This window comes from Perognathus longimembris, chromosome 16, assembly GCF_023159225.1.
Source record: "Perognathus longimembris pacificus isolate PPM17 chromosome 16, ASM2315922v1, whole genome shotgun sequence".
NCBI classification, from domain to species: Eukaryota; Metazoa; Chordata; class Mammalia; order Rodentia; family Heteromyidae; genus Perognathus; species Perognathus longimembris.
Genome location: NC_063176.1, coordinates 28,206,663 through 28,350,841, shown reverse-complemented (window position 1 = coordinate 28,350,841; position 144,179 = coordinate 28,206,663). Strand labels below are relative to the sequence as shown.

General features: G+C 40.4%; 1 protein-coding gene across 3 annotated transcripts; it reads left to right on the top strand.

Annotated features, from left to right (window-relative positions):
* Nucleotides 1-63,581: 63,581 nt before the first annotated feature.
* On the top strand, nt 63,582-107,679 carry Kdr (kinase insert domain receptor). Of its 3 annotated transcripts, none has more exons than XM_048363948.1 (30): nt 63,582-63,940; nt 67,910-68,003; nt 70,656-70,852; nt 73,781-73,911; nt 74,120-74,288; nt 74,877-75,016; nt 75,650-75,827; nt 77,122-77,236; nt 77,323-77,486; nt 79,611-79,767; nt 80,643-80,766; nt 81,278-81,386; nt 81,789-82,130; nt 83,797-83,943; nt 84,331-84,462; nt 87,378-87,484; nt 87,911-88,046; nt 88,406-88,510; nt 89,139-89,252; nt 89,977-90,065; nt 90,620-90,773; nt 92,592-92,689; nt 95,458-95,580; nt 95,724-95,835; nt 96,084-96,183; nt 96,644-96,749; nt 97,851-98,002; nt 103,236-103,335; nt 103,822-103,907; nt 105,984-107,679. In XM_048363948.1, the coding sequence occupies exons 1-30, from the start codon at nt 63,856-63,858 to the stop codon at nt 106,204-106,206; spliced, it is 4,089 nt and encodes a 1,362-aa protein (XP_048219905.1). In that variant the 5' UTR covers nt 63,582-63,855; the 3' UTR covers nt 106,207-107,679. The 3 variants fall into 3 exon arrangements, with proteins under 3 accessions (XP_048219905.1, XP_048219904.1, XP_048219906.1); XM_048363947.1 differs by having other exon boundaries at nt 75,644-75,827; XM_048363949.1 differs by lacking the exon at nt 105,984-107,679 and having other exon boundaries at nt 103,236-103,339.
* Nucleotides 107,680-144,179: the final 36,500 nt, after the last annotated feature.

Here is a 144,179-nt window from a genome sequence, read left to right as displayed (position 1 = left end):
TCTCCTGTAATCGAGATCTCACCTGGCATTGTCCTTTTAGAAATCTCTCATAGCATGCCAATTTCAGGAAGGCTAACATGAAGGCTTTCAACACATCACAGTATGTTGACACAAGAAGGAAGACAAAGCCCCCTTGTGGATCCCCAGGATTCTCACCATTAAGGTGTGATGCCTGTTTCTAACACACTTCTTTCCTCTCATGGCTTTGAATACATTTGGCTCTACAAGGAATGGCTTTGATTAAGCTGGAATCCATGCTCTTCACCTAGTTAGGAATCATCAAGGGTCACCAGAAGTGTGCTTAGGAGCCAAGCACAGAGTCAGCCTCCATGAGGAAGATTATGGAACCCATCAGTCCTTACAGAGACTGTTTTTTGGTCTCAAATCCCCATTGTCCATCCATCCTGGCCTCTTCAGTGGAAGCTACCACCTTCCCTGCCCCTTCAGAGCTTCTCAGACCTGGCTCTGGGGATGGTGCCCTTTTGTGGAAAACTCTGAGCATCATGGTCTCAGAGTCATTGTGGACTGGGCTTTGGGCCCAGGCAAGGCCTGGAGCACTTGTTTTAAAAACACCTCCCATGTGCTGGCCTCTGAAGAAACTGGGTTAAGAGTAACCACAGTGCGAAGTGGTGGCAAAAAGAAGGGAAAGCAGGTTCCTTTCATGAATTATGTAAGGAGTTCCTTGGTGACCCCACCATGGGAGGCCTTTTCCTTATGGAGGACAAAATGTACATCACTACTGAAGCTATCTGCTCTGTTGGCTGCTGTCTGGGTCCTGATGGACCTGAGGTAAGTTCTCCAGTTCAGAGCCTTCTGAGTACGACTCTGCGTTAAGAGGCTGAGGATGGTTCACCGAGTCCTTCATCTCAGGAAGACTCGGACCTCCCTGGAAACAAGCAAGCACTATAGAAGTACACAGAAAGTGCTTCCTAGCAGTATGAGAAGGAAGGGTATTTCTGTTTGGGAATCCCTGAGGTGGTGTTTTAGGTGAGATTTGATTTGTGTCATTGAGGGTGAGTTGTATTGCAGGTGATGCATGGGGACGGGGGCCATGGAGACTGGAAGAGGAAGCTCAGGATTTAAGATGTGGCTACCAGCCTGGAAGGAGAGTGTATGGATAGATGCTGTGAGGGATTGAGATGGGAAACACTGTTAGAATCCTACACCAGAGATGCTGAAACGGAGCTCTTCAATCAAGAGAGACCCAAGGAAGTTTCTGAGGAGTTGTTTCCATGGAACTAACTTGTGTTTTACCAACACTGGTGTTTGTAAGATTGAGCAAAGTGATTGTGTGTGTGTGTATGTGTGTGTGTGTGGTGGTGGTGTGTGTGTGTGTGTGGTGTGTAAAATCTAAGTTAGAAGCTTATCCCGACAAGACATAAGAAGAGGCTCACTAGGACAAGAGGCACTCAAGTGTATTTTATCAAACATTGAGCATCTGTAATTTTTTCCCCCCAGTGAATTTTGGCAGTCTAATTTCAGTGTAATCTCTTTCCAGCTCTTGCACATGTATGACTAGGAAGATTTACTGTGTGGGGGTAGGAGGCAGGGCAGTGGATGTGCCTGCCACAGAAGGAAAAATAAAACCACCACAGCATAGACCTCATCTAGCCAATTCTTTCTTTTAAGTTAATAAAAGATCAATTTCCAGAAATGCCTGAAGATAAGGATGGTGATTCAGTTTCCTTCCCCTTTCCTTTCCTTTCCTTTCCTTTCCTTTCCTTTCCTTTCCTTTCCTTTCCTTTCCTTTCCTTTCCTTTCCTTTCCTTTCCTTTCCTTTCCTTTCCTTTCCTTTCCTTTCCTTTCCTTTCCTTTCCTTTCCTTTCCTTTCCTTTCCTTTCCTTTCCTTTCCTTTCCTCTCCTCTCCTCTCCTCTCCTCTCCTCTCCTCTCCTCTCCTCTCCTCTCCTCTCCTCTCCTCTCCTCTCCTCTCCTCTCCTTTCCTTTCCTCTCCTCTCCTCTCCTCTCCTCTCCTCTCCTCCCCTCTCCTCTCCTCCCCTCTCCTCTCCTCCCCTCCCCTCCCCTCCCCTCCCCTCCCCTCCCCTCTCCTCCCCTCTCCTTTCCTTTCCTTCCCTCTCCTTCCCTTCACTCCCCTTCTCTTCCCTTTCCTCCCCTTCCCTTCCCTCTTCTTTCCTTCCCTCTCCTTCCCTTCCCTTCTCTTCCTTTCCTTTCCCTTCCTTCCCTCTTCTTCCCTTCCCTTCTCTTCCCTTCCCTTCCCTATCCTTCCCTTTCCTATCCTTCCCTTCCCCTCCCTCCCCTGCCCTCCCTTCCCCCCTTTCCCTTCTCTTCTATTTCCGTTCCTTTCTTTCCTTTCCCTTCCATCCCTACCTTTTCCTCCCTTCCCTTTCCCTTTCCTTCTTTGATAGGGTCTTTCTATATATGTAAACTTGATCCTCTTCTTTCTGCCTCCTGCACGCTGGGATTATAGATGTGTATCACCACACTTTAATTATTTTTAAAAAAGACATAAAGAAGACAGAATTCCCGGACTCAAATTCTGCGTATAACTATGAGGTACTTATAGAACGTGGAGAGTTTGGGAGAGCTGCCGGCAGATTCATGGAAGAAAAAAGACCTAACAAATCACAGTTAGGTTTGAGGAAGCAGGCATAGTCTCATAATAAAACAACTAATACACCAAGCACTACACATGAGAAGAGACTGAGATATTAAAATGCTCTGGAGAGGTTTTAGTTGTTGTTGTTTTGTTTTCATTCATTGTGATGATTCTGCTAGCTTTAATTTGATGATGGCTTTAATAAATGGAGGATGCCAGAGGCAGGAAAACAATTTGGATATTTTCAAAGGTCCTGGATAGGATGTGGTTATGAACTTTCTTCAGTGAGGGATATGTAACCTACACAGTTAAATTCAAGTATTGGGAGTGTATGCATTGTGCAGGACTGTTATAAAATACAAAGATGAAGGAGAAATGATCTTTTCTCCTCCTGCAAATGGAGGAGCCAAGGCTCTGACTCCACATCTGCATCTCATTATCATACTGCTTATGAGATCAGGATCATGAGGGTCAAATGAAATAATGGTGGAGAATTATTTTATTTGTCTTCCTCTCCCCTATGTTGTCAGAGCCTTGGCTGATTGCTGTGTCAAGTTTATTTCCCTTACGTGGAATACAGTGGTGGTAATTACAGATGTGGAAAGCACACAGCCCATAGTCCTTGGTACTCAAGAAACTATTAATTTTAATTTAAAATTAAAATAGTTAAATTAATTATTTCTTAATTTTAATTTCCCCCATTCTGTTTCAGCATCAGAACTTCACTTTTTTCTCCTAAGACCCATGAGACTGTTTCTTTTCCTTTCTCCTCCTTGGGTCTCTCTTTCTCCTTTCTGCTAAGGCCTTCTCCTTCCCTTTGCCTTCCTCAGCTGGACGTGGTGGCTCATGCTTATAATTCTAGTTGCTTGGAAGGCAGAAACAGGAGGATCATGATTTGAGGCCAGCCTAGGGAAATAAGTTTAGAGAGAGACTCTCTCTCTCTCAAGAACCACGCTGGCATGGGGGCACATATTTGTAATCCCAGGTGGAGATAGAAGGTTTATGGTTCAGGCCAGCCTAGGCAAACGTTCAAGATCTTATCTCAAAAACAGCAAGAGGACCTGAGGGTGTGGCTTCAGTGGTAGCCTGCTTGCCCACTAAGCAGAAGGCACTGAGTTCAAAACCCTAATACTACCCCAAACCTTCATTTTATAAATGAAGACCCTGGCATAATGGCTTAAACTTGAACATTTGAGGAGTTTAATTATGAGAAGGAGTGAAAGGTAGGATTAGTGCAGGCCAGGGTCAGGTAAGGAAGGCCATGAACACTTAGAGAATAGTCTTTACCTGGGTACTATGAACTCTGGACAGATTAGTTTTAATTTTTAGCTTTATCCCCATAAAGCAACTTATATTCCTCAGGCTTCTAAGATGTAAGAGGTTTTATTTTTAAATAAAAATAACAGAATAAGTGAAAATGATTCAGGTTTTCACAGAAGAGAGACTTTTAAACACATTGCTGTCTGACTAATAATAAAACAGGAAAAGTATTATTTCGGCAAAATTGATAAATGAAGTAAGTGAGGGGCCGGATTCATGAAAATTGAATTCACAGCAAAAACAAGATGCTAGGAAGAAAGCAAAGGAAATATTGACCAAATAGAAAAGAAAAACAAATCTACTCTGAGGAAAGGCTCCACGTAGGGAGGGTCACTATGAACAAGGATGCTTACAAGATTATAGTTGGAATATGACAGGCCTTACACATTTTTGGGACTTAATCTAACCTTTTTTACATTCTCATCACTTTTGATACCACAGGTACCAAGTTCATGGAAGTTTACTCTTAACTAATCCTGAAAAAAGATGGTCAAATGCTTTAATTTCCAAAATACAATACCATAAATACATTTACAGTCTTTGGGGGGGGGGGCAGGCAAGGTAGCACACACTGTAATTTTAGCTGTTTTGGGGGCAGAGGTCAGGAGGATCACATTTGGAGGTCAACCTTGGCAAAAAGGTAGTGAGATTTCACCTCTACAAGCAAGCCAGGCCCAATGATTCACATTTGGAATACCAACCATGCAGGAGGCATAAGTAAGAGGGTCCCAGTCTGAAACTGACTAGGACAAAAAGGAGATCTTACTCAAAGAATAAAGTTATAACTAAAAGCTGGAGACATTCATGGATCAAGTGGTAACGTGCTTGGCAAACACAAGGCTCTGGGTTCAAACCTCAGTACCACTATCACCACCGAGAAAGGGCTTAGGAATGCAATTCATAATTAAATATCTCCATGAATTTCAGAACATTATTTGTTCACTTTCCATACTATCTACATGTGATTTTTATCTACTAAAACAGTTTTCTGAGGACATCTACTAAGTCTTCTTTACTTAGTTAGGTTTTAGTTGAGGTTTTAGTGAAAACGTACATGTATAAAATCTTTCAAAACATGTTTTTTTTTAAGTTTTTATTATAAAACTGATGTACAGAGAGGTTACAGTTTCATATGTTAGGCATTGGATACATTTCTTGTACTGTTTGTTACCTTGTCCCTCAAAACAAGTTTAGTTAGTGACAAGTCAGTGGATTTTTTTCTCTCTATATATTTAAATACACATAGGTATTTGAAAATACCATGTATTTTATACACAATGGAATTCTATGCCTCTTACAGAAAGAATGGCATTACCCCATTCATAAGGAAATGGAAGGACGTGGAAAAAAAATTATACTAAGTGAAGTAAGCCAGACCCAAAGACACATGGACTCTGTGGTTTCCCTCATAGGGAATAATTGGTAAAGGTTTAGGCTACTCATATAGCAGAAGATCACAATAGCCGAGTATCTATGCCCTTATGAACACATAAGATGATGCTAAGTGAAATGAACTCCATGTTATGGAAACAAGTATTATATCATTGTTGTAATTATTCTCAACATGCCATGTGAAACTGTAGCTTTTTTGTTTCTTTCTCTAGTATTCCCTTCCTGTGGTTGAACCTCTGCTAACACTGTATACTGTATATACGTGTATTAGAACTAGGGAAGGGAAAGGGAGTATCAAAATAGAGAGACAAAGGATAAAAAGACAAATGATTCCAAAAGCAATACTTACAAAACCATTTGATGTAAACCAACTGTACAACTCATGGGGGGAGAACAAAGGGAGGAGGGGAAAGGAGGGGGAAAAATGAGGGAGGAGGTAACAAGTTGAACAAGAAATGTACTCATTGCCTTACATTTGAAACTGTAACCCCTCTGTACTTCACTTTGACAATAAAGGAAAAAATACCATGTATTTAAAAGTACATATTACATATACATGTATACACATATATGTATATGTGTATGTATTTGTAGCATATGATACCAAATAAGCTGCGTAGGTTCAAAATAGCAAGGAACACTGTAGGGCAAGTACATTACTTGAATACACTGGCAGAACCATTGCTTGGTTTCATTCAGACTTGTGACCACTGTAGTTTTTTTCCATTAGTTTCTGCTGATCAGAGCTAGAGCACTCCTCTTACTAATGGTGTTCAGGATGTTTTGAGAGTTAAGGATCACAATCTCATTAAAGTCACTGAGCATGGTTACATATTCCATCTGAAAACAGTTATATGAAATTTGACGTAAGAATTAGGGGATAATTCGACCCACACAGCAAACATCATTAAGGCATCGTATAGTGTATACAGCTGGCTCTGATATTCTCATTTTCCTCTGTAAACTTTATATATGCAGAGTGGAAAGGGACTCTGCAGTAATTATCTTAAATACATTTTAAAAACTCCATTATATACTACTTATAATTATTTTTGCATTTTTGGCTAGAAGCAGTTGTTATTATTTGTCTATAATTTCCAGATATTTATGTAAATGCTCAATTCATGCTTCTGGGTACTTTTCATCTTTTCATTTGGAAGTTCTTTCAGACTAGCCCTGGTACTTTCAAGAGAAAAGCCATGTTTTCATGCTTTTTATGTCTCCAAGAGTCTGGCACAGCATCTTGAACACACAGAAATCCTCACAAAGGTTTGCAAAAGGTGGGGATGTTAGAGTTGATGGTAACAATACCAGTGTTAGTGATAGACATGACGCTACGCTGGGCCCCAAACCAAAACATAATGAACATCAAAGACAGTGCAATTCCACTGCAACCTGAGGCCAGCCAGTGATTATTTCTGAATATAGCTTATATTTGGAAATCTTAATGTATTTTTCAAAAAGTGTGAGAAAATGGAGACTCTGGACCATGGTTGCTGGAGTTAAAAATCCTTGCCACGGGCCGGGAATGTGGCTTAGTGGTAGAGTGCTTGCCTGGCATGCACAAAGCCCTGGGTTCGATTCCTCAGCACCACATAAACAGAAAAAACCAGAAGTGGTGCTGTGGCTCAAGTGGCAGAGTGCTAGCCTTGAGCAAAAAGAAGCCAGGGACAGTGCTCAGGCCCTGAGTTCAAGTCCCAGGACTGGCAAAAAACCAAAAAAAACAAACCCAAACTAAAACAACAACAAAACCACCCCTAATTCCTGGCAATCCACCTCTTAGCTCTGTACTTTTGTGTATCTTAACTGCTCTTGCCTTGGTTTTCTCATATGTAAAATGGGAATATTAATAGTATCACCTTTATTTGTAGGGATAGGATTATACTAAATTTAGGCTGCCTCTCCTTCTTCGTCTTCTTCCTCCTCCTCCTCCTCCGTCTCCTCTCCTCCTCCTTTTCCGTTTTTCTTTTCTCCTCCTCTGCTTCCTACTTCTTCCCCTTCTCTTCCTCTTCCTCTTCCCTCTTCTGTCCTCTTGTTCCTCCTCCTCTTCCTTTGTCTCCTCTCCTCTCCTCATGCTTCTTCTTTCTATACTTCTGTTCCTCCTTTTTCTGTCTCTCCTCCTTTTGCTCCTACTCTTCCTCCAGTCGTAGATCACAGGACTTAAAAAGTGCACCAAGGCTGGTGTTGGAGCTGTTTTTTTCCCCCTCATTTAATTATTGAACTTAAGTTGTGTAACTTAGTGTGTGTTCTTGAACTGTTAAGCCAGCCAATGGACACCGGTGATGACAAAATTAAATAAAAGCTTTGGATGATTATTATAAAAATAAAATGTTAAGAATGGAAACACAGGAAAATGCTAAGGATAATGCTACATGAAGAAAGTCAACTGTAAAACTAATGTGCCTATGCTATGTGTTCAATTATGTAAAATTAAACGTGCTAAATAACAATTAGTACTAGCAGGATAGAACTGCGTGTAATTTGTTATTATTGTGATGAGAATTATTGTCAGTGTTGTCATGGTTTAATCTTCTTTTGTCAAATTTTTAAAGAATCCCAGAGCAGTGGCTGGTTGAACTTCAGGTGTTCCATGGCTGACAGAGCTTTGGGGTGGCAGTGGCCTTTTTTTTTTTTTTGAGGAGCACCTTAGTTGGAGGTTAGCTGTCATTATCTGTCATCGTTTTGGGGGAGTTCTGAGGGTGAGTGGTATAGCGACTCAGTGGTGGGAAAGATTGGGGAAGGCATTTTTGTAAATTAAATTTTATTGTCAAGGTGATGTACAGAGGGGGTACAGTTATATAATAAGGTAGTGAGCACGTTTATTATCATATTTGTTACACCCTCCTTCATTTTTCTTTCCCTTCCCTAGTTCAGATAAGAATATATACAATATCCAGGGTACCAAAATCATATACAGTAACCACATGGGGTATGCCACAGGAAATTCACCTAGTAAGTAAAACCTAATGACAATGATAAAATCCTTCTGTTTCCATCTCTTGGAGTTCATTTTACTTAACCTCATCTTATATAGTCATATGCACATAGCTGTTGAGCTCTTGTGAACCTCTGATAGGTCTATCCTAGACCTTTTTATGCTTATTCAGTAATTATTTGGTTTTAGAGACATAATGTAAAGTCTCTGACCAAAACATGTGGAAATATCATTTGAAAAGACGTTTGTTGTTTTACAGACATGATCTCTACTGTTCTCCCCCCAACCCCTAACAACCAAATATCAGGGAGACCATGCGCCTTTGTTCTCTGTGCTCTAGGCTTGTCTCGCTCAACATGATTTGTTCAAGATCTGACCATTTCCCTGCGAATGCCATTTTTTTATTATTATTATTTTTTTTGCCAGTCCTGGGCCTTGGACTCAGGGCCTGAGCATTGTCCCTGGCTTCTTCCCGCTCAAGGCTAGCACTCTGCCACTTGAGCCACAGCGCCGCTTCTGGCCGTTTTCTGTATATGTGGTGCTGGGGAATCGAACCTAGGGCCTCGTGTATCCGAGGCAGGCACTCTTGCCACTAGGCTATATCCCCAGCCCGGAATGCCATTATTTTATCATTTCTAATCACTATGTAGTATTCCATTGTGTACATGTGCCACATTTTTTGGATCCATTCATTTATAGTGGGGCATCTGGGTTGTTTCTATATTTTGGCTATTGTGAATTGTCCAGCGATAAACATGGATGTGCAGATGTCTTTATGGTATCCTGGATCCTGTTGTTCAGGATAGATGCCTAGGAGTGGTATGGCTGGGTCATAGGGTATGTCTATCCTTAGTTTTTTGAGGAACCTCCATACTGATCTCCAGAGTAGATATACTAGTTTACACTCTCACCAACAGTGGAGAAGGGTTCTTCTTTCTCCGCATCCCCTCCAGCATTTGTTGTTGCCTGAGTTCAGAGTATAGACCATTCTAACTGGAGTGAGGTGTATCTCAAGGTTGTTTTTATTTGCATTTCCTTTACTGCCAGGGATGTTGAACATTTCCTCATAAGTTTCTTTGCCATTTTTATTTCTTCTCCTGTGAAGTCTCTCTTTAGCTCCTTTGCCCATTTAATAATTGGTTTACTGGGTTTGGAGGGGGTTAGTTTCTTGAGTTCTTTGTAGATGACAGATATTAGGCCTTTGTTGCTGTGCTAGTGAAGATCTTTTCCCATATGGTTGGATGCTTTTATATTTTAGTGGCTATGTCTTTAGCTGTGCAGGAACATTTTGTTTTGTAGTAGTCCTATTTTTTTTTTTTGTTGAGTCTCTTGGGGAAGGCATTTGTAAGCCTGCAAACACATCACAAATAACATTAAATTGCTAGATGTTTTCCCCAAAGAAAAAGATTCTTATAGTGTGTCTCCATCTCACCCCACCAGGGGAACCTGATCTGTTGCCTTGTGTGATTTCTGTGATCTCACAGTCATTTCATTGTGATTTTGAAAGAAGGGAGGTGGGTGGTTCAGGTGGACAAAAAGCCTCTAGATTTCCAGAAATAGTTATCCATTGGATTTTTATTTAAATATGCCTTTTGTTTTGTGTTGCCTTTTTTGAGGCAGAGTCTCACTGTGTAGCCCACACTAGTCTGGAACTCATACTCCTCTGGCTTCAGCTTCTCTAGTGCTGGGGTACAGCAGTACCTCAACATGCCTAGAACATGGCTGTCTGATGATAGGTCAGGCCTCCAATTGATGAGCACACTTGAGAGTGGCTAACTTAGACACATGGAACTTCCCTTAATGAAAAGAGAACCATTATCTAACATCTAAAGGACATGGTAATTAACTTTCACCTCTTGGTGTAAAGGAAATAGTAGCAGTATGTATTTTTCATTTGTACGTTTATGAAGCTTTGTCTCCAGGAGTTTTATTTTTACCATAGCTCAGGGAAGGCTATGGTTTCAGGGCAGCACTGGGCTTCTCTGGAACATGATTGTTGAAGTCCATGTTTTACTAAAAGGGACATCACAAAGCACAAAATAGTTTTTGGAAGAAGAGGGAGGAGGAAGAAGAAGAAGGAAGAAGGAAAAAGAAGAAGAAGAAGAAGAAGAAGAAGAAGAAGAAGAAGAAGAAGAAGAAGAAGAAGAAGAAGAAGAAGAAGCTTGCTTTTGCAGAAATAAAGAAGAGTAAAAAATTGAATACTCCGAGACAAAAAACAAAACAGGAAGGAGGAAAAAATTCACCCTCGAGGAGAGCGAGAGGACTGGGGAGGACTTCCTCAGTAATCCAATCTTCCCTCCTGTGTTTGCGGAACTAATCCCCTCCATCTGGGAAAACACATCGAGGGCCTCCCATCTTTGGCACATTCTGTGGAAGGTGATGCTTTATCTGTGAATCGAGGGGGATGATTTTGGCAGTGATTGATTCCACCTTAGAAGGGCAGGCAGGACAGAGAATTAGTGGCAGAGACTACTTAGCTTGTTTCAGAGGGAACCTGCTCAGAGTTACAGAACACAACAAAACAAAGCTGTGGAGGTTTGCTGGCCTGGAATATTGTCTAGTGCTTTGATGACTGACCCCAATGCATGTCAGCAAGTTTAAAATCAGACTAGGCAGCAAGGTGGGATGAGGTGTTGGGGCAGTTGTTTGGGAACTAGGGAAGTTGATGACTGAGCCAAGTATTCCACTTCACTTTGGATGCTGGTGTGTTGGCGGGGCTAGGATAGGCAAGTGTCCTGTCTGGATTGGGTCCAAAAGAAAAGTAATGGATTTTCTTTTGATTAGGCAGCATTCCTAAGCTTCTTCCCTTACCAGGCTTCATGAGTGGATTTGCTCTTTTGCTCACATGCAACATGAACCTTCTGTGATAATTGTACTCTATTTATTGAAGGTGTGAGGTAGGACCATGTAGGGAACTATGTTCAAGGATTGTGGTTGGGAAATGGACACTGAAAAATCTCACAGGATGATAGCATAGGTATTAGAATTACTCATTGATTTAGAAAATGGTGTAACCACTGCAAAAAACTGTTTAACAGTACACATTAATGTAAAACATCAGCCTAATGCATAGTCTAGCAAGACATAACCAGCAGAAATGAAGGCATACATCCATAACAAGACACAAGATTAGACTCAGCTCTATTCATGACAGTTCTCAAGTGGAAAGAACCCAAATGTCTATCCACAGGAGACTAGACAAATGAATTAAAATATATTCATAAAGTGCCATAGACAAGGGTAGCTACCATAAGACTGTGCATTAAAAGGAAGGAAAATGAATCCATGGGAATATGAGTTTAGTTGAGGTTACCACTGGGTAAAAAACAATTGAGCAGGTAGTGTCCAAATCAGATCACTGAGATGTTACAAATGTTTGGTATCTTCAATCATTTAGGGTGGTTATAAGTGCACATATATGTAATAGTCAACAGTTGTTTACTTGTTGACACTTGTGCCTTTTCATAAAATGTTAAGTTCTTGATGAAATAAGTACATACAATGATCATATTAAAAATAAAATATGCTGGACACTGGTGACTCACAACTATAACACTAGTTTCTCAGGAGATGGAGATGTGGAGGATCATAGCTTAAGACAAGCTTGATCACAAAGGCCTGAAAGACTCTGTCTCAACCAGTAGCTGGGTGTCCTCAACCAGTACTACTACTACTACTCAACCAGTAGCTACCAAGGTGGCTGAGACTGGATCACAGGTTCACCTTAGGCAAAGAAGGTACAGTGGCAAACATTTGTCATCCCGGCAACATAGGAAGTATAAATAAGGATCATGGTCCTGGGCAAAAAATGAAGAGCCAATCTCAAAAAATAAGCAGAGCAAAAAGGGGCCATGGCTGAAGTAGTGGAGCACCTACGTAGCGGTACAAAGCCCTGGGTTCAAATACTAGTGCTGTCAAAATAAATACGGTGATATGGTTTATTTTCTACACTGATGAAGGAATGATTAATTTCTTTTGGGAACCTGAGATAGCACACAAAAAGGATATTGTATTTACTGTGCTGAAGGTGTTTGGGCTTCTCTTGCTCTCTCAGAAGGACCAGTGACACATCAGTCTGTGGTTGAAAGCCTGGAACCCCCAGAAGAGCTGTTTCCATGTCAGCCTTCAAAGGCTGAACACTCTGGAATGGGATGTTTTGAGAGAATTGTTGCAGTAAAATTGCACCTGTTTAGGAGGATTCAAGGTTGTGTATTTACAAATGTCTTTCTTTGCTTCTTGTTTCACTCGGTTCCTAGTCTATTGGATATTGCCTTCCACATTCAGGACAGGTCTTCCCTCTCTGTTTGCTGACCCACATGCCAATCGTCTCTGCCAACATCCTCATGGACACACTTAGAAGTGTGTTTTACCAACCTCCTACATATGTATCAATCCATCTTCTTGACAACCAAGATGAACCAGCAAAGTAAGTAAGTGGAGAAAGTTGAGGATAAAGACAAAAATGAACTGTTAAGTGTCCTGTGAGGAAGTGGGTTGCTGGTGTTGCTGAGAGAGAAGGAGGGAGAACACATTTTCAATAGTCTCAAATCACTTGACTTGGTGGTAGATAGAGCCAGCACCTCACCTGTGACTTCAGTGCTGGCTCATTTTGTTTTACTAACATAACCTCACAACAGAGATCCCTTATAGTAATACCATCCAACCTGTTGAATTCCCTGAGAGACTTTAAAATGTTTAATTGCAGTGGTATTTTTACACTGATACACATTCAAAAATTGACATTCAACAATTGAGAGTAGGTCCACTAATATTTGTGGGGTGCTGTAATTCATCTGATATCATGTGCATTTTGTATTCTTGCAGTGGAGTGCTACAGTGATTTAGTGCTATGTTTCCTGAGAACATTTGGAGATAGAAGGTAGCTTGCCTTCTGCTTGTTTACTGCTGCCTGACAAAATGGTTATCTCTCTTTTGTTTAGAACCTAATTAATGTGTCTAGGGTATACATTCCTCCCCATTTCCTCAGTGTTCAGTATTATAATGAAGTGGATGTTATCTGGCTGCCAGGAGAGTTACCCTGGGCAGCAGGGACTGTCTGCACCCTCCTCCTCTGCCCTGGTCTACTGACTGGATAAGCCATCTTATTTCCTGGGCTGGGTCCTAGTAACCTACACGACTCCTCTCTTGCTTTTCCTGCCCTGAGGGCAGGGTAAGAATGGCTGACAGAGAACTTCCTGTTTCCTGTTTGCCTCTAGAAGAGCACAATTCTAGGCTCCATTTCTCTGCCTTTGCAAAGGCAATTGTCCTCTGCCCTACACCAATCCTCCTGGGAGGTCATCTGCAAATCTTTTTGTTTTGGAGTGCCTAGCCTTCTAAGAGATGCCACGGTTAAGAATTCCTAACTGTGCTGTTTGTTATGAGGGAGAAAATGGACGGGCAAAGTTGCTGGTGAATACAGCTAGTATTGGAGCTATTTTGAGGAAGATGTTCAGAAATTGCAATATTACTAAACTCATCTTTTGACTGTGTCTCTATTTTCAGACAATGTGAGTATGCTAACCTGGAAATCTTTATAGTAAAAGTTTGATACACCAGTTTAAAAGTCAGAGAAATTGTTTTTCTAGGACAATGTGTTCAATTTGTGAATTTGAGCAGATTAATTTCATGCTTTATGAAATCAATGAGGATTCCCAGTGAAGGGAATTTTGGGGATGTTTAAGAATGTCACCAAATCCACATGGGGAGCTGGATGTTGAACTGCAATAGGCTCTTTACCTTGACATCATCATAATCTCAATGTTCTGGTGCCGTGGCAATCACAGTCTCTGTGAAATCCATTGACCTATAGTCCTCTGGGCCTTTTCTGCCTTTTCTAAACTGTAGGCCAGTGGTTCTCAAGCTTCAGCATGCATCAGAATCACAGCATGGATTTCTGGGTCCCCAGAGTCTCTGATTCAGTAGGTCTAGAATGAGACCAAGGAATGTGCATTTCTAAGAAATTGCCATGTGATGGCGCTGCCTCTGGTCCAAGGAACATACTTTGAAGACCACTGCACCTGAGCTTGAAATATCTATGGTAGGCAGAACAGTGACTTTCCAGATACTCTACATTCCAACCCTCAGAACCTATGAATATATTAATTAACACAACAAAGGTGATTTAACAGATGATCATGTTACGCTTCCTGAGATGGAGTGATTATCTTAGATTATTGGAGTGGGTCTAGGCTAATCCTGAGGGCTCCTAAGCAAACAGATCAAAGGTAATGACAAATAGCAGAGGTTGGAGTGATGCATTTGACCATTAAGGAGAGCATCACAAACCAAGGAGTTGAATTAGCCTCTAGAAGATGAAGAGGCAGAGCACTTCGGTGGAGTCTATAGAAAACCCTAGTGATACATTGGTTTTAGTCTTGTTAGATGAATTCCAGATTTATGAGTAATATATTTGTGCTGTTTCAAGCCAGTGTTTGTGGGCTACAGAAAACTAATATGCTGCTGAATCCCGTATTTGATCTTACATCCTGCCTCCTTGAACTCAAATTGCAATAGAAATCTTCCTCATCATGTGTCTTTGAGATGGTTTTACCAGTCAATGTCAGTTCAAAATTTTGCCTTCCTGTGAATTCCCAGAGAGGTTATTATCTTGATCAGTTAAAAGATCCCAAGGCTGTCATTTATTTCATAGTTATATTGTTGACCACTAGCTGAGGCTAACAACTCAAAAGTATAAGTACTGTTCCTAAGGAACTCCTAACCTATCAGAAGAGGTAAGTGATCATCGACCAAAATTTTTATATGCAACTACATCTGATTTATGTGTTACATATCATATATCTAACACATACTGTACCACCTAAGAGTATGAGGATATATTTGTATGCTTTCTACATAGAAATGATAAACTTCTGGTAGGAAAGGACAATTTCTAATACAACCAATTTTCCAAAGTAGTAATGAATCTTCTTTTGACCTATGTTGTTGTCCAAATCCTGGTTAGAGAAATCTTTAACTTTCTGGGGAGCAGGAGATGTTTGTTTTATTCTATTTCTTTTTTAACCCTCTAATACTAAAACAAACCCTTGCTGGAACCTAAAAACAAACAACTTGCAAGATGTTGCTATGGTGACTCAAGTCTGTAATCCTAGCCATGTGGGTGTAGAGACTGAAGGATCACGGTTTGAAGGCAGCCCAGGCATAAAAGTTTACAAGATTCCATCCTAACGTGTGGCTAAGTGCAGGGTGTGTAGCTATCGTTCCCAGTGACACAGGGAAACAAAACAGAAAGATCACAGTGCAGGCTGTGAGACCTCAAAAATCAGGCACAAGTGGGCTGCAGGAGTGGCTCATGTGGGGGTGTGGCTCATGCTGCCCTGGCAAGCAGGAGGCCTTGAGCTTGATCTCCCTCCACCCCCCAAAAAGTACAAAATTGCTTATTCAAAAGTGAATTTAGCCGACTTAATACACTATAAAAACTAGCATACTTGAGGGCTGGGAATATGACCTAGTGGTAGAGTGCTTGCCTAGCATGCATGAAGTCCTAGGTTCGATTCCTCAGTACCAGATGCACAGAAAAAGCCAGAAGTGGTGCTGTGGCTCAAGTGGTAGAGCACTAGCCTTGAGCAAAAGAAGCTCAGGGACAGTGCTCAGGCTCTGAGTCCAAGCCCCAGTACTGGAAAAACAAAACACCCCCCAGACTAGAGCACTTGTAGTGTCTTTTGTTCTCTCTTAAGTAAAAAAAGGATCTCTGTATTCAAAGCATCTTGCAGCCGCAGGGACAGACAGTTTAAGTAGCACATCTGCCCAGTCAGTGGATCAATTTAAGATGGAAGACACAAGAGAATACAGTTCACTCTGGGAAAAAGAAATTAGCCATCCCCTTTGGTATTGCTAATTCATGCATTAGTCCTTGAATTGATGATAATTAGAAATGATGTATACAATTAAAAATACACTAAAATATGCCTTTGAAGGCATTTCAAAGTTACCAAGGCAGAGAGAGGATATGATAAGAAAAACACAAATATTTGTCTGTTGAGGCATTGGGTGACATATATATATATAATTGGTTGGTGAAACATGAAGAAGCCGAACAGAAAAAGGAAAGCCAGGAACCTGACATTTTAAGCCAAGTTATCTTTGAACATGGTGTGGCTATAGGAACATACTGAAAGTTAGAGCTTGACAAGAAGGAAGAGCTCCCAGGATTTCATCTGGAATCTGCCACAAGATCACATTCTAGGAATGAGAATAAGTATATAGACAACCCTTATGAAAAGCAAACTTCTTTTCATGACAGCTCAGTGCTTTTGAAACCAACATTAGGGCTTATCTATTTACTTTGAGTACCCGCCAGAAGCAAAAGTAAACAATTGCTACAGGACTATAATATCATCCAGATAATTGACTAGTTCTATAGTCTTTGTCATCAATGTCACGGTATAAAAATTTACCAGACACACCAGTAGATCAAAAAAGAAGGAAAATAAAACCAGAATAGATACTCAACAAAAGACTTGGTATTTAAAGTAGCAGACACAGGATTTAAGCAGTTTCAGTAGAAACCTAGAAACAGTAAAAGAAGGCTCATCCATATTTTACAACAATAACTGAAAAAACTCAACAGATGTTTGAAGTACTTATTAGATATAGTCTAAGAAAAGATTATGAAACTGGGGGATAATGTAGAAGAAAATATCCAGACTTAAGCATTGAGAATATTTAAATTATTAAGATTATTTAATTAAGAATTATTTAAAATTTCTTTTATTTTGCCATTGGTGTTGTATCTTTTGCATCACACAACTTTTGTACATGTTTGTTCTTAAATTTATACCTAAGCCATTTGTTTTACTTGTGATTGTAACTTGCATTATATTGTTAATTCAGGGTTCATTGCTAGCATAAATTTACATATAGTATATATATGGAGTATATAATATAACTGAGCTTAGTTTGCTGAGCTTGTATTCTGGAACTTTTCTAAACTTTTTTATTAGGAAAAACATATTTTTGTAGACTTCTTGGGAATTTTCTATCTTAACAATGGTGCAATTTGAAATTAAGATCAGACTTTGTCTTCCTTTATTCCTTCAATACGACTTGTATTTCATTTTCCTGCTTTGTTGCATTGGATAGAACTCTGAACAATGCTGAATATGAATAGGGGGAGTGAGTATCTTGTCTTGTCTCTGGTCTTATTGGAAAAGCATTAATTTCTCCTTGAAGTATGATGTCAGGTTATGATTACCAAGCTGCAGAAATTCCTTTCTATTCTGGATTATCTGAAAGTGCTTAACACGTGTGTATTGAATTTGTTAAATGCTTTTTTCTGTATTGACTTTTACGATCTCTGATACTTCTTTCTTAACCTATTAATATACTACATTATATTGGTGAATTTTCGAGCATTGAATGGGATTTCATTACCGCAATGAATCCTATTTGGTCATAATGCACAGTCTTTTTAAAAAACTGGTGAATTTTAGTTGTGTGTATTTGATGGGGAAATTTTGCTTTTATTTCTGAAGAATATTTTTCTGCAGTATTCTTCTAATGTACTATACTCATTTTGATATCAGAATAATGCTAGCTTTATAAAATGAGTTGGGAAGCATTTCCATCTTTTCTTTTGCTGTAAGAGATCATGGAAACTTCTGTAAATGTTCATCAGAATTCTTCAATGAAACCATCTGGGCCTAGAAATTTCTTTGTTAAGTGTCTTAAAATCATGAACTCAATTCTTTAAATAGATAATAATAGCTATTCAAATGCTCTCTCTCTTGTATTGTATGACTTATGGTAGTTTGTTTTTATTGAGGAAGTGGCCCATTTTATTGACGTTAAAATTTCATGTGTGGAGCTTTTTTGTATCCTTTTATTATTCTTTTGATGTCTGAAAGGTCATAGTGATATCTTTCTTTATAATTTCTTGTACTTACATTGGTAATTTGTATTTTCTCTTCTTTTCCTTTGCCAGTCTTGCTAGAGGGTTGTCAAGTCAAAGATCTCACTCTTTGTTTTGTTGATTTTCTCTTATTTTATTTTTTTTCAATTTCATTGATTTATGCACATTCCTTTCTTATTTCCTTTCTCTCTCTCTTTCTTTTTTTTTTTTTTTACTGTCTTTTAGGTTGAAGCTTAGATGTTTTTCTGAAATACAACCTGAAGTTTGCTGTAAGTTTGCCTCCCAACACTGCTTTAGCTTTATCTCATAGGTTTTGATGTGTTGTGTTTTCATTTCCTTTTGATGCAATTTATTTTCTCTGAAAGTACTTCTTTGACTCATGAATTATTTAGTAGCATATTGCTTACTTCTCATGTATTTTGAGAATTTCCTGTTAATTTTATGTTATTGATTTTTAGTTCAAGTCTATTGTTGTAAGATAACATATACTTTTATGATTGCATTTCTTTTAGTTATTTTTTAATGGTTCAACTTATGGTCTGCCTTAGTGTTTTGTGGGCATTAGTAAATAATGTATGCCCTACTATATTATTAGATAGAATTATCTATAGTATTGCTTACTAAGTGTTGGTTGGTTTCTTTTACATCCTTTTGAATTTACCCTGTAGTATAAAATGTTCACGGGAGGATACAGAATTCTCCAACTGCAATTGTAGTTTTGTCAGATTCTTTACATTCTGTCAGGTTTTCCTTCATGTCATGTGTTTGCTTTGTCTGCTATTAATACATGCTTCTTACTTTCTTTTAGTACCTTCACATGCTACTTTTCTATCCATCTACTTTTCAGGTTGTCTGTATGTATCATTATATTTGAAGTGTTTGCTGGACAGCACATAGTTGGATTATGTTTTTAATTCATTTTACAAATCTCTCTTAGTTGGTGTTTACACACCATTTGCATTGAAAATAATTTGATCTTATATGATTCAGACTTCTATTTTTGGTTTGGTTTTCTGTATTTTTGTGTCCCCTTTCTTTATCTTGTGTGTGTATGTGTGTGTATGTGTATTTATATGATTGTACAGTTACATTATATGTACCTGATTTACCAAAGTCTCCTAGTCTTATCATTTTATCATTTCGGGTGTCAAATCCTCACCTGTGTTTTTTTTTTTTGTGGTTGTTGTTGTTGTTTTGGGTGCTGGTCCTGATGAATGAACTCAAATCCTGAGCACTGTCTCTGAGCTTCTTTGCTCAAGACTAGCACTCTACCACTTGAGTGACAGCTCTATTTCTGTGGTTTTTGTTTTGTTTTTTGGAGATAAGACTCTCATGGATTTCCTACCTGGGCTGTCTTCAAACTGCAATCCTCAGATCTCAGCCTCCTGGGTAACTAGGATTACAGGCTTGAGCCACAAACACCCAGCTTTTTAATGTTCCTTTTAATCACTGTTTTATAATGTAATAATCTTAATCGTTGCTTATATACATTTAGAACCACATCAGGTAGTTTACAGTTTTTATAATTATAATTCTAGAATTTTTGCCTCAACAAATATAACTTAGGAAACGCAAGAGGAAAATAAAAGCGTATCATATTTATTTATTCATGTTTCCCTTAAAAGGCAATCTTTATTTCTCTCAGATGTTCAAAGTTTTCTCTTTTATAATTTTGGTTTAAAAGGGATTCCATTAGCCAACTTTTGAGGATATGACTGATGGATAGGGCTAATTCTCTTAGTTTTTTTTTTTTTTTTTTGTCATCTGAGAATATCTTTCTTTCTCCTTCATTCCTTAGCATAGGTTTCCCGATTATACAGTACTGGATTGACAGCTGTTTCAACACACTAGAAGTGTTGTACCAGTTCCTCCTGGTTGCCATAGCTTCTGATGAGCTTCATTCTAGTTGTTTGTTCATTATGCATATTTTTTTGGCAGCCTTCAAGTTTTTTCTTTGTCCTTACTTTTCAGAAGCTGAATTATAGTGTGAATTACTATAGAATTCTTAGATATGTTTGCCCTATGTTAGGAGACTCTGGATCTTCTTTAAGCCTTATTCTTTAGTGAGCTTTTTCTACTGTAGCCTAGCAGAAGGAGAAGTGCTGTGATAGTACTGCCAGGTAGAAAGGAAAGCATATTGATATGAAATAAGGGCTCATTATGACTGCTAGGTCATGGTGGTAAAGCTTTTTTTCCTCCAATTTGATCTCCACAAATGGTGCAGTGGAATTTGGCTTGTTGCTGTTTCGTTATGTTGAAGTTCTCTTAGAGGCCTTCTATGATATCATTTGACAGGGAGGGAGAAAACTTTATCCTCACTGTTGGGTTGCAGTAGAAGCCCAAGAGTCCATGTGGTCCTCCTCCTCTGGAAGTGGGAGCTTGTTAACAGTTTTCAGAGATGAAAGTCCAGGCTTCTCTTTGCTTCTCTGTGTTACTACCCTAGTGGGATAGATGTTGGGCTATTATCTTAGCTCAATTACAGTGAGATTGCAAAATACCATAACTGGGTAATTTATGGACAGTAGAAATTTATTACTCACAGTTCTGCAGGCTGGAAGTTCAAGATCAAGGAACTGTCATGATTAGTGTCTGTTTACGAATGTCTGGAGTGTTGAGTTGTAGTTAGTGAGAGGAAGTGTATATCCTATCTTCCCAGCCCACACCTTATGCTCTTATGCATGGCTAATGATCTTGGAGTTACTTATAGAGTATAGGTTCAATTATATGCAATCTTTGCAAGCATCGGGTATTTTCTGAGACACAGCTTTTTGTAATGGGGTGGGGGGTTCATTTTTGCCTTGATGGGTGTTCAGCAAACAATTATTGGGAGTGAGTAAGTTCTAGGACTTACAGAACTACTCAATTTAGTGGTTATCCAAGAGGCCTAAAGCTTCTCTTGTCACTGTAGGAGCCTTCAACTGCCCTCAGATTTCTCCCAAGTTAAAGCCATTTTTGTAGAGTGGAGGAATAGTAAGATCACTGTCATCTCCGCTTCTTCACTCTTTCATCCTTTTCCTCTCCCCATGCTTTACAACAATATCATATTTTGAAAAAGGAAAAGCAAAATCTTTCATGATAGAACCAGTAAAAGAACCCCGTTCTTGGCCTTATAATATTTATGTCTGTCCTTCAATAAACAATTTGTTGTGTTCATTTCAGCTCTCGCATGAACTATGGGTCAGTTCCACACTGCAGCACTCACTTTTTATTGTTCTGATGTGTAAATCACATAGAAGGGACATTGTTTGTGAATGTAATGAGTATAGCTTGCATCCTGGGGGCCTTGAAATGCAGTTTACTAAACTAAATACAAAAGACAACAGTCTAAACATAGATTCCACCATACTCAGGCTCTTCCTGTTAAGGCTTAAAAAAAAAGAACAACAACAACCAAGGGAATTGTGACATTTCCCATTGTTATTCACAGACTTGTTTGGGATTCTACAGTGACAGCTGCCAGAGGCCTGCCATTTCAGCGGAGAGGAGAAGCAGGGCAAAAAGTTGGAAGTTTTTCCATCTGCTTAGTGCTCTCAAAGACACTGTAGTCCTTGGGATCTCTTGAAAATGAAGGAGTGGTTGTGGATGACTGATCTAGTAAAAAGAAGTTCAATCAGACAGTAGCATGCACGATCGCTACAGAATTCAGAAATAAATAGCACTAAATCCTAAATACCATTTGAAACATTACATCCTAATGGGCTTGCTATTCAAGTTAACAAATATTGATATTAAAAAATGACCATGTGTCTAGCACTTCAGTGGGTCCATTGGAGATTCAAAGATGAACAAAGTTCAGTTCTGTCTATAGTAGCTAACCATCTATGGGGGAAAAATGTGTACCACGAATGCCATATAATGTGCTTGAAAGAGGTTTTCCTGGAGGAGTTGCTATTTGAAGGATTGTTTCATATCACAAGTTGCAGAGATTCCAACCTGACGGTAGTGGAGTGGAAGAAGGGAAAAACACGTAAAATCTTTATCTCTAAGGAAACAAGTCTTAAGGACTAATATATTACAGAGTATGATCTCTATAGGTAAAGCAACTCCAACACTGTTGGGTTGGGTCATTTCTCTTAAGCTGCAAAATTCTGGGTGGTCTGACATAGGTCACATGCTTACTTCTTAGCTATGTGATACCCGGTGTATCGTTCTTTAAAGGAAGATCATAAACCCCGAGTAAAGGCCAATGACTCTTATGTTCCATAGCACAAACCACAGATAGGTAGAGGGGAACAGCTGAGTAGACTAATAGATGAATGTTTGGGCATAGTAAAGAATCTTCCTTGGTTACCCTAAGTGAAAGAGGAAGGCCAGATGGGAGAAAGGAGGAACTGAGAGTCAGTCTAGAAGTGAGTGAAGGAAGACCTTACCCTCTGGAAAGGCTGAGTATCAATGACTGAGCTGGGAGGAACAGATCTGATAAGATTTAGGAAGCTTGTGGCTCCCACCTGTAATCCTAGCTACTCAGGAGGCTGCTACCTGAGGATCACTGTTTGAAGCCAATCTGGGCAGAAAAGGCTGTTAAACAATAATCTCCAATTAACTAGCGAAAACTGGAATTGGAGACATGGTTCAAGTGGTAGAGCCAACAGCCTTGAGTGAAAAAAAAAATTAAAGGTATGACAGCCCTGAGTTCAAGCCTGGGTACTGGCAACAAACCAAACCAAACCAACAACAAAAAAGAAGCAAAGAACAAACAAACAAAAAAATCCAGTTCTTTGGAGCCAGACTTGGGTTGTGAAAGAAAGACTGGAGTAGAAAGATCAAAGAGGAGGTCCTCAGTTTAAAAGTTAAAAAAACAAAACAAAACAAAACAGATGGGGGAAGAGTCTTAATAATGACATTATACTTCACCAAGCATTAGGTGACACACATTTCATTTTTAGCTCACAAGAAGATAAGGCACACTTTATTCTTTATTTTAAAAGACATAGTACTGGTGGCTCAAGATGCTACAACCTGGTCTCCATCCTGTGATGGATTAGCCAGGGCTGACCCTCGGTTTCTCCCTGGAGTCTCTTTCGGAAAGACATCACAGCTCACTATGGCTGCTTTGCTCCACCATGGATTGTAGCTTCAGAACATCTGAGTCTCAGTTTGTGCCTAACATACTTATATAGCCTGAAGGAAGTTTTTCTTTCTCCCTTTCAAGGGATGATTTTCTATTTTTTTTTTTCAAATTTTTATTATCAAACTGATGTACAGAGAGGTTACAGTTTCATACGTTAGGCATTGGATACATTTCTTGTACTGTTTGTTACCTTGTTCCTCACAAGGGATGATTTTCTAAAAGGAGCTTCAAAAATAATCTAGCTGCTGAGCCTAGGGTCAGGCTCAGGAGCTAAGTATGAGGTTACCGATTGCCTAGGAAGTAGAATGCAGAGTGCTGGGTTGTAGAGTCAGGTCACTTGGGCTAAGGTCTCTGCTTCTTCCTAGCTGTGCAGGTATCTGTATAATTCTTGGCTTTAAATCTGTTTATCATAAAATGAAGCTGAAAATGCACCTACCCTCAGAGAATCCGTGTGAGGATTCAGTAAGATGGTGCTCATAGAGATTCTGCAAGAGTAGCTAGCATGTACTTAGCAATGCTGCTTTTGTAGTTCATGTTGGTATTATTATCTAAGACATGGCAGGGGGTGGGGTAGACCTTGTTCCAAGTAGATCTAGGACATTTAAGCTTCGGTGCCATCTAGTGGCTAGGAGATTTCAGAGGCGCCATAAGCCTTGGTTGCTGTACACACCATTCATAAAGGACCTATCAGTCTCTGAATATGTTGCTGCTGATTGATTTCAAAGGCAACTCTTGGAAATATAGGCACGATCAGAGCCACTGTGTGACCTCATTTCCCAGCCAAGTTGCATTAAGAGTGATGCTGCCTCTGCAGAGACAAGAAAATCTGACTGTGGGCAGTTGGTGCTTTCTCTCTTGTGGACTGGCTTCAGAAAGGAGCTCTGTGTTTCCAGGGGGTGTAGCCAGCCCCCGGCAGGACAGACTAAAGATGGACCTTCTGGGCTTGTAGGAATGGGATCATGTCACCACTTGTTGAATGGCTTATGTCACTTGTTGAATGAGTTATTGTGGAAGGACTCCAACAAGTTCCTGCTCTCCGGAGAGCAAACATGCTTCAAGGTTTACAAGGAAATGCCTCTGTTAGCATATGGGTTTAGCAAGTCCTCATGCTTAGCATGGGATCTGGTGCATAGGTGCCTACTTCTTGCTTCTGTGGTAGATCTTGGTTAAGGAGAGGTCATCTATTTCTATATCTGTTCATTTATTCATTCAATTGACCCCTACTAAGAGCATACTGCATGCCAGGAGCAGAGCTACATGGCATTGTACAGATAAGTTCCACCTTCTCATGGATGTGGTGATTAATGGGCTCGCAACAAGAGATTCCCAGGTGAGGTGTGTCATTGGGCCTTGTGCAGGCTGAACCAAGGACCTCATGTAGAGTACCATTCATATCTTAGACATCATAGATTTGTACAGGTTTCCATGGACATTTAAAAGAGGCAGGAGATAACTTTCTTGCTCTTAAAGAGTACCAGCAAATTATACTGATATGCAGAAGATGAAAGTGCCCTGAAGAATGGGAATCTTTAAAAATTTGCCTCCAAGCGTAGTGTATGCTGTTTTCAGACTTGGAGCTTGCCTCAATGTGTCCTCTCCCCACTCCCCCCAGTTCTGGGGCTTGAACTCAAGACCTGGGCACTGTACCTGAGCTTCTTTTGCTCAAGGCTAGTGTTCTACCACTTGAGCCACAGTGCTACTTCTGTATTTTTCTGCTTATGTGGTGCTGAGGAATTGAACCCAGGACTTCATGCATGCTAGGCAAGCACTCTATCACTAAGCCACATTCCCAGTCCTCAACAAATCTTTGGAGTCATTCATTGTTATAGCTCTAGTGCTTCAAGACTCCACTTTTACTTGTTGAGATGTTGAAGATAATAATTGCTTATTTGATTCTCTTCACAGAATACTTATTTTATACATCTAGTTAATCTAATTCTGTTCTTTCCTTCTCCTTTTCTCCCCATTAGCCTTATTTTCTCTCTCCCCCCTCACATTTTTAATTAACATCAATTAGTTGTACAAGGCACTCTAACATGTTCATATATGTAAACCATGAACCTTGATCAGACTCGCCCTTCCATCACTGTCCTTAGCTTTACCTCTGGAGCATTTCCTCATAAGAATGCAGTAAGCTCCCAAATTTCTCCTTTCCTCAGCCAATCACCATTCATGGTGATAATTCTCCTGGCCTCAGTCCTAAAGGAGTGATTTTTTTTGAAGAGTTTGGAGAGGTGTTACAAAGAAGAAAAAGAGGCTGTGTATGTGAGAAATATATAAAAACTAAGTAATATTACAATATATTAAATAATAAAGTATAGAAGGAAACAACATGGTACTTTAGACATGAGACATTTTTTGTCACCCTAAAATAATGTCAAAGATGTGTTATTCTCATAATATCAATAACAGTAAAGGAAAACTCAACAAATTCTTCCTTGCTGGTAGACCTACACAGAAATTGACCTTCTTTGGGATTCTTGGGCATGCTTACAGAGGAACATAATAAAGTCTAGTTGAGAACAGGGTAAGATTTTGCCAAAGATCAAAATGGGCTGTGAATTAAAAAAAAAAGAAATCCAGAAGTCATCTAAAGCGAGGTAATGTCCATTTAAGTGGTCCCAAGTCTCTCCTGAATGAGCGTTCTTGGGAATTTCCAGATAAAGGCATAATGGTGGTATGATGGCATTTATGTCCACTCTCTGCCCCCCAGAGCCTCATTTACTTTCTTCTCTGGGAGGAGGTGGCTAAAAACACCTCAGCTATGAGGCCACAGAGGTGGCTGCTTTACAATGCTCAGTGACTCTTCGGGGTCAGTTGACTCTTTCCTTTCCGGTCCCTATCTTCCTGCTTCAAGGCTGCTTTTTTTGGGGCGGGGTGGGGGGGTGGGGGGGAAGCTTCCTGAGTAGCAAACACCTTCCTTGATCTCACTTGACAGCCTGGTTTGTAAGTTAGTTTTTCTACATTTAGATGTGTTCTTCAGACCCTAGAGGATAATCCAAAGGTTAATTTTGTAATAGTTAATATTAGTCAGAATCATCAGGGTCAAGGGCTCTTGCCAAACTTGCTATTTGACATCTCCTGTGTAGATTCTTTTGTTGTGGCTAGTTCTACAAAAGAGATTTTTGTTTTTCCACACTGCTGGGAGAACAGTTCTTTCTTTCTCTCTTCCTTCCTTCCTTCCTTCCTTCCTTCCTTCCTTCCTTCCTTCCTTCCTTCCTTTCTTTCTTTCTCTTTCTTTCTTTTTTCTTCCCTTCTCCTTCCTTCCTTCCTTCCTTCCTTCCTTCCTTCCTTTCTTTCTTTCTTTCTTTCTTTCTTTCTTTCTTTCTTTCTTTCTTTCTTTCTTTCTTTCTTTCTTTCTTTTTCCTCCCTTCCTCCCTCCCTTCCCCCTCCCTCCCTCCCTCCCTCCCTCCCTCCCTTCCTTCCCTGCCTCCCCTCTCTTTTTTGCAAGGATTGCCATTGAACCCTAATCCTCCCGGTCACATTTTCCTGTGTACCTAGGATTATAGGTGTGAACCACTGGTGCCTGGTTTGTAATTGTGTTTTGACTTCAAAAAATATGCCTTCAAAATATTTTGCCTTTTCAAAGTGGGACTTTTTTCATTTTACTTTTTCAGTAGATTCAGTGGTTATTGTCCAAGTTTTGCTGAAAAGATAGTGACTGGAAATATTTCTCAGACCAATGTGACATAACTTCTTGAATTTCTTTTTAGGCAGTTAAGGAAGACATATCTACACAATTAGAATATTAACTTTTAAGTTTACCTCATAGCTTATATCTTCCAAAGCATAACAATTCTCTAAAATTTCACTCCATTCATGCTCTAAATAGACCCCTTATCAATGCCATGATTTATTTATCTTGAATCTATAACTTACTTCTAGATTCTGTAATGCTCTTTATTCCATCAAGTTTGGGGGGTTTAAAGAACTATGCTTTAATCTAGTTGTGTGTGTGTGTGTGTGTGTGTGTGTGTGTGTTTCTACTTCTGATGGCTAACACAGGAAGTGTGAGGCGTAATCAGACTGTAAAACTCTAACCAGAGAGGAGATTGCCATTTCAGCTACAGACTAAGCAGATAACAGACAGCTATTTACTACTCAGAAAGATAAGAGAATGAGTTTGATTCCTCATTAAAAGTTCCATGGTTTCAGTCTTAAAAAAATAAAAAGGAAAGCTTTGGGTCTTTGCTTATTAAGTTACACAAACAGACTGAACAGCCATGGGGGAGAATGGAAACTCTTGGTGTGACCTATAATTAGAAAATTTCCACACAGAGAATAAAAACAGAGGCTGTATGCCACTTCCTGACCCCACTCACCCATGGAGGCCCAGCTATTGGGGCAGAGGGAGACAGATAAGAAAACACCAAGGAAAGGAAACCTGAGCCAGGCTGCTTGTTTGCTTTGAGAGTGACATCATGGATGGACCACGTCTTTACAGTTTAAATGGTGGCTGAGGCACCTTGAAAAGAAATAGCATTGCTTATAGGAAACTGAAATTAACCCAGTAGGATAATATTCTTCATTACCTTTATAAAAAAGACTACCATCAATAGGATAATATTCTTCATTACCCTTATAAAAAGACTTCCATTAATGAAATAGAGACAGCTGGATGCTCTAGGAGAAAAAGAACTCTGGGTGGCTCTATCTCTACCTTGGCTTCCATCTTGGGTAGGTTTGCTTGTCCCTAGCATCACTGGCCAGTTGGAAAGGTGAGTGAGGATACCCATGCACCTGCTGGGCTTGCAAAAGCTCCGTGCATGAGGCAGTGAAAGCACTGAGAAAGCTGTCAGAAGCTGCAAATCAGTGCTGGTGGCTGCTGTGTTATATGTGTTAGTGTGTGCTTGCGGGACCGTTTGCTACTTATAATTGTATTAGGAATCTGAAGAATGCAGAGAGAGTTTTTTTTTTTTTAAAGATAAGTCTCTGTTCTTTTCTCAGTAGAAGAAAGTCCATGTGTAGCTCGCATAGTTACTGGTAGTTAGGGTTTGGGGACACTGCTGCCTTCTTTGTGTGTGTTAGCTCACAGAAGCTACACTCACAGGAATGGCAGGTTTCCCAGTGCCAAAGTCCATGCTGTGCCAGAGCAGGCAGAGGCAGGATTCCTGGGTAAGGCAAGGAGTCAGAATCCTATCCAGCATCTTCTTTGTACATGATTTTGGAGAAATAAGTGAATTTCCCATGTCCATTTTAGGATGTTCAGGAGTGTACAGTAGGAAGGTATTTTTACAGCCTTATACACTCTAAAATGGGATGTGAACTGACCCTGGTGGAGGATTGGTAGTTTCCAGGAGGCAACAGATTGTGATCTGTTTGAGGATGAAATTGTCCATCAAGCAACTTGACACAGATTGAGAAGTAGTAGATGTTCAATTTATATTGATTTAATAAATATTCTAAGTAACTAATAATGTTTTAAAAAATGGAGCATGGTGGCTGGCATATACTAGGTGCAAAATTGAATTTTGGTCCCATTTTTTCAATACATTTTTTCTTTCTTAAACAGATAGATATGCCATTATTTAACAAAATGACCTTAAACAAATTCCCTTTCCTTTTTTGAGTCTTTCATGCTCCTTCTATATGTTAAAATTGACTGTTTAAAAAATTAGCTTATTTTCATTGTGCAGATGACTTTCATTATATTTCCATACATGCATATATTGTACTTTGATCATATTCACCCAAGAGTGAATGTATTGAAAATTCAAATCGATCTTCTGTAGAAAGCATCTTGCCACTGTTGAAAATGCTCTAGCTTTAGCATGTAGTTGAGAAAGGAAAAGCTTTACAATTTTAAGCGATTTGCGTGAAAGGAGACCTGGTTTTTCCAGCTCCCATCCATCTGGTAGAAGAGAAATGGTCTGGTCCCCAAACTCTGCATGGCAATGGGAGTGAGGCACAGCTTCTGCATACTGCAGGACCTGAGCAGCTGCCCAGCTGCCCTGGAGAACACTGCAAGCTTCAATGTTATTGGAGAAATCTAGAGTCATGACCTATGGGGAATGTCAGGAATGGGAATTGTCAGGACAATACAATAATGAGGAATTGTCAAGACAATACAATATTAAATGAGAAAAAGAAAAGTTGTCTTTAAGAAATACGTAAAGAAGCATATATAGTCATTCGCTTCTGTTTATATAAAATGCATATGTGTGTAACTTAGATAGAAACTGTCTGAGAACATAGAATGAATAAAAAAACCACTGTGAATATAGATTACTTCCAGGGGGCAGAATTTGGTGGGGTGTAATTGGGGAACTTTGGCTTTTTTAATTTTACAAACTTTCGTACTATTTTATGGACTTCTGTGATTGATTAATCATATAAAAATTTAAAGAATACATGAGAAATAGACATAATTAAAAAGTAATTTGTACAGTTAAGAAGAGAATTAGAACCATCAGAACTCAAAAAAAGTCTCTTTTGGAAGTGGTGAGCTCCTTCTCTCCTTTCCAGAAAGACTGAAGTGGAGGCTGGAGAGAATCTTGTCACTTCTCTAAGCACGAGCAGGTGTTAGAAGGAGTTTTGGGGTAGCAAACTGTGAAGTTTCCATCATCCTTGTGATCCTATTGGATTCTGAGATTAAAAATTACCGAATGATGATACCTATGATCTTTTTTCTTATTACAAAAGTTCCTGAGTCTAAATGCAAAAATGAAGCTATTACTGTACTGCTACTGTTAGTAAGTTCAGCACATGAGTATTATTCTGGATGCTTCCAGAATAATGTTACAGACATGGTGCCTTACAGACACCATTTCATTCATAACATGTGGTAGGCATTTGAGAAATTTCCACCTTAGCAATGTGGTGACTGAAGCAAAGAGCTGGAAAGCACTTGCCCTTCAAAGTCATGTACTACTCATGTGGTGGAAATTTTGGATGATAACTCCTTAGCATCCATTTGATCCCTCCCTAATGACATTACAAAATGTGACCTTGAGGATTATTTCTTTTCTAAAGATGGTTTTTATTAGTCTAGGCCAACTATTGTAATGGAAGTTTAAAAAAAATAAGCATTTTTCTTCTTTAATGTAAGTGCTGTGGTGGATTGAAACTTGTTCAGTTGCTTTGTTCTGGTCGGTCTTTGCAGGAAATGACCTTGGCCTCTGGTGGGAGCAGAACATCCTTTGCCAGTGTGGGTGGGATGGGAAAACAGAAGGAGAGGGTTCAGAGATTAGAAATTTTACATATAGAATATGAAGACAGAGGCACAAGTAATAATCTCACCCTACCTTGAAAATAAAATTGCCCTCTGCCAGAAGACAATGGGTGTCCCAAGCCAGCTATTGTTTTAGGAGGGATTTCCTAAATTCCTTAATTTCCCCCTAAAATACACAAAGGAAAGGGCCTTCAGCTAGGGGTGAGAAAGCCCGGTTACCAGGTTTGATGCTGTGCCATGGAACACTAGGAGGTAAATGAACACTGCAGTCACTATCAGCCTGCAGGAGGTCTGAGAAGAAAAGTCCACAGGTGAGGAAAACAGACTAGAGTGAGGTAAGAAGCAGGTATCTGGATCTTTTTCTCTGAGGGACAACAGTTGTCTGAACCAGCTAGACAACAGTCAAGTCTGAGGGGAGGGCTTCCTCAAACTTGGGCCCAGCTACTTGGGTAGCCTGTTGAGAGAGGTCCTCAGTGCATCAGACCCTATAAAAGCTTGGTCTGCAGATTTCAAGACTGGAGTTGGTTGCAAGAGGCATCTGGTGGTATAGATTTCTGGTGTCTTGAGGGCTGAGCCTGGAGTGATAGAGAGCCCAGAGAATCCCCAGGAACCTAGACAACAATGTGGGTCACTGAAGTGGTCACACGAGCAGATTGGCTTTCTTCTACCTCCAAACCTTTGGTGTGCACTAGAGGACAGCATCAGAGGAACAGATAAAAGACTGGGCGTCTCTAAGACATCCCCAAAGTCAGCAAGTTGAGAGAGGAATATTTACATGAGTAGCCAAAGGCCACTAAAAGTCCAAGGCAGCCTAGACTCACTAAAGACAAGCAGAAATGACAGGATTCTTGCCAACAAGTGCACAAGGAAGTGCACACATCAACACATCATCCAGACCTTACCCAGAGCCAGCCAGCTTGGAGGTGCAAGATGGCTAGAGGCCCAATAGGAAACATTATCTAGAGTTTTGCTGTCCAATGGAACATTTACAATGATTACTTGCATTCTATAAATCCAATATGGTAGCCATCAACCACATGTGGCATCCAGACACTCAAAATATAGCTAGTGACAAGAAGGAATTAAGATTTCTGCACTATTAACCTTTGTTGATTTATTTTAATTTCATTTTTGACATTATAATTATACCCATTTATGGGATTTAGTGTGATATTTCAATATCTGCATGTAAGAGTAATGCTCAAATCTGAGCAAATAGTGTTTATATATATTTTTTGTTTCAAATCTGACTTTCACCTATTTTGATATATATAATTAGTTACTGCTAAATATAGGCACCCGGTCACATCTTACTCTAGTTTTGTGTCTTTTAAACTCATTTCAAACCATTATTATTATTACTATTATTGATATATTATTATTACCCATAGCTGGTACTCTAACACCTGAGCCATGCCTCCACTTCTGGGATTTTGCTGGTTAATTGGAGATAAGAGCCTCTCAGATGTGTCTTCCCTGGCTGACTTTGAACTGTGATCATCAGATCTCAGCCTGTTGAGTAGCTAGAATTATAGACATAAGCCACTGGCACCTAGGTTGAAACTATTATTATTTGTGTGTGTGTGTGTGTGTGTGTGTGTGTGTAATTTGAACTATAAAACAATGTCACTTACAATCTTTACACTCTAACACAATTATCTGCATATTGTCTGTGTATCTTCTTATATGTCTATTTTTGCATCTTTAAAACCATAGAACAACTTTTAATCATTTCATCTCTAAGGAAATCTTGTCACAGAGTAAAAGATTTCTGAGTAGATCTTTTGAGAATTGCTTTACAGAGTTAAAGGGAAATCAGATTTGCTAGATGTGTGGGGAGCTAAATTGTGTTAATTAGCACTTCAATTTAAATAGGCACTGTAGCTGCATACCAGTGGTACATAGTTAAAAGAACTACTAGATACACTGTATTGAGCTGTGTCTTAGAATAGATAGGATGAAATGCTGATGTTTTCCTCTCAGTATTGGAAAATTTTGAAGACTGAATAAAAGACCAAATGAGGGAGCTACTTCTCAGTGTATCCCTCCAATAGGTGTGAGAAAGATTTTGACTCCCTTCTCTTTCCATATTATTGCACATTCTTGGAAAATTCAGGTGAGCAAAGGGGAACAATAACTATAAATAATCTCTAGATTTACCACTTTACTTTAAAAATTATAATTTTTAAGTAGTTGTACAAAGGAGTTTCCATGTAACAATGCTGTTTATGAAAACTATATATACCTTGATCAGTGAAACCCCTTTCAACGATCTCATATCCCCTGTCCTGTGTGTGCATGTGTTTGTGTGTGTGTGTGCATGCATAGGTGTATATGACTATTTCTAAGAGTGGAATTACAGCATTCTATTGTTTTATAGTTTTCTTTTTCCCCTGAACTGTACCACAATAAAGTCTCCAATGAAAACACTGGGTTTGTCTTCCGTGTTTCTGGGTCATGAACAATGCTTTGATAAACCTCCTGATTGCCGATCGCTGTTCACAGCATACTTTTTGTCCTTACTACTGTTCTCCTCCATCATATATCCTCCACCTTTTCTGGAATCTTCTTTTAATGTCCTTTCCCCTTAGTCTACCATGCTCTTACCTCCCCCAGGCCCTCCCCTCCCCCCTCCCCCCGGGAAGAATTAGAGGCAGATCCTTTTTCTCACTTGAAGACCAGTCTTCTCTCCTGGTCTGGAATGGAGTCTTCCACTTAAGAGGTAAAGAGAACATGGGGTTGTTTCCTGTTTATGGAAACCTCCTTTTTCCTTACCTGTTCTTCCTGTTCCCTTCTTCCTGTTCTTGCCTGTTAGCTTCCCCTCCTCCCTCAACTTCCTGTTCTGTGTCCCACCATGGAGACTTCTGTGAATTTACAGTGGGAAGGCTTGGGCAGATCCCCTCACTCAGCATCATTTTATATTCCATGTACTCAGCTATAAATCAGCTCTAAAACTCTACTTCTCATTTCATGATTTTTGGCAGTTTTAGAAGATTTCCCCAGCCTGTTTTCATCCGCTTGGTGGCAAATTATCACTCTCAAGTCACATCTCCCTGAGATATACTCCTTAAATGACCAAATAATGACAAATAAAAGGAATAGGAAGGAATTGCTTCTTGCTGATAATTGTTTTTACACAGTATGAGTCACTTGTACCTGTGTGTAAACCAGTGTAAGAAATGACTGTAAAGATTGCTGTGGAAATTATTTTATTCATCTTACTCAAATAGAAGAAGAGGTCTGGAGTGAAAAGTAATTCTCTCACTGCTTAACTTTAGGGAGGTTTCTCTGCCTAGTGAGAAGTGTGGTGAGCAGTGTTTCATGGAGCGGACTAAGCCTCCAGTGTTCATACCTGTGCCTGCATAGGTAACACACTCTTGAAATATGCCCGGACTGAACTGAGAGGCAGGAATGTAAGACATCATATTGCAAGGACTTGTGAAATAAAGAATCCCAAATGTCTCAGAAATATTTTCGTATTGATTTCATCTTTTCTCATTTAGCAATGGGTCTTGGAAATCATTCTACACCACCACATGAAGAGATTTAAAAAATAATTATTTATCATATTCTGCTGTTTAAAAGCTTCTTTTATACAAACAGCTCTTTGTAATAAGTCTTTAAGTTATTTCAGCCCCTTCCCTCTTTTTACAGATGGAGCCTCATGTATATTTCTTCACTCTTCAGATGTTGGAAACACTGGTTCAAAGAATATTTATTTATATGTTTAATGTCAAGTATCTCCTTAGAGGCTATGAAACAAATACATGCATAATCACTCTATGAGCATGCTCCTTTCCCTTATACCTCTCAGGGCAATGTATTATCAAATATCTTTCAAGTTTGCTGATCTGATCATTGGAAATTTATGTTAATTTAAGCCTTGTCATATATCTTTGTTTAAAACACATCTGAGAAAAATGATTAGTTTTGTATATCAAATTATTGTTCCAAAGCAGTTTTCATCTTTCCTAGAAAAATTGTTCAAATAATGTAGTAATAATAAGCATTTTTACCTAGAAGCAAACCAAAGTTGAGATAAGGAGCAGAAATTATTTTGCATGTATGGTAAATATATACATATATCCACTTAATTCTCAACATAATAGAGAAGCAAAGTCTATCAGTTTTAGTTTTCTCATTCTAAGGTATAAAATCATTAAAGTTCAATTAATTAAGTGGAAATCACAGACCTAGCAAATTGAGGGACAGAGAAGGATGAGTTAACTGTGGCTCAGGTACTTTGTGAGTTGTGTGAACACATTCCTTAATATCGTGTGTGTGTGTGTGTGTGTGTGTGTGTGTGTGTGTGTGTGTGTTATGGGTAATAGTGCTGGGATAAAGCTTGGTAGCACAATGCTCACCAAGCATACAAAATCATATGAAGAATAAAAATGACTACTTCATCAAATGAATCAAAATGAATCGAGATAGTGTTTATAAAACTGAATGCAGTAGTGTGTGCCTTTAATCCCAGGCTATTCAGGAGGCAGAAAAGCATGAGTTCAAGACCAGTGTGAATAATGCTAGCAAGATGCTAGTCTCAACAACAAAAACCAAATCTGCATGACAAAACAACCCCTCACCCCCCCAAAAGTGTATATAAACACTTAAAGAGAATACCAGGCACAGAGCAAGTCTTTTAATGTTTGTTTGCATGTGGTTGTGTGTATGCATATGTGTATGTATATATAGATACATGTGTGGACATGTGTATACATTAGTGTATTTATATGTCTGTGTGCCAAGACTCAAACCCAGGCTCTTGGTTCCTTGAGTTCCCAGTCATTTTGGCCCTTAGTGACTCAGTTCCTTCTGGGCAGCAAGACTCCCGTTTGTCTGCCCCAGTTCTTATTTTAGTGTGATTTGGGAAGGATGGGGACAGTGAGGAGAAGTTTCCAGGTATTCATGTGCCAGTATCCTCTCCCTAGCTTGGGAAGGTCTCAGCTCCTGGACGCGAGCCTCTTCCTCTTGTCGTGCAGTAGGTCTCTGGCTAGCACCTACATCGTGGATCCTCACATAGCACAGGCTTCTTTGAGATCTGAGAACAAAAGGAGTTGAAACGGCTTGGCCTTGCACACGAAAGCAGAGCAACAGTCATGCTAGGGGCTCAGGTAGAAACTGCCTGTGGCTTAGAGACACTATCTGTAGGGTCAGGCAGGTTATCATATGTTTACAAGGCCCCCAAATTAAGTCCATAATTATAATAAACTACAATTGTGAAATGAAGCAGAGCCTTGTGCAACTTAAAACTGCGTTTCTTCTTTCCCTTTGGGGGAAAAATGACAGGAAGTAAGTGATCCGGAAGTATAGGAACAATGGGCTTTTCCTGGAAGAGCAGCACTGAAACGATGACTAAAGGTCCTGACACCCTGGGCTGAAGGCAGGCAGAGTCCACTGGCCCCGACCCCAGGGCCCAGGGCCAGGGGAGAAGGGCAGGGTGGTCTAGCACAGATGCACAAAGCTGAAGGTCTCTCAGGGCGCGTTATTTACTGCTCCCTGCCTGGCGTGAGTGAATGAAAGGGAGATTACAGCAAGGTCACCCTGGACCTGGAGACCGTCAAGCTGCTAATTGACAAACATGGGTACCTGACCGGAAGTTCTCCATATCAGGCAGCCACAGGCAAGGGGGCTGCCTTTCATTTGCTTCGATAAAGGTAACAGCTTAGAGATTTTGCAGGTTTGAAAAATGGTAGAACCATCACCAATCAAATGCTTTTTGGGTCGGCTGGATCTGTCTGAATCTGTGTTAGTATTTGGAAAGATGTTGAATGTCAAAGAGCAATTAGGAAGCCAAGCATTGCTTTTCTCTCCTTAGAAATAATAAGAAATTGTAACTACATCTAATTTTTAAAATTATACCCTTCTGAGTGTCTCAGGAGCCTGAGCAATTGGTGGTATATCGAGTGGAGGTAGGAGTACGGAGCACCTCCATGCTGCCTTGGTTGCAGCAAACCTTGTATTCCTTCTAGCTTTCTGGAGATGCTGAAAAGCCCTGTGCTGTGATCTGTTTTCAAGGCCTTTCAGGAGAGGGGCAGCCTCAGCAGCTGTGTTGCTGAGTCCCCAGGGAAGGAAGGATTCAAGTAAAGTTAATGGTTTTATTTATTTGAAAAATATTTGAAGATGAAAATGAAAAAAAAATTGTTTATAATCCTGCCACTTAGACAAACACGAGAAGTGTCTCCTTTGTTTTCTCATGCTATGCTGCTGAGGCAACGGCTGTTGAAAAAATAAAGGACTTAACCCTCTTAGTTCTTTTCTTAACTCTACAATTAAACAAAATAGATGTCATCTGCAAAATTTCTTAAGTCAAATTTTTCATATCAGCTCCTAGAGTTCACTACTGGTGACTCATATCTATAATCCTAGATACTTAAGAGGCTGAGACCCAGAAGATTGTACTTTGAAGCCAGGCAAGAAAAGTCCAGGAGACTCAAGTTTTCAAAGTAACCAGCACAAAGCTGCTGTAGAGGCATGGCTCAAGTGGTAGAATGTAGCAAGTGCAAAATTCAAACCCCATTACTGAAAAAAACCCCTAAAGATTGGCTACAATATGATATACACAACTGTAAAATGGTGCTATGAGTATAGAGAACATTGACAGTACTTTATACAGTTAAATAGCCACTTTATGGTGACCCACTGATTCTACTTTTACCCATTTATTCCTGAGATACTCATTATGTCACTGAAGGATTTTTATGGAAAGATCATAACAGTACTAATGTTTGAAGTTGGGTCTCACTATTGAGTCATTTAAGCCATGACCCCATCCTTCATAGCAGTTATACTCATAGTAGCTTTAAATAAAGTGGAAACAAACTGAATGTCTGTGATTTGGTGGATGGAGAAGTAAATTGTGGTATATCTCTGCTGTGGCATACGACTCAGCAATAAAAAGCAACACAATAAAAATGTGCACAGTGACAGTGATGAAAGATCTCAAAAAACAAGTCTATACACAGTGATTCTAGGGAAAGCATAACTGCAAGCAGTTCAGGGCTTCCCTGAGCGTGGAGGCAGAACTATCCTGAGGACTGAGATGCAATCTCTTGAACTTGTTGGTCAGGCTAGCCTCAAACTACAATCCCCTAATTTCTGTCTCCCAAGTAGCTGAATACGCCTCTGAATAAGTTGATTGTCTCCGGTATTTTGTTACAGTAATGGAAAGCTGGTTAGCATCCCTGTGCGGCTAGGTGAAAGTCATCCTTAGAGCCCACAGTGCTTAGGTGACTTGTCCTGAATCCCCCATGAGTTAAGACTAAGGTCTTCGGACACCATTTTCAGTGTGACTTCTACCATATGTTAGCTATTTGTTCTATAGTCAGAATGGGAGGGAATTTCTTGTGTGTGTGATTTATTTTGGGGAGCCAGAATTTAAGGCCTCCACCACTAAGTTAGTTACTGTGATAGGATCTCTTTTCCTTTCTCAGTCAACAAAGACATCTGTGCTCCTAGGGGAAAGAAAACTCCCCCAAATCTTTGGAGTTCAGTATGACTACAGTGTCTTGGATCCTGCAAAGCGATTTCTATGGTTTTAATTATTCCTAGGGTTCTAATATGCTTCATGTGAGAGAATGTAATCTCTACATTTTCATCAAGTGTATATACTAAAAAGAGAGTCATAGTTTTACTTATGATATAAACAGCCTAGTCAGGACATGAGAGACTAGACAAAGGTTTCTTCTTTTGCACCATTTGTGGGGTCATTTTTTGTTACTTACTAAATTTGAGGTAAGAAACTTCCCCATTTTAAGCCAATTTTCCTTTTCTGGCGGAATGAGCTTCACAACATAATGCTATTCTGTAGAAATATAGTAAGGATTGGAATAAATAATTGAATGTTTGTCTTCCTGCCTGGCACATTGGAAGTCTATGTTAGTCGTAGGGACAGTAGCACAAATCACTGTTCAGACTGGACAGCTAGTTAGCAATAAAGCTAGATACAACATGAGGCCTATTGTAAGATTTCTGAAGGAGGATACTGAGTTAGAGAATATAACGAGGGGAAATGGAGATGTGGTTTAAGTGGTAGAATGTCAACCTTGAGCAGAAAAAGCAAAGTGAGAACACAAGGCCTTGAGTTCATGCTTTAGTACCAGCACAAAGCAATCCCCATCAGACAATAACAAAAACAAAAGCAATAACAAATATAATGAGGTTAGTTAGCAGCTAGAGGGGGAGAGGCTAGGATGAATAGAAAATGACCACCAAGCAGGAAGTCACTAACTAGTTCCTTGACATTGGCCTCTATTCCCTAGGCTTTTCTGTTTTTGCTTTTTGTTTTGCCAGTCCTGGGGCTTGAACTCAGGGCCTGAGCAGTCCCTGGCTTCTTTTTGCTCAAGGCTAGCACTCTGCCACTTGAGTCACAGCGCCACTTCTGGCCTTTTCTATATATGTGGTGCTGAGGATCGAACCCAGGGCTTCATGTATACAAGACAAGCACTCTTGCCACTAGGCCATATTCCTACCCCTCCCTAGGCTTTTCTGGACCACTTCTTTCTTTGTTTTTTTCTTGACTGGGTCCTCTACCTCCTCTTGACTTCCAAGACCTAGCTTTTACTGTACAGTATCTCTGTCTGTCTATGCTTAGGTCAATACAGAAACCAAAATGCTTAAGGATAGATAGTTGGGGTCTTGGCTAACTTAGACAGTGGAATGGGGCGGGAAGAAATTTGGTTTAAAATGGCAACTTTTGATTTGATTTTCACCACTGGGTTTTTCTCTTCCTCCCTCCCTCCCTCCCTCCTTCCCTCCCTCCTTCCCTCCCTCCCTTTCCTTCCTTCCTTCCTTCCTTCCTTCCTTCCTTCCTTCCTTCCTTCCTTCCTTCCTTCCTTCCTTCCTTCCTTCCTTTCTTTCTTCCTTTCTTTCTCTTTCTTTCTTTCTTTCTTTCTTTCTTTCTTTCTTTCTTTCTTTCTTTCTTTCTTTCTTTTTTTGAGTTCTCAGTTAATTGGACCTTTTTTGCCCAAATGATAAAATGCCCCTTTTCTTTTCCTGCATGTGGATAAGTTGGTATTGAGTTAATCAGACTGAAGTATATTTTGAGAAGTGTATGACCACAGCCCTATCTAGATATGTGTGGGAGCAATTTTACCAGATGTTGAAGTCAAATGAGGCAGTATTGCTGCTCCCTGCAGCTGGGGCAAAGTCTTATCTGGGAAAGAGTCTGAATGTTTTGGCTCCAAGCACACTTCAGGTTTGATCCATGATTCCTCATCTACTATGTCCTGTAATAATTACCAACTGGCTTTATATGAGACTCATTTAGGAGCCTCAGGATGAATATGTGGGAGTTGTAATGAATCAATCACATTTGACGTTTAATATTGCCTAGAGATTACGACTGGGTCTCCAAGACTAGCCTAGGAATCTTACTTTAAAAGTTCTTTGTGTTGTTACTTTGGCTCCTGTTTTATTGTATTCAGTGATCCAATGAAAAGAATAATTTTTACTTTTCTGGTTTACTTTTCTAGACCCAGAAACTAAGGAACTCAATGCTGGCAAAAAAGGGAGAAAACTGAATTAATGTAGCCTTACCCCAAGCTCTGAGAGCAGCAAGTTCATGACCTGTGGTTTGGCCTGCCTTCTGCTCTTCTATGTGCACAACCCATCTCTTTCTTTGGGACCGTGCCTCTCTGAGGTTAATTCTGGTTTGGATGGAAAGAGTGCTACCCATGGACCATGCTGGTGACTTGGGTCCAGCCAAAGGGAACACCACATCCCCATGGCCACGGTAACTAATTCTGGGTGGGCCCTTGATCAATGCCAGACCAAACAGTGATAATCCTTACATTCTTGCTTCTTGGGAGACCGAGGATTTCTTTTTGCCTGGCTTGCTAAGCTGGCAGAATTCATATCTAGTTGCTGGAGGCTAGGTTACCACCATGGAGGGAGAACCTGCCAGAGAACAAAGCCAACACAAAGGAGGAAAGAGCCAAGAGGTAACAGATACTAATTCTTGATGACACCATATGAGCATCTGGATCCAGCCAGACCTAAAGCCAGAAGCTTGTGAATGTTCAATAAAGAACTTGTTTTTAATCCCTTAAGTTAGTATAAGCTTAAAAATGACAACTCTAATAACTTAAAATCTAAGTAGCCTATACCCAGGAAGGAAGAATCCATTTCTATACAAATGTATAGCCTAGAGAAATAAAATGTTGCAATATTCTGTTCATTTTTCTAGTGTTGAGGAAAGGAAAAACTATATCACTGTGAGGATACTGTCTTTCTATTGGCTAATCTCCAAAATATGTCAGGAGCCAAATCGTATTTTTCTTTCTCCTCCTTTCCAGACGTGTTTCTGACAACCACACGGCATTCAGATAGCCAGTGTAGATGTACAAATCCCCTGTCTGTCCAGCCTTATCGTGAGAAGTCATATCATTGTTTTGTGAAGACTAGGTGTCCTTTCTTCCTCTTTGGTTTTGACTCTGACATCGCATTTCTTATCTGGAGTTCTGTGGATGTCACATTTCTCTTTTCAGAAGAGCATCTCCCCACATCCCCACGCTAGCACACGAATGAATCTCCCTCACATAGCAGATGGCTCCCACCCCTCAAGGATCCTTGAGATCCTGAGAGCAAGGACTTGGAAAGGTGTGATGGCGATCTACAGAGACAGCAAGGAGACAGCAAGGAGACTTCAGAGACCAGAACTGACAAAGAGAACTCTACTTGAGCCTATGTTGAAAGGAACATTTGCCCCAGCGGCCAAAGCCAGCCCCATTTGCCTGACACCAGGGACCAAATCTTAGACATATGAGAGAAGATTGCAAAACAAAATTGGTCCAATGCCAAGAAGACCTTGAAATGGGAATTCCCATATGAGAGGTGTTTAGCTCCACACTGCAGGAAAATCTTTCTCAATGTGGGGCTGGGGATATGGCCTAGTGGCGAGAGAGCTTACCTTGTATACATGAGGCCCTGGGTTCGATTCCCCAGCACCACATATACAGAAAACGGCCAGAAGTTGCACTGTGGCTCAAGTGGCAGAGTGCTAGCCTTGAGCAAAAAGGAAGCCAGGGCAGTACTCAGGCCCTGAGTCCAAGGCCCAGGACTGGCAAAAAAAAAAAAAAAAAAGAAAATCTTTCTCAATGGACAAAAACTTATTTCCTATTCAATGCCAAGTCTGTCATGGTCACATGAGGCCATTCCTAGAGTAGGAATTAGAACTTCAAATGCCTCTGGAGGTCAGGCAATGGGCATAGTTGGGTGTGAGTAGCCTGGGTGAGGCAAGTGCCTGCATGCTTGAAGGCCACTGCCACTGTCCTCTGAGACATATGTGCAGAGCCCCTGGCCCCTGGGCTTCACAGCGAGGACTACGTCAATAACATCAGTGATTGTGCCAGGTGGCTAGAGATTCACTTGTATTCAGATCTGGCTTACTTTCCTTTCAGAAAAAGCCAAAGTGTTGTGGTTTAGAGCATAAGCATTGGTGTCAGGTTAACATGGGTTTGTGGCCTGGCTTTTCCCCTTACTAATGCCATGAACTTTATCCAAGGAACTCAGTGCCGTTTCCACATCTGTAAAACGGGGCTGCAGTTTCCATGTGTGCCTTACGGGTAGGCTAGAGAGGGCTTCTTAAAGTTCTCATCCAATGGCTCTGTTCAAGGGTAGAGCTTTAATAAATGCAGGCAATTCTATAATAGCACTGATAAGAATTCATCTATAGTTCAAGGTTAGCCTGGGCAAAAACATTAGTGAAACTCTTGTCTGAAAAATAACTAAAAGGGTTATGGTCCAAGTAGTATAGTATCTGCCTAGTAAACACAAGGCCTTGAGTTCAAGTACTGGTACCTAAACAAAACAATTTATCTGAGATACTGTTGTTGTGTTCTCTAGGAACATAGAGAGACAGGATTGTGCAGTAGTCAAGGACACAAATCTTGGAATTAGTTCCTGCTCCCTTCTTAGATAATTTTCTCATCTCTAAAATGAAGATTTAAGGGTGTTCATCCCAAAGGATTCTGATTAAATGAGATAAGGAATAGAACTGCAATGAACACTCCTATCCTATTTACACCTGGCCTGGCCTGCAATGAGAACTAAGAACTAGAGAGGTTGCAGCAGCATTCTTGCAATAAGGTATTAACAGCTCTCGTGTCTTGTACTTGAGTAATACTGCATACATACTCCAGGACTTAAAGTTTATATGACCCCAAGTTTAATAACACCTGGCAGATTTTTTTTTTACCGTAGAAACTTGCAAACGTTTACTTATTACAAGGGCCACTTCAAATCCACAATGAAATGTATTAAAAAAAATCCAGGGATAGAGGGAAGTAGAGAGAGAGAGAGAGACAGACAGGCAGAGAGAGAGACAGACAGAGAGACACACAGAGAGAGAGAATATGCAATTCTATCAGATTCTTTCACAAAAGACTCTTTCAAAACTGTCCTAAAGGAAAGTCTAGTACCCATAAAAAAGAATTTGTTGAAAGCAAATTTTGTGGAACTCACATTTCTAGAACTAGAAACAAAGCTAAAACCAAAATGGAAAAGACAGCACCTCTGTATTTCATGCCAACCCCGGAGCCTCTGATAGACATGGGCCACTGCCTGGGATCCTTTCCTACTTTGAGGGGTTACAAGGTGTCAAGGACACTGTTGACATCAATAGTAATAAAGACACAGATTGAGACCCCAGAGCCACAGGTGGTACTGGGTGACAAGAATGCAGCAGGATGTTGGGACTTGGGTGGGTGGGCAGGGGAGCCAGGAAGGGGGCTTAGGAACAGATGAGGGAACCTAGCACTGTCTGGGTTCTTCCTGGACAAAGGGAATGGATCTCTATTAAACTTCATCTTGATTTCATAGGGGTCTGAAAGGAGCCCCTGAGCCCCTTCAGGCAAAGGGTACAGGGAGAAATGGAGTGAAGGAGGCTGGCTCCTCAGGCTAGAAGTGGACTCTGTGAGATCCCAATTCTTCTTAACTACCTCTAGGGTTCTGTTTAGGGGCAAAAGAACCAATTCCTTCCTATGATTTTTAATGAACCAAGTAGGGTATAAATGCTAACGATTATTAAAGTAATTGCAAATTCCCAATTTATTGTATTGGGCTAAATCATTACTTCACTCTCTGTTTTGATCATTTATATAGCCTAAACCATGAGACAATCAGACATCAGATGGAGAAATTGAAGTTCACTTACCCATGATTAAACAGTTTAATAGGGTGTTTCATAGTTCCAGTGAAACCTAACTTAATTCAGCAGGGAAAATATGATTTTATTATTTAGTTTATTTGAGGTCAGGTTATTTTCAAATGGTAGAATATAATTAAATATATGAAATATGTACATGAACTTGAAAATTCAAAAGAGAGAAAAATCCCTTCCAAATCGATGACATCATCATAGCTTGCAGGAGGAGAAAGCTCAGAGCTGTGTTTCAAGGGGAAAAAATACTGTAAGTGAAACGCTTAATAGACTTAAAGGTTTGAATTCTGCATCTTTAGACTCTCATTCTAAGAAGCTCCAGAGAGTTATTTTTCTCTATACTGGGCATCTAATTGCATGCATTGTCTCTGTAGGGTTGTAGATGTGTAGATAGTTCATATACATTTCTGTGTGACCTGAACTTATCACCTTGTATTATTCCAACTAAAAGACAGTCCCGTGGGCTGGGATTATGTGTCCTGGCATATATTCTTTCACCCATGACAGAACTTATACCAAAATAGTTCTGACTTCTGACTGTATTAATTCTCCTAACACTTCTGTTGTACTGTCACTTGTATTTGAGCTAGACACTCTTACCCCTGGATCAGCTGAATCCTCCACTACAAAGCTGAATTTTCTGTAAATTTAAACATATAAATTACGATGGGCTGCTAGGCTGCTGTAACAAATTTCCCAGGAGAGAGGGTGCATCACTTGCTTTCTTTAATCTGAGATTCAAAGAATCAAGTCTTCTGGAATTCCTCCAGTATGGCGATGTGAGGGACTTTGAAGAACGAAGGCTGGTGGCGGGGATAGCTTTCAAGGTTCTGCAGCATAGGGAGACAACTGTAATTGACAACAGTTAACTGTGTTTCAAAGTTTCTACCCAGGCAGGGGGCTTGTGGCTCACGCATGTAATTCTAACTATTTAGGATTGCAGTTCGAAGCCAGCTCCCGAGAGGAAGATCCATGAGATGCTACTCTTCACTTTACCAGCAAAAGGCCAGAAGTGAACCTGTGGCTAAAATGCTGTAGTAAAGTGCCAGTCTTGAGGAGAGAAAAAGAGGTCAAAGCAGAGCTCCAGGCCCTGAGTTGAAACACACACACACACACACACACACACACACACACACACACACACACACACACACACACACACACACACCCCAAACAGCCAACAACAACCAGATAAAAATCCACAAGAAACAAAATAACTTTAGAGAGAGCTTTGAAAGTTCTCATTCCATAAGGAGATATATGTGCTAGTTTAACCTGATCTGATCACTGTATCCTGTGTATTATGTATTGTACAATCACACTGTACTCTGTAATTATGTATAATTACTTTTGCCAATTAAAATGTCTGCTACCAAAACAACCCATACCCCTGGTTATTTGTTGTGGGTCTTAGTTTGAGGTCTGCAGGCAGCCACAGCTTTGAAGTTAGCCATTGTTGATGATGTGTAGCCTCTAATTTCAATCTATGGAAGGGGAGAAAGTAAGAAGGCTGCTTCTTTTTTATCACTGATCACTTTGGTAACATCAAAGGGTTAAGGAGAGTGTGTTCTCCCGGCCTCTCACCTCCTTCTTTTGTGCTCCGGCTTCACTCTCCATAAAGCTTATCTTGGGAGCCAGGCACCATTTGCCATGTCAAGAAAGGTGTGTGTAATGCGGATTCTGATAGGTTTGTGTTTATAACACAAGTCCACCGAGATGTCATTGAGGCCGAATTGCTCTCTATCAGGAGGGGCATCCTGCCGGGGATTACCAAGGCTGACCTGCATTCACATCATCTTCTTAGCATCACTTGTTTCTCCCCCTAATACCTGTATCTTTGTGAGTTCTCCACTTTTATTTTTATTTTTTGTTACTGTCATGTATTTCCTAACATCAATCTATCTGTGCAACATAATGTTTTCTTTTCTCAGAAGGGTAGAAGTAAAAACAAAATGAAACGGAAAGCTCTCTTCAGATAACCTAGGAGGATTTTAAAACCTCTTTGTTATAAAAATCCTTTTATGTTTGAAATATTTATTGGGCCTCTTCCTGGTCACGATCGGAAGGGAAACCTGAATTGGTGCCCTCTAGGCTGCTGGAGCGGACAGAAGAGCTCGTGTTTACAAGTCAAGATGGTGCTTGATCTTGGAACGACAGGAAATGATTTTGCAAATCCAGATAAACGATTTTATCCTAGAAAGCATATGTGCCAAACACAGTTCAAAGTAAACACATGAGAATCCCTCTGTTGTGCCCCCTGGTAGGGTGTCAGGAGAAGCTAACAGGTTCAGACTGAGGACAGTTGGTAAAACAGTGGCCTCTGAGTGCCTTGTTTTGCCTATGTGTCCTTACAGGTGTACACGTTTAGGTTTCTATAATGAAACAGTGATCACAAAACAATGGAATTCGTTCAGTGTGATGCGTGGGTGAATGATTGAGTGACTGACTGAATGGATGAATTTGATAACACCCCTTGGCCCCACAGCTTCTTGAGTTTGCATCCTCATGCTAAAATTGTGAGTGGCTTGAGTGGATCACACTAATCTCTAGCTTTTTTCTTTTTTTGTGTGTGCTGGTAATGTGTCTTGAATTCACCACTTGGGCCACAGCTCCACTTACAGCTTTTTGGTGGCTAATTGGAGATGAGAGTGACTCATGGACTTTTCTGCTGGCTTTAAACCATAACCTCTGCTCTCAGCCTCCAGAATAGATAGGATTATAGATATGAGCCACTGGCGCCTGGACTGATCTCTACTTTTGATACTAATTTGATCGTTGCTTTCTTCGGATAGCATTGAGCTGGTGGCTTATTTCTTCATCTGAATTTATTACTAAAATGATTTAAAGTTTATATAAATGAATGTTGTGGGATACATTTATTTTTTTAAAGTTTACCTAGATGAATAATAGGAGAACTGAACTAGCTAAAACTTTTTTCTTTTGAAGAGATTTAGGAACAGGGTGCTGCCCCTACAGACTTTAAAATTTGTTATAAAACTTACAATAAAATAGCATGATATTCAGACATAGATCAATGGAACAGATCCAAGTGGACATGCTAACTTTATACTGCTAAACCTGACAGTTTTTGAAAATTGAAAACAGTGCTTAATAAACTGTTAGTACTTTTCCACTCAGGAAAAAAAAGCAGCAGCTTGAGATCAGTACTATTGTAATTTCCATTTGCAGATGACAACACTGGAACACAGGTTTAGTAACTGATCCAAAGTGAAACAAGTGATGAGTGCAATAAAACTGATCAGAATCTGATTTATACTACCCACAAAATTCATTTCCAGATGGACTAAAAAAATCTACATGGAAAAAAATAACATCTTTTAAACATCATTACACTATTAGGAGACAATCCAGAGAGACACTGACCTAATCTTGAAATTGATGAAACTTTCTGGAGGGAGTAGAGTAAGGAACAGTGAAAGAAGGGGTGAGATTGTGGGGATGAAGTGTATGGAAATGTGTGGAAATGTTACAATGAAAGCTCCCTTGTACCACTGATGTAGGCTAATAAGAATCAGAGTCATAGTAAAAGAAACATTTTTGCTTTTTAAAGCAAGACAGACATGAAAGAGAAGCACCTATCTGATAATGTGAAGATTCAAACCATGGCTGAGAGGTTATAACAAGTTAACACTCCAATAATTAACCAAGGGAAAGTTCATACATGATCCATTTAGTAGAAGGGTTTAACTTGGCATGGACAAAGAATTTTCTGAGAAAGAAGTCCTGAGGTTTGAACTCAGTCTTGTGCTTGCTTGGTATGCTTTCTACCAGCCTACCTAGATTTGGGGAGGGGAAAAACAATTACTAAAGCTCACTATTGTCCACTGAGGCCTGAGTTCTCTTTGAATTCTGTATCTGTCTTGGGTGAGAATAGACGGGATGGGTGGGATAACAGGACAATAGCGAGGAGAAGGAGGAAGAGGAGGAGGAGGAGGAGGAGGAGGGGGAGGGGGAGGGGGAGGGGGAGGGGGAGGGGGAGGGGAGGGGGAGGGGAGGGGAGGGGGAGGGGGAGGAGGAGGTGGAAGAGGAGGAGGAGGAGGAGGAGGAGGAGGAGGAGGAGGAAGAGGAGGAGGAGGAGGAAGAGGAGGAGGTTAGTGTAAAGAAACAAAAGTAATGAATATATAAATTTAATTATAAATGTGTTCATTGTAGAATTATTTTCCAAAAGGCTAGTGGTAACTCACATATCTATCTAGGACTATTTAAATAAATCATAGCATGTCTACAAATAAAATATCACATAGCTATTTTGTGTCATATGGAAATTTTGTGTTGTGCAGTGACCTTACACTAACATTTTGAGGAAGTTCCAAACTTCCATAATGGCTGTAATGCTAGAATTTTAGAATCAGATGGTATAGGATCTGTGGAACATGGCATTATTAGAGATGTTTAATTCAAGAATGTAAGTGACTTTTTGTCATTGTTGTTGCTGACCATGGGGCTTGAACTCAGGGCTTGCATACTATCCCTGAGCTCTTTTGCTCAGTGCTAGTGCCCTGCCCCTCTGTGTCACAGCACTACTTCTGGTCCTTTGGTGGTTAATTGGAGATAAGAGTCTCACAGACTTTCCTGCCCGGGCTGGCTTTGAACTGCAATTCCCAGATCTCAGCCTCCTGAGTAACTAGGATTACAGGTGTGAGCCACCAGCACCCAGCACCCGGCACAGGTCAGTGACTTTACAAAAGCTATTTAATGGGAGATAAGAATCTGGATTTTGATCTTTTAATTTAATATTGTTACCTTGATATTTTACTTATAGTTTTAACTTTGGTCTTAAACATTTTTCATTCTTTGCACATACATGCATGTATTAGTGTATATTAAAGTGATTATAAACATGTTATTTTTAGCATATGAATATTTAGGGATTTTTTTCTTTTTCCTCATTTTTGGTTTTATTTTTTTCCCTGTTTCTTGTATTACCTTCAATCTTTTCACAGGTGACTAAAAACAATGAGCATTTACTTACATTTTCTCTATGACAATATAATACACATACATGAAATTCTCTTGAAATCAATCAGTATGCCTTAATTTCATCATTTTATATGCCTTCATGATACTCAATGATGTAGCTTATTTACATTTAATTAAGCCTCTTGATGGGTATTCATTGTTTATGGTTTTTAATTTATTAGCAGATATTAGTTTATTAGCAGTACCTTTGGTACTCCGGTGTGGTCCAGGAGCTGGAAGTATTAATATTAGCTAGGAGCCTTTTCGATGTGCAACATCTCAAGCTCCATTGCTAGTGAATTAGAATCTGCCTATGAACAAGATCCCTGGGAGATTCCCACTGCCATCGAAAAGTGAGTCCTGACCTCATCCACAGGGCATTCATTTCAGCATCACTGTTTACATAGTAAGAATCCCAGGAGTGAAGTCCCATACTTTTCTTCTGATAGATCCATTAGCTGATCACTTCCCCTACAGACGGAAGCGTTCTGGATTTCCATCACGGATGTAGAATACCTTTCTCTTCCCATTCATATTTCCATTGGCATGAATGTAGATATTGAAATACTAAGGAAAGTTGCCATAGATTGAGCAATAGGTTTTATTTCATTTTTTCTTCATGTAGCTAGGCAAATTGTTCATAAGTTAGTGTCACTTCAAGAATCACAATGTCAAGTTTTTTATTTTATTTTATAGGCAAATGATTGAAAGACCACAAAAGAAGAAATAGAGAATGAGAATGTCAGTACTGTAGTAGAAAGTCTTCTCTTCTCCCGCCTTCCCTGGCACCGACAGGAGGATGTGAATACCCAGGACAGCGATTACCTTATCAGCTGGGCCTTGTGTGCCTACTTCACACTCATTCAGTGTCAACAGTTTCAGATAAGTGTTTGCAGCATAAATACAGTAGAGCTTTGCAAAAAGCTACTCAGTCTCAAAATGAACCAGGGAATTGTAAATTAAAATAATACCATATTTTGCTGCTATAGTCAGAAGGTTTTAAAATCTTAACACTATTCAATGTAGGTAAAAAGTGCAGACAACTGTTTGATTGCCAATGGGACTGCTAATGTATTGACAATGTTCTTCTAAGGAGTAATATGACAGCATGACACATGTTAGTATACATACTTTAGGACTTATCAAGATAGAAATCTGCCTTACAGAAACAGTTACACATGACAGAAAAGAAATTTTAAAGATCTTAAAAACTTGAATCTATTTACATGTCTATCAATAGAAGTAGGAATTTGTTTTAGAATAGACAATGTGTCTACATGTTATACAAAGCTCTACATGGCATATTTTTAAGTTAAAAAACACATCTCCAAAAATATATTCTGTACAACCTACTTTTGCAAACAGTGACCATAAAAGGTATATACGAGGTGTGTGTATCTATTCATGGACATCTGTATAGCAGAATATACACTAAACTATTAGCAAACTACCTTTGGGTATTTGGGTGAAAATTGGGGGAAGGGGGCTGCTGATTGTAGTGGTGATGAAGGGGTAACAAAGAAGCCATTTCTTAAACAGTAATGTAATAATTGTTCACGTTTGTGGAGCATTTACTGTGTGACTAGCACCATGCTAGAACCTTCACATGCATCATCTTACTTCATCTTGACAATCATGTTAGGAGGTAAACAAGAATGAATTTTACCATTAAGTTAATGTAGTCACAAATGAGTGAAGTAAGTCATTTGAGAGGATAACAGTCAGAAATTTAGAGTACTGTAACTTGAATTAAAGTAGCCTGACTCTAGAGGTCACGTTCAAAAGTTCAATTTTGTCTGTCATGTATCTGTCCATCCATTTACCTGTTAACCCACTGACCCACCTATCATTCATGTATTTGTATATCTATCTATCTATCTATCTATCTATCTATCTATCTATCTATCTGTGTACGTTCTATCAAATTAACCATCCATTGATCTACTGATGTTCTTCCACATTAACATACTTGGGCTGCCATGGAGACAATTAGTTTTACATGTATGTCACTGAGGTACAGTATACTTTTGGAAAATACACTGTTTTTTGGAAAGAAGTACAAAAGATAGGCAACCTAATCAGCACTGGTTCTTTGCCAATACAAAGGGGTTGCCCCTTCTAGGATGCTTGTGGAGGTGATATCTAGGTTGTAGATCTCCAGATGGAATAGAAAATGCAACCAAGTAGAGCCACATGGTGGGCTTGTCCCCATTGATGTACAGTATTTCACAAGGAGAGGACCTTAGTAGACTTTTCTATTATTTTGTTAATGTAGAAATAGGATCTAGAGTGAGTTAGTGGCAGAATTGGCATTAAAGTTAGGTTTCTCTGAGTCTTTGTTCCGCACTCTTTCCAATATGTCATGATTGTGGACTGTGTCACTTTATGACACATATTTGCTCCTTATTGGATATAATCAGACATGGACATACAATATTGACCTATGCCTGACTCTGGACACCCCTAAATTTATGTAAAATGGTTATATCATTGAGTTTCAGGAAGGCATATAAAATAATGAAATTAAGGCATACTGACTGATTTCAAGAGAATTTCATGTATGCCTATCATTATATTACCATAGAGAAAATGTAAGTAAATTCTCATTGCTCTTAGTCACCTTAAAGGTCCTCCCCTTACCCTCTCCTTAATAAATATCAGAAAGAAAAATTGTGGGAGTCCAATTTACTTTCTGAGAGTTGGGTTGACCATGGAAAGAAGTTAGCTGGGTTTTACAGAGGTTCCCTCTCATTCTCTAGTTCAAAGTCTCCTTTGCAGTTAAATAAGAAAAACAGTTTGGTGTCATCTCATGAAGACTGAACAAGTGAATCATTTGGAGACATGGACAGCTGGTTTGGCTGCAGTGATGGGTTTAGACTGGAACCACGGGCAGAATGCTTTATGTCAGCTGAGCTAATGGACAGGTGACTGCCTTTGCACAGAAGAAAGGTCAGGGGTCAGGAAACATGTGGACCCTGAGAAAGGGCACAGAAAGTACTGAGTTGAGGCTACTTTTCCTGATTTTATTCAAGCCAAGCGGAAGACAAAGGGCTGCATCAACAAACTTGCCTTGAACTGGTGAATCAGCAAAATGGCCAGGACCTCACCAACTCCAGATCTTAAACAGAAAGTTTCTGGCCACTAGCCTCCCTGCTCTGAGCTCTTTAGGGCAAGAAGAAGAAAGGCCACCTGGAGATCTAGAATTCTTCCATCTTGGTCAAGGCTGGCATCTGTCACAGAATATCATCAGCAAATACAGCGTGGTAGCATCGTCCTTCCCACTTCTCAGACCTTAAGCTTCTCACAATTTCTGTTCAATTCCAAGATCCTGTTTCAATTTTCAAATGTAACATGCTGAGGATTCTGGGATATTCTCTTTATTCCCACCCAGAAGTGAAAGTGTTCATACCTCTGAGGAAATTGTCCTTTTCTATGAGGCAATGATTCGTAAGGTTAAATAAAAATCTGTTCATAATGACCATTTTTCATATGTAATGATTGCTGTCTATGGATCTTTTATGAATAGACTAGTTCACTTTGAGGTTCTGGGATATTTTGGTAAAACAGAGAATCTGAAAAGCAATATGCAAATATTATACACATGTATACATATATGTTAGACGATTATGAAAACACTGTAAATGTAATCTATACCTGAAAACTCTGCTAACAGAAATAATAAAATAAGCAGCAATAGTCAACTGCTAATCCTGTAAAACTCTGTATTGTTAATTGTTTTTTATATTGGCTTTTAGAATTGGTTTGTGTATAAGGTCTATGTGTGGAATCCATTGTTCTTTTTGTTTTATCTAAATGGGATCATGCAATGGCTGTGTCCTTGAGCTTCTTTGTTCAAGGGTACCACTTTACCATGTGAGTCATAGCTCTACTTCATAAACTTTCCTCTCCAGGCAGGCTTTGAACTGTGACCCTCAGATTTCAGTCTCCTGAGTTGTTAGGATTGCAGGCTGCCTGGCCACTTACATTCTTTTTAAAAATCTCATGAACATTAAGGATTCTTGTTACTCCAGTTCTTCTACAGAACATCCTTGGCACTTATTCTTGTCTTGTAAACCCATTGTTTAGTCCTGCATACTTTCTAATGTTCTGATTCTGATTTTCCTCTCTGCTTATTTTGTGATACCTCTGACACAATATGCAATGCTTTGGATGCCTTAGGGAATAACTAATTACTTTATGAATTTATTTCTCTAGATTCTACAGCCTTACTCTATTTTCCATTTAACTCCAGTACATGAGTAAGGGGAATTTCTTTACTTAGTTTTTCCTCAGGTTGATCAGAGCTTGGCATTCCAAATGAATTTCCCAAGCTGTGTTTCCAGAGTCTGAGTGGTCCAGAACATGGCATTCAATGGGCGGTGGCCATGAACTTTTGTTTTGTTTCTTTTCACAGGTCAGGTGGTTTTAGCTGGCACATGAGCAGAAACAGATGTCGAGAAGGGCGAGGAGTTGCACAGTGCCAGTGTTTTGGTTCTGGGAAAAGGAAACACTTCACAGAGAATAGGTGCCACCTGTAGGGAGTTTGCAGTTTGCCAAGCAAAACCAGTCTGGCCAAAGATAGCTGAAACCTCAGGGTATAAGGTAATATTTGTTTACACATGACATCAAATGGGGGTGTGTGTCTGAGTACGTGTCTGACTACGTGTGTGCCTTGTGCATATTTCACACGAAGCTGGCCCTTTGACCTACTCATGAATCCAAATGCGGAAAGAAAGTTTTTAATTTAACATCTGACCTGTGGCGAACAGAACTATTAAATAAGTTTTTAATGGATATCGTCCAAACAGCTATCCTATAGAGATTTGCTCAGCTATCTAGAAGGATTGGGGGCTTTGAAGAATTATGCAACATTACACACAAGTCTTAAAACACTGCTTACTTCTTCCTCATAGCAGAACATGGTTATATTTGAGGAATTACTTATACTAAGTTTATTAAATGGAATTTATTGTGAAAGTCATCTCCCAAGGGATGAATTACTGAACTTGTGCTTTAAATTTTCTTATATTTAAATTGAGTATAATGACTGAACATATATCATAGAGTTATTGATAAGACTAAATGGTCTAAAACAGTCATACTACATACTATACAAGAAGTTCTTTATTGCTATTATTATATTGCTGCTGTGACCACCCATACTTTTAAAACTTAAAAAAGGCAGAACCATTTATAACGGCCCAAAAACACCTATAAAGAATTTGGGGATAAATATATTAAAATCTGGTTAATACTTGGTTGTTCAAAACTATAGTATGCTAATGAGAGAAAGTAGTCAACTTTAAGATGTTCCCAATGGCCTCTGTCCTGGTACTAATGTGCTCCACACTCAATATGCCTATCTTGTGAAAGAATAGGACATCGGGTATGATTTCGGACTCCAGATTATCAAAAGACATTGCAGTTTTCAACTTGCTCTCTTGAATCACTTGGTTTCAGGAAGTCATCATGTCATGAGAGTAACTCTTGGGAGTGACCATACCCCTCAGGGGACATGAAAAATATCCTTCTGTCACTAGCCATGTGAGTCACACTAGAAATGGATATAGCCCGTATGAGGGACGAGGTGACAAACAGTACAAGTAATGTATCCAATGCCTAACGTATGAAACTGCAACCTCTCTGTACATCAGTTTGTTAACAAAAATTTGAGAAAAAAAAAAGAAATGGGTATAGCCCTAGTCACATGACTTCATGTCTGAATACCATTTTGCCTACATTGTGTGCCTCCAAAGCAGAGCCATCCAGATACACTCTTTCCACACTACTGTCCCACAGGAAGGCTAGGATAATACATTCTTATTGGTTTTACATGTTTTTACTATTTAAAACTATGAACACACATATGGACATTTTTAGTTTTTTAAACACACAGGTGTATAAAGAATTTCAAGCATGGGTATAGTCTGTACTTCTTATTCTAAACCACGAAGAAAGAATCTTGAAAGTAGGTATAAGAGCTCTCTGAATATATTACTCTCATTTATTGGAATTTGGCTTTGACTTTAGGAGATGTGAAAGATACCAAATAATATGTTGAATTCACCAGTGTGTTTAGATCAGAAAAACTGATTTAGGTCATTTATTATAATTTAAGAACAAACTAAAAAGAACAGAAAAGTTAGGAAAGATTTGATAAGGTCAGGTGCTGGTGGCTCATGCCTATAATCCTAGCTATTCAGGAGGCTGAGATCTGAGGATCGTAGTTTGAAGCCAACCCTGACAAAAAAGTCCATGAAACTCTTATCTCCAGAAATAGCCAGAAGTGGTGCTGTGGCTCAAGTCATAGAAGGCTAACCTTGAGCAAAAGCTGCTCAGGGACAGGGCCTAAGCACTGAGTTCAAGCCTCAGGATCAGAAAAAAAATTGACAAGTTGGAGCAGTATTGTGAATAGGAAAGAATGTGCTTAGAGTTGAGCAAAGAAGCCTAAGCCATGGAAAGATATTGGCTGGATTGGTAGATGGGCACAATTTTTGAGCATCAAATGAAGACAGAATTCCAAGGAACAGGTAGACAATAGGATAGATGCCAAGAATATGATGGACAGGGTAGAGGCTGAGAAAAAGCTGTTGTACTTGAAGAGAGGGAGTGGGAGATGATCTTTTCTCTTTCAATAACATTTCTGAAGGCAAGTTAAAAAGTACCAGACCACAAAGTAGCTTTAGGGAGAAGCAAGGTCAAGTTTCATCTAGATAAAGAAATATAGGGGGCTAGGAATATGGCCTAGTGGTAGAGTGCTTGCCTCGTATACATGAGGTCGTGGGTTCGATTCCTCAGCACCACATATATAGGAAAAGCCAGAAGGGGCGCTGTGGCACAAATGGTAGAGTGCTAGCCTTGAGCAAAAAGAGGCCAGGAACAGTGCTCAGACTCTGAGTTCAAGCCCCAGGACTGACAAAAAAAAAAAAGAAAAGAAAAAAGAAATATAGGAGGTGGTGTTTTCCATTCCAGAGACCATATTATGTCTAGTATTTTTGGTGTAGTGCTTTATTACTAGAATTCCTTTTTCCCACATCTGGAACTTCTATTTATAATACATGGTCAGTGCATGAAATGAATTCTTTACAGCCATTCCTCTGCCTAGAACCAGCCTGATTGATTTTCTGGATAATTATCAATTAGATCTAAGATTGTACTTTTCTCTTCATTTAAATAATTCTCTGTGAGGCAGTCCTTGGTGAATGCTTTGGTTATGTGCACCAAGGCAGTAATATATTAGAAATGAACGTTCAGAAACGCTGCTCAAAGGGAATTTTTATTTGTGCCTCAAGGGATTCTTTACTAATGTTTTGGAAACTCAGGAAACTAAAATTATATGCAAGGGGCATAAAACTTTTCTGCTGTCACTGAGTAGCTCTCAGTGTTGATGAAGGAACATTACCAGGAAATGTTATCATTATTCTGTAAAAATGTCAACATTGCTGCATGCTAGCATCACTAACCAAGAAGTATATAGATCCTTCCAGTAAGAGACTGGAGACTTATAACCCCTAGGAAACAAAAGCTTTTGTTGGTACTATTCCGTTTCTTTGGGAAAACTTGGTGAAGTAGTTACAGTCTACAAGTGAGACTTGAAACTCAAACCACAGATATCTTATGTAGCACAGATAAATTTTGTGAATGCTTCATTTCTTTTCCTTGTTCAAAATTGAAAAAACATTTAATTTCCACTCATGAATCATGAGTAAAGCAACTCTGTGTTTCTGCTGACATAATATGGCACTATATGCTTCAAAAAGTTGTTCCCTGTAAGAATACTTAAGGGTACCCAATAGTCATGTGATTCTGAGGGGGAGAGGCAGGAGAGGAGAAACAGATGAATAGAAATGGAAATGACAGAACTATAATTCTGGTGTCATTAATGAATTGAGAGGTGTTAGGTACTAAGAATACAAAATGGACTTGGTGTAAATTTTATTTTGGAGAGAGAAATAGTTACTTAAACCTCAGACAATTATATTGTCACAAATCATGGATGTGTTATCTGTATCTAGGAAAGAGAAAGTAATCCTCTTTCTCTGAATAACAAAATAGTCCATGCGAATTTTTCTAGGACAGAGTATATACTGAGTATAACTCTGGATACATTTACTATATGCAAGACTAATATTTAAATGCAAATGTGAGAATGAATAAATAAAGAGCAGTTTACGAAGCACATTATCTTCAGAATAGCTCTGGCCAATTAGATCTTATGAAATACTCACTGCCATCATTTCTGTAAGCACTTTTATTTTTCCTCAACAACTATCCTTTTAAACGTAACTAACTACTTGTTTAGGTGAAATTTTGTCTCTTCTTGTTTCTTTTGAAAGAGCCCCAACTGAGAAGACAACAACTGGATGAATAACAAAACCTCACTTGGCATGGATATTTGAGCTGGGTATTGTTAGGAGGACAAAAGATAAAAACATGGTGACAAGAAAGAAATGTACAAAACGTGTAAGAGATTACATCTACACATATTATAAAATAATATTACACTATGATATGTATTATAATATGTTATATATACGCAATTGCGTTTCTCTTTTTGGAGAAATCAGTGTTTGGAAGGTTAAGTAGAAGAGAAGGATTCAATGCGGCTGGGATTTCCTGGGGTGGGGTAAAAGATGCTTAATTACTTGTCTTTCCTTCATTCTTTTTTTTTTTTTTTTTTTTGGCCAGTTCTGGGGCTTGGACTCAGGGCCTGAGCACTGTCCCTGGCTTCTTTTTGCTCAAGGCTAGCACTCTGCCACTTGAGCCACAGCGCCACTTCTGGTCGTTTTCTAGGTATGTGGTGCTGGAGAATCGAACCCAGGGCTTCATGTATATGAGGCGAGCTCTCTTGCCACTAGGCCATATTCCCAGCCCCTTTCCTTCTTCTTGATCAGCCTCTCAGAGTGCTCTCCTTAGTCACTCTTGGCTTTTCATGTATGTAGGAAAACAGAATTGGTCATCCTGAAGAGATAGAAGAAAACAATGGCATAAATTTACTCAGTATTGTGTCTTGAATGACAAGTCGTCAACAAAACATTGCACGTACCCGAGGAGTCTATCTTGGGTGCATAATTATCATGACCTTTCTCTACCTAATACTTGAAATGATCACTTATAGTTGTGAGATAACAGAAAGTCACTTAAATCTTCTAAACCTTGCCCCTCCATTACATGGAAATAATTGCAGAATTATCTCTATTATTATGTGTATTAAATAAAATAATCCAAGGATAATATTTTACACATAAGAATCTCTTAAATCTTCTTCTCCTCCCCCTCCTCCTCCCCCTTCTCCTCCTCTTCCTCCTCCTCCTCTCTTCCTCCTCCTCCTCCTCTTCCTCCTCCTCCTCCTCCTTCTTCTCCTCCTCCCCCTCCCCCTCCTCTTCCCCTTCCTCCTCCTGGTCCTCCTCCTCTTCTTTGTGCATCTTCCTCTTCCTCCACTTCCTCCTCCTCCTCTTCTTTTAAATTCTAGAGGGTCTTGACTTCATCGCATGTGCTGAATAATGGCCAAAAGGTTGCATTAATTGCAAACAGATTTAACTCTGGTTCACAAGGCTTTTGGGAAGGCAAAAGAACATATTCTTACATTAGGAATTGATTGTTTCTTCTCTTTGTTCTAAGGATTACTAGTAGTGCTCACTGTGAGAATGAGATGAAGAATAAAGGGACCTTCAGAACAGTCTGTACTGCAATGATAGGTGCAACAAATGTTGCTACTTCTATCATTTTCTGGCATCTCTCTGGTGCTGTGTGGACTTTCAGCTAATCACTCAACTTTTGCATCTTTTATATACCTTTAACTTATCCTTATGTGAGAAGTTCCAAGAACTATGCCAGAGGGTTTGGAGGAAGGATCATGGACACACATATTTATAATAACTGGTACTTTTCCTTTACAAGTAACAAGTGACCAAGAGCTGTGTAACCTGCTTTACAAAGAGAGTGGGAAATCTTTTTGTATCTATTAGAATGAGTGACATCATGAATGAAATTGAGCATTGATGGAAGCATCTAAGGCAGGCCCGACTTTGAGGTGACTTAGCTTTCTTGATCATAATAATATACTTTAAGTTAAAAATGTAAGTCACACAGGGGGTAAAATATAAAGAAGGGCAGATGATGATCAATAAAAGGTATGTTTGTTTTCTTCCCCAGCACAAGAGTAATGAGTAGGGATGGGCTATGAAATGGAGCTCACATCTGGTAAGGTAGTCATAGACTCTGGTAAGGTACAATACGAACAAGCATGGGAAACAAATTAGATGCAGTAAATATGAGGAAGTGTCATGCAAATATGTAATAATAACCGGCAATGGAACATGTAGCTGCCACTAGAACAGAAAGTTGATCTTGGTTTATATTCTTTATTTGTAAAAGTGATACTTTCTTGTTTTCAAAAAATATTGTAGACATATGTACAGTGAAAGGTGCAAGTCCCTATCCATCTGCCTCTGTACCTCAACCATTTATGAGAGGGAGGCGTTTGTTTGCAGTGTGTTCTTTGAGATCCTCAGTGCAAAACTTTCTGTTGTGCATATGGAAAATCATGTATCTATCCCTTCTATATTTGCATGCATATTTCTATACCTATCTACAAAAAGAGATAGAGAATAATTTTGAACAGTTGATATCCTCGATGTTGGAAACATTGGGGGTGGACAGTGGGTATCAGCCAGCTAATTAAAAGTCTTGAAAATACCTTTTGAGACAGAGAGTAAACATGACTGAGAAAAAGCTTTATCACTATCATCACTGTTTGTGTAAAGGGTTTTACAGTTTATAGAACACTTTCATGAGATTATCTCACTTGAGTACCATAATAAGTCTTGCAGTAGGTTTGGAAAGAATTGTTACTCTCATTTACAAATGAAGAAGCTGGTTGCTGAAATGAAAAGATGATGTTTAAGGCTACTTCAAATTTTTGTTCTCGGTGTACCATTATACGGAATATAGGGAGGTCACTGGCTTTCGACTGGATGGAGCATCACACTGATTATACTTGCTGAAACTGATTTTTTTTTAAACCATGGAAATCTTCAAACATGTAAAAATAAAAATAAGAATGAAATGAGCCTTTTTGTATCCTCATCCACCCAACTCCCACAATCATTCATTAACCTTTTGCCAAGCTTAATGTTTACTTATTAAGACATGAAGTCCATATTTGGGAGAAAAGGGACTAGCAGGAAAGGAAGAGGGGAACAAGAGCATGTATTGGTTTTAAGTATGGTCATGTACATTATATATATATACATATATATAAATGTCATCTTGTATAATTATTTTGTGCAAATGCATACATATATACACATGCACATATATATTTCAAAACACTGGTTAGTGATGGAACCAACTTTGGGAATCAGAGTGTAATAGAGGTGGTGTGTCTTGGATATAAACAATGTCCATCCTGTGTTCAGAAACCCAAAGAACTAGCTGAGGCTCCTGAGAACTCTGATTCAATTTGCTCTAGGCTATGCTGTTTGGGATGGCAATTCATTTCAGCTCACATTTCCCTTGTCACCATTGTCACCCCAGTGTAGAGTACAATGCCCAGTATGTAGTAGGTCTTTATAAATGGGGCAGAATGAATGCATCTTATCAGTAATGTATATCTGGAAGCAGGCAGAAACCCCATGCTTTGTAATGTAGGTAACATCACACTGTTGTTTTTTTGTTTTGTTTTTAGCATGCATTTGGAGTTTTGTGTGTCTTGGGTCTTGTGAGGGCTGATGGTTGAGTTCATTTTATGTGGAGAAACTCATTTAAATTTTGAATAACATCTATGAAAAAGATACTGATATAATCTTTTGCATGCTACATAGAAAAACAACCAGCAAGTTGGTCATGATCACGTAGATAACGATTGACAGATCTGGGAATCAAATGCAGGCAGTGTGTTCCCAGAATCTGTGTGTAGCCACTGCTCTGTGAGTTCTGAAGACATGTCTGAATTCCACCTAGGGAGACTGAACACACTTGGACACTTTGCTAGGGGATGCTCAGCTTCCGCCACTCGATCACTCACCAGATCACTCTTTTTGCAACATCTCCCAAATAACGGCAGGCCAATTGCAAATGAAACTTTTTTCTTTCTTTTGAACAGACCTTGCCATTTTTCCCAAACACAAGGCATTTCTCTAAGTGCTGTGTGGGAGGGGATGTGGTAGGCTGATTTCACCAGAATTTGCTGCCAAATTCTGGTCCTGTGGTTATCAAAGACATATCATTCCCTCTGAGACTTCTAAAGGGACTATCAGCCAGGCTAGCAGGCTCTGATCTGCATTTTGGAGGGACACTATCTTCTTAAGGAAGACCTGGGAGAGGAAGTGTCATGAATTGTAAATAACATTGTGAGAGAAGACTTGTCTGGAGATGGAGGGGCCTCTCCTTTCCCAAACCAGGACCACTCTCCCTCCCCAGATACAACACTTTCAGAACCAATCTGGGTTAACATGCTATATTTACAAGCAGGAACAAGCTTAGGTTTCTTGCCCTCCCTGAAATAAGAATGTCCTAGATAAATACCTGTGTACCTACAGGGTTGGAATATTATTTAAAAGAATTTTTAAAAGAATGCGGTGAGCTGGTGCCAGGGGGGTTATGCCTGTAAACTTAGTTCCTCAGAAGGAACTGAGGCTCACCATGGGAATACAGCCTGGCAGGAAAAAGTCCATAGATGTTTACATTCAATTAACCACCAAAAGCCCGATGTGGAGCTGTGGCTCAAGTGGTAGAGTGCTAACTTTGTGTGAAAAAGCTCAAGGATAGCACCTAGGCTCAAGGACTAGGTGCTATCCTTGAGCTCAAGCTCTAGTACTCTTTCTCTTACACACACATACACAGAGAGAGAGAGAGAGAGAGAAAGACAGAGAGAGAGTGCGCTTAAAGTGCTGAAAAGAAATGATGTCCAATGTATACTTTAAAATGAAAGAAATAGGCTCTAAAACAGCATTTATACCATGTTTCCATTTGTGGGAAGAGGAAGAAAATGTACCCAAACCTTATACATTCATAGAATTTGCTTAGAAAGAAGTAAACAGAAATGCTTGCTTTGAAAATAAATAAATATCATTTTGAAAAACTTTTTATTATCTTTAAATAGTTGTACAAAGGAGATGCCATTTAACAAAGCAGTTTATGAATGTGATCAGTGTCCCCCCTTCAACATTCTCATACCCCTTCAACCTACCCCATTCCCTCCTCTTTCTCACTTTAATGGTATATACAATGAATACTTGACTGCATTCTCCTCCTCTTCTCCCTTCATTCCTCTTCCCCTCTCCTTTTAGCCCCACCCCTCCTCTTGCAGGTACCCATTTCCTAGTGCTGATTTTGTTGGGCTTTAACCTAGTCTTTACAAAAAAAAAATTATACCATTTGAGCTCTCCAAAGGGTCTATTATTATACTTCAGTTAATTCATCTGTAACTATTTGCATACCACCCAGTGTGTTTACTTTTAGATTTATAGGAACATTCTATCTACCACAAATGAGGGATTTTTTTTTTTAAAGCCTGGCACTAGGGATGTGGTTTACAACTGTAATCCTAGCTACTCAGGAGGCTGAGATCTGAAGGTTGTGGTTTGAAGCCAGCCCAGGCAGGAAAGTCCATACGACTCTTATTTCCAATTAACCACCCAAAAGCCAGAAGTGGAGCTGTGGCTCAAGAAGTAGAATGCTAGCCTTGAGTGAAAGGGCTCAGGGACAATGCCCAGGCTCCAAGTTCAAGCCCTAGACCCGGCACACATTAAAAGAAAAACACCATAAACAAAAGAAATGCTTGCCTCTGGCAAAGGAAGACTGGCCCACTCCAAATATTTCCATTTTGTTTTCCAAATATTTAACCATGCACACTCATGTTTCAGGCCGTGTAAAAATATTGTAATTTCCAGCCTCTGCATATGTAAGAGAAAGAGAAATCACATTAAATATTTTCAAATGGCGGGAGAAAAGTACTATGTTAAATTATGTACAGTTAATCTAGTTTGGATTAGACAAAGAAAAAAAGATACTCTTTTGGGTTGTCATGCAAAAAGTGTTTGAACAGGGGGGACTGATGAAAGGGGTCACCGTGGTTGAAATGCATTGTATTCATAAACTGCTTTGTTGAAAGGCAGTCCCTTTGTACAACTACTTGAAGATATTTTTTAAGTTGAAAAAGAAATGAAACGTGTCTGGAGCAGGTACTAGTGGCTCAGGAGCCTGTAAGGATCACTGTAGGGAGCCAGAGCAGTCACACACACACACACACACACACACACACGCACACACACACACACAGCATCTGGGTACACCTGAGAAGTAAAAGACTAGGGAAGTTAGGAGATATTGGCTGTCCTTCTCCAGGCATGAGGAAGAGTGGAGAGGGCGCCATGGTAGAGGTTATTTGTCCTGAGATGCAGCAGGCCAAGATCTCTCTCCATGATCGTTGTGGGCTACACTGGCGCTCTCTAGAGACTGCTGTAGCGTTGGGGGACCAGTGTCTGGAAACAGTCCGAAAACTAAAAAGACTTCAAGGACTAAGGGGATAGCTTCAAAAATACTCGAAGCTGCCAAGTAAAGGAGGAGAGGAAGAGAACTTGGCAATAGAACAACTGGATTTCCTTATTAAAGGCATTTAGAGGAAGGTTTTTTTAGGCTACTCAAAACACCTTAAAACCAAATTCCCCAGGGGCTGGCTCAAGTCACTGGCAGTTTGCGACCCCACATTCGGGTCTCCCTGTTTGCTCCAGAGATCTTTCTGCGGATCCCTGGCTCCTTGGAACCCGCAGGGCAGCCGACAGGGTTGAGCTCTTCGATGTGATGCGCTGGACGAGGGCACAGTGTTCCTCGTTGTACTTCTGGTGATTCTCCCCAAGAGCTCCTGGCAACCCAAGCCATTGAACCTTGGAGTGGCTTAAAGACAATTCAGGGCTACAGTTTCTTCCTAAGCAGAAACGCCCTTGTCGGTAGCTCCTGGATGGGACGGCGCAGGTGGGGATGTGTAGTGGGCGTGGGAAGCATAGCATCCAGGCACCGCAACCAATGAGGGTGGGGTGGGCGCACAGAAGCCCCGCCCCTGCCCGCAGGGCCCCGCCCCCGCGCCCTAGAGTTTGGCCAGAGCCCTCAGCCCCGCACTGAGTCCCGGGACCCGGGGGAGAGCAGGCGGTGTGCAGCCTCTGCGTTTCCTTAGTCCGTGAGGACGCTTCCTTAGGCGCCCACAGCAAACCTAGATCCGGTCCTGCAGCCAGGATAACCTCTTCTACCTGTGTCAGCAGGCAGTGCTGCGGGCCAGGGCTGGAGCCAGGGCGCCTTCGCCCGGCACCTTCCCCAGTTCTGGGCTGCGGGGCACCGCCTGTCTGGGCTCCTTCGGTTCGGGACAAGCAGGATCAGAAAGATCCTGCGCCCCAGAGTTCTGGGCTATGCCCAGCGCGAGGTGCAGGATGGATAGCAAGGCGCTGCTGGCGGTCGCTCTATGGCTCTACGTGACCCAAGTCGCCTCCGTGGGTAAGAGCCCACTGACTAGGAACCAGGCGGAGAGGCCGGGTGCGGGCGGGGAAATGATCTCACTTGGAATCCGAGAGTCCGAGAGCGGGAAGGGACTGGGCAAACTGAGGCAGTGAGATCGGGGGGGCCCCAGATGACTGGCGAATCTGTGGTCTCCTCATCAAGATCCTTTTCCACGCTTGAGGCGTCCCACTGAGGGCTCGGCTGGAGCGTGTCCTGCGGAGCCCGGCACCCCGGGGCTCTGGGGAGGCGGGAGTAGGAAGGTGCCCAGGGCTGGCTCGCTAGAGATGCTCCCGCAGGCAAGAACAGGCGGTGACAGGTTGTGTGGCGGCGCACATCATCCCAGCTCTGCCCCGGGAAGGGAAGCCTTGAAGGGAGCACCAGCCGGGTAGCCTGGTCGCAGCCTGTACTTCTTGCCTGCAGGAGTGTGTGTGTGTGTGTGTGTGTGTGTGTGTGTGTGTGGACCTGCCTGCTGTTTCTCTTACACAAAACACACGTGCGCGTGTGCTACTTACTAGCTGAAGGGTAGTGGGACGGAGGGATATTCCGTTGGTGCAAGATCCAGCTCTCCTCAGAGAAAAGGGGGACTTTGGGGCTTGTCTCCATTTCTCGAACACTTTTGTGAACTATCAACGTTCTGGGCATAGCTACCAGGTAGCAGCTTTAGTCAGAAATTCAAGTGCGTAAACTTCTGCGAGCTTGCTACCTGGTTCTAGCGCCACTTTCCCGGTCACTTGAAATTTCCCTTTCAAGATTGCAAACAAGCTTTTGATGCAAAGCTCTTGTTTCTTTTTCTTGCCTCCTCTCTCTTCTGATCTCTGTGTGTCACTCTCCTCTCTTCTGTCCTTCTCTTCTTCCCCTCCCTCCCTCCCCCTCCCACCCTTTCTAGCTACAATTTGTACACTGATTTCTAGATTTCTACCTTTGGAGCATAAGAAGGAGGAACCAGTCAAACAATTCGGCTAACATTTTCCTCGCATTAAAAGACTCACATGTCTTTAAAAATGTATTATAGAGATTTTAAAATTAGCATTCAACTAATTTACACAAAGGAAGGGGGGTTCCTTGTCATATCTCCATACATACACAGGAAAGATCTGGAGCAACCTCTCCTCTCCTCCCTCTGCATGTCTACAGCAATGTCAGCCAGTTTCTTTGTTCTGTTTTCATAGATTCGATTAAGTACTTCAACCATATTCATTCTCAAGGACTCCTATGTCTTAAAAAGATGCTGACATATAAGGTAGTGGTTGTCTGGCTACTGTTACTGAATTTTCTTGATAATGACTTGGTTCCTCAGGGCCAGCTCCATCATGGGTACTCATTAGTTCCTGCCAAGGCCTGGCTCTCCTGGTTTCTGGGAGAGAAAGTGAAAATCTGGAACACATGCTTGTTCTATCTCCCACAAAGAAGTGTGCTGCTTTTAAGCCTGGGGTGTTTCATGGTGCAGCAGCACAACCGTAATCTGGTTGCCCTGAATAGAAGCGGGGCTTGCCTTCTTGGAGTGTGCGACTTGCTTAATTGGATTGGGCTATAATTGGTGCCATCAAATTCTAGAGACAGAGCCACTGTTGTTTTTCCTTCTCTCTGAGCTGAAAGGGTAACAGTGCACAAATTAATTAATGTTGGTTATAAGATTTGAACATAAAAGGGCTTTTATTGAGTAGTAGCATATGTACCTCTTAAGGGCATTTTAGTTAGAACTTTCAAACTTGTCAATGCAAATGAATGAAGTTTAATGGAGGGACAAAAATCAATGTTGTTCCTTGGATGTATATCTGAAGTCATTATGGATAGGCGACTTGAATGGATTTGTATGGTAGAATGTGTCTCTGGAATCATGTGGTGGTGTCTTGGCTTCCTATGAATGGAGAACACAAAAAATTTACATGGTGAAGGTGTCTGGTGTCAGAAATGGTTGTGACCATACTTTATGAGAGACCTTCAAGTATCTTTTAGACACTGGAGTTGTGGCACAGTGATGGAGCACTTGTCTATCAAGTGTGTGGGAGGCCCTGGGTTTGATCCCTAACAGTACAAGAAAAAGGAGGTTCTTACTTTGGTACAGGGCAGACATGATTTATTGAAGCTAGTTGTTTTACTATAGTTTCTTTTCCTCACACAGATATACCCAGTTAATGGTTTCTTTCTTATTTGGATCATTAGTAGAGTTATATGAAGTTTGTGTCTTCAGTATATTCCTCACCCTAATGTTTTTCAGTCAGCTTTCAAGAGCATGCATCTAAATGAATTCTTTTCATTTTCCGTCCGTTTTCCTTTCCTTCATGATTGGAAGACTTGCCTTTGAACTGTTTGCTTTGTTGTTTACCTGTGTCAGAGATAGTTCTCTTAGATTAAAAAGCGTTCATGCTAATTAGGTCAGTAGCTGTTCATTCTAAGGTAGCAGACAGTTTAAAAACCACTGCCCAACCACAAGTGACTACCAGTGTCAATTAGTTGCTTAGTTTCCATTGTTCTTGTGACTATAGAATTAATTAAGAAATCTACAGTTATGCTAGCCATCTATTTTTTCAAATTTTTATTATCAAACTGATGTACAGAGAGGTTACAGTTTCATACATTAGGCTTTGGATACATTTCTTGTACGCTAGCCATCTATTTTTCACATCTATTTTGCACCTGTGGGAATATGTATAGTAAATTGTCCATTTGCTAACACTTCTTCACACCAAGACTCACACATTCAATGTACTTTGTTTGCTCTGGTTATTTGCTTGTGCTCTTTATCCAGACTGCCTCATGTGTGCTTGTATTTGCTCATGTTCACTTAGTTGCCCAACAAAGTCAATACCAGTTTAGGCCAAGGGAATTGTGCGTTCTTAGTTTATGTTTATGCTAGTTAGAAATTTGGGTGCTTCTACAGTATCAATTACTTTTTTTCCTCTCTTTTTGAAACAGGTTTCAGTACTGTAGCCAAGGTTGGCCTTGAACTCATACTTCTGCTTCAGTCTGTTGAGTGCTGGAGTTATAGGTGTGCATTACTACATCTAGTTAGTCAATTGCTTCTTAAGCTGATATCTTGAAGATCTTAATCTTGTTTATGACCCATCACCATGGATAGTTTCTCTTTCATGCTTTTTCAACACCTGATAGTTCTTCATATTTAGTTGACAGAGAACTCAGTGATTTTGCTATCATGTGTTTCATGGTGGAGAATGTATTCCGTGCTATTTTGTTTTGTTTTGTTTTTGGTATTGCTTCCTAAACCTCTAGGTAAAGACAGGTTTCTTGTATTCCAACCTTGATATCAGGGTGAGCTCAGAGCTGTAATTAATGTTGAGATTCCTCAACTACAGTTCATTAGCATTGCATTATTTTTAGTCCTACTCTCTGAGGAAAAGCATATTAATATGCATATTTGTATAAATTCTCCTCCTCATCCCCCCCATTTTATTGTATTATCTTCTGAGCCATTTTTTCAACCCTTGCTGCTCAGTTACCAGAGGAAGTACACTAACAAATTGACAAAGGACAGCGACACAAGGTCATAGTTACTCTCACCCCCCTCAGGATACATAGATGAGCTGTATAGAACTCGGTGTAAGTAGTATTCATTAATCAGCATTTGGCTACATGTGTACCTCCTATGTTTTATCAGAAAAGTCAGTGGGTCCTTCCCCAAGGGACTGAGATCATCAGATGAAGGTTCATTTGGTTTCAATGTCCCATATCCTTTTGTAAGACCTTGAAGTTGGCAATGCAGGAAAACAGGAACTCCACCCTAGCACCATGAATTGCAGAGCTGTTGTGTTGGTTTCTGACCATCTGCCCATTCTTCCTGTTATGACACAGCTTGTGAACTTTTACTGGGAATGGGGAAAAGTAAAATCTCAGTTTTATACAATGAACTGCTGAAGAGGCCTTTTTAAAAAAAATATTAGAATATGCATTGTTTATGGAAGGTGTTTCCTATTGGGTCTAATGAGAGCTTATTTAATTTGTTTCTAGGTTTGCCTAATGATTCCATTCATCCACCCTCCCTCAGCGTACAAAAAGACATCCTTACTATTATGGCTAACACAACTCTTCAAATTACTTGCAGGTAAGAATTTATTTTAGATTCAGATTTCCTGGGTTAAACAATTCATGGTTTATTGAAGGGAAAATAATTTCCATTACGACAGAATTACAATAGTGTGATAGTAATTGTCTGTAAATAGCGAGGTTTCTAGGAACTTAAGTGATAGTTGGTTGCTAGTTTTTCTACTACTTTTCTGCATGTCCGTGGACATGCCCACACAGCACCTAGCATACAGTGGACAAGAAAAATCGAGTACATAAATGAATTTGAGGATATACTTATAAAGGTGAGGATTTGAGCCATATTTACTTGACTCAGAATGGCTTTCAGACAGTCTTTTAGTCCTTCATAAGAACCTCATTTCAGGATAAATTTGGAGTGTTGTAGCAACTGAAGGTATCCAGGAATTCTACTGGGTGAATGGCATACACCAGCCTTGGGACCATGCTCCACCACAATGTTCTGAGATGACTATTTTCTCACTTGCCCGCAAGAGGTCATCTATTGATTTGTGGTAGCCAAAGAAATAGACCTCTTTCACAAGAAGAGGCCTTTAGCTGCTAGTGGCTAGTGGCTTATACCTATAATCCTAGCTGAGATCTGAGGATCACAGTTCAGAGTCAGCTCAGGCAGACAAATTCAAAGGACTCTTATCTTTAATTTACCAGTAAAAAGTCAGAAGTGGAGGCATGACTCAAGTGGTAGAGAGCCAGCTATGAGTGAAAGCATGAAACCCTGAGTTCAAGCCTCACTTACCAGCAAGGGGAAAAAAAATAAGAAAAGGAGAAGGAGCACAAGGAGGAGGAGCAGGAGGAAGAGAAGAAGGGGGAGGAATATAAGGATAAGGATAGCTACAAGATGTGGAAGTCATTCATGAAAGGTCAAGAAGCTTCTGAGGAATAGAGGAGGTGATGAATCAAGACCATGTTGTCTTCCCCACAGAGAGCTGGGATCCACAGAGGATCTTGGCAGCTTACTGTCATTGCTTCATACTGGAAGAATAAATACTAAGTGGTAAATGGAATAATGCAAATCTACTTTAGGTTGTGCTGTGCAGGTCTGTGCTTATGGCAATTCCCTTATCAAGGGGTAGATCATCAACCTGCAGCTCTCTGGAAGAAAACTTGAAGCACTGTTTGTTTAGCTGGTTAGTTCAGGATATTTCCCAGTTGATTTCCCTCTTACTTACTCTCAAACTAAGGTTGCTTAAAATCCACTATTTTATAGTCTCTTTTGAAACTTGTTAGAAACATTTCTTCGGTTCTGAGCAAGACAGGGAGTATGTTGAAAGTGACGTCAGTGATATAGCTACAACTTCATGAGGCCATCTAGCTAGAGCTTTGAATGAAGGATCAATAACTTTACAGTTTTCCTGATGTTGTCTCTCTTCTTTGAGGTCTTGTAGGTAATCTCTTTCAATGAGGTATTTATAAGAACCAACAGACAATTCAGTTATGATAAGTTTTGACAACAGATGACTGACTGCCATGACTCAGCTTCAGAAGTCACTCACAGAGTCCTGAACTTTCAAACAATTCATTTTTCTATCCCCTCTCTCCTAGCCTCATCGCTTAACTCTCCTTCTGGTGCACTCTGATCTAGCTAGTCTGACTTCCTTGCTGTTCTTCTTATACCCCAGCTGAGCTTCTGAGCTGGGCCTTCACATTTTCTCAGCGTTTCTGACCAGTGTCATCAGATCCCCTCCCTCCAACACGCTTCACCCTTTTCTGTGCATCTTTCAGCCTTCTGAACTTTACTTTTTAGTTGCATAACTTCTCTAGTTGGATTGAGATTTCAGTGCTGAAGATGGAAGCCAGGGCCTGGGCAATACTAGGCAAGTGCTCTACCTCTGAGCTATACTCCTAGCCCTTAAGGCAATGCTTTTTCTTTTTGTGCTGGTACTGGAGTTTGAACTCAGGATCTGGGTGCTCTCCTTTAGTTTTTTTAATTTTTAACTCAAGACTGGCATTCTACCACTTAAGCCACAGCTCTAACTTCTGGCTTTTTAGTGGTTAATTAGAGATAACAGTCTCATGGACTTTCCTACCTAAGCTGGCTTTGAACCACAATCTTCAGATCTTAGCATCCTGAGTAGTTAGGATTACAGACACAAGCGTTACTGGTGCTCAGCTTAAGACACCGATTTTTGTCTGAGTTGTTCACTGCTGTGGTTTTAGTTTTTTTTTTTTTTTTTTTTTGGGCCAGTCCTGGGGCTTGGACTCAGGGCCTGAGCACTGTCCCTGGCTTCTTTTTGCTCAAGGCTAGCACTCTGCCACTTGAGCCACAGCGCCACTTCTGGCCATTTTCTGTATATGTGGTGCTGGGGAATCGAACCCAGGGCCTCATGTATATGAGGCAGGCACTCTTGCCACTAGGCCATATCCCCAGCCCCTGTGGTTTTAGTTTTTAAACAATGCTCAGTCCATAGAGGATATTTGATGAGTATTAGTTGAAGAAACGGATGTGCAAGTTATTAAAAAGCACAGGACTATCTAGGAGTAACTTCTGAGGCTGAGTTGATGGCACTTGGTCATCTGTTATCACAACTTGCCATGACTGAACTATCTGTTGAGTCATTTATATGACTTAGAGGACCAAACCTTCTGTTGTCTTAGAAGCCAACTCTATGGTGTGGCCCTTCACATTAATACTTTCCTGGAATTAATTTCTCAGAGGACAGAGGGACTTGGACTGGCTTTGGCCCAACACTCAGAGTGGTTCTGAGGAAAAGGTGGAGGTGACAGAGTGCAGCGACAGCATCTTCTGTAAGACACTCACCATTCCCAAAGTGGTCGGAAATGATACCGGAGCCTACAAGTGCTTCTACCGAGACACCGACGTGGCCTCTGTCGTGTATGTCTACGTTCAAGGTAAGTGGTAGACGAGAATGCATTTCCTGTGGCCACTTTCCAGTTCTAAAACACAATAGGTACGAAGAAGAATCCTGCCCAACAAAAGGCCTGCTCGAAGACAAGGGCTGTTTGCCAAATAGAATATACAAAATACCAGCCCCCTTCCCCCCCCCCCCCCCCCCCCCCCGCCCCGGCTTCCTCAGAAATGACTCACGGATGGTTCTGGAGGACATCCGTCCCTGTTGTGTGCTCAGTTAGTTGGGCTCTAATCTTTTCTCTGTGGTAAATCTGTGATCCTTCATTAGCTGTGGAGACTCACCAAAAAGCCTTCTGGTCTTTGAGGGAGGGAAAACAACAACAACCACCTTGAAATCTTTGAAATCAAGGAAGATGGGGGGTTAGAAAATTATAGAGAGGTTTCTGTGGTAAGATATGTTATCTGCCACAGGGTGAAAGGTTTGTGAAAAGAATGCATAGGAAGCCAGCCAAGGACTCTGGAAATTTTTTAAAAATGTATTTTGTATATAGAATCTTTCCTTTTCCTACTTCCACTTATTCATTTGCAAAGACTCTACTTGAGAAGGACCCTGAGAGACAGCTTTTCTTGTCTTTGTTTGTATGACCCTGTGTGGTTTGCAATCTAAAACACACATTAGAAAGACCAACTTAATGTTCATATAATGTTATACACAGTATTTATAATGTGAATTATACTTTCTTTAATATTTTGAATGTCATACCCTACATTTTCTTGTAAAAATCTGTTTTAAGAGCTGGAGGTATATTTTAAGTGGCAGAACTCTTGCCTCAAGCATGAGACTCTGAGTGCAAGCCCCAGTACTGTTGAAGACCTGTTTTAATGAAAGAGATAACTATAATTATACCTGTACAATTTTGAGGCATATATGGGTTGCCTCATATTTTGCTTATGTATCTTACTTTTCTTATCAGCAAAGGGTAGATTTTTAGAGATATGTTATATATCCGTTTATTTGTAACTTTGTGTTCTAGATGTAAAATTGACTTTTTTTGTTGTCGTTCCCAGAAGCAAGTTCTAAAGGATAGGAATGTTATCAGTTTTGGAGTAGTGCTTGCATACCTCTTCTTACATAGCAGTGGTGTCTTTCCAGTGCATGGTAAAGTAGGGGTGAACCACATCCCCATAACCTGTGTCTCTCTTGAGTTGCACAATGCTTGGGAATGAGTTTTGTTCAGTCCAAAATAGAATGCCATGCCCTCCTCCTCCCCCTGTAGGATTTGAAAGAGACAAGGGCTCAGATCGTGGAGAATTTCTGGCTCCTTTTGATCTGGCAGTCTTGGGAGAGGAGGCTCTCTTAGAAGATTGCAAGGATTTCCTGCTTTTAGCCTGTCTGGAAATACTACAAGATGAACCTCTCCCATAATATCTCGTTATTTCCTTCTCCTCCAGTCAGGAAACCTGGAGACATGTGAAAATTCATTTTGCCACTTACAGTAAACATTTTATTTTGAGAGGATGGGTGGCTGTTTGGGTCCTCTTTGTTTACTTCCCTTCTTAGAGCTACGGAAATGGAATTGATTTACTGAATAGCTTTAGTCTTATGTCAAAGGGTTAATTTAGCTCCCAAAGGTTCTCTCTGTAAGCAAGTTATATAATATTCCATAACCTGTGGATGAAAGGTAGGCGGTGTGAAGAAGTGACAGTCTCTGGAACTGCTTCTTTCTCTTGTAGTTGCTTTGGATATACCATTAAATTCTGCTTCCTGTGTCAGCTCAGCATTCTAAGTTGAGCCATCCAAGATTTTGGACATGAAGTTTAACAATGGGAAAGAAAACACTGAATATAGTATTCCCTATGGACAGGTCTTTTAATGTTGTCCTCCCTCCCAGCCCCCCTGTCGGTCCCCACCTTACTTCCTTAGTCCTTTGACCCTATTCTCTCCAGCAATGGATGGAGCCAGGAAGTGGGCCCTGGTCTCATAAGATAATGGCTATGGCATGTGGTGGGCTAGATTGGCTGCTTTTCCGTGCTTTCCAGCTGGGAAGGAAATCAAACTTTTGCTGTTGCAGGGAATTAGCTGCTTTTCTTCCCTTTGGTGTAATTAACTCTTTCTTTGCCTTTGAAAATACTCGATCAGATATGGGGGGAATAGGGAGATGAAATGTTATCTTGGGTTATCTCTGAGATTTCTAGCATGACTCCATACCACACCATTTCTATCTCTGGGGATTTAAGTGGGTTTCCAGCAGTGTGTTAACATTATATGTGGAATGATTGAGTGGCAGTAAAAAAAAAAAAATCTCTTTAGTTTTCTTCTCTGTCTTTGGTATTGTGGCTTTTCAAATATTTGTTGTTAGATATATGAATAATGGCACAATCTTTAAATATGGCAATGGATATTGTTTTATAAAGACACTTCTCTGCAGTCTTCACTCTCTTAAAATGCCATATAATAAATTCTTATGAGTTAGTTGAATTCAGAAATTGTTAGTTTTCATTTAAAGACAATAATTTGCTTTCATGGTATTTTCACAAGTTGTCCAAGGAGAAGATGAATTTTTTTAAGTTGTAAAATTCATAGATTTAGTGTATAGACTTTATTTTAATTTTAAAACAAATGTTTTTTCATTTTGAAAAAAATACAGTATTCTGTGAAAATATGAAACTTCCAAAAATACATTCATCTTGCTGCTGATGCTGTTTGTGAAAGAAGACAATCTCATTCTGGAACTGCTTTTTAATATTCTCTGTCTGACTTGTTCTCTCTCTTACACACACACACACACACACACACACACACACACTCCCTTCATTGGAACAGATATCTACCCGAAGGCTCATTTGTGGATGTCTTTTGCCTGTGAAAGACATCAGTTTCAATTACTTACTTCCTTAGAGTTTATGAGCCTGAAAGACGACTTGCTCTTTTGTCAGTAACTCACTGGTGAAATTCTCTTTTCTTCTAGATTACAGATCACCATTCATTGCTTCTGTCAGTGATCAGCACGGAGTTGTGTACATCACTGAGAACAAAAACAAAACTGTGGTGATCCCATGTCGTGGGTCTGTTGCAAACCTCAATGTGTCACTTTGTGCGGTGAGTTTCGTTTCCTATCATCTCTCAAGTCTGTATGATTTTGAGTGACTGTGAAATGGGTAGCCTTTTTCCAATATCATATCCACTACAGACCGCAATGATTCTTTAGGAAGGGTTAAAATGACAGTGACTAAAACCAGCTTGCACAGTTGAAAATAATCTGTCTCCTCTAATGATCACCATCATGATGTTTCTTTTTGTTACCCAGAGGTACCCAGAAAAGAGATTCATTCCTGATGGAAACCGAATTTCCTGGGACAGTGAGACTGGCTTTACTATTCCCAGTTACATGATCAGCTATGCTGGCATGGTCTTCTGTGAAGCAAAAATTAATGATGAGAGTTACCAGTCTATTATGTACATCGTTGTGGTTGTAGGTAAGAAGACATTTTCTTTGTAAGTTGTTAATACCAAACAGGACAGAGTGGCGTTCTACATGAAGATCTAGAGATTAGTGTGTAGGGTGAAAGTAAAAGGATATTTTAAAAATTATATTAACTCAGGAAATGGGGCAGGACAATTGTTTCTTGCATTGATTCTTCTTTACCAAGTAAACTGATGCACAATTGAGTTTTTTCTCTTTCCTTGCCAAGAGCAAGGATGGAAAAGAATACTATTATAGGTGCCCATTTTATGAAAAATTTAGTATTCAGAGCATTGCCTGGCATCAACTCTTCTAATTGTATCTATCTTATGGAAACTTAAGCAATTTACTAAAGCTGACCCCCATTACCCCAGACTTTCCTATCCACGGGGTTACAACATCTTTGAGAACCCTGGTGGTAGCAGTAAAAATCTCAAACTTCTGGTAGATTTTTTTTCCTCTGAAATATACCAAGTATTGTTGAGGCCCTCGGGGGCAAATGATACAGCACATTGTGTGTCACTTAAAAAAAACTAATTGTGCCAATTCATAGGTTTCTTTTCCACTTCTACTTATTTCTTTTTGTATTTTCTTTCTCCAGGGTATAGGATTTATGATGTAGTTCTGAGTCCTCCTCATGGAATTGAGCTATCTGTTGGAGAGAAGCTTGTCTTGAATTGTACAGCCAGAACAGAGCTAAATGTAGGGCTTGACTTCAACTGGGAATACCCTTCTTCGAAGGTAACACTAATAATTCAAAGCCACACCTCTAAATTCTTTGATAATAAGCCTCAATAAAATTTGCTTAAGAGATAGCATGTTCTTGACCAGGTAAGATAGAAAGGCTTTAACACACACACACACACACACACACACACACACACACACACACCACTTTAGGAAATTTGCAGACTACAAGCAGCAATCTAGAAAAGGATGCAAAATGCTAGTATCTCTGCCATCACACTGTGAATTTTGATTTTCCCTAGGTGATTACATCTTTCCATATAGTGTTATTTCTCTGTTTTCAGCAGCCCTTGATCTACAGGATTTTCCCTATAAGGGACTTTCTCATTACAAGTTGGCTCAAGGAATACATCTCCTTAAAAGGTGGTCGTAGTGCTGTGTTTCAACAGTCCATATCTATGTTATTCTCATCTGAAATTAAAAAAGAAATCCTAATTTACTTGCTTTCATTTATGTACCTGTAAATATATTTGCTGTTTACAGAATGTTCAAAATCCCTACTACTAACGTTAATTAGTGTTCATCAGGAGGCAAGATCTTATTTTTCTGGCTATCTAGTAGTTATGGGATAATGTTTTGCTGCCTTTGAAAATTCAGTTTAGTGGCTTTTTTTTTTTAAAGCATCAGCATCAGCATAGGAGAATTGTAAATCGGGACCTAAAGCCCCCACCTGGGACTGTGATGAAGAAATTTCTGAGCACCTTGACGATAGATAGTGTATCCCGGAGTGACCATGGGTGGTACAACTGCACAGCATCCAGCGGGCTCATGACCAAGAGGAACAGCACATTTGTCCGAGTCTATGGTAAGCTGTGGTCTGCCTCCTTTGACATCATTCTTTACCCAGACAACAGAGATAACTTAAGTAAATTTAGGCCACCTTGCTCATTTAGAAGATGCTTTTGAGCTACGCATTTAGCAGATGCTGTTGAGGGAAGACATGTCACCTAGAAGTCAAGAACATAGCTTTAGGGTCAGGGGCTTGGGTTGAAATCCCTACTTTAAACTGAAATTAGATAATGTCCTCAACACTAAATACTATCTCCAGTTGTTGGTGAGATTACAATCATTACTACACCAAGTGTAGTGTCCTTCTCTAAGGTAGTTTTGAAATTTTTCATTGTATTGTAATGCTGAAAGTCATGCTTGAATACGCACAAACTTTGCAACTTAGGGCAATTCAGATTCAACCACTTTCTGTGGGGTTCATTCATATAAATCATCTAATGATTCACTTTCTCTTTTGCATTCCCAGAAATGTCTCCGTTTCAGCAATTTGTGTAGATCTATAGATCTTTCTTTTTTAAAAATCACTTTTGGAAGGGATTTTGAGTTTCATAGATAAGAATGCATCAGAGACAGGCAGGCTCTGGCTTATGGTGTTTTAGAATTACTCTGTACCTTCTAGGGAATACTTTAAAGAAGGGCAGGAGGGAGACCAGTTAGGAGGCTAATTGCTTCCAGGAGAGTCAACATGGAAGTATTAAGAAGTGATCTGATTCTGGATATACTTTGAAGGTGCAATCAGCAGGACATTTTGGGGGTGTAAGAGATAAAAAGTAGAAGATGATTTCATCTTTAGCATCAACTTTTGAGAAAAGATGAGGGAAAAACTAGGATTTGGGGAGCAGTGTTGAATATGTCCACTTAAAAATGCCCACTAAACATTTCAATGGAAATATTTAAGACACAAACCTGGAACCCAAAGAAGTCAGGGCAAGAGACACACCAATGTAGGAGGTGATGGAACTGGTATTCTAAACCTAAAGCTGGAGTAGAATAGAGACAAGTAAAGGGTCTAAAGACTGAGTGCTGGGCACATCAACATGTGGATGGCATTGTGGGAGCTGAGGAGGCCATGATCATTGGTGACTTAGAGAAAGCTGCACCGAAGAGGTGCCCTGGCCTGTGCGAGGTCCCTAGGAAACAGAAATGACACTGCAAAGGCAAGGGAAAAGCTAAGATGTGACTGCTGGGAAAATACGACTCAGATCCTCATAGTCTTTGACTTTTTACAGAAAATAAGAAACTAACCCAAAAAGCCATTTACCATAAGTTGACATTTACAAGTATCATTGCTTTTATTTATTGTTTTCTAGCAAAGCCTTTCGTTGCTTTTGGGAGTGGTATGGAGTCTTTGGTGGAGGCCATAGTGGGAGACCGCGTCAGAATCCCTGTGAAGTACCTTGGTTACCCAACCCCTGAAATCAAATGGTAATTATGGGAAGTAAAGGCAAAGCCTCATATCACATGAAAGCAGATCTTTGTATTGCACTGATTCCTGCTATTTCCTCCCCTAGGTACAAAAATGGAAGACCCATTGAGTCCAATTATACCATCAAAGTGGGACATGTACTGACAATTATGGAAGCAAGTGAAAAAGACACAGGGAATTACACTATCATCCTTACCAATCCCATTTCCAAAGAGAGGCAGAGCCACATGGTCTCCCTGGTTGTGAATGGTGAGTTCATTCTATCTCCTTTCTCTCAAGATTTATTAGTATGAGAATGATTAAGTCCCTCTAAACTACCAAGCTCTCATTGCTTTGCCTCCCTCTGACTGCCTTTATCACATCATGGCTGCATCCGTGCATAAAAATGGAAAAATAAAGATCCAAGAGACAAGAGCTGAAATGAGATGTAGAATTGGGTACCCTGACCATGTTTTCTTAAAATGCCATAGAAATAGGCAGTGTGGCAGTCAGATGCCAAATGAAAGTACCGATAACCAAATGCTGGGCATTAAGAATGTCTACAGAATCAGTTGTCAAGCCTAGATTGCTCTGTCTTTGTTCTTGTGACATGGCATTGCACACCTGGTATGCAGATGTTTCTGACTCTTCACTTTGCATTTTGTGGGAAGTGTTAGTTTGATGTTTAGTTAGTCTGTCAACTACAACTAAAGACATACATTCGGATCCCATCTCAGAGAGCCTTTTACGTAGATATAGTCGATTTGCTCAGAGTCCAAAATCTGCCTTTGAGCCTGTGAAGGAAAGAGACTAAGTTTTTTTTTTTTTTTTTTGGCCAGTCCTGGGGCTTGGACTCAGGGCCTGAGCACTGTCCCTGGCTTCTTCTTGCTCAAGGCTAGCACTCTGCCACTTGAGCCACAGCGCCACTTCTGGCCATTTTCTGTATATGTGATGCTGGGGAATCGAACCCAGGGCCTCATGTATATGAGGCAAGCACTCATGCCACTAGGCCATATCCCCAGCCCCGAGACTAAGTTTTTGATTTAAGGATGAACTTACTTTTTTCATGTAAAAGATCTAAATAAGTATTTGAGGTGGGGGAAGAAGAGTACCATGGGTCAGGGAATGTGGGAGGGGAAAAGGTGATATAAAGCATGCACTTATTGCAGGACTTCTGGGAATCTTTAATATGCTGATGAATATTGTCAGTTTCCAGGGAGAGAGGCAGAATATTCAAGATTTGACAAACTTATCTGATGGGAGAACTTTTTCACTTGAGTAAATCCATTAATATCTTGTTCCACTTTGAGAAATGCCCCTTTGCTGTGCTCCCTACTGGCACCACACATTAAAACTTCAAGATAGTCTCCCAAGACATTAAGCCACTCCCCACACATCCTGTTTCTCCTCCGTATGTCTGCTGGACCTGACTTCATTTCTTTCTTTAGAGTATTTTAAAGATAACAGGCTCTGGAGAGGCTGCTTAGAAGCATGAGCATCCAAGGGATATGGGAGAGGGGAGAAACTGAAAAGTTATTATGTAGGATGAGAAAAAGAAAGAATCAAGCCATGAGGACAGAAAAATACTCTGTTGTATGAAATACATACAAAAGTGAAGTCAGATTCTGAAAGTATAAAGGAGGGTCTAAATCTGTATAGAATACATTCCTGTGGCCATCAGCCTTGACTCTCTCTCTTTCTCTTTCTCTCTCTCTCCTGTCTAAGAGAAGCTTGAGGTTGATAACAGTAAAATGCCCATTTTGTTAGTGACTTTTGAACTGAAAGAGAAAGGAGAGAGAAAGAATAAAAGAGAGAAAGAAGGAAGGGAGGAAGGGAAGGAAAGAGGGGACAGGGAAGGAGGGGACAGAGAGGGGGGCAGAATGAGGACTCACACCTTCTTTTACATGTAGTGATTAGTGCTTGGGTTCAGGAATCAGTGTGTAGGTTTGTTTGAGCTCAAGCCCCATACTAAGCGAGTGACCTTGGACAAGTTCCTAAAGCTTTCTGTTTCATCCTTCTCATGTGTTAAATGGGGATAATAAATGTGGTTGTGGAGATTAAGTGTATGAATCACTATAAGCATCTAAAATAGTGTTTGGTACATAATAAATGTAATGTTCTGAATTCCAACACAAGGGAGATTGGAGGAAAGAGAGATTGAACTCTGTAATACTAATGAAAAATGTTGAAGCATGAGATGTGAGGCTTATTCATTTTTATTATTATCAGCTTGCTATTATTATGGATCTCTTATTTCCAAGTCCAGATGTTCTTAGGGAAAGAAAGTGGGTACAAAAACATAAGGCTTAAAAAGTCAGCTCTGGTTGCTGAAATCCTCTCTTTTCGTTCCTCAAAGCTGATTGGCAATTTAGAAATTGTTTTTCCTGTCTCTAGTCCCACCCCAGATTGGTGAGAAAGCTCTGATCTCGCCCATGGATTCCTACCAATATGGCACCACACAAACACTGACGTGCACGGTCTACGCCAACCCTCCCCCTCATCACATCCACTGGTACTGGCAGTTGGAGAAAGAGTGCTCCTATAAGCCCAGGTGAGGAGGGCCATGAGCTCTGCTGCTCAGGACATTCCGCGCTCTTCTAGTCATGCCATATTGCAACTCCATTCTAAGCCAAGAACGCCCTGCCTAAGAATGGAGAACTAAGTGGTGCTTGGCTTTGTATCTAAATTGTAGCACACATCTTTGATTGGGGTATCCTATTGTGTAATTGGCAAGTTCTTTCTTTTTTGGTTGCTTCTTGACATTCATTTCTCCCAACAGGCTACTCACTTCATTTACTAATTGTCAGCCTTTGGGTTTTTCTCCTTCTACAAATCAGCTGGAAAGTAGCACACTGTTCCTTCTTATCTGTGAGAAGGTCATCTCTTAGAGGAAGTGCTGATGGATGGGAGTCAGTGATAAACCCACCCTGGCCCTCAGAGTCTCAGGCTGGGCTTATCAAGTTCTAACACAAGTCCAGACATCCTTAGGGAAAACAACAACCACCCTCACCACCCCCAAGAAGTCCACTTCCTGTTGTTGTTTTTGAAATGACCACTACTAGTTTCTGACTATTTCCTACACAAAGGCCACGGGTCCAGAGAAATGGCTTTCAGAAGCCTAGTGGCTTCTAAGTTTCCTTACCTTCCTTTGAACTAAATAAACTTGAATTGTCTTGTCGATCCAATTTATGAATGGAAGTTTGTTCCTAAAATAGCTGCTTCCCTCCTGTATCCTGAATGAAATCTACCTAGGACCTTTTCCCTCCTTGTTGAGGCCTATTTTTAATTGGCGCCAAGTCTTGTTAAGTGGTAGGGTGTATTGAAAATTATTTCTAAGAACATAATAAACAAAGCCTGGCCCATGGAACCTGATTTGAATTAAAGACAAGTTAAATTATAACCTAATGTCACATCCCTTTCTTGTAGCCAAGCGCTCTTAATGACAAACCCCTATACTTGTAATGAATGGAGAAATGTGGAAGATTTCCAGGGAGGAAATAAGATTGAAGTCAAGAAGAATCAATATGCTCTAATTGAAGGAAAAAACAAAGTGAGTGTCAAGTTCTTTCATTTGAAAGATCCATCTCTGTATTTCCCTCTCTTTACGAAAGTATAGTCCAATAGTATATGAGGCATATTGGAGATTAATAATCAAATAGATTAGATAATGAAATACTAGCACTGTAATTCAGTTTAAAAACACCATTGACTTTAAGCAGCACCATTAGGTTATTAAGAGTTTATCAGAGAATGACACATGTATGTATGCATTGCATCTCTATACCCACTGTAAGTTAATTCTGATTCTATAAACAAGAGAAAAATGCGCATCATATTATTATATTAAACCACAGCGTGATTTTGCTCATTTTCTAAAACACTTCTTGGCTATTGTGTGAGCTACATACCAACTTGATTGTCATTGTGAATTTGAGGGTGGTTAGTGTGGTCATGTGACTGGAGTGGGGTGGGGGGGTCATAGAAATTGTGGGGACTTCTCAGTTTTAACAAGAACACAGACTAGGGTTTATTATCTATAACCAGGGATTTTTTTTTTTCAGACTGTGAGTACTCTTGTCATCCAAGCTGCAAATGTTTCAGCTTTGTACAAATGTGAAGCCATCAACAGAGCTGGGAAAGGAGAGAGGGTGATCTCTTTCCATGTGACCAGTGAGTACTCTTCTCTGGAGGGTAGGATGGATCCTTCATAAAGTATGTCTGAGCTCTGAAATTCTCTCGTGTCTTTAGAATTGATGTGAGTGGCATGGCCTGTAGGAAGAACATGGTGTACGCACTCTGATGCTTTTGTGCATGAATGAAAACTACTCAGATAGCTCTTAGGCTTATGTGAAATCAGTTCATAAACCTTCACTAGAGAGAGAATGGTTTCATGCACGCTTTAAGCCCCAAGACATTCTGAAATCTTAACCATCCAGTTTGCTGTCTCCTTATAGTAATGACAGGACTATTAGAACTTTGCTTGTTTGTATTATGTATCTGCCTGAAGGCAACAAGATGATAGTGCACCATCCAAGGTAAAATCATTCTCTAACAACCAGCTTTACATTTCAGAGGGACCTGAAATTACTCTGCAACCTGCTACCCAGCCCACTGAACAGGAGCGTGTGTCTCTGTGGTGTACTGCAGACAGGACTATGTTTGAGAACCTCACATGGTACAAGCTAGGCCCTCAAGTTCTGCCAGGCTATGCTCGAGAGCTGCTCACACCCATTTGCAAGAACTTGGATGCTCTTTGGAGACTGAATGCCACCATGTTCTCTAACAACACAAGTGATAATTTGGTTATGGAGTTCCAGAATGCATCCTTGCAAGACCAAGGAGACTATGTCTGCTCTGCTCAAGACCGGAAGACCAAGAAGAGACACTGTGTGATCAGGCAGCTCATCATCTTAGGTATGGAAGCAACTCTGGATCAAGCAGTTGGGATGCTGTAAATAGATCATGTGTAGGTGCTTTGTGAAAAGTTGTACCACCTGGGAACTTATGCAGTAAGACTGGTACACAGTCACACAGGGGAAGTTCTAGAAGAAGAAGGAAGTTGGTGAATTGGTATGTTAAAATAGCAAATAGCATGGTTCTGCTCAGCCTCTATGGTGAGCTCACTCGCTAGTACTTTCAAGAAGGGGTTTGCTTTCTGCTGTGTCTTTGGACACTGATTGATGTAAATCTACCTAAGGTAGGATACTTACTGGGAGCAAAGACTGTGCCAGAAGTTCACAGTGATGGATGGGATGGGAACACAGGTAACCATTGGGTATAGTGAGATCTCCATGAAAACTGGGGTTGGTCTGTGTTTTGGTTCATGCTGTAAGCTCTGATCGTAGAACATACTGGCATTCAGAGGTGCTTGGTGAGCTGCCTGCTGCACAGGCAGTGTGACAGCAGGATGGGTTTAGGGCCTAGAAGGATCCGTAAGGGGCATTGTACTCACTACCCATGCCTCTGGGCTCCTCTCATGTGCTCAGTCCTAAGTGGCTATATTTTTCTATACCAAAATTTTATATGAATAGTGTCATGATATTCAGTGCATTTATGCCCAAATTTTATCTGAGTAGTGTCTTGCTCAGGGCTTTGGCATATTTTAGGAAGTATCTGCAGATACTAACATTTGAGTTGATTCTTTAAAGACTCAGGTGACAGATGGGAACTGTCCAAGTGTATTTCTCTATCTCTGGTTTTCTTCTCTAAAGGTGCCTAAGTTGTTTTCCTGAAATCTCTTCTTAGAAAAAGACCAGAATCCAGCATATTTCTTGAAGCCACAGTGTAGTATACTATGGTGATAATCTCATTTTACAACATATGCAGTCAAATGCTCTACCACTGAGCTATTTTACAACATATGAAATGCATTCTTTCAATGTGACTCCTGATGTTTATTTTGTTTGGGCAAGATATTTCCATGGTATTGGGATGATTTATAGGAAAGAGATAAATCCAGTGTTTTGCTGTATTTTTAAACAAATACCTATTGGTTTTATGTTCTTCAAATTCTAGACTTTCTTTTGAGCATCGCTGTGTTTTTGGTGGAAACTGGGCTACAGTTTTAGACTTATCAGCTTCTATTAGTAGTTTGTCTGTTTAATAAATTATAAGAAATCTGACCCTACACTGTGTTATTTTATGTAAAAGTAAGGCTAATATAGCCCTGGCTATTCATTACATGCCATTGTGATAGTGAATATCAAAACTAGTATATGTGAGTTTTGTGAAAGTTACCAAATAAATATTCTTTGTAGAATTGCAGTGAAGCTTGGCAAGCTTGGCAGGAAAACCTTGTTGGCTTGGACTTTTTTGAGAGGTCAATTTTCCCCCTGAAAAAGGTCCACAATGGTGGCCCAGAGCCTTTATTTCCTGTCTTTTCAGCAAGGTCACTAATGTGAATATGTTAAGACATCTGGTGATGTGTCAGAACTGTCCTTACTCATTTGACTTAGTGACCAACAGTGTTAAGATCAGCCTAGTAAACAGACAGGTTGCAATTTAATCTAGCTGTTTACAGATATGAAAACCATTCTAATAGTTATAACCACAGTATCTGTGCTTTCATATTTATCTGCAGAACGCATGGCTCCGGTGATCACAGAGAATCTAGAGAATCAGACAACGACTATTGGCGAGACTATCGAAGTTGCCTGTACAGCATCTGGGAACCCTCCTCCACAAATTACCTGGTTTAAAGATAATGACACACTAGTAGAAGATTCAGGTGAATGGAATTTGCCCCTCTCTTTGGATGTAGAGTTTTCCTGGGGAATGTGATAGGACTATCCATATTATTTCTTGATTGGTTTTAAAGGTAGACACAAAGCACTATTTGTGTGAATTGTCTGGCTCATTTCATAGCCTTGGAAGCAGCGTACTTGGAGCCTTCTTGAGTTTTCATAGAAGCTTCATGGGAGATCAGCCAGTTGTCAAGTCTATGTGTCCTGCTCCTTTGGAGTTAGATATCAGCACAAAAGGAAGGGCAACTGTTATATTAGAAAAAAGTATTCCTGAAAATCTCCATGGATTAGAAATAAGAACCATCATTAGAAATCATTAGAAATAAGATCATCATTAGAAATAAGAACCATCACTTCCTTTGCTCTCTTAGGCATTATATTAAAAGATGGGAACCGGAACCTAACTATCCGCAGAGTGAGGAAGGAGGACGAAGGCCTCTACACCTGCCAGGCCTGCAATGTGCTGGGCTGTGCGAGAGTGGAAACATTTTTCATAATAGAAGGTCAGTGTGATGGCACAAGAACATTGGGTGATTTTTAAAAGATTAGCTTGGATCTTACATGTGCTCACATGCTCGGGTTAGATGCTACTGGGGAGGTGGCCCTGAGCAGGTGAATCATATGGCATTTGTTATGTGATTCACCCCCAACATTTGTGTTCTTGGGTTGTGCTACGTTCCTCTTACTTTGCTGCATTTCTATAGTTAAGTTAGGTTTACTTGTATGGTTCATTTTTAGGGAAAAAAACAAAATATCTTTACGATTTATTTAAACTCCTCCTGCAAATAAAAATGATAAATGAAGAGGCAGAAACCCTTATTGAGGAGTTGTATGAAGGGGATTCAGTTTTAAAAGTCAGTGATGAGTACATTGCATCTTGATAAAAGTTTACCCCTTCTGTTGTTCTCTCTCATCTTTTCCCATCTATCTCTGCCCTCAAGTTAGGTAGTTCAGTTTTTATGCAATGTACATTGAATAAAATGACTGACTTTGCTGTTCTGTTCTCCCTCCATTTGTGTGCTTCCCATCTCCTTGCCCTCCCTCGCACCCACAGAACATGTGGGTGATTTTTAATATTCTTTGTTCAGGTTGAATATCTCTTATCCAAAGTGCTTGGGATCAGAATGTTCCAGATATTGTATTTTTTCAGATTTGAGAATATTTGCATACATATAGTAGATACTTTGGAGGGTCAGACTGAGGTGTAAACACAAAAATTAATTTGTTTCATGTAAACCTCCTTTATACAGCCTGAAGGCAATTTTATACAATATTGTTAGTATACAATCACCACATGAAGTCACGTGTGGAAATTTCCACACATGGCTTCACATCAGTACTCAAAAAGTTCCTGATGTGGAACATTTGGATCAATTTTTGGATTGGGGGTGCTCAAGAAGTATTTTGCACATCTTCTTCAATAAGAATATAATCTTCTAACTAGGAAACTCAATGAATGTTGTTTTACTTCTGTTGGCATCCTAATTCTTGGTTATGCAGTTTTTAATGTGGACAATTCTTAGCCAGGGAAGACAAATATGGTCCCTTCCTTGTTTCTTTGAATGACCAGATTAAGTTATAAAGACAACACTTCTGTATTTATTCAGGATTTCAGTGCAATCAAGGGAGTCAATGCTATCCAGTTAGTTACAAGGCTTCAGAATTTTCATTGGATGAGAGGCAATTAAGATTCACTTGTAAACAATAAACCACTACCTTTCTAAAATGGGGAAAATATGGGTTCTTATCTAAATATAGAAGGCACTCGTGTGTGTGTGTGTGTGTATTTGATGAAAAATCTACCATTTTCTCCCTGAGGAACAGTAATTTGTGACACACTATTCTCCCTTAAGAACAAATGTCTTTCTCTGTCTCTTTTCTTTTGTAACCCACCAAGGAAACAAGGAAACTAGTGTGTAGCTGATGGGATGAAATGCAAGCCAGGCAGGTGATAGAAGGGACTGGCATATTTCTATGAACTTATCCTAACTTGTCTCTCAAAGTCTAGCTATTGCTCTCGGTAACAAGTCACACCTATTTGCAGAGTATTGCATCTAGACAGATTGACATGTTTTCAACTCCTAGGTTTATTACTATTTCATGAACTGCTGTTGGAAATGCAGACTTCAAAGGATGCAGCAGTCTTGTCAATTTTGAAGGGATTGATGTCTTAAGATGAGTCCCAGGGAGGACGTATACATCGTCTCTGGTGCCCTGGCTCTCTGTCAGGTATCTGCAACTGGATACAAATGCCTAATTGGGTACATTGGCACAGAGATTATAGAGACTTTTTACCAGGGAAGAATAGTAAGAGAAGGGATAGAGATTCTTTATAAGCTTGCTAGGCTCCCAAGCATTCTTATGGGCATATTAATCCACAAACTTGCATAGCCAGTTGGATCTTGGACCTTCCCAATCTCTTGTATAAATGGACATTTAAATCTCTATGTATGGATAAAATGTTACTGCCCTTGCATTACCAGTGAAACAAAATCTATTTCCTGAGTTGTCTTGCCACTGCCAACTCTTATTTTCCCAATTGATCAAGTGCTTGCCTTCTTGAGGATTTGAGAGGTTGTGAGCCATTCTCACAGTTTATGGTGCAGTTGATTCACACTGCACAGTGTGAGTGGAGAGAGGGAGACCCGAGTGATAATTGCTTCCTTATCACCTCTGTGCTAATCACTCTGGGTTGAAAGTCTCCTTCTGTATTTAATTTCCCCACTTGCTGCTGTCCTGTAGCTTTCCCTGACCACTTTTGAGTGTTTTCTTTTCTCTTCCACACCTGCCTTTAAACTCTCATTTACTGGGCCGTGCATGGTGTGTTCGGCTTGCCTCTTTTTCTAACACTTGCCTCTGCCACACAAAAGCAAAGGCATCGTTAGCTCTTGATTGATCCAGGGACTGTGTGTGGGTCCCCAGTTGCTAAGCTTAGCTTCTCTTTTTTTCATCTGAATTAAAAGAGGTGGTGTTTTTAAAGCAATGAGTATACAATAGGTATATGATCATGAGTAGATCTCTGGTCAAAGGGCTGCATTTATTTTCCTGTGTGGTTTCTTAAACAGTCCTTTGCAAATTCTACTCATATCAGCATAAGTAAAATTAGACTCCCCCCCCCCCCGTCCCAAACAGATTTCCTTTTCTTCTCTGTGGGTCATCATTTATTTTCTTTCCACCAAAGAATACGCTTTCTCAACAACCTCTAAGGATAGACATTTGTATGTCTATCCTGAATTACTTTAGAATGTTACTACCAGAGGTTCTCATAGTGTTTTATAAGATTTAAGTTTTCCATTAAGAATGCATCGACTCCATCTGAAGCAGGTAAGCTTGAGGTCATCTGATATGGAAGCTGTGGGTTTCCAAACGTTGACACTCATTCAATTGTGATGTGATGCATTCAACTCACCTTTTCCAGGTGCCCAGGAAAAGACCAACTTGGAAGTCATTATTCTCGTAGGCACTGCAGTGATTGCCATGTTCTTCTGGCTTCTACTTGTCATCGTTCTACGGACCGTGAAGCGGGTAATGAAATAATGTCCCTTCTGTCCCTTGCATGTTTGTTCTTATGATTAATGAAAAGGGACTTGGGTCCTTTGAGATGTTTCTTCCCATTGTTATTGGCTCAATGGGAACATTTTTACTTCAATACAATAACATTCTTGCCCATTTTCTTTGGCTGGATCATGGGACATTAATTGATAGAAGCCAGTAAAAGGGAAAAGGGGTTAGACTGTCTAGTGTAATTAAGATTTTTTAAAAATCTGCACTCATTTGGGGGCTTGGGGGCCACTAGAAGCAGGGTTATAATAGGACTATTTTCAAGTTCCATGAGCTTTATTAGAAAATGAGATGTCACAAGTGAAGCTCTTATTAAACAACAATAATAAGTACAGAAAACAGCTACTGAACAACAGGGTGTATGTGACTGGAAGGGTTGACGCTTTCCAGGCCAATGGAGGGGAACTGAAGACAGGCTACTTGTCCATTGTCATGGATCCAGATGAACTGCCCTTGGATGAACATTGTGAACGTCTGCCTTATGATGCTAGCAAATGGGAATTTCCCAGAGACCGGCTGAAATTAGGTACCTTTTCAATTGCTATTAATTTGGTTTTGGGTTAACCAGGCCAACTCCTCCTCTTTCAGGATAATAATAAATCTTGTTTATTGGGATTTTTTAGGCATTCTGGTTCTTAAATACTAATTTTATCTCTTGAATCTGGGTAATTTATGTTTTAGTCTCTTAGGGGTAGGGTCCTTGAATAAATACCCAAAGCAGGATATTTGGAGAGCAAATGGAAAGTACATAGTTAAGCCCAGTCAAAGGAATACACAATACAGTCAAGAGTTGCCATGTTAAAGTGGAGAATAAGACCACCTTGGCCAGTTGGGATCTTTCTGTGTCACCCAAGTCCACTTTCTAACTATGACCATTGATTCCAGGCAAACCTCTTGGCCGTGGTGCCTTTGGCCAAGTGATAGAAGCAGATGCCTTTGGAATTGACAAGGCAGCAACTTGTAAGACGGTGGCCGTCAAAATGTTGAAAGGTAAAAGCAAAATTCTATGGTGGTGTCTCTCTCCCATCCATTTTTCATCATTTTTCATCATTTTTCCCATGTTTCATCCATTTATTAGACATGATATATGGTCTTTATTAGTGTCTCTGGTCTTATGTAGGACAACCAACCAAGCCTGGAGATAGTTTATGTGTACATATACTTTCTTTGTGCAAATTAGAAGAAGATTCTGCTTTGTAGCTTCATGCCCATGCTCAGGCCTGGCAAGCCTAGGTAGGAATGATGTCACTCCTAACTAGAAGTCCTGGGTGTCTTTCCGCACCACTCAGCTTGCTCACACAGTTGTGCTTGGTAGATCTAGGGACAGGAGAAAAGGATATCAAAAAAGGGAAAAAACAATTTGGAATGGAGTCCTTTCGATATCAAATAGTCTGGGTCCATTAAAGTAAGAATTCAATTTTGAATTAAAAATAGGTTTTGTACTTGGTTTTTTTTTCTGGGGAAAAAAAACACACCCTAGTCTATATACTAGGTTGCAGCTACCCTGGGATACTCTGGGAAGATAAGTTGTACAGTTGCATGCAGTAGTGAAAGGGGAAGCAGTCATTAAAGGGTGAGGCCCCCATTTATGATTTTCCTCTTTATTTTGGATTTGTAGAAGGAGCAACACACAGTGAACACCGAGCCCTCATGTCTGAACTCAAGATCCTCATTCATATTGGCCATCATCTCAATGTGGTCAACCTTTTAGGTGCCTGCACAAAGCCAGGAGGTAAGTCTCTATGTATATTTCTGGTGGCTTCTCTGCTAGTATTTGAGGGAAACAATGCAACTACTGTGGCTATGATTCTGAATACTCTTCAGATTCTTAGAGATACATGTATTTCATGGGAATTTAGTAAGCACTATAACTTGTTCTAAATCTTCCTCTCAGGTAAAGGTTGTCACATTACTATGGTACAATTCGTTATTTATATAATAAGTGTTCAAATGATAAAAATAAACAATAGTTGAAAGCAATGGACCTTAAGAGAAAATATCCTCAGGGCCAGGTGTAATGGGGTATACCTGTAATCTTACCTATTCAGACGGTAGAGGTCAGAAGAGCTTTCTGAGGCTGGCCTCAGGCAAAAGTGTAAAAATAAGCAAACTAAAAGGATGGAGGCATGGCTCAGTTGGTAGGGTGCTTGCTTAGCAAGTTTGAGCTCCTGAGTTCAAACCCCAGTACTTCTATCCGCAAAATAAAATCCTCAGGTAATTGCACAGGAATAGAAATGGATAGGTTTTCTTCTGACATTTGGTTAATCTTATTGTAGAATTTGCCTTTTGGAAAGAAAAGAGCTAGAATATAGGATCATTCCATTTCTATGACCCTGTTCCAATGAAAGTTCACATATAGATGCCCTATGGGACATTCTGGGGTTGATCAATATACTAAGCATTTACTGAGAAACAGAACCAAAATGCAGTTTCTGTTCTTGACATGTCATCTGCAGGTCCTCTCATGGTGATTGTGGAATTCTGCAAGTTCGGCAACCTCTCAACCTACTTACGGGGCAAGAGAAATGAATTCATTCCGTACAAGGTACGGTATTTCTTATGTTCACTTTGGCCATGTTGTCAGATGGAGGAAAACTCATTCTCTCTGGCCTGCATTGGTTTTTCACTTGAGATTTGATGGGGAGCTGTGAGGGCTGTCTCACATGGATACTTCCTCTTCTTTCCTTCTGGAGAGACATACACTCCCTTATGTTTTATTCCTGTGACTTAAAGTTCCTGAAGGCACCAGAGCTGGGGAGAGAGCAGAGGTAGCAAAGAATAGGGATGAGCTGGGGAAAGATTCTAGTCTCCTTTCTTTGGAGACAGACATGCAGAGTACTTGTCCTAGAAGTACCTAGAAGGGTACTTGAATGGAAATAATTCTGAATGCAATGTGAAATGAGATATTTATCATTTTTTGCTAAAGAAGGAGTTTAGCTTTAGAAACAAAACCCTATTATGATAAAACCTGTCCTCAATTTCATTTCAGGTCCTGCAACATCTTGAAATTGATGTCTTTATTTTTCTTTTGGTCTGCTTTTTTGAGCTCTTCAATTATTTCTATACTTTACTATATTTTATTCATTTGCTTCTTCACAGACCAAAAGCGCACGATTCCGTCAAGGAAAAGACTATGTTGGGGAAATTTCTGTGGATCTGAAACGCCGCTTGGATAGCATCACCAGTAGCCAGAGTTCAGCCAGCTCAGGATTTGTTGAGGAGAAATCTCTCAGTGATGTGGAGGAGGAGGAAGGTACCTGTTCTTGATTTCTCTGGGCTGCAGTATGTGCTTGTAAAGATGGGCCAGGTGATGGGGGCATGGAAAGGACCTGGACATGGCATAAGACTCAGGTTTCAAAAAGATCTGAATTCCTTGTCAGCTTCTACTCAGTTTCTTTCAAAGTGAAGTCTGGTTGCCCTTGGTAGGGAGGCGAAATCCAGGGAGCTGAATGGGCAGAGCAGTTGTCAACAACCAAACCAATACTCTTACGATACTGGGCCAGCATTTATTGGAAGGAAAGGCTCAGAGCTATGTTCTGGAAGGGAGAGGAGGCTGTCTGGTACTTGATTAGCCTCCCAATCCTTATATTGGTTCAACCCCCTTTGTATTGTTCATCAGGACCCTTTCAGTGAGTCTTCCCTAGGACAGTTTAGGAGCCATCCTTTGCCTCTATTCCATTCTTAGTGGCTTTCCTCATCTTCTAACCATCCTTCCTTAGTGAAGTCTTGGTAAACAGATTTGTCTGCTTCAGTTAAATCCCCAAAGATATTTCAGTGGTCTTTTATGGGGGAGCTGTGACCTCAGCAAGGTCTAGGACTTGAGTTAGCTCCAGGGTACCCTGACAGGCTGCTTTCCTTGGAAGGCACAGGGACAGTGCCAAGGACCAAAAGATAAGGCTTGTTGATATCTGGCTCTTCTCTAGGTGTGAGTTTAGAAGAACCCAATCATGAAACAGTGTAAGAAACTCACGTCTACCGATAGAATGGTCCACAGCTTGAATTTATATGTAACTTCGTTAGAAGCTGAAGTAGGCAGCACAAGGCTGGCGCTGGCCTAGAGGAACATGGGGAGGGGAGGTTGTTCAGGCCTTATGTCATGGTGCCGACACCTGAATGGAGTGATCTCCATTCTCTGATCTGAGATCTCTGATTCTCCTTGCTCACATACTCATGGCCAGTGATCTGGAAACCCAAGGTGGTGTTGGGATTAGAAAGGGCCTAGAACGATAAGCCTAGTATTTTGCCTCCACTTGTATTTTGATTTGTAAAATGAAGAAGGTTTCATCAATTGTTCCCAGAGAGCCTTTGAGCTCAGAGTGTAAAACTTCATTGAATAAAAAGTCTTTAGCCTTTTAAATGCTTATGGGATTATTATTACAACTAAGTTTGTGTTTATTTTGATATTTGTACTCAGAAAGAGGCAATAAGTCTTATCTTATCAGACTAAAGTTAGTGGATCATTTTGAAGTACTCATCAATGTCTTAGTGTTTATTTGTACCACTTGCCTTGAAGTAAATATTATCCATTTATGTAAATTCATTTTTCTCTCATGTTCTTGTTATCTCACATTCCTACCCTTGAAGAAAAAAAAACTTTGCTGGCCAAGTTTAATGTATTTACAGCACTTTTTAAGTTTACAAGTGAGAGAAGTAAATCTTTTTCTGGTATTTTTAGTTATCCATTGTAGAGTGTAGTTTGACCTGTGGTCTTTGTCCCAAGACAAAGACCGGAGAGAGAATAAGATTTGATGACCCCGAATATTGTTGTTTTATTTTTAGAGTTCTTTATATGAAACTATTGTTTATCCTTTGGGGTACATAAAAAAAGAGAAAACAATAACAGCTTAAAACAGTAACTTTGAAAATCTTCTTTCTCTGTTCTCCATTCTGGGTTTACCCAGTTCAATTTGCTTACGATGGAAAAGCTGGCTGATAATATTAGGGTTTGGCAAATGCACAGATAACAGCAGCACTTGCTCTCTGCTTCTCCTCCTTGAAATTCACTCTAAACTTAGAAGCCCAGAGTACTGAGTGGGCATATTCATCTGGGTTCTTCTGTCTTTTCTGACAGTTTCTGAGGACCTGTACAAGGACTTTCTGACCTTGGAGCACCTCATCTGTTACAGTTTCCAAGTGGCCAAGGGGATGGAGTTCTTGGCATCACGGAAGGTAAGATGATTCAGGGAGGTACAGGCAGATCACAGACATGGAAATCAGGTGTCCAGCACCAGCCTGTGGTGCTTGTTTGAAATGGAAATTCATACAACATTTCTAAGACTTTGCCAGAGCTCTCCTGGAGAGACTCTTTCTTCTTCTAATGAAGGGATTTCATGAACTTAATTTGTATAATGAATACTCAGCTAACATTGCCAAATACCAGGCAGCTCTAAGCACTGCTGTGCTGACCACCAGGCAAAGCTCTCCATTCCCATGGCCTTATTTCTGGTGAATGAAACAAATAATAAACAATATAAACAAGCAGCATACATAGCGGGTTTGATGAAAGTATATGTCATGGGGAAAATAAATCAGGAAAGGCTTGTGAAGTATACGGAAGTGGCATGTTTGCATGCGCATGTGCTTCTTTTGGTGTGTACTTTTATTTTAAACTAGGTGGAGGAGAAAAACTTACTAAGAATGTGACATTTGAGTAATGACCTAGATGAGGTGGGGGGCCGAGCCTTGCAAGTACCTTGGTGTAGGAGAGAGAGCCTATTTTTAATTTATTTTACATTCAATACCACCCATCAAAAAGTATTTGTTAGTAGTATAATTAGAAAGCAGGAAAGACAGGCTTCAGATGAAAATGATTACAAGAACTAAAATTAGAAAGTAGGCCAAACAAAGGCTGAAGTGGAGACGTGACAAGTTACAAATATTCCAAAGGTTGTAAACATAATAGATAGGGAGGCAGGGTAAGCTGAACATGTTTACATTAAGCAAGAAGGACTCAAATTAATATTCAGGAAAAGATTTCTTGTCGGGATCTCTGAGGACCCCTTCTCCTCACTTCTCTGGAGGAGATGCCCAAATGTTGGGGTCTCTAGGACCCCTTCCCCCTCATCTCCCGGGGGAAATGCCTGAACCTCGATTCTATGGAAGAAACTCCGCCCTACCCCTCATACCGGCAGAAGGAGTAAGCTGTGTCCTTACTGGACTGCTCTAGGCTGAAGTGGGATGCCGAAATCCCTTCCTCGGCCCCCCCATAATGTGTCAGGAACCGCAGGACAAAGATAACGGGGAGATGGTTGGATGGTTGAATGAGTCTCAAAGGATTTAATTGGGAGTGGGGTTTATATAGCGGTAATGGCGGGAATGGAAAAGACTTGGGCCATTGGCTAAGCTGGGCTGCCCATCAGGTGATGTCATGAAACTTCCTTTGTGGGCTGGACAATCCCTATTATGGTGGCATGCACATGTTCCTCTCCCAGGGGTTGGGGGCTTCTTTTCCGGTTGAGGCCGGAAGGTGGGAGGGACTCCCTCCCACACTGTCCCAGGCCTGGGGGAAGGGCAGCATCTCGCTCTTGGTGCCCTTCCCCCACCAAGGCCAAAACTGAGTCCCCAACAATTTCTGTTGATACAATAAATTTGTAGCAGTTTATTAGGAAAAGGGACATTCAAATTTTTTTTAAATTATAAATTACAATGAAATCCCTGTTTTTAGCACCTGAAACTTTCTCTTGGCATTCAGAGCTTGGATCTTAGCTTTTTCTGTTGGAGAGTTCCTATCTTCTTCTAAGGTGAAGGGAAGAAACCAGGATCTAACAGGGTCCTCTCAAAGAGAAAGGCCTTTTTCCCTTTTCAAATACTACAATTTTGTTGTTGTTTATTATTTTAAGGCCAGAACTCAACATTGAGAAGAATTCTTTTTGGAGTCTAGGAAGGAAATGGGGTGGTAGTTGGCAGCTGGGACTCCTTAAGTTTTTCTTGTGTCTACGAGGTGATTTCCCCAATGCTGCCTGGTTGTCAGATTAAGGAAGAAAAACTCTTCAGTAAGAGGGAAAGTAAAAGTGCTGTTTGTTACATGGAATTGCCCATTTTTGTTAATCCTACTAGTCTGTGTTCTTCTGAGTAAGTTTCATCCAGACCTACTGGATGGGGGCAGGGGGCGGGAGCAGCAGGAGATTGGGGTCAGTAAAATGCCTGGTCTCCATGCAAATCCCGACACTCACACAGGGTCTCCTCTAAATGACTGGAAGCTTTCATTCATCCCCAATGTTCCATGAGACTCTTATAGATTTATCTTACAGACTTATTATTATAATATCTGCTTAGTAGAGGAAGTTATATAGACTAACAGGACAGAGAGAAAGGAGAATTTGAGGAGTTGAGGTTTAAAGCTAAGGAGAATTCCATTTACCTTTCATTGTGCTAGAGAGCCAACTCGACGTGCGCTAGGCTGGCATTGCCTTCTGAGGCCTTTGTGGTAATAACTAACACTTTGGTATGGTGTGAGCTGCTCTGGGAATCGCTGGTCATAGCCAGTACATATTCAGTTCCCAGTGGATTAGGAAAGCCCAAAAAGATGCCCAGGCCAATGAGAGTACCTTGTTTTCAGTTTCTATGCATTCATTCAAGAAAACTCCACTCTGGAACCTCCTTAAAATAACATTTCTTTTAAACCAAATATGATTTCAGACAAAAGGGTTGTGTGGATGTGACCAGAAACACGTTTTAAAATTGTGTCCTAGACAAGCCTATTTATGATCCCATCATTATGCCCTGACTTAATCATTTAACTGAAAAAGCTGGAAGCTCTTTATGAAATAAACAGATGCGTGTTTCCACAAAGCTCATGGGCATTGTTCCTGAAGTGTTGATAAAAGATACGTGTTAATCAGTTGATTCTGTGATGTGGGATTTTTTTTTTTTCTGAAGCATGAGATCACAACAAATGCAAAAGCAATCAGCTAATATACATACTGTTATTTTGGCAGTGTATCCACAGGGACCTGGCAGCACGAAACATCCTCTTATCGGAGAAGAATGTGGTTAAAATCTGTGACTTTGGCCTGGCTCGAGATATTTATAAAGACCCAGATTATGTCAGAAAAGGAGATGTAAGTTTCCAAGATGACTATGTAACCTATTAAATTGAAGAATTGAAACTCTTCGTAGTAAATTGCAGCACATGTGTTAAGGAACAAAGAAACAAATTTTTTCTTTGCTTTTGGGTTCTGATTGTTGTCTCTCATCCTTGTAGGCCCGTTTGCCTTTGAAATGGATGGCCCCAGAAACCATCTTTGACCGAGTGTACACAATTCAGAGTGATGTGTGGTCCTTTGGTGTTTTGCTCTGGGAAATCTTTTCCTTAGGTAAGTCCCTTTGTTCTCTGTCCAGACTTCACATAGGATGATATCAGATGATGATTGGAATACGTTTTTTCCTCTGTTGTCTTCTTACTTCTACCAAGTGAAGTTTCTTGGACGGTTTGGCTTTTAAAATCTAGATGTTAAAAAAAAAGATGTAGTACACAGGTGATGATGATAATCAAGAATCGGATTCAAGGCCTTATAGAAGAGAAAAACAAACCACATTATCCCTCTTTTTTTATTTATTCTAGGTGCTTCTCCATATCCTGGGGTAAAGATTGACGAAGAATTTTGTCGGCGATTGAAAGAAGGAACTAGAATGAGAGCTCCTGACTACACCACACCAGAAATGTAAGACTTTAAAAAGTGTCACTTTTTTCTTGTTCTTTCTCTCTGCTTCCAAATTATTTCTGCCTAGAGGAGTTTTCTTTATATAGACCTCCTTCGTGGTCTAGTTTGTGTCCTTCTTTTCCCTTTCTTGATAATCTCAAGCCATTGAGGTCTTCGAATAACCACTACTTCTTGAAACATAAGCACTTTCTTAGCCATGCCAAATAGTTCTTATTACTACATTTGTGTGTGTGTATGTATGTGTGTGTGTGCATGCATGTGTATGTGTGTGTGTATGTGTGAGAGATTTTTTTTTCTATCCACACAGAGACCTCTGAGTGTCTTACACAGTTTTGTATCTCTATTTAGCATCTCAGCTCAAGGTGGATTCTCACTAAATCCTTGCCATTCAAGAGCTTATTTGAGCATTAGATCTAGAAGAAAAGAGAGAGCTGATAAAATCTTTACTTTGTTTCTCTAGGTACCAGACCATGCTCGATTGCTGGCATGAAGAGCCCAATCAGAGACCCACGTTTTCAGAATTGGTGGAACATTTGGGAAATCTCCTGCAAGCTAATGCTCAGCAGGTTTGTAAACCTCTGTTTGAGAAGCCTCTACAAAAAGAAATTTGTTGTAAGGATTTGGCCTTCTGTCTAAACCTCTTCATGGCCCCATGCTCTTAGCCGCTGAAGAAGGAGCTTTATTCTTCCAAACCTGAGCAATAGTGGTTTGTAAAAGCTGTAATTATCCTTTTAGAAAGTGAGCTCCTAATCCATAGCCTAGGAACAAATCGCTTTTATTCCAACTACTTATCTTTTGTTATATCTCCAAATGCTCTTCTAACTTTATTTTTTAAAATTGGGTTGATCTTTAGAATATCAACAATGGAAGGAATTGCAAATAATTTTAAATAAGTTCTACAGACAAAAATACATCTAAAGTGTGAACAACAGATTTCTTTATCTCCCATTGGTAAAGTCCCAGACCTTCCCTCATATCTTCAACTGGATGGTGTTAGAATTGTGTGGCCTTTACTTTTAGAAAGTTAGCTCATCTCCAGTCAACAGCTCTCATTGCAACAGAAGCCAATATCCTCCTTCTTTTCTTTTGAACTGCTGGAGGACAATGGGTCAAATCAGTTTTCATCCATTAAAAACTTCCAAACATTTACACATATCCAGTTACCCTTTCTGAGAAATAACATTAAAATGTGCCACTTTTTCTCAGAAGGCCCATTCTCCTATCCATTTGTTGCTTTCCTTTTGAGAATGTTGCCCATTTTTCCATTGCCTTGGCAGGTAGAGGCTAAAATCATATGCCAGGCTTTGGAGGACCTGGCCTGTGTCGAAAGGGCTTGGTGGAGGAATGATTTCTCAGCCCTGCATAGCTCTATGTATTTTCTCATTACCTCTATGACCATATCTTAGGTTGTCTTGATGGACACCACACTTCTCTGTGGTCCTTTCACCCATCTTGTTTTTATTTAGTTCCTTTGATATACCTTCATACACACAGGCCTTGCGAGTGCCCCTTTGCTTTTGACAGTGTTTTAGCATTGACTGGATGACTCACATTCAAATATAGGAAACAAGGACCCATAGCCAAGAGCTGCCATGGCCTTTGTTTTCCTGGGAAGGCCCTTGAGGGGCTGAAGCCATAACAATAGCACTGGGTGTTTATTGTTTCAGGATGGCAAAGACTACATTGTTCTTCCAATATCAGAGACTCTGAGCATGGAGGAGGACTCTGGACTCTCTCTGCCTACCTCACCTGTTTCCTGTATGGAGGAAGAGGAAGTGTGTGACCCCAAATTCCATTATGACAACACAGCAGGAATCAGGTAGTGTAAATGGCTAACATCCCTTCAGGGGGGACTTCAAGGCCAATCAGGGAAGGGGAGGAAGATATTTTTTAAGGCTGCTCTACCCCACTTTTCTCTAACTCAGGAACTGATACTCTTAAGACTCTTAAGACTTACTCTGAAGAAGGTCTGGGTAGGTGAGCTGCCTCCCATCTGTGACCCATGTTGCTGCCACAGCTCTGCCTTTAGGAATACCAAGCCCCACAGCTGCAAATAGCTAGAATGCCACAGTTAGTTAATCTCCACAAAAAGAAAGCGATTTCACCAAGGCATCTGTATTAAAATTATACCCATGTATGCTTTTATTAATGTGAATTAAATGGCTTAGGAAAGACTCAGGAAAAAAAAGTTATGTGCGTATATAAAAACACACTTATGGCTCTCTGACAAAGAACCATCACGCTATGGTGCAGTGTTCTGAATTAGAGTGGACACTACATCTCAGGAGCCTCTCCCCAGCCTGATTTATTTGCATAATGGGACGTCTGGACTTATTTAGACATTTGTACTACAGTCCAGTCCTGGTTTGCAAAGGGACTGTGCAGGCAGCTTTCTTTTTTCTCTCCCCCCAGGCACCTGGGCATAAGAAAAGAGCTGATATGGTTTTTCTACAATAGAATATTAAAATTGTCTTTCCTAAGCCTGGGACTGCTTCACCTTCCTATGTGTGTTGTCCTGTGCTTAATAGTATGGGCCCCTCCTGGCCTCCTGAATGTGCTGAGACTACAGAGAGGAGCAGAGAGCTTGCTTTTGGGTAAAGTCCTTGGCCTGGTTGTCACATTACACAGGAGCTGAGAGGCACTGGGGACAGATAGTTTCCCCCGTGGGTTCCTGCAGGGCAGCAGGAACATAGTGATGAAAGAGGAGAGAGAAAGCTTAGAAGGGTTAGACACCAACAAGTTAGTTGTCCATTCTAGTGTGTGTGTGTGTGTGTGTGTGTGTGTGTGTGTGTGTGTGCTTGTTGGTACTCAGGCTTGCACTCAGGGACTGGGTGCTGGCTCTTAGCTTTTTACTCAAGAGTAGCACCCCACATCTCCACTTTTGGCTTTGTAGTGGTTAATTGGAGATAAGAGTCTCATTGACTTTCCTGACTGGCTTGACTTCAAACCATGATCCTTAGATTTCAGCCTCCTGAGTAGCTAGAAATCCCAGATGTGAGCCACTGGTGCCCAGGGCTATCCATTCCACTTATATCGAGAGCACTTGGCATCTTTTGAAGAAATTTTCCATGTATTACCAGATTTTACCCATATGGGAACTTTAAAAACTGTGATTCATTTTGGATGCAGATGTTGAAGCCCAAGCTCAGCTCAATTACCTGGGAACCACACATTAGTATGATTAAAGATCTAGACATTAGAGTCAAGTCGTTCTGGGTGAGGCATCCAGGCCTGCCTTTTCACAGCCGTGTGACGTGGCCAAAGCCCTCTAACCTTTCCCTCAGTTTCTTTATCTGTGAAAGAGGCAAGGCCACTGGTGCTGTTGGCAAAAGGTTGTTTGAAGAGCTGAATAACATAATGCATTTCTAAGTGCCTGGCACTTGAAAGCACTTAATTAATAATGAATTGTGAACAGTTACATCCCTGAGATGAACTCAAGTTCTTTGTTGTCTAACTCGGTGCTATTTTCCCCTGGTTCCAGGAGAGGCCTGGGATAGCAAGAATCATGAGATGGGATTCCCCTGTTTACAAATTCCAAGATCCGTTTCCTCTGGCTTTCTGTGTGATCATCATCTTACCATGCTAGTAGTACCTTCTCCTTAATCAGAGAAACGTTCAGTGGTGAATTATATTCCTATATGTTTTATGACCAAGTTGTGTGAAGCTCCCTGTTGGAGACTCTTGGCATGTTGGGTGCTTTTTCAAATGGTGCTGAGCAGGAGATGAAATCCTGTTTGCATAATGTGATGCTGGATCTAAAAAAGGGACTGTTAGCATTTATTCCCCAGAAGCATGGACAAATGTGACACCATGTTCCCTGCACAGGCCTAGCTCCTGTTTTCTGTCTGTGAGTTGTGGAGTCAATCTTTCTAGTCTATATTCTCTTTGAGCTATCTGTAAGGTGTTTTTTTTTTAATGCAGATTGACATATTTTATCCACCTTCCCTCCCAGCTCCCTGCTTCTTTTCTCCCAATGACCTTGAAATCATCTATGCTATGGAAATGCTATAGTGTGACATCTACATGATGCATGCTTCATTGGGGGGGGGTTACTTGTGAGGTTCAGCTTCCCAAGGGAGAATGGAAAGAGCCTGGGGGACTCTGTTCTACCCTCTCACATGTCCAGCCAAGTAGGAAAGCTGAGGCTTTCTCACTTGCTTTGCTCTGCTAATGTTCAACTCCATTGCTTTATAATAAGAGCCGGACAAAAACATGACTGTGGGAGCCAACCTCATGATTTGTTGCCCCTTAAAACTATTTTTAAAATATTTGTCCAGTATTTATTTAGAGAAGAGGCTGAGAAGTGTCTGGGGGAGAAGGACCACTATGTCTAGACTTAGCTTTGTTTCTGATTTCCCCTGTGGGTCAACGCTGGCCCCAAGTTTGCATGCTTCCTGCAAGAAAGTGTATCCTCTTTGGACTCATCTCTCATCAAGGGCAGCTTGGGGGTCATCTGTGTTTGCTCTGTCATTTCCTCTGAGGAGTGTTGCCTTCTGCTCTGTGCACCTTATCAAAGATTCCTTTGCAGTTTTTCTCCCACAGAAAGCCTCTGGTGTATAAAAATCCTCATTTTGCTTAACTGCTAGTGATGATTAAATGCCCATGGTAAAGGGTGCCTGGGACAGCCTGCTGGCAAGATGATCATGAACTTGGATCTCATATTAGATGGCTAGTAAGGGGATTGTCCTTTCTCCATCTTCTGTCTATTCTATACTTTCCCAGTCCCTGCCCACCATGTGGTCAGTACATACATGGGAATGAGGAGAGCTCTGTGCACTTACTATGAGCTCAGTAGAGCCTGGAGTTATCATGTCTGCTGCTCACTTCTTTCCTTCTGGATACTCTTCCAACGGAGTCAGCGTAAATCAGAAAAGAGAGGCCCACAGGGGCTTTAGAGTCTGTAAACCTACCTTGAGCCCCACTTCTACCCTTTACTAGTCAATTACCCCCCACTGCCTCCCACACAAGTCTTGGGTTCCTCGTTTCCAAATGGGAAATAAGAAGACCTGTTTTGTAGTCTTGTATGGAGCAGATGTACCAATCTCTGTGAAGATGGCTTGTCAACTGTGAAGGATGGTGCCTGTTTTTTAAATTACTGGGCTTAGAATTCAAAGAGTTGTCCTTCCTAAAGCAGCTTCCTTACTGCCCAAGCCCACGGACTCTGCCGGGTTCTGCACCTAAATGTCTACAACTATTTCCTTTCTTTAATCAGGCTGCTCTTCTTTCCTTGTGGGTCCTTGTGGCCCTGCTTCCTCGTAGGTCTCCCTGCCTCTGGTCTTATTCTTCTCAATCCAGAATCAGAGTTTCTTTTTTCCTCGGTCTCTGTTTCTCTCTCTCTATAGTACTGCGATTTCGACTCAAGGCCTCACTCTTAGCAGACAGGCCTTCTCTCTACCCGTTGGGCCATGCTCCTAGGCCTTTTGCTTTAGTTTGGTTTTTGTATAGGGCCTCATGCTTTTGTCTGGCTTTGTCTCAGACTTGGATCTTCTTCCAAAATTCTTGCTGTGTGATTTTAGATAAACAACTTCACCTATCTGTGCCTCAGTTTCCTCATCTGAAAAGCTAGCCTGATAATCCTTCCCCTGAATGTGCCACTGTGAAGAGTCCAAGAAATGAGATTTGCAGGAGCAGCCAGCACAGTGCTTGGCAGAGTCTCAGGAGGGGCTTCCTGCATGACTTAATGAAGGATTGCTCATGGCACCAGTGGGTTTTGACACACACTACTTCCAAGGACTGAATTTGCTTGGCTTGCTCCCTGTATTTTATTTCCTCTCTCTTGTGGATACTTCTGAGTGAGGATGTTTCTGTGCAACGAGGAGCCAACTCTTTAGGGAAGAGACCTTCTGCTTCCATTCTTCTGATGTCTGCAACTTGTTTCAGAAAGCTGCTTGCATGGAAAGTCCACTGGGATGAAAGTGAAGAATGTGTTTGCTGTCTGTGGGCCTTTGCTAGGAGGACTTCCCTTATCTCCGTTTGCCTCCAAGAGGTTTTGATAGGATTACAGGTCTCCTGAAGGCCAGGTGACAGACCCGGGAGGAATAACCCCGAGGGAACAGGCAATGCATTGCTTGACCCGTCTAATTATTTGAACCCCTGAAGGAAATGGAAACTCTTTGAAATTCAAGAGTGGAAAAACAAGCTTTGATTGACAGAGCATTGCTCTTTGTAAAGACACCAATTCCAGGTTTTGCTATGATATCCCTATAAGCTAGGGAGAGGTAGCTGTTGTCAATGCTTAAAAAATGATTTAATGATTATTAGTGTATATCAATTGCACAAAGCTAGGACTCTTATTATGATATTTGCATACATGCGTATAATGTACACTGATAGGACTTACCAGTACCTTTCTTAAAGTGAGGGGACAACTGAGGCATGACTTTCTCAAGTTTGTGTAATCAGTGTATCTTGCATCATTGAGTATCAGTATTGTCAGAAATACACAAACTATCTTGAAACTCTTAAAGCCATTTCTATTTCCTGATTCGTATAGGCAACTAGGGGAGCTAAAAGTAGGGGCTGATGCGGCTCAGTCCACATCACTTTCTGCACTTAGACTACATGTGTAAGGAAGAAGCTAGCTTTAGATCATGGCTGGCTCTGTGACCTTTCGAAAGACCTATGATGTTTCCTTTGCCCAGATTGTTCTGTGAGCAACTTTCTTTGGAGATGGCTGGAAATATGTGAACCACCCGGTAATATGTCCAGAGCACAGAGATGGAATGGCCTGCAGTTAGGAGACCAGGCTGAAGGCACTTGATTGCTTAGTCTGCTGTTGTCTCTAGTCCAGCTCTGGACCTCAGAAGCATGATTCAAAGGAACAGGGCCTTCTGAGTTATATTATACTTTCAAATGGACTTTTACAGGAAATTAAGCCTTCAGTATGTGCTTAGCAAAGAAAGATGTTTTTAAAAGTTATTTTTCTTTTTCCAGAGGATATTTTGAAGGTTATTATTAAACTTGTGGTTGAAAGATAATGAACTTAGGTATCATTTGTGGTATCTGCAACCAAATATATCACCACTCAAATATAAATATTTGTTCTTTTGCAGTCAGTATCTTCAGAACAGTAAGCGAAAGAGCCGGCCAGTGAGTGTAAAAACATTTGAAGATATCCCAGTGGAAGAACCAGAAGTCAAAGTAATCCCAGATGTAAGTACATCTTTTAAAAATAGTCTTAGAAATAATACCAAAGATGAAACACTAGCTGGATAAATATTAACCTAAGCATTCAAGTCTCGCAGCCTCATTATAATGCTATCCTTGAGATTGTGCATATTGTGGAGACATTATGGAGAGGGAACAGTGGGGTTTCCATAAGAAAAGTGCTTGGTCCAAGGTTCAGTAGAATCTAGCATCAGATGCAACCTCACTAAATGGCAGCATTGTAAAGAGAAGGATGGAGGCTGGCATCCTTAGCTACTTTCTACATTTTATTTTCTCTTTGGCCTCACTCTGCTTCTAGGAAACAGATTTTTCCTTTAATGGCTTGTACAATCTCTGACTATGACAGCTTTACCTTTCGTGGTAGGAAATTGGTCTGTACAATCTGCTAAATGGGCTAAGAAATAAGTTTAATTAAATAACTGATCAGTGGATACACTCAATCAATGGTGACATCTCACTATCTTTTTAAAGGACAACCAAACAGACAGTGGCATGGTTCTTGCATCAGAAGAGCTGAAGACTTTGGAAGACAGAACCAAATTAGCTCCATCTTTTAGGTAAGACTTGAGGTAGGGGGACACAATTTTTCATAGGAACTTTTGGAAGGAACTTAAGACTTTTAATGTACATTCAGTTTTACTTTTTGTGTCTTTGATGGTTGGTGAAATTAGCACCTTAAATTAGCAACTCAATGAAGAGCTGAAACAAAACAATAAAATCACAAATGTAAAAATGTCTACAGTGAATTTGAGGATTTAGTCTATTTCTACAAACAGATTCATGACTACTGGGAACTTCTGAATGTATTTATTATTGTCAGAGCTTCTATGGTTCTGGTCTATTAGCAAAGAATTCATTACTAAGATGATTGATTATTAACATTTGTTGATTAACAATAATTTTCAAACAAATACATAAATGGGGGCATGTGCCCTTAAAATGTATGGTATATAAATAGACACAGGTTTATTTACTTAAATCTTTAAATGCCATTGTTGAAATCATTAGGTATTTGATTATGGGGAAAGTATTAAATTTTGTTTTGAATGCAATCTCCACAGCATGGTGTAACAAAATTGGTTGCTGTTTTTAAAAGCTGTACCTTCTTTTAACACAAAAATAATGAAAATTTATATATAAAAATAATAAGGCTGGCACTAGTGGCACACATCTGTAATCCTAGCTATTCAGGATGCTGAGATCTGAGGATTGTGATTCAAAGATAGCCCAGGCAGAAAAGTTCATGAGATACTTGTGTCCAATTAGCCAGCAAAAAGCTAGAAGTGGAGGTATGGCTCAAGTGGTACAGACCCAGCCTTGACTCTGTAGGGGGAGGGGAAAGGAGCTAAACAAGAGCACAAGGCCAAGTTCAAGCCCCAGGACTAGAACAAAAAAATCATAATAGGTATAGAGTAAAATTTGTTATATATTTGCAAAAGGATTTCTTTTGGGTAAGAATAGAATTTTTTTTTCAATCTATAATGTAGTTATAAGAAGTGGGAATGAGTGTCCATGGGTTTTTGAGTGATGCTTATGTTATAATAACAACAAGAATAATGTGCTATTATTTGATTTTATTTTTTTAAGGCTTGATAAGAAATTTTGAAACCAATTTCCTGATCAATTTAATATATATTTATTTTGTAACTACTAAGTGTTGTGGTGGGGGGCGGCAGGGGTATTCTAGAGCTTGAACTCAGGGCCTGGATGCTGTCCTTGGACTCTTTCACTCAAGGCTAGTGCTCTACCACCGAAGCCATAGCTTCACTTTGGGCTTTTTGGTGACTAATTGGAGAGAAGAATCTCATGAACGTTTCTGCCAGAAATGGCTTTGAACCACCGTCCTCAGATCTCAGCATCCTGCTACTAAAATTATAGGCTTTAAATCTTGATTTCTTTAGTCAGTTTTTACTAGGAACAATTTGGGTAAAACATATGTTAAAGACAAAAGAAACCTTAGGGAAAGTGTAAAGACTGAAGTTTTAGGTCACCATAGCCTACATTTGTAAGCTTTGGCACAATACTCGGTCATTGAAACCATTCTCTAGTTGTTGCTGAGTGATGGGTCCTCAGTCTATCCAAAGAATGTGGTTTTGATGGCTAAAAAGCAGTTTTTGACATATCTGGTTTGATTGCACACTGCTTCCAGCTATTTGAGCTGAAAAGTTGCTCAAGAACTTTATTAACACTCTGCATGCCCTGCAGTCTCCTAATCGACAGAGTGGAGAAAACACAAGTGAACTTTCGAAGCACCCCGATTTTCTTTAATATCATGAAAGGGGCCTATTGGCTCCTATCATTGTATACAAACTTGTCAGTCTGCAAGGCCATAAAAATGTTCCACTGGTTGGAGACGCTGCATAACTCAGCAGAACTGGCCTTTCATCTCACCCCAGGCTTGAAAGACTTGGACCTGAATAAGAGGACTTATCTCCAACTAATAATTCATGCTCGTACCTGAAAATAGACATTGTCTGAGCAAACCTTGATACACTGATTAACAACTAAGAGAGAGCAGGGCTGTTGTCTCCAGGGAGATTACAGCCCACACGGAGCCAGCAATGGGGTTAGGGTAAGAAGCCAAAGAAATGTCTTCTGTCCTCCAGCTCATTTGGTTGTTGTTTCTTCCACAGTGGACTGATGCCCAGCAAAAGCAGGGAGTCTGTCGCGTCGGAAGGCTCCAACCAGACAAGTGGCTACCAGTCTGGATATCACTCCGATGACACAGACACCACTGCGTACTCCAGTGAGGAGGCAGAACTTTTAAAGCTGGTAGAGTCTGCTGTGCAAGTCGGAAGCTCAGGCCAGATCCTCCAGTCTGACCTGGGCACCACACTGAGCATGTCTCCTGCTTAAAATGAAGCAGCCATCACACACACACACCATTCCTGAAAAAAATCACACTGAGAGGTGCTGCTGCTCAGATTTTCAAATGCTGACCTTTCTACTACCAGGAAGTAGATACATTTGACTTTCATTTCAGAAAAAAACAAAATAAGAATAAGCAAAAGGACCTTGGACTGCTGGGGAGCAGTACCTCTAAGCATTTCCTGAGAAGATGCTTGTGACCCAAGAATGTGTTTGCGTCTCCTTCCAGTGCTGACCTTGTTCTCTCTTTGAGTCATTGGAAAAGCATGTAGAATGTCCCCTGCAGTAGGTCTTATCCTGAGTTAGAACAAAGAAGTTTCAAGAAATGGTTCCTCCATCTTCCAAGCAGTAGCCATCGTTGGAGAGTGGACAGTTCTGTAAAATGAACTGGTAGATTGTCACCAGGCAATGGATGTGCTTTGGATGTTAAAGATGGGAAAGATTTGTAGGGCCGAGTTCACCTGAAAGGTTCTGTTTGTTGTCAGTGTGGGTTTTGACTGACCATAAGGAAGACGTGAGCTTGCTTGGCAAAAGCACTGGAGCCTGGCTGTGCATTGTGTTAGGTCTGGTGGAGATGGGCCTGTGGCTGGCTAGGAAATACAAAAGCTGCAGATGAAGATCCTGCTTTTAGAAGGTTGCGTGCTCTTCCCAGTTGGGCTAAAGGCGAGTTCCCAGTGCTGTTTCCGACTCCTAATGAGAGTTCCTTCCGGACTCTTACGTGGCTCCTGGACCAGCTCCAGGAAGGAAATGATGTGGCTCTGGCCACCCTGTCTCCCAGGCGGATCCTTTATTCAGAACATCACAAAGAAAGGACATTGGGCTTGAGGTTCCCTGTGGTGTTGAAGAGTCCAGGCTGTACAGAGCAGCTGCTGGGCTTTCTGGGTGAATACCCACTTAGCTGTTTCCACAGGAGATGTCTGAGCCTGAATGCTGTGGATTCAGAGGCAAGCTATGGGGTGAAGCTTCAGGAAGAATTCACCTTTTTTTTTCTCTCCGTGATCCCCAAACATTTCGCCCCAATTCATCAGTACGTTAGTTTTTGGCTTCTACACTCCAGACAACCTGATTTGATTTGTTTACTTTCTATTAGCCAGATTTCAGATTTCCTTATAGGCAAAATTATAACAACATCTATTGTATCGTTTAGACTTTTAACATGTAAAGCTGTTTCTACTGATTTTTACCCTTGTTCTTTTATTTTTTTTTAAAAAAAGGAAATGTATTTTTTTGTTTGGTACCATAGTATGAAACGCTGGAAACCATGACTATAAAACATGCTATGGCACATATATTTATAGTCAGTTATGTAGAACAAATGTAATATATTAAAACCTTATATTATATATAATGAACTTTGTATTATTCACATTTGTATCAGTATTATGTAGCATAACAAAGATTGTAATGCTCTCAACAACTGATGTCATTTTATTAAAAAAAAAACACAGCAAAAATTTGAAGGAACCCTTTTCCAAGGTTGTATTCATCTGCCCATCATTTCTTTCATTACTAATTTGGAGTAGGAGGGAATAGATGTAACGTTTTTACGTATTATTTTATCCTTATAGAGTATTTTCACAAACTGTTCATATACTTCATAAGCCAATAAACATATTCATAGTAAAATAGGTAATAGTATGATATTATCCAAACTACTTTGAGGAAACAACTTCTGCTTTGAGATTGCTTCTTCTTGCTCTTTTCCATTATGCAACTAATTCACACACAAACACGTTTGTGTCTTCTTTAGTGTGCCTTTGAGATATTCACGGGATTCTGTGGTCTTCTATGAGAATACTGATTCAACTTCAGGAGGTGAGAGCTGATGAGACAGGCAGCCAGACCCCAGAGAGGCAGAGGGCAGATGCAAGGCCTCCAGTAATGTTTCATGCTCTCTCACAGTTACAATGTCATACCCATTACTGACTTGTGTGTGTGTGTTCCAGTACTGGGAATTGAACTTAAGGCCTTGCACTCTCTCTTGGTTTCCTCACTTAAGGTTAGTGCTTTGCCCCTTGAACCACAGCTCTGCTTTCAGCTTGTTGTGGCTAATTGGAGATAACACTCTCACAGATTTGTTTGCCTGGACTGGCTTCAAACCATGATCCTCAGATCTCAGCCTCCTGGGTAGGTAGGATTTATAGGTGCAAGTTCTTAGGACCCAGCAACCATTACTAACATGCTGAGTGATTATTTTTTTCCTGAATTGAGAAAGCACTGTTAGGTAACACATCATTGACACCAAGAAATGGCCTTATCACTTATGCTCCTTTTCTAAAATATCAGACTTGCAAATGTTTGTCTAGGCAAATTTTATTTTTTTGTTTTAAATTGACTTTTTAGTTTACTTTATCCTAAGACAGGTTCCATAATTCTAAAATAGCCTTTCATTCTAAATTTTTTTCTTTGATTGCCTCTAAACTTATTTGGGATTTTTCTTCAAATATAGAATGAGATAGCATCAGACTTGGCTGTTTTTCCAAGAAAATTGTCCATCATGACAGTTCCATTTATAAATTACACCTCTTTCCCAGAAATCAGAGTTGTCTGCATGGTACCATTCTTCAGTTCTTGTCATGTCACTGTCACATTCTGCACAACTTTTATGATAGTGGAGAAGAGGGCTTGTGTGTGTGGTTCTTGGGGACATCATTCAGCCAAGCGAGAGGGATTGGTTGGGATAAGGCTCTTCTGCCAAACTTCATTAAACTTGGGGTGGAGTTCCTCATCTCTTCCTGTCATCACAGCTTCTTCCAGGAAAATTCTAGGTGTTTCAGGATGGGAAGACCTGGTAGAAAAACAAGTTTTTCTTCACTTTATAATAAAGGTTTGTTTCTCCTAAGTGGCTCCTGGCATGGTTTCCAATATCAAGACTTTACATTCAGCTACAACTTCACACATTTCAAAGCTAAGCTTCTTGTACCTTAGGCGGGACAAAGAAGAGGAATGAATGGTTTGGCCTCTTGGTCTCTCTCTTCTCTCTGTCTTACATGCTTGTCTTTTTCAGAGCTTTTTTCCCCCTCACCTGACTTACCCCTGTATTGAAGGAAAAAAATGTGACTTTAAAAGTGCTTCCTGCATGAATATATTTGGTATATTTGGGGTGAGGCTCCCCTCGCCTCCGGCCTCTCAAAGCCTCTGTCTTTCTCTGCCTTCTTTTTCTCTGCCCTCTAACCTTCCTCTTTACCTCAGGGCACTGCTGGAAGCCTTTCTCTTCCACACTATGACAAGAGAAGGGAGAATTCTGGGGAGGTTCAAGTCAATGACCCTTGAACCCTTGCTTAGGTTCCCCCATCAATGCCCCTTCCATTGTCCTTAGCAATGAAAGGAGAGAAGAAACAAAAACTGCAAGACCACAGTTTTGTAGTTTCTAATTTAACTCGGTTTCCTCCATTCTACTTAGCTTGTCTGTCTTTCTATCTCTGACTTGGATATTTATCTCAGATAAGACAATGTAAGGGAATCCAGAAGCCTAATAAAAGCAGTGTTTGCTACACATGCTTGCACATTTGCATGCCTCCTTAGTGGTGCTTAGGGGCAGTGTGCATGTCAATACATTCTTGGACAGTCCCTCACCATAGCTCAAAAGGGGATCTAGCCTGTTTTTGATGAAATGGTGTGTTAAGTGAATCACTTCTATGAGAAGGGTATAGACGACATAAGTAAAAAAAAAATCTGTACAGCAAAAGCAATTTGAAGTCCAATTCTGGGAAAGGCTGTAGAATGCTTTTAAGTGAGAAAGACATTAAAATGATAAAAATTGTTTGCTCATTTTTTTATTGGAATGGAATGAGTAGTGGAATCTGGGAGGAACAACTCAGAGAAAACTTTCATAAGCTTTCATAACTTCACTCCTGAAGTTCTGGAGCTTAAGAGGTGGAACATACCAGTCCAGCAGAAGTCTGACTCAGAGATAAGAGGTCTGCCTTAGGAAGGAGGATTTGTATCGTGAATACTGATAAGGCAAGGGCTGCAGCAAACTGTGACTGACACTCAGTAAACTTCAGTTCCAGTCCATCAAATTGTACCTGAGCTGCCTTTTATAAAATCTTTTTAAAATTGTTGTCTTTGTCAGTTTGTGAGCGCCATGCATCTTGATCAACGTCCCCTTTCATCATCTTCCATCTCTCCCAACCCCACCCCATTGTCACAAAGGTATATTGAATATTATTACTGCATTTTCCCACCCTTCCTCTACTCATGTGTTCAGCCCTGGCCCCAGTGACACACATTTCAACTTCCTGGCATTCATTTTGTTAAACTATAAGTTATTGGGAGACGTTATACCCTTGTGATCCTCTCCTGGATATGCCAGACTTTAGATAATATTTTTATGTATGTTTACACACACATGCATATATCCTGTATATGTTTTCATATGTTTATAATTTTGATCTAACTTCTACCTATGAGGGAACATGTGTTCTCATGTCACTTTTTGATGCTTCTAAGACAACGTAAAACTTTGTGACTTTATTAAGCATTTTTTTTCATTCCTTGGGCTTGAACTTGGGGGCTGAGCACTGTCCCTGGCTTCTTTTTGCTCAAAGCTAGCACTCTGCCACTTGAGCCACAGCGCCACTTCTGGCCATTTTCTGTATATGTGGTGCTGGGGAATCAAACCCAGGGCTTCATGCATGCTAGGCAAGCAAACACTCTACCATTAAGCCACATTCCCAGTTCCTTACTAAGTATTTTTTAAGGCTATACATGAAGACAAAGTATGTGGCTTTTTGTATATTTTCTTTTTATCTTTATCTGGCCTATTGCTGACACCAAGTACTTTAGAACACGTGACCAGTGGACTCACCCCAACTGGTCATAGCATAATCTCATTCCTTCATTGGCAAGAGCTTTGAACTTTTAGAAAAAGGGCAGAGAGTAAGCAAACTGGCACCTGCCCTAGTTTTGTTTCACCTTTATTCTGTGTTATCTTTTTTTTTCCAGGATGTAATACTCCTGGGGACATTTTAGCCTACCCTCTGTTACTATAACTAACTACCACAGGCAGGTAATTTACAAAGAAGAGGAAGTATGGGACATGCCAGGGAGTCTTTACAGCTTATGATTCTGGAGGCTGGTAAATATAATATGAAGATGCTGGCTTCTGGTAAGGACCTTACATTGTGATATGATGGAGGATGTCATGTGGTGAAATAGCAAGTAGGTTGCTGGTCTACCAGCATCTGTCTTCATCCTCTTAGGTAGCCACTAATGCTATCACAGGTTCCCCTAATTACCTTCCTAAAGTCTCAATCATAATTAACATATGACTTTGAGAGTTTTCTTAACACATGAACTTTGGAGGAATATATTAAAACCATAGCAGAGGGATAAAGAGGGAAGATTAATTTTTTTTTTCAGCTAAAGGTACTCATACTATCTGACTCTGGGGCTCATAGGATATGAGATATGGACTAACTCATCCTTTAAACTAATGCCACTAGGAGAGGTTTAATAGAACCACGGAATTTTGTTAAACAGAAATAACTTATCCTGATAAAAGTGGCTGAAAACATTTCATGTATCACTCATTCACACAGAGAAAACCTAACGAGAATAGAGAATTCAGACTCATTGTAAGATCAACAGCAATATTCTATATTCATTTTTCAGCTTATACAGGAAGCTGGTGTTCAATGACCTGGTAGATAGCAGTGCGGGGCTGGGGGGGCCCGCGGGGGAAGCAGGGCCTCCCACTGAACTCAAGTGTTAGAAACTCAGCTCTTATTACTGACCTTTAAATAACCAGTCTTTTGTTTGTTCATATTTGAGTGCATCTATAAAGTACTTACAATGTGCTAGATATTCTTTTTAAAAGTATATTGATATGAACTCTTGTAATAAAGCCCCTAAAGGAACATCTAAGTGTCACAGTGTGAATTGGGTGGGTGAGGGCGGGGCCCTCAGACATTGGTTTCCACAATTGTTGTTGAGGATTTACTATATGCTGGACACCTACAGGTAGGCAGTGGTTAAAATTAGTTCCTTAGCCAGGTGCCAGTGGCTCATTCCTGTAATCCTAGCTACTCAGGTGGCTGAGATCTGAAGATTGTAGTTCACAGCTAGCCCAGGCAGGATAGTCCATGAGACTTTTACCTCCAATTTAGCACCCAAAAAGCCAGCAGTGAAGCTGTGTCTCAAGTGGTAGAGTACTAGCATAGAGCAAAAAAAAAAAAAAAAAGCCAAGGGACAGCACCTAGGCCCTGAGTTCAAGACCCAGGATTGGCACCAAAAAGAAATAAATAGGTTGGGGATTGCCAATAGAACAGAACCATAGTGGGGAAGGGCTCTACTCTTACTCTAGAATTCTCTGTACTCTCACGATCTCACCTTTGTGGATTGAGCAGAATCTCTTATTGGCTCAGTCATTCTAGGCTGAGCTCAGAAACTGCTTTGGGAATTGTATTACATAGATTTATCATGGAAGTCACCTAACTGGATTTGAGACTCAAGAAGCCCCCAGGAGCCATGAATTAAGAGCTGGGTTTGTTTATTTAGCTGAAGGCTAAGAAAATTAGACTTCTCTGTGTCTGGTTCACCTCATGTTGCAAATTTGCATGAGACTTGTAAAGCAAGATGAGATTCTGATAGTGCTTTGGAAGAATTCTGTGTTGGCAGGGACTGAATAGCACACAGAAGGAATCTTCGGTGTTATTATAAGTAATACAGGGCTGTCCTTTATACTACTGTCCTGCACTTAAAACGTTTCTAATGGTTGAAAATCTGGGATATAGAGAGAATGAATTCTACTATTGTCATTAGTTTTGCTTAGGAATACTCCTAGTAGGATTGTTTCAGTGGTTTCCTCTAGAACATTTCAAAAAAAGTGATCAGGCAGCATGCAACACTTCCCAAAGGTACCTCTTTCACAAAATGAAGTGTGGTTCTGTATAAATTATCTTGAGACTCTTTTAAGCAGCTAGTACTTGAAGTCAGTAGAAACACATCTTTCTTCAGTTCATCCTAGGTAGATCATGATACAGTGCTGTGCTTTTTTTCTTTCCCCGTGCTGTCCAATACACTTGGCAAATTACCTTGAGGGGCTGTCATGAAGAGAGAAAAAAGGACTCTCCTTCTCTTCTCACCTAATCTATTAGTGGGTTTCAGAGCTCTGCTCAGCTTCAATTACTGTAGTCTTTGGTAACAGCAGAGAACACAGTACTGCTTAGCTGGAGGAACAAGGCAGGAAGTAGCAGGCCGGAACTCACTTCTGAGTTAGATCTTACTTGAGTTTTTAATAATGGTCACTTCAGAAAGTTTCAGTGAGTATTAATTTTGAGTGGCTTATCAGTTAGAACAAGTTTATAATGAAGATGCAATAGAATTTTTAGTTAAGTGTGCACATGTGCACACACACATTTATCACTTTCATTATGTTTATTTCATGGCGATGGATCTTTAAGTAGCTCCACCATTAGTTAGAGTTGGGCATCTTGAAGGGCAGAGAACTAATGTTGATCACTGAACAACTGCCAGTCATTGCCTCATATATTAGTTCATGAAATCCTTGCAATGAGCACCTTAGGTTGGCTACTGTTTTCATCAGATGGTGAATGAAGATTGGAGGTTGAGGTTTGAAGACTCTATGTGCCAGATCACACCAGGATTCAGTCTAGTCTACTGAAGACCTTGGAGACATGTTAAGAATAAGAATGGAATCTTCTCTCTTAAAGGCAGTGAGATCACTACATGAAAGATACATGGTAAGGTGACCAAGTACTATTAAAAATCTTAGTATGTCTTGGCCTTCCAATTTCCCATCTTTAGGGCAGTGTTAACTATAAGATAAATCTATAGGGTGGTGACTAAACATACAAAGTCAGTGTCATAATAAACATCTAGCTCCCAAAGGAAACAAAGTGTGACACACATTAGTTATATTGCCTTGGGAAAGTTACTTAGCTTATTTGAACCTTATGTTTTTCATCTGAATGAAGATTCAATGGGATCTATGTAAAGCATGCAACATGCCACCTGTTAGGTGGAAGGCACTCAAGGGATGTTAGCTACCATTATGTTTTATCATGATGTTACTAAAGCATTTAGAGCTTGTTGAGTAACAGTATCAAAGATTATCAGTTAACAATCTTCACCATTAATTACCATGGACAACCTTGATGGATGTCTCCAATGGAGACTAGTCAATGGATGCAAGTCAAGTTAGGTACATTTATAGTTTGTGACCTACCAGTTCTCACAGATTGTTTGTTAACAATCTTTCCCATTGACAACCCAGATGAACAACTCCAATGGAATGTACTATTTTTCTCTGCTATTTGGTTTTCAGACCTGCATGAAGACCTTCCTACCATGAAGAACAAACTGCTGACATGAATGCAAAAGGGAAACTGTGGTGGGAGGATTAGATGGAAGGAAGGAAACGAGCTGAGGATGAATAGGATTGAAAAATGTTCATATATATGTATATGTATATATATACACATACATACAAAATATGCAAAATAAAACGTGCCAAACACTGTCTGGAAGGGGGATGGGGTGAGTGGAAGGAAGGACTATGGGGCAATAGTGGAGGGGGTGAGCATCCTCACAGTCCTGAAGACATCAATGGAGCTATCTGTGACTCCCCCTTGCATTATAAATGTAGATTCATTATTTTAAATTGCTAGAAGATGTATTTGAGAAGGGTGTCACGTGACAGAGTCAGTTCACCAAGAGTGCACTGGTCAGGATTTGGACACTAGGTCAAAAAGTTACGGTGATTTTCTTATTTTATTTTATTGTAAAGGTGATATACAGAGGGGTTGCAGTTACATATAACCAAGGTAATGAGCACATTTTTGGTCGAACAGTGATACCCTCACCCATGTTTTCTCCCATTTCCCTCCCCCCATCTCCTTCCCCGCCCCCCCACAAGTTGTGAAGTTCATTTCCAACATAGTGTCACATGAGTATTGCTGTTGCATTGCTTCGCCCTTTGTCTCATCATTTTGTTATTCCCCTTCAGTTCCTCAAATCAGATAGACATATGTACAAGACACAGGGTAACAAAATAAAAAACAGTGACAACAGGGGATAAACCCAAAGAGGGGGGAGCAAGAAAAAAGAAATAACTTCACACATTACAAAAACAAACCAACAAACCCCTGTTTGTTTCCGTATCTTGGTGTTCATTTTGATTAGCATCATTTTATATGGTCATACATACTTAGTTATTAAGCTCCTCTGCTAGGATTATCCTAGACATTTACTAATGATTACAAATGAGGGAAATCATGGAACCTATGTTTCTTTGGGTCTGACACCTTCACTTAGTAAGGTAATTTTTCTACCTAAATTTTCAGAGGGAAATGGCCATTTATTACAAGGTCTAGGAAACATGGTTCAAGCAATAGAATGCCTGCCTAGCAATTGTACTCCCCTGAGTTCAAATTCTCCATACCCCCTCCCCCAAATGCAATGAAACAAAACAAAATAAATAAGTAGCTTAGAATTATATAAACAGTATTAGTTTGTCAAAAATAATCTGTAATCTGCAGTCATCTGTTACAGTTTTCACATGGTGAATTTATTCCATTAGCAAACTCATCAAATTAAAATTACTAATAAACTCAAACCCCTAAGAACAATTTTTTTTTTTTTGCCAGTCCTGGGCCTTGAACTCAGGGCCTGAGCACTGTCCCTGGCTTCTTCCCGCTCAAGGCTAGCACTCTGCCACCTGAGTCACAGCGCCCCTTCTGGCCGTTTTCCATATATGTGGTGCTGGGGAATCGAACCTAGGGCCTCGTGTATCCGAGGCAGGCACTCTTGCCACTAGGCTATATCCCCAGCCCCCTAAGAACAATTTTCAAAATTTCTAATAACTTGAAATGACCATTTCTGGGAAATTTTAATAGGTTAGTTTTCATTCTTTCTTCATACCACAATTTGATAAAATGTTCAATTTTTTACAAGTTGAGGGATATGGGCTTAGACTTTTCATGACTATTATTGAATTATTTCTCAACAGCACATCCAGGGTAAGATTATATTATATTCTTGCAATTAAGATGAAATTGTGTGCAAGGATCCAAACTAATCACACCAATTTAAAATGCTGATTTTCTTTTTTGCCAATTGCTTGGAGTGCAAAATTAAGACATATGTCTTAATGTATGACTTGATGCATCATTAAAAGAGTGGTAAAGGGCTGGGGATATGGCCTAGTGGCAAGAGTGCCTGCCTCGGATACACGAGGCCCTAGGTTCGATTCCCCAGCACCACATATACAGAAAACCGCCAGAAGCGGTGCTGTGGCTCAAGCGGCAGAGTGCTAGCCTTGAGCGAGAAGAAGCCAGGGACAGTGCTCAGGCCCTGAGTCCAAGGCCCAGGACTGGCAAAAAAAAAAAAAAAAAAAAAAAAAAAAGAGTGGTAAAAATGTCCAAATACTGAACAATTGAAAATGACATCCAAAAGAAATGAGTAAAAGTTAAAAATGGCTGAATCATATCCAGTCTCTTTGACTGCTTCTGCTCACTGCTGCATTTCTGGCACTTAGAACAATGCTTGGCCACTAGCACTCAGTAAATATCTATGGGATATCATGATACTATCAGTTACCTAGTGAATAGAATCTTAGCCAGCTGATGGGGTTCTAGTCACTAAGTGACTAATAGTACTTTGCAGGTGCAAAAAACTCTTCAGAAGCTGTTGTGGAGTGTGTCTTAGGGTGTGTCGGATTTTCCAAAAAAGTGAGGGCAACTATAAACACGTGCCACAAGGTAGGAGATGTCCTGCTCCCTCCAAGCTGGTTAGATAGACTTGGATTTAGACGCTTCATGCTTGTAAACACGTGGAGGAAGAAATAGAGCAGTAGCACACCCAGAGGCTGCTGCCATAATCATCTGCCTCCCCAGCACATGCCCTTTCTTTGGTGGTGGCTGTTCTGTCAGGAACAGTTGCTGGAGAGGAGTCAAGGCATTGTAAGGAGTTGAGAATCGGAGCTGGACCCGGAGGCCTCCAAGTCCCCTTTCAGACTCACATGAAAGCATGCAGGTTCTTGGTTTACACAGCCCTGCATTTGGATTTGGGCTGCACCATGGGATCACAGCAGTTATGCGATCACCTCAGCCTCGCTTAGCGTTAGTCCACACCTTCATAAGAGGAAATCATAATAGTGCATACCTCATAAAGTGAGTGCAAGGATGAAACTAACAGATACAAAGCATTTAGTATAACACCTACATCGTAAGCAGTTGGTAAAGAAATCAATGAAGAGCAAAGCATCAAGCTGACTTATTTTTCAAGAACTAATAACAAGGTTCCTGTCTCAAGGGCTTTATGGACAAACATCTAAGAGCACACCAAGTTATCCTGAGGGCAAGTGAGCTATTATTATTATTTTCAAAATACCTGCTTCCACAAATGACGCCCACATATATACACAACATTTCAACCTTTGCCATAGACTCTGGACTTGTGCTTTGTTCAGGGGTCTGGGAGGAATGGAGACAGGAAGAGGAGTTGAGACGCTGTGGCTGAGGGGCTGGAGTCCAGGCTGGGGTATGCATGGAAGCGGGCCCATGAGTCACAGGCTGCAAAGCTCCAGTGGTGTTCTGGCTCCTGGGCTTTGCAGATGGGGAGACAGTTCCTGCTCTGCACTATACAGACCCCATTCAAGTCCTTTAAGACAAAGTCTTGAACTGAATCATGAAAACCCAAGGCAAGGAGTGTTTTCAGTGTCTGTCAAGGCCAGGAAATTCCCAAGCCTTAAGAAAATGATGTGAGGCGCGCTGAGGCCTCCCTCACCATTGTGGTGAAATGCTGAGAGGGACTGCTCCTGCCATCATGGCCAGATACTGAGGCCTGCCTCACTATGATGGTGACATGATAGAGCTGCCCTCACCACTGTCATGGAGAAAGGAAGCTAGTAACATGGTCTTATTTCCTCTGGGGTTGGAAAGGCTTAACTGGCTTTTGAGTTAAAGAGCCAAAGCCATGTCCTATGAACACAGGGTCACTACTAACACAGCCCTTCCATAGCAATCCAGGAAAGATGTCTCAACTAAAGTCTTGTCTCAACTAAAGTACCCCCTGCCCCCTACATCCCTGGGATTTGCACACTCAGACTCCATATTGTATAAAGGTTGACATAGGAAGTGCTGATCACCTTGGGTGAGGGGCTAATGTGTGGCCATTTTTGGCCCAGACCCTGGGTCTTTGACAGGTTTATGGAGGACAGAAGGCAGGAACAAATCTTCTTGGCTGTGACCTCTTTCCCCCTGGCTTCCCCCACTTCAGGTTGAGACCCCCATTTAGGCCCTCCTCCAGCTTGAAGACTGATTAGGCCCAGGAGGCTTTGCTGGGGTCATTTGGAAACTGCCCAGGCCCTGGAACATATGGCACTGATAAAGATCTCACTCTCCAAGATAAGGAGCTGTTTCAGGGAATCTGAGGAAGCCATGGGTTTGTTTCCATAAAGCTGGACAATGTGAGGTATAATCTCTACACAGATGTAATTAGCTGTTAAGCATATTAAGTCGATGAGGAAAGGGGCGCTCTGCTGGCTCATAAATTACTGTGATCTCACCCCAGAGGAACCAAGTGGAGGGCAGGTATGTGTTCCTGCTGGATTGCTAGACTGGCACCTGATGATGGATTAGGAGGCCAAGCCTACAGTAGTTGCACCTCTTAAGGAAACAGGCCTGGAAGAGCCACAGCCCTGGAAGACCAAGAGCCTTTAAACCTTTTGTTTCCACAATAAGGGAGGCTTTGAAGAAGTCATATCAAAGCTCAGCATAGTAGTGTGCTCACTTAGTGTTTTCTGCTAACTTCAAGGCTCTGCCCTGTGATGTTACGTTGTTAGGAGAACCAAGAGATCTCATGAAGGCTACTTTCCCTCCACATTGGCCAAGCAGAGGTTGGACAAGACCATTAAACCAGTTGTTTCACAGGGGTTAACAATCTGTCAGAAGGAAGGGCACTTATAACAAACTCAACTAACTACTAAAAGCCTTCACTGCATGTGCTACTTTTATTGATTTAATATGAATAAAAACAGCAACAACAATCTGTATTATTTTGAGGGGGGTGGCTGTACACTAGCACTCTACCACTTTGAGGCACAGCTCCACTTCCAGTTTTTTGGTAGATAATTGGAAATAAGGAGTCTCACAGACTTCTCTGCTGGGCTAGCTTTGTACTGCAATTGTCAGATCTCAGCCTCCTGAGTAGCTAGGCGTGAGCCACTAGTACCTGGCCAGTCTAATTGTTAAGAGCTTCCTCTGTTAGGGAGAGTACTAAACAGGCATGTATCTGTCCTGAGATGTATTTCTCACATCAGCCCTATGAGCTAGAACTTAATATTTACAGATGAGTAAACTGTTTACACAACTTGAAATTTCTACCCAAAGTTACAATTGATAAATAGAAGATCCGGGTATAGACATGAGTCGTGGATCCTAGAGTTCTGATATCAAAACCAACCCGGAATCAATTAGAAAGCTAAGACTAGCAGAGTTTTCAGCAATATGCTCTTCTATTTATCTTCTCCTTGCTCTGAGGTGTCTGATCTTTCAAACTCACTGCAGCTTTTCTGTCGTAGTTCATGGTGTGTCCCTTGGGAACTTTTGTCAATGGTAAAAGCTCCCAGCATAGTGGAAACCACTTGTAATCTTTTTTTTTTTTTGTATTTCCTCCATTTGCTAGTGATGGGACTTTCTTTTTTCTTTTTCTTATCTGGACAGGATCATATTCATTTCTTACTAGTATAAATTAACTGTACAGAATAGTGAGTTGCATTGTGACATTTTCCTAAATGCATATGATATACTTTGATTATATTCATCTCTATACACCCATGGCCTTCTTTATCTCCTCACTCCCTTCCCCCAACCCCTTTCACTTATGGGATTGGGATGATGCAGAGATGGTTACAAGTGAATATTTAGGATTTAGGTCAAATTTTGGGGAAAGGCTCTTCCCATAGACTTGGCCCTGCAGTTAAAAAGACTCTCCGAGTCAGGTACTGGTAGCTTACTCCTGTAATCCTAGCTACTTAGAAGGCTGAAATCTGATGATCCTGGTTCAAAGCTAGTTCAAGGAGACAAAACTGAGATTTATCACCAATTAATCAGTAAAGGCAGAAGTAGAGTGTGCCTCAAGAGGTAGAGCACCAGCCTGGAGTAAAAAGCTAAGCAAGAACCCTGAGTTCAAGCCCTAGTATCAGCAGAGAGAGAGAGAGAGAGAGAGAGAGAGAGAGAGAGAGAGAGAGAGAGAGAGAGAGAGAGAGAGAGGAGAGGAGAAGAAGAGAGGAGAGGAGAGGAGAGATAAAGAGAAGGAGGAAGGAGGAAGAAAGGAAAGAAGGAAGGAAGAAAGGGAGGGAGGGAGGAAGGGAAGGGAAGGAGGGAAGGAAGGAAGGAAGGAAGGAAGGAAGGAAGGAAGGAAGGAAGGGAAGGAAGGAAGGAAGGAAGGAAGGAAAAGCTCTCAGACTTTCTGAGCTTGAGTAGCACACTGGTTTGAGGTAGAAGATTGGCATATTACCTTTCTTAGAGGTCACATTATCTTTATCTTCTGGGGGTATTCCCATCAGAAATATGTGAACACTGAAAATGTCTACTTGGAAAATTCAGTTTGCATTTACTGTGGACACAGATTGTGACATCATATCTCTCTTCACAAGGCTCTCTGAGTCTTCTATCCACTGACATGTGATGGAAACTTTCTAGAAACTGAATCACTCTCAGTGGCAGCTTTTATGATTTCTCTTAAAGGACAATTGAACTCTCCCCCCAGGCTTTTAATTAAAAGTTAGTCTCAGGCTCCTGCTGGACTGTGTAACCTACAGGAATTGTCAGTTCATGCGAATTAGGCTCTATCATATAGCACCGAGTCTCTACCAGGGAACAGTGGGACACTAGGTCTAGGATGGCAGGGAAGTATATTGCTTTGTAGCCATCCAGGCCCAGGTAGGACTGGGGCCCAGAGAGGCCATGTCAGCCAGGCAATGCTACAGGAAAACACAGCCTTCTCCATATCTTATCAATTGCCATTTTGTGATTGGAGACAGCCCAATATTAAATTTTACAAAAAAACTGAGGGAGAGGGTTGAACAAATTTGACAAGAAATGTACTCACTACCTTACCTACATAACTGTAACCCCTCTTTATATCACCTTGACAATAAAATTAAATTAAAAAAAATGTGTGTGGGAGTGGTGTGGGGCCAGCACAGATGGAAATCTTCTAAATTCCATGCCTTTTCCCCCAGAGCCTTTCAGGAGATAATGTCTCACCAGGAGCTGGCTGGGGGCCCTTAAGGGTACTTTTTGTCCTGAGGCCTAGTAACAATCGCAAAGTCATTCTGATAAAGCCTTCCCCTGCCTACAGATGAACACATTACATTTGAGTTAAGCACTAGCAGCTTTAGAGAGCATGGAGATAAACCACTGCAATGATTAACTTCCTCTCTGTTTAATGGCACAAAAACCATCAATAGAGTGGCAGGCCTGCCTAGGTTCCCACACCCAATCCCGGCATGTTTAGGGTCTGGCTTAGTACGTTTTATTGGCAGCCCTCTGCTTCTATTAATTGTTACAGCTGTGCCTGCCAAGCTAGTTTGGAAGGTGTATGGTTGTCTCTCCAGGCTGGTATGCTTCTAGAGCCATTATTTGTCATTCTTATTTGGGGGTCAATGATTTTATTCACTTTTTGCCCTAAGAGTAAGAATGTTACCCCATCTCACCGTCAGCTCACCTGTCAGCTGTTCAGATATAGCACCGTCCATGTTCTGGGTAGAGAACTGAAGTCTGGCTGCTATCTGAGTGCTTGTTGAAACCTCTTTTAAGCAGGTGCTATTTATAGTCTCTTTGCTAAGAGCAACTTGAATATCCTTGACTCAAACTTTCTGAAGCAGTTTGGCAATTTATAAAAAGTCAGCCTATGAAGATTTTAAAGTCCTGTGCCTTATTTAACGACAAGTCCCAAACTCAACATATTAAAATATAAAGCAGAGAGCTAAATGTAAACTCAATGTTTACTGAAATATACAATGTTGTGTTAGAGACAACAGCTTACAAACTTTTTTTTTGTGTGTGTGTATGGGGGGGTGGTGATGGCAATACTAGGGTTTTAACTCAAGTGTTCTACCCAGTTTGCAAAGAACTATTTTGAGATTATAAAATGACCTCTTTTATGAGACCATAGGTAATGAGTATATCAGGTCTTTGATTCTTTGTTTTGCTTTTGGAGCCAGGGTCTTGCTGTGTAGCCCCGAATGGCCTTGAACTCACAAGGGAGGCTTCAGTTTCCCCAGTGCTCAGCTTTCTGGCATGTGCTACTGCACCAGTTCACACCATTGATTTTTAACGTGGTGCAAGGATCCAGAATCACCTGGCACTGAGCTTGGGAGAGTTTTGTCCTTAACAGCCAAGAAACAAATAATGGATCCATTTAAATGCCATGACTTCAGACTCTGTGTCAGGGGGTGACTGTACTAACACCTAGGCTCATCTCTTGAGCACTGAAGAAGGACGATCGATAACATCTCCACAAAGGTGTCTGCATCAATCAGATGGTAGGAATCAAACAGCTGACCAGAAAAGATCTGTCTCTGGCTTGACTTCACCTTAGAATAACTTGGGGTCCATATTATTTAAATTTTCTAGTGGATTCTGAAACACAGGGAAAGTTAGCAACCAACTGCCAGTGGTGCTCATTTATAGCAATACACACTTAATATTTTTTTCTTGTGCCAAGACTGGAGCTTGAACACAGGGCTCTGAGCCCTCATTTGGCTTTTTCCTCTAAAGGCTGGTCTACCACTTGAGCCACAGCTCCACCTTGGGCTTTTTGATGAGAAAGACTCAAACTTTCTTGCGTCTGCTGGCTTCAAACCTTGATCCTCAGATCTCAGTCTGAACTACTACAAATTATAACATATCTCATATATATAAAAAAATCAGACTTTTCTTTTGGATTGGCTTTCATATATGATGTAGCACATATCTGTGGTACAGGAACCTTAGTCATTAATACAATAGTGACTCTATTTCCTGAGAGTCTGCTTGTTATAGATTGACATTTGACTGTGGCCTAGTTCCGGCCGATAAATTAGTAGGCTTTCTAGAAAAGATTCCAATTGGATGAGAAAGTTTCCAACATAGTGAGAAGGAGGCAATAATGATGAGAAGTGGAAGGTTTTAGTAAAGACAAATGTGAGGTACCTCCTGACTCTGGGCAGTGTATGCTTCTTCCTCAGGTGTGTGGCTCCTCGTGTCCTCTGTGGGTTCTATTCTTGTCCTGTTGTTTAGGATTGTCATAATAAGTCTATGTCCAGTGATTAGACAGAGCTTCCTTGAGGGAAGAGGACAGGTCTAGTCTCCTTTGAGTAAGGGCATGGAGAATCAACAAACCCCAGGAGTGGTCCTCTCATTGTACAGATGTCTAAACAGGACGGAACAAAACAAAAAAACAACCACCCACACTCAAAGACTCTGCTGAAAGAATAAGGATGCCAGAGCCACTGTTTCTACTGCAAGCAGAAACAGCTTTTCTGATTTGAATGAGCGTGTGTGGATTAGAGGTTGAGGAAGGGAGAGGCCAAAGGCCAGAAAGGATGTGCTTCCTTCCTCCTTGTAATTGTTTGGGCAGATACTACACACATCACATACACCAGAGTATACAGCTAAAGTTTGCCAAGAGTAGACTCTCCATATATGCACATGAGGAAAGGCTGCTTCACTATATCATAGCTTTTCTAATTTCATTTATGGTTTCTATTGTATGGTTTCTATTGTAGTCTATTGTATTGTATTGTATGTAAGTGTGCTTTTTGTAGTTTTACTTGTTTGTAGCAAGTAAGCTTTACAGTCATATGACTTGTATTTGGATGCTTTAGGTCTTACTGGTAGCCTATCCTTTGGTAAGTTACCTTGGATTTGGCGTTCTAATCTCATCCCTCGCTGTTAGGATTGACAAGTCATGAGATTGATAGTACTTTTCTATGATAGCATTTTGTTGTAGTTCAACAAATGGCAGCAGCAGTAGTTGCTTTGGTTCTTTTATTGAGAAGGTATATCAATCATTTTAGGCAAAGATGTAAGAGTTGTTAATTTAATTAAGCCTTTTTTGAGGGGGGCATTGTTTCTATTATTCCAGAGTAGAGGAAACATTTGAAATGTGTGAAAATACATGTTTTGAGAGTTATCCAGAGATTTCCAACAAGACAGATTATTTGTTCTACAAATATTTAATAGGACCTACTTTGTGCTAGCCACTGCAGTTAAGTACTGAGAATAAAATAGTGGCCAAGATGGGTATATTTCTACTCTCACAGTGTTTACAGTACAAAGAAATGCTCTCCTGGTATCCTTCTTGGGGATATGTAAGAACTTCAGGCAATTTTTAGGATAATGAGATCTTTGAGCAATCCATTTATAGATTTCAATAGTCCTCTCAATAGGTCTCCCACCCTGAGTGTTTTGGGAAGCCAAAGCTTACTGCATCTGGAATTCCTAGTTCAGGCCACCAGCCATGAACAGACCACAGCAAATTCAGGCAAGGAAATCTCCTACAACTTCAGGAACCTGGGCATTTCCGACATGTTCTGGAAGGATTTGAAGCCACTTAATATAGATATCCTGTAAAATTCTACTCTACTGGGATCTTTGTTTACTCAATTTTTATAGAAGCATTTTCTTCTATCAATAAAGCAAGCATCTCAGCAAAGAAAAAGAAGCAACTCTTTATTCACTTCCTGTCTTTTTCTCCTTTCCTAAAAAATTGTGGGGCCGGAGTATTTTTTAGTGTATTTAATAATAAAAAAATTAGAAGAGGGGCTGGGGATATGGCCTAGTGGCAAGAGTGCCTGCCTCATATACATGAGGCCCTGGGTTCAATTCCCCAGCACCACATATACAGAAAATGGCCAGAAGTGGCGCTGTGGCTCAAGTGGCAGAGTGCTAGCCTTGAGCAAAAAGAAGCCAGGGACAGTGCTCAGGCCCAGAGTCCAAGCCCCAGGACTGGCCAAAAAAAAAAAATTAGAAGATAGTATAGTTGAAAGAAGTAGTTCAAGGACAGACAGTACCTAGGCCAAGTTCAAGCCCCAGAATTGTACTATCTCTCTCCCTCCCTCCCTCCTTTCTCTTTGTCTTTCTCTCTCTCTCTCTCTCTCTCACACACACACACGTTTCTTTTCTTTTCTTTTTTTTTTTTTTTACTTCGGGTTCAAATCACTCTTCTTTATTTTTCCTAAGTAAGATTATTTACTTATCTTCTTTTTTAATATATACATTGATGTCATGCCATTCTCTCTAAGCATTGCTTTCACTATAAAGTTTTAAAAATTGAATTGTCTTTAAGCTTAGTTTAAATTATTTGTAAGTACATAAAAATGATATAAAATTAATTATATTGCTGCCATTACTATTTTGAATAAACAATTTTTGTTGTCAGTTAAGAATAAAAATAAGAGTTTTTGTGTTTTTACTTTTCTTATATGATGCTCTTTTTTTCTTCTTCATTTCCTTTTTCTTTTTGTGCTGGCCCTGGGGCTTAGACTCAGGGCCTAGATAGTGTCCCTGTACTATTTTGTTCACTCTACCACTCAATTTTGCTAACACTCTCCCACTTGAGCCACAGCTCCACTTGTTTTTAGTAGCTTATTGGAGGTAACAATGGAAGAATCTCATCCATTTTCCTTCCCAGGTTGGCTTTGAACTGTGACCCTCAGATCTCACCTCCTGAGTAGTTAGCATTATGAGTATGAGCCAGTTGCACCCAGTGTTGCTCTTCTTTTTCTTACTGTAGATCTGAGTTCTGACCAATATTTTCCTCTTTCTTTGAAGAATTTTTTCCCCTTACATTTCTTATGAGGCAGATCTAATGGCAACACACTCTCTCAAGTTTTGCCTGAGTCTTTGTTTCCTCTTCCCTTTTTAAGGATAATTTAGCTAGGTATAGTATTCTGTGTTGGTAGTGTTTTATTTTTTTCATGTAATATTTCAGTATTCACTCCAGTATTTTCTTACTTGCATGAGAAAACATAATGAGAAATCAGCTATAATTTTATATTTGTTCCTCTACAGATAAGGTGACTTACCTCTTCTGGTTTCTTTACAAATCTTATTCTTTATCTTTGTTTTTCTGAAGCTTAAATATGTTGTTCTCAGGTGTACTTGCTTTTGGTACTTGTTCTCTTGAGTGCTCTTTGGGCTTTCTGGACCTGTAGTTTGATTTCTAAAATTAATTTTGGGGGAAATTCTGTCATTGTTTCAAATATTACTTGTGTTCTCTTTTCCATTTAGCATTCCTGTTATGTATATACTGCCATCTTTTTAATTGTCCCACAGTTTCTCAGTATCCTGTTCTTCTTTGTGTATTTTCTTCTTTGTGCATTTTTCTCTTTATTCTTTAGTTTTGGAAGTTGCTATTGTCATGTAGTTAAGCATAGAAATTCTTTCCTGAGCCATGCCCAATCTACCAATGATCCCATGAAAGTGTTTCTCATTTCTATTACAGTGGTTTTAATCTCTAGCATTTCTATTTTGTCCTTCCTTAAAATTTCTACCTCTGTGCTTATACTATACATCTGGCATGTTTTCTAAGCCTATTAATCATAGTTTTTCTTTAAATACTTTCTAGTCTGGTAATTTCAATTCTTTTTGTTGCACTGTGATTCTGGTTCTGAGTTTGTTCAATCTTCAGTCTGAAGATTCACTAAGCTTTGTAATTTGGGGTTGGAAGATGGACATGATGTAGTTGGCATGAAGAATGATAGCAAATGGGTCATTAGTGAAGTGGTAGTAGAGGAGAGGGCAAGAAGCATTTTATGGTCCTGTATTCAGGTCAGCTTGTATCTCTGGGTAGTAAGCTTTACAGGCACTTCTCAATGTTGTGGCCACCCTCATCTTTTGGTATTGGCTAGAGGGAGCTGAAGTTGGGTGTTTTCCTGGCTCTTTGTAAAAGGTTAGAATTGGCTAGAGTGGGCTATTTCTTTTGCCCTATGTCAGTTAGGCATTGGCAAAACAATTTCTCAGATAGAAAGCCTTTCAATGAAAAACAGAATGCTCTGGAATACTTCAAAATAGTTCCTTTCCCTTTTTCCTAGTGGAAACACAGGGGATTCTTTTTTTTTCTTCTCTGATATTTACTCTGAGTAATTGGTGGGGCTTTGGTGATGAAATTGACAGAAGTGTTGCAACCTTGCCATGAGTGGGTCTTTCCAGAGTTTTTAACTTGCAGAGTTGTTCATGCAGTTTCCAGCCAATGGTCAGTTTCACTTTAGGTTTAACTACCCTAGGACTGATTTCTGAGGTGATTTCTGCTTAGAAGTTTTAATTCTTGTTAAATTGGTATTTGCTGAACATGTGTCTGTTATTCTAATTTTGAGAGGCCCTTCTCTGAGGAACTGAGAAAGAGTGATTGAATTTATAGCTCATCAAACTTGTTGTTTCAATAGAGTGGGAACTTATAAATCCAACTAGAAACCAGAAGTTTATTGCCTGGTTTCCTTACTATTTTCTACTTCCTGCCTGTATACATTTATATGTGGCATTATTTCTTCTTAGACTGGCACATTATTGCCAGCATTTGTTGTAGTGTAGGTCTGCTTACAGTAAATTCTTTCTTCTGCAATTTTTTTTCTTTTAGCCTTCTTTCTTCTGCAAATGTTTTTATGCCACCTTGATTTTTGCATGATTCTTGGTTGCATATAGAATTCCATGATGCCAGCTTTATATCCTTTAAAGATGTTTCTCTATTTCTTTCTGGCATATCTTCTGATTTACATAGTTTCTGATGACCAATGATTAATATTCTTATTTCTGATATCTCTCTCTATATATATATCTATATATCTGTACATATATCTATATTTGAGCATTGCTTTTAAGATTTTTTTGTCATATTGATTCAAGTTTTATGTGCATGAGTAATTTTTTTCTAAATGTACCTTGCATATGGCTTTTAAAAAACATAGTATAAGTGTACTAGGTGTACTGTTTAGAAATTAATGCAATCTATCCTCTAATTAAAATAAGCAGAGAATAATAGCCATTGGCACCACAGAACCCAACATAAATAACCTATTCCAATTTCAATGAGTTTTAAAGTTCTTTGAGGAAACTAATTCAAGAGCTCTTTGTAAACTGTATGAAGCATGAGCATCATAATATCTCTATTACTGCAACTTGACAGGACAACATTCTTTTGCTGGGGTATACCCTCGGAAAGTAAGGGGAATGTGTCATACTAATAAGCCGAGGTTATGACACAATTCCCCCAAATGGTACAACTGCCAGTGTGAAACTACAGGCTGCCAGGTATTTTCTCTAACTGTATAATTACTGGACAAGATAGTATTTTCTTTCTTTAAACAACTATTCCATTAAATAACAATGAAAAAACCAATTTGGAGCTAAAGTTAGGAGGAGTGGGTTTATGCTATTAGAACAGGGGCATTTAACAATAAAGTACACTGAAAAGTCTTGTCTAAGATTCTATTCTGATAAACACATTTGCCTCCTATTATATATTTTTAATGAATATGACAATAAATATTTGGCAGTTGTCTCAAAACTTTTTAAGGATTTTAAGACTTACAAGCTGTATATATGGGGGGAATCCCTTGCCTTTCTTTCATTAGACAATGCAGTGCATGTTCCTATGGAAGTCTAGCTGCAAGGGACCATAGTGAGCCTGCACTGTCTCCATATTGATCTGGTCAATACAGTTATGGATCTCAACTACTAGAGGTGCTGGAGGCATGGCTGAACTGAAGCAAGTTTGAGGCCCTGAGTTCAAACCAGAGTACATTTAAGAAGAGAAAAAAAAATAGAAAAAAAAGGAATGAAGTCCTGGCAAGAAAAGAACACAAACTGGAAGTCGGGAGGACATGTATTGCAATTCCAGCCACCAAACTCTTGATTTGGTGTTATGGTTCAATATGCTTTTTAAATGTCATATTGAAATCTGGTCTCCAGTGTAAATGCTGAGGAGTGGGACCTTTAAGAACTGATCAGGATGGTAGGCGAGATCCACACTTTTCAGGGGTAGGGTATTTATTCTCCCAAGAGCAGGTTGCTGTGAAGCAAACCTGCTCCTTCTCTTTTGTGCCTTCTTCATGTGCTCATGGTCCTGCTTCTTCACCACCTTCTGTCCAGCAGGAGACTCTCACTAGATGAGACTTTCCCTAGATGCAGCCGCCCTGTGTTGGACATCCAGACCTTCAGAGCTGTGAGCTTAACTTCTTTCCTGTATGTATTACCCAATTTCAGGCATTTGGCTACAGTAATGAGACATGGATTAAGAGATTGGGTTATATTAAATACTTCCTGCCTTTCCTTCTCTGGAAAAGTGGGCGTAACAGTGCCATCCTAGCATGGTTTCTGCAATAATGAAATAAAATATTCTAATACCTAGTAGGTGCTCTATCATTATTCATTTTTCTTTCCAGCCTTGAGTGATGAAAAAACATAAGCTATAGCCACAAAGATGTTAGTCCAAGAAAGATCTGTAGAACATGTTCATTTGTATTTTTTAAAATCACCTTCCTACCATGGAAAGAAGGCGGAAAGGGACATTCTCCTTCAAAGGTGCACTTTGAGCTGAATGTAAATATTTTACAAAATGTTTCTCCATGTAGAGAAGAGCATGTTTTCCCAAAGTGAGCCTCCAGCTTGGAGCATTTCCTGTCTGCAGAGAATTTGCTTTCTAGAGCATCTTCTGCACCCACTGTTGGCACAGCCTAAGAAGCACTGCTGGCCAAGCCAAGTGGGTGAAGCAGAGGAGATAACAGCACTTCAGTCTTCACCTTCATCTCCACCTTCACGTGAAGGAAAAAAAGAGAAATTCCGAATGAAGAAGGTGAATTTGGAATCAAAGAGACAAGAATGTCTGATTATTATATACACAAATCTTGCTTTCTTGTTTGTTTATTTGACAGTGGCTGATGGAGCCATTCAAGAACAATACTGACCTTTTGGAAGCTATTTCCAAATTCTACACATCTTGTTGGCATTTGGATGTGAAGTTAGCTGCTGGTACATTGGTAAGATGACTTTCTAGGGGGGAAATATCCTAATTTGTGTCCGCTTCTGACTTCCACAGAGACAGTTCTGCTCCCAGGATGCCCAATATGACATTGCTGAATATGCAGTTGGATGAGTTGTGAACAGGCAGTCAGTGTGGGCTGGGTCTGGAACATCACTGAGCCTAAGGCCCATGTTCAGTGATAATAACTATTGGCAAATTCAACCCTTGTTGAAAACAGACATCATCAAGTTCTAGAATTCACTGCCTTTTGTTCTATGGTCTGCATTTTGGTCATTGTTTCTCCAGCCTTTTGAATTAGCCCAGAAAAAAATCTCACTGCTGGGGACCCCAGAGCCTTTGACTTAATGAAGATTGATGTCTTCATTAGATTTTGAGAAGGAATGTTTGGACCTTTTATTACCTGGTGGCTGGTGCCTAGTCCTCTCTGTTCCCTTGCCCATCTCCCCCACCTCCTATGACACATTCCTGAAAGTGCTCCAGGAAAAAAATGTTCCAGCCTTGGCAGATCAGCATTTCTCATTGTGCAATTCCTTCCTGAGAAGCCACATTCTGAAAGAGGACAGAGAAATGGAAGACAGGTCAGCCCCTGGGAGGGCAGCACAGGAGGCCAGATGGCCATGCATCAGGACCAATAACCCTGGAGAAAATGACATTCACGTGAATCTCACCAACTTGATGGATTGAAAGAAACGGTCACAAGTTTCACTGGACACAAGGAAGGGATGGAAAGAACGCTTTTCCATCATTTTTTCATCATTGCTAGCCCCTCCCAAAGCAATTTCACAAGTATTTTTTATTTGTTAATTACAATTGACCCACGAGACAGCGTAATCATATTGTTATTATACTAAGTTTAACAAAACATCATATAACATACAGCACTATAAATATTAATGAAGGAAATAAGTATTAGCAATTTCTCTTTCCAGACTCAGAGAAGATAAATGACTTAAGATAAATGACCCTGTTAATGACAGGGAAGGGATTTGACTGATATCAAATTAGAGCTCTCTATACTGAACCAATGTGTGATTGTAGAAACTTTCTATCAGCTCCCATCATGCCAGGTAGAGTGAAGACTGTGTGAGCTTTAAAACCAATATAAAAGCTCAGCCCATTCTGAGAAGGCTCCGTGAGCTCCTGGATGGAGTTGGTCACATCTCTTCTCTAGTATGGCTGACAGAAGACGTTATGCAAACATAAAATGTTTATTCAATAATTTGTGCACCTTAACTTTCCAGATTTCAGATGATTATCTTCTAAAAATACATTGTACATCACCTGTGTTCTTAAACATAGAATGCCAAGTATAATTTTTTTTAACCTTCTCTTGTTGACTTCGGGTCATTTTCATTGAGTTGTAAATCTCAACCCTTTTAGATTTTAACTCACACCTCTCTGGGGCTCTCAACCCAGAGTTCCAGGTTGCAGAGCCTTTGGGAGTTCCTGTTTCTGCTTTGCTTTGATTGGTGCACATCCCTTCAAAGGTCTCTGTGCCCTTTCTAGTTGGCTGATCCTAATCTGGAAAGGAGTAAGAAACCAGTCCAGATAGATTAGACTTGTTGGCCATGCAGGAATCCATGAGTTTTATTTTTTTTTAAGTAGTTGTGCAAGGGATTTCAACAAGGTGGATTATGAATATAATGAATCTTGACAGATGTCACCCTTCCCATCATTTCCCCCATCTTTCCCAATCCCAGTCATACCCTCAAGTGATATAGTTCAACTTTTCCATAATATACATCATCTCTAATGATTCCATTTGTCTCTCACCCTCACCCTTTTGTCACCTTCCCTAGCAAAACATGTTTCAGCCTCCTGGTGTTTGTTAGACTATTCTTTAGTTGTTCAGAAGAGTTACGCCATTGGAATTCTCCCTTGAGCATATGAACTTTTGGCCATGGACTTTAAGTAAAGGAGTGGCTAAGAAAAGCTGACTAATTCAGTGCTCTTGAAGAATGGAAGCTGAATCACTATGGTGCTCCAGATATAAAGGGATACGGGGAACTGTAGTAAACGCACTCGAGTGCTCCAGCCCTCACAATACACTTCCATGAAACACACTTTCTGGTGTACCGTAGGACTGAGGCTGGACTGCTCAGATCCTTTGCCGGGCCAGCTCCCCATCACTCATTGTTGTGTTTGTGACCAATGGTGTCATTTCTACTCATTGATGGAGACCTGCCCTGGATCCCCAGAAATGCCTGGAAGGTTAGTTCCTCCCTCTGGGTGTGGCTTGTAGCCAGTTATTAATACAGAGGCGTAATGCACAGCCCCCTGTCTGCAAGGTGGGACATCCTAGAGGCCATTCTTGTTCCTGAAATTACCACAGGACTAAACTGATGCACGGTAGCTGAGCCTATATCCTGCTTTGCTTCCTTCACCTCCTTTGAGGTTCCCTTGACAGCACTTGCAGAAGATACTCAGTAGATCTCAGCTCCTGAGTCTAGGGACTCTGAGTGAAGACAGGAGGATCGCTACCTGTTCTTCCCAGATTCACAGCTATATCTTGGACAGATGTGACAACCAAACATCCCAGCTCTCTTCCATTCTTTTTTCCAACCCAACATTTAAAAAGGAGAGAATCATACAGTGAAAGAAAGAGTACATAGTGAGGAAAATCATGGCGCAAAAGTTGTAAGAGAAAGTCATTCACTCATCAGACGTTGAATTAAAGCCTACTGGAATCTGAGGGCACACAATAGTCCCTCCCCTCATCCTTTTGAGAAGCTCCTCATTCTTTCCTCCAACAGGTAAATGGGAAAATTACCCTACATCTTGATAAAAGCTATTCTTTTAGTCAGAGCTCATTTATCCATGTAAGAAACCTGCTTAATTGGGGGGACACAAGGAAAACAAGTTTTTCCTGTAGTTTAAGGCTGGAGAAGGTGTGCTAGCTTTTACTTTGGAAATGTTGCTGATAGAGCTGGAAAAGTATTGTGGAGGGAGATCACAGAACTTCAGAGTCCCATTGCTGGTAAATGGCAAAACAGGGCTAATCTGCTTTGCCTACGAATCAGTACTTCACCTAGTATGCTGTGTTTCTGGCCATGCCTGCTCACTCCTTTCCCCAAAGCTTTTCAGTTCCAAAGCTTTTCATCTTTTTCACGTTTTCTTTCATTCACTTAACTGACATCATGGAGCACCTGCCAGATGTCTTCTGCCCACATCCTTTATGGAGCATTCTTACACTAATCTCTGTATTTAAAAAAAAAAACACCCAAACATTTGAGCCTTCTTGGTAACCAGTGAACTTATCATGAATAGATTTTTGTTATTACCTTAAGATTTCCAGTGACTTTGTTTGCTCTCCCAAAAGATTTTAGTTGCCAGATAATCTTTCCAAACCCTACCTCCTTAACTGCATCCAACTCAGAGTTGGGATAGAGGCAGGAAGCCCCTGGGTTGTGTTCTGCCCCTGACACTGGCAAATGTACCCCCATCCAGCAGCTATGTTTGAAGGAAGAAGAAATGCATGTGTGCATCTGATAAGGTCTGAGTGATGGCTGGAGTAGAAGGTGTCCTATTAGTGAGGATCAGTGGTGTTTACCATTTCAATCCACAGAAGCAAGCCAAGATAACAGTGGAGACTCTGGACAGAAGTTCATGAAGATCATTGCTTGACAGGTCAGGGGAAAGGTCTCTTGGTTTCAAAATATGTGAAGGGTCAGGAAACGTGTGTACCAGGTGTTTTGTGTTCATGGCTGCCTGGAAAAGATAATTCTGTCTGCTCGATAAGAACATTGTGCTCCTCACATCACGTTGTTTTCCCAACAGCTATTTTCTGCCTATAAAAATGACCGTGGCTGGCTCCCAACTTCTTTCTGGAAATCCCTTGGGCCACAAACAATAACAAAAGGTATCTTATATTTATACAAAGCTGTCCCCAGAAAAGCTCAAGGACCTGAATGAAGCTTGTTTATATATATATATATGGGGTTCTTATATAATCCCCAAGAGGGAAAGGGAACTGAAGGTGACAACTGAATCAGGAATGTTGTCGTTCCAAATGAACAAAACGGAAAGGTGAGGCCCTGGTTCATAGTTCACTGATGGTCTGAATCAGGACAGGAAGTCCTCCTTCCCCACTTCCTGTCCAGACCTCTGCACACTGGGCATCACTAACCTTATCAAAAATCCTGGAAGGTGGGGGGCTGGGAATATGGCAAGAGTGCTAGTGGCAAGAGTGCTTGCCTCGCATACATGAAGCCCTGGGTTCAATTCCCCAGCACCACATATATAGAAAACCGACAGAGGAGGCGCTGTGGCTCAAGTGGTAGAGTGCTAACCTTGAGCAAAGAGAAGCCAGGGACAGTGCTCAGGCCCTGAGTCCAAGCCCCAGGACTGGTTAAAAAAAAAAAATCCTGGAGGATCCAAAAGACCAGGAAAGATAACTGGAGGGGGCAGACATGGAGAAAGCCCAAGCACATGAGAAGAGAAGTTGCAGCCTTATTGCCTGTCAGGATTCTGTCATCTGGAGTGAACTTTCCTTTTCATCCTTTCTAGTCCTGACCCTGGGGTGCATTTTAATCATCGTCATTAGGAGTGACAACTGAAGCACAGTAGATACGGTTTGGCAAAGAAGTTCCCTCTGAACAAAGGGCATTCTGTAAATATTTATTACAGGCTTGGATACAATCATGAGCAACACATAAGCCCTGCATTTGCTAAGTGCATTATTTAGCAGAGGGATAAACGCAGGCTAAAGGGATCTTGTAGCACTAGATGAATTTGATGAAAGGGCAGTTACTCTTGACTGTGAATCTGAGTCAGGACTCCAGGTGCCTTAGGAGCTATCTCAGGGGGCTTGAGGGATTACTGGGAACAGTTTTAAAAGATAAGCTTCTACACTACATTGAGGTGCTAGCTCTGTATTCAAAGAAGCTGGCAGAGACTTTAGAAAACATTCCATCCCTAAGAAATGTGATTAAATTAATCTTAGGTAGCCTGGCCATTGGTATGGTAGAAGAGCTTCCCAGGGGAGTTTTGCTGAGTAACCAGTATAAACACAGAGGCTGGGGTTGGAATGAGACACTTCTGCTCTGGCATCTCATGACCTTGGGTAAGCCTCATTGTGAAATGGGTGAGTCTCTCACAATGTCACTGTTTGTTCTGCCCCTGCCAAAAGAGAAAACCTTCTTTTGGACACACTGCCTTTCAGGAAACCAAAAAAAAAAACTGGGCTCCCTCCCTCTGAGCTGCTGCTCAGGTACTGTGTGGTTTGGTATCTCACACAGGAGATCAAGGAAAGGATTATGATTTTTAAAACTAATTGTAGAAGAAATGTACCCGCTGCCTTACGTATGAAACTGTAACCCCTCTGTACATCACTTGACAATAAATAAGTACTTATTAAAAAAAAAAACCTCTCTGTTGGGTCTTTAACACACCTTGGAGATTCAATCTTCACATTTGTTGGTGTTTGTAGATCAGTATCTATAGGCTGTAAAGTCCATTTAATAGCCACATCCAGAACTATTTTCAGAGAAAGATAAACTAGAAAGATGGAGTGCACTACTAGAATTAGAGTGTGTGAAATTTTAGGGCTAAGTAAAATTCTGTCCCAGGTATATATGCATGTGTATACTGAGTCATGCAATAGCTCATGACTAAGCCAGTCTATTGTGAACTTTCGGTAACCTACTTTCAGACAGTTCCACATAATTCTGGCCTATGATTTATTTTTTGAAGAAGGAGGCAGGATGGTATAGTGACTAACAGCATCCTTGTGAGTTAGCCAAGTTTATGTCTGACTGGAATATTTTTTCCTGATTAATTGATTTGATGATGTAGAAGATACATATAACCTCCCTTAGATTTGGGTTTTTTGTGTGGACAATAACACCAAGGCTATTAACACAGTAGGTATAAGAGAAAATGAGTGCTGGGGGTATGCATCTCATTGGAAGGGTGCTTTGCCAGCACATGTAAGGCCCTGAGTTTGATCCTCAACCCCTGCGAACCAAAACAAAATGAAAGCATATTGCATAAAACTTAGCACAAGTCATCTTCTTTGTAGGAAGCAAACTCAACGTATGGAAGAATTTATCTGTCTTTTGTCCTGCCCAAATCTTGAGCCCACTCTGTAATTAGGTACAGAACTCTTTATGGAATCATAAATAGTCTATGCTTTCCTGATTGGAGAAAGCAGGATGTGTAGTCATAGGCAGACCCTAAAGAGGAAGAGCAGCCATTCTCTATCAGTACACCCATTACTGTGCAGATTTTTCTAGAAAGACAGGCGGGATACTTTGCCAGTATCAACCCACTCTGCCCTCAGCAGCCTTCTCTGCCATGGCCAGTTGGATCTGGAAAGGCAGAAGGCAGTCCATCTTGGCTATGATTTTTTTTCAAGGATGAAAATGACCATATTTCAGTGTTATCAAAATCATTGGAACAGATGGAAGCTGAGAATCAGCTGGGTCTTAAGCCAGGCATCTGCTTGGAAAGGTTTCAGCAAGCAGAACACAGTGGTAACAGAAAACAAAAGACATGATGAGATATGGAGGATAAGATTCAGATATTAGACTAGAAAGAAATGGCTATCACCAAACAGTAAGCAAATAAGCATTCCAGCAGTTCCTCATTGCCTCAGAAATAGGCTGCAATGCAAGGCATTGCTTTGTAAATGATGCATTTGAGGAAATACCATGAATCAACTACGAGGGCTTCTGTGTAATAGTTTCTTCAGATTTATTGTTGGTGATCATGTGAGTTGGACCATTGATTCTAGAATGAGATAAGTAGCAGTACTTGTAATCTAATCTACTTACCCCCAAGAAGCTACAAAGAAATTAGCTGCTGGTGGTGGAAGCCAGCCAGTAACTAGAGAGTCAAAAGAAATTCATTCATCATGGCAGAGCCTTACACCAGCCTTGTATCCCTGGGGCACTGAGCTATGCTGCTGAGAAGATGTTGATGGAGAAGGGAATAATGACCCATAAATAGATATGTGGGAAGGGGTGGGGGTCGTGAGATGTGGAAGGAAGCCCCATGCAATTAATTGACCTTAAACTGATAGAAGTACAGAATTAATGCACAAACAGAATTATGAGTAGTTGGATAACAGCACTAGCTGCTAGTGTGGGGGTGTTGGGATGGGGTGTAAGGATGTCATGATTTGGGAAGAAAACTCAGATTGCAAATTATGTGGTGAAAAAGAAAATATATGAGAATAATGTAGCCCCACCTAAAAATATGTTGCTAACACAATCGTTTTTCAGGAAAGCCAAGGCAAGGATGCCTGGAAATAGCTACATCTAATCAGCCCCCATCCCAGGCAATCAACCAGAGTCCAGGAAATTCCATATGCCACAGAAGAATAGACATCCTGGAGTGTTTTGCCACTGTTGAGATTAGCGGAAACAGCCCCCTCCCCCACCCCCATCCCCCGTGCTACTCTCACAGAACCAAAAGTGAAGACGTGGCTGCAGGTCCCTCTGTTCCTTACTGGGTTGATGGTAAGTAACCCCGAGAGAGAAAGGAATGGAACCGGGATTCCTGGCTGTGCTGGCTGTGCGGGTAGTCTTTGTTCTGACACCATCTTTCTATGGCAGTCCAGAGGAACTGACTTCTCCAAAGAAATGCTCTATTGTTGATGGGACTGCAAGTTCGTAAGGTTCTTTGGAAATCTAGCGTAGGTAACAGTGACCTTTCCATGAAGCGGCAATTCCACTTTGGAGCACCAGGAACTATATAGAAGACTGTTAATGAAAGCACTGCTGCTGTCAGTGAACACACACAATGCTAAACAAGGCTTGTTAGGGAATATCTGCATGGTCACCCACTGTGTTGTAAAACCAGGGTATGAATACACAAGCAATGCTAAAGAAGGCTTGTTAGGGAATATCTGTATGGTCACCCACTGCGTTGTAAAAATGGAGTATGCAGGATAGTGGTGATTTTGGATGGAAAGGTAGGAAGAGGAAAGTTGGGGGAAGGACACAGCTAGATTCAACTACTGGATTACATTTTTAAGATCATAAATATTAATCGGGATTATTATTAATAAAGAACAATTGCGCATGTTTGTGGAGTAGAATCTCAAGTTTCAACACATTATAGAAAGATCAAATCATTCTTTAGATAATTAGCCCATCCATCCCCTAACACATTTCTGTGTGATGAGGGCATTTGCAATCTTTTCTGCTTGCTAGTTTTCAGTAGAGTATCCCCCATGTCACTCTGATGTGAAACAAAACAATGAGGACTTAGTTTTCTATCCACTGTACCTTTGTCTTCAAGGCCCAGGCCTCTCTTCCCACCCCCTGCCCCCCACTTCCAGCCTCTACAAGCCACTGTTCTAACTCTATGCATGTGCGTCCAATTTTCTTTGTCACATCAGAATTAAGCACATGTTAACTGTTTCCTTGTCTTTTTTTTTTTTTTTTTTGGCCAGTCCTGGGGCTTGGACTCAGGGCCTGAGCACTGTCCCTGGCTTCTTCCCGCTCAAGGCTAGCACTCTGCCACTTGAGCCACAGCACCACTTCTGGCCATTTTCTGTATATGTGGTGCTGGGGAATCGAACCCAGGGCCTCATGTATATGAGGCAGGCACTCTTGCCACTAGGCCATATCCCCAGCCCCTGTTTCCTTGTCTTTTGAGAAGCAAATTTTCACAAAATTAAGGACGGGGAAACACTGGGCATATCGAACAGTATGGATGAAGATGGGTGCAAATTTAAAATGTTTGCGTTTGACACTTGATTCATTCACTTATCCATTTATTCTTAACAACACTCAGTCAAAACAAGTAAGTCAAACTTACATATCCCTTTAACATTTGTATGTCAGATTTTGAGAAATGTGCTTTGCCTGTTGTAAAATAGGGTTGATTTCTTACTATCAAGTAGTTTGGTCCCTTATGTATTTTGGATTTAGCGTGTTATCTGATCATATGATTTTTAATAATGTCTTCTGTTAATTAAGTTTTTTTTCACTGTTGTTAATTATTGCCTTTTGTGTACCTTTGTTCAAAATCAGTGGGTTGTAAATAATACATAGATCTATTTCTATGTCTGTTGTTATGTAAGTTCCATGCTGTTTTAGTTATCATAGCTTTGCAGTGTATTTTGACAGTACTGGGGTTTGGACTCTGGACCTTACACTTATGTACTACATTATTATTTGAGCCACAGGTTCTGTAGTATATTTTGAAGTCAGACAGTATGATACTTCCAGCTTTGTTGCTTTTGCTGAAGATTGTTTTGGTTATTTGGTGTCTTTCATGGTTCCATATGAATTTTTAAAGTCTGTTAAAAATGTTCTGTGAAGAAAGCTGTTGATAATTTGATAGGGATTAAATTGACTTGGCAGACCATTTAGCTATTAATGGACATTTTAACAATATAAATTCTTAGAATCCATAAACATGCACTCATTTTCTGTGTATTTGTGTCTTCTGCAATTTCTTTCATCAGTGTTTTATAGTTTTCAGTGTAGAGCTCTTCCACCTCCTTGATTAAGTTTTTCTTAAGTAGCTTTTATATTTACTACATCTATCTTTCTGCTTTATGTATCTTCTGTTGTTCTGTTACTAGACTCTTCAGTCCTATATTTAGCTGGCTAACTTTTAAATCTTTCCTGTTTACAAAAGCATTTACTTTTCCTAAATGTCTTATATTTATTGTATTAGGTACATCATGCCAACTATCATTAGCTAAACTTTTTCTTCATAATTTCTTCTTTGAAGTCATTTAGAAAGACATTTGAATTTTTGTTTGTTTGTTTTTTTGGCCAGTCCTGGGGCCTGGACTCAGGGCCTGAGCACTGTCCCTGGCTTCTTTTTGCTCAAGGCTAGCGCTCTGCCACTTGAGCCACAGCGCCACTTCTGGCCATTTTCTGTATATGTGGTGCTGGGGAATTGAACCCAGGGCCTCATGTATATGAGGCAAGCACTCTTGACACTAGGCCATATTTCCAGCCCCAGACATTTGAATTTTTATAAGGAAGATATGGTTACATTTTGTTCCTGAATTCTGACATGATTGCTTTTTTGTCAGTAAACTTACTTTGTATGAGTTCTTTGAAATTTATTGAGACTTATTTTATGACTCATACATAATCACGTTCTGTATATGTTTGAAAGGAATGCCAATTTTCCCAAATCAAGATTTTATTTAATATTTGCATGATATTTTTTCATCGTTTTACTCTCAACCTACTGTATACCTGTTTTTAACTGGGTCTCTTATCTTTTAATCTGTGTCTTTCCCATCACAGCTTACACGTCTCTGCAGTTATTGTACTTTAGTTCTTCTAAACATAACCTCTCAACTGACACTGCCCTTTCTAGTCCCTGCCCTGGAACCACTCCATGGAGTCATCGTTTCTTCCTGCATCTCTGACTTCCCCAGAGACTGCTTTACTTCTTCCTGGAATACATCTAAGAAGTTTCCTTTAGAAAGGATCTCTACATTTTTTTCTTTTTCTGAAAATAACCTGAAAGAATCTTCTTGCAAGACCTGAAGTTCATATCTTCTTGAAAGACGTCAAGTCACTTTGAGGTGCCAGACTTTGAAGTCAGGCCCCACCACGTGAACCCCATTTTAGAATCGAACCCTGAGCCAATCAGATTTGTACCTGTGTTCTAATCTCGCTTGCACAGCTGATTGTTGTAACCTTGTTCTTTGCCTTTATAAGCCCTGTGTAATCACAGCTCGGGGCTCCCTCCTAACCTCCGCTGTGTCGGTGGGTAGGACGAGGCCCGAGTTGGCAGCTCGTTAAATAAACCCTTGCCTTGCTTTTGCATTTCGGAGTGTCTGAATCTCGGTGGTCTTCTTGGGGGTGGTCTTGCAACTTGGCACAACAACTTGAAGTTAATAATTATTTTCCTCTTGTTTTGGAATATATTCCATATTTTCTGATTTTTACTATGGCTAATGAGACATTAGTTGCCAATTGAGTTTATGCCTAAGTGATCTTTCACTCTGATGACTTTTTTTTTTTTTGAGTAATGGAGTTTGAACTCAGGACCTCACACTTGCTAGGCTTTCACTGCACTGCATGAACCACATCTCCAGCCCTTTATTGCACTGCGTCTTTTAACTTAGGGCCTCCATTTTTTTTCCCAGGCCTGCACTGCAATTTTATGCTTCCCACCATAGATAGCTGGGATGACAGGAGCAAACCACCATGCTCAGCTGTTTGTGGGGAACCTTCAGAACTTGCTGAGGCTGGTCTCAAACAGTGCTCCTCCCAGCTAAGCCTCCTAAGGAGCTAGAGTTAGTCAGCCACCATACCTGGCTTCAGACTGCGTTTAAGGCTTTCTTTGGTTTTTTTCATTCTGTTATCCCCTCTTATTCCCCTTCCTTCCTTCCTTCCTTCCTTCCTTCCTTCCTTCCTTCCTTCCTTCCTTCCTTCCTTCCTTCCTTGCAGTATCAATACAAGATTAATTTTAATTTAGCTATTCATCTTGACATTTATTTCATTTCCTAAATCTGAGAAATTTGATGTTTTATGAATCTACAGTCATGTTTGTTGCTCATCATCTCTTTTAACGTCGCCTCTGACATTTTCTCTATTTTTCCTTTTTTCTATTCTGATTAGATATGTATTGCATCTTTCTATTACAATCTCTTTTTCCCTGAATATGTCCACTTTTTTAAGGATTCATAGATTACAACTTGCGAGTTTTTGTTTAGTATATAACTCTGTATGTTCAAACCATCAGAGTGTTCTAAGACAAGCTCTGTTGACAACTGTAAATCCAGGTAAATTCTAGCAGAAGCTTAGTAGAAACAATAGCAGTGATGGCCTGACTCTTACTAGAAATGTATGTGGGGCAAACTTGATGAAATCTTGTGGTATCTGTGGCATCCAACACTTCTCGCCTCAGCTAGTGGAAGAGAATTCTTTTTGCCTACCGTCTGTATGAAGCTATGCTTGACATTGGGTGAAACATGAGTAACTCCATGTAGTAGGAAGGGACTTGAGCAACAATGGCACCACAAAGTAACAGGTAGCAGGGCTTGTGAGAGCTGTGAAATGGGCATTTTCATTGAGATCACCTCTCTTGCCCCAAATGGGTGGGAAGAGAGAAGTAGGAGTAACAAATAAGAACAAAGCACTCTTTCTTCTTGAAGTTTACCTCTAATAGCTGGCTATCTCCTGTTTTTCTTTTTTCTAAAAGAAGGAAAAGAAGATCTTGAAATTCTTTAAAAAGGATTAATTTTTCCAGTGACCAGAAGCAAAAGTGGTTGCTATTTGGGATCTGTCTACTTGCTGGGTGGAACAGATCAGTTATGACTCGGTTATCCTGCCTGTGAGATTTTTTTTCTGGAACTGAAACACCACCTAGGGAAAGGACTGGTCTGTTACAAATACTTCTAATTGCACTTTCCTTTTAAGTCCTCATATCAGAATCTCTAATCCAATTTTCTCAGACCCTCTCTCCCCACAGGCTAACAAAGATTCCATGCTGGGTCTTGCCAAATTAAGCCATAAGCTTTTCTTCCACCAAAGGTTCAAATCTGAGCACACAGATGTCAGGTTTAATCCAATCACCCCCGGCCCACTTAAACCCCTAGAAAAGTGGATTTGTCTTGCTGCCTTTTTAGTGGTGTGGAATTTTCCTCTATTTTAGCGCACTTTCTTCACTTTGTTGGTTATACATAATTGGGTTTATCTTTGTCTGACCCAACATGATGGACAGACCTTTTGGCAAGTAGACTGTATTTTTTCCCCCTACAACTAAAAATGTGGGTCATAGACACCTTTAAGAGTATCCTCTGGGGGGCCTTATCCTACTCTAGCTGTTTGTTCTGAAAACAAAACTGTCATCAATGACCTGGAAAAAAGAACCTGGAGCTCTAAGGATGATGTAGCCGTTACATGATAGCATGGCCAAGCCGACAGTGCCCAGGGTGTTAATTGGGGTCAACCGTCAATGTGTTTTTGAGGTCTATGATTGGTACCAATACAGCCCAACTTTCTTAAGAGCTATAAGCATATCAACAATACAACCCTGGTCCTTTAGGTAAATTACTTACAATCATAACTATCAATAAACATCTAATTTGGGGTGGAATCTTAGTCCTAAATTTTGGCATATTAGTCCTAAATGTAATCTGAGATTCTGCATGTCATGGATTCTTAGCAGTACCACTGACTAAGACAAGAAGATTTGTTTCAGATCCTGTCTGTACCTATTTTTTCTCTGTGTGTGAGCTGGGGAAAGTTACTCAAGCTCCAGATTGGGGTAGTACTGTTCCTCTCAGAGGCTTATTATGCTGTTCATGCTTGTAATTCTAACTATTGAGGAGACTGAGATCTGATGACTTACAGTTCGAAACCAGTACAGACAGGAGACTTTGTGAGTCACTTAGTTGCAGTTAATATGGAAAAAAGCTGGAATGGAGCTGTGTCTAAAGTGGTAGAGCACCAGCCTTGAGCAAAAAATCTCAGAGGCAGCATGAGACAGCACCCAGGCTCTGCGTTTAAACCCCAGCCATGTCCCTGCCCCCCTTATTATAAAGAGCAAGTGATGTAAAATGGGAAGTAGTGAGCTTGGTGCAGGACTCACAGTTAGTGCTCATCAGTAGTAGTGGTTCTGATTCCATTGCTGACAACATCATGGCCTCTGTTCTGCCAAGAATGGGTTGCTGATGTATTGGCAAGAAAATAAAGACAGCAGATTCAGGTTCAAAATTGTATGGAGAGTGAGAACCATTAGCCAAATTGGAGATTGGAAGGCCTATTTCCTACAGTTGTGTCTGAGCAGATTTTGGCAGACTTTTATAGTAGTGCAGCAGGAAGCATGAAACAAAGGGCACGACTGGCAGAAGATGAGAGAGGTTGCAGTTACACAGCTGTGTAGCAGCCTGATCTTTATGTTGTCCAGCCCTGGTTCACACTCCTCTACTACGATCAGGTCTCTGCAGTCTGCAGCAACTCATTTCTGCTTGCAAGATCCAGAGTTGCTTTGTGCTATGGGCCAGAAGATGTGTCATAAAACACAGAAAAGTGCTG

Bases quoted from the DNA above. Each gene is read 5' to 3' on its own strand.
- Kdr (XM_048363947.1), top strand. From the start codon at position 63,856: ATGCCCAGCGCGAGGTGCAGGATGGATAGCAAGGCGCTGCTGGCGGTC. The intron at 70,853-73,780 runs GTAAGTGGTAGA...CTTTTCTTCTAG, and splicing joins CGTGTATGTCTACGTTCAAG to ATTACAGATCACCATTCATT. The intron at 84,463-87,377 runs GTCAGTGTGATG...CACCTTTTCCAG, and splicing joins AACATTTTTCATAATAGAAG to GTGCCCAGGAAAAGACCAAC.